At 42.2% G+C, this 144,179-nt stretch overlaps 2 protein-coding genes, 1 non-coding gene and 2 pseudogenes across 4 annotated transcripts; 3 read left to right on the top strand and 2 right to left on the bottom strand.

The window, feature by feature from the left end:
* The first annotated feature begins 12,619 nt into the window (after nt 1–12,619).
* Nucleotides 12,620–12,886, top strand: LOC136157156 (TP53-regulated inhibitor of apoptosis 1 pseudogene; annotated as a pseudogene).
* A 1,070-nt stretch (nt 12,887–13,956) lies between these two features.
* SNRPB (small nuclear ribonucleoprotein polypeptides B and B1) lies at nt 13,957–22,664 on the bottom strand. Of its 2 annotated transcripts, none has more exons than XM_065921567.1 (7): nt 22,525–22,664; nt 19,729–19,880; nt 17,917–18,028; nt 16,244–16,396; nt 15,381–15,519; nt 14,928–15,053; nt 13,957–14,257 (listed from the first exon to the last, which is right to left on the bottom strand). In XM_065921567.1, exons 1-7 carry the CDS (start codon nt 22,525–22,527, stop codon nt 14,247–14,249), a joined length of 696 nt encoding a protein of 231 aa, XP_065777639.1. In that variant the 5' UTR covers nt 22,528–22,664; the 3' UTR covers nt 13,957–14,246. The 2 variants fall into 2 exon arrangements, with proteins under 2 accessions (XP_065777639.1, XP_065777638.1); XM_065921566.1 differs by having other exon boundaries at nt 13,957–14,113.
* Nucleotides 22,665–46,149: 23,485 nt separating this feature from the next.
* Nucleotides 46,150–143,908, top strand: TMC2 (transmembrane channel like 2). The gene is made up of 19 exons (XM_065919158.1): nt 46,150–46,183; nt 70,036–70,354; nt 74,359–74,511; nt 87,432–87,522; nt 95,046–95,127; nt 95,467–95,573; nt 99,425–99,523; nt 103,370–103,512; nt 108,256–108,403; nt 113,741–113,929; nt 119,088–119,267; nt 121,350–121,499; nt 123,425–123,553; nt 125,063–125,130; nt 126,135–126,374; nt 135,434–135,559; nt 138,874–138,952; nt 140,024–140,135; nt 142,863–143,908. The coding sequence occupies exons 1-19, from the start codon at nt 46,150–46,152 to the stop codon at nt 143,078–143,080; spliced, it is 2,667 nt and encodes an 888-aa protein (XP_065775230.1). The 3' UTR covers nt 143,081–143,908.
* LOC136162030 (U6 spliceosomal RNA) lies at nt 73,421–73,527 on the top strand. The gene has a single exon (XR_010661882.1). It is a non-coding gene; the product is annotated as a U6 spliceosomal RNA (small nuclear RNA).
* LOC136157885 (large ribosomal subunit protein uL11-like) lies at nt 92,708–93,255 on the bottom strand (annotated as a pseudogene).
* Nucleotides 143,909–144,179: the final 271 nt, after the last annotated feature.

The following is a 144,179-nucleotide window of genomic DNA, read 5'->3' as shown; positions in this document are numbered from 1 at the left end:
GGTTTTCCCCAAGGAGCAAGGGGTGTGAGGCCAACATCAAGCTCCCTAGTCTGGAGGTCCTGCAGCAGAAAGATGAGCTCCCAGAAACCTGGAATGAAGACCAATGGGGCTTGAGTATGGGAAAGCAAGGGCTGAGGGAACCAGAGACTTCATTCAAAATCTTGCACACAAATCCCACACTCTGAGGCCCAGCTCAGAAAGAGTAATATGAGGATCCTGGGTCAGACCCATTTGCTGATCTTGGAAAGCCTCCTGGAGAGGCAGGAGGCAACTGGGACTCCCCGTGGGGAAAGGGATGCTCATGATGACCATTTTTGAGAGTTTGTTCTACTACAAGGACAGTACTGTTGACTGGTGCCATTTTGGAGTCCTCCCTATAGGGTCCATCCCTCTAAATGATGAAAGGAAGAAACCTATAAGCATGAATACTCTATCCAGAAAGGCTATCATTCAGACTTAATAGTTTTACAAACAAGCAAAGCTAAAAGAGTTTGGCAACACTACACCAGCTTCACAAGAAATATTAAAGGGACTTCTCTAAGTAGAAAAGAAAATACCACAATCAGAAAAAAGGAAAATTACAAAAGGAAAATCTCATTCATAAAGGCAAACATACAGTAAAGGTCAACCAGTTATAAATTTAGTAGAAAAGTTACAAGACAAAATCAGTGAAACCACCTATATCCACAATAGGTAGTTAGTTAAGGGATACGCACAAAAAATGAAGTAAAATATGATGCCAAAAACACTAACTATGGGGAAAGTAAAAATGCAAGATTGTAAGAATGCATTCAAACTGGAAAGAACATCAACTTAAAATAATCACATATACATATGTGTGTGTATATATACTTATATATACAGTTGTATATGAACCAAAAACCTGTAATGGATACACACCAAAAAAACAGAAAAGTTTCCAAAATAACACAGAAGATAATCATCAAATCACAAATGAAGAAAACAAAAGAGGAAAAAAGGAACAAAAACCTTTCAATACAAAAACAACCAAAAAATACTAAACAACATAGCAATAAGAACATTTGTTGTTCAGTCGCTCAGTCGTATCCGACTCTGTGACCACATGGACCGTAGCATGTCAGGTTTTCCTGCTCTGCGCCATCTCCCAGAGCTTGCTCAAACTCATGTCCATTGAGTCAGTGATGCCATCCAACCATCTCATCCTCTGTCATTCCCTTCTCCTCCGGCCTTCAATCTTTCCCACCATCAGGGTTTTTTCTAACAAGTCAGGTCTTTGCATCAGGTGGCCAAAGCATTGAAGCCTCAGCTTCAGCATCAGTCCTTCCAATGAATATTCAAGATTGATTTCCTTTAGGATTGACAGGTTTGATCTCCATGCTATCCAAGGAACTCTCAGGAGTCTTCTCCAACATCACAGTTCAAAAGCATCAATTCTTTGGCGTTCAGCCTTCTTCATGGTTCAACTCTCACATCCATACATGACTACTGGAAAAATCACAGCTTTGACTAGACAGACCTTTGTTGGCAAAGTAATGTCTCTGCTTTTTAATACATTGTTTAGGTTGGTCATAACTTTTCTTCCAAGGAGCAAGCGTCTTTTAATTTCAAGGCTGCAGTCTCCATCTACAGTGATTTTGGAGCCCAAGAAAATAAAGTCTGTCACTGTTTCCATTGTTATTTGAATGTTGAATTTTAAACCAGTTTTTTCACCTCTTTCACTTTCATCAAGAGGCTCTTTAGTTTCTCTTCACTTTCTGCCATAAGGGTGGTATCATCTGCATATCTGAGATTATTGATATAAGAACATACCTATCAATAATTACACTGTAAATGGCTATTGTAAATAGTGCTACAATGAACAATGGGGTGCATATATCCTTTCAGACCACATTTCTCTGGATATATGCCCAAGAGTGGGATTGCAGGATCATATGATAACTCTAGTTTTAGTTTTTAAGGAACCTCCATACTGTTCTCCATAGGGGCTGTACCAATTTACATTCCCACCGACAGTGTGGGAGGGCTCCCTTCTCTCCACATCTCCAGCATTTATTATTTTTTGATGGTATCCATTCTGATTGTGAGGTGGTGTCTCACTGTAGTTTTGATTTGCATCATTTTCATGTGCCTGTTGGCCATCTGTATGTCCCTTGGAGAAATGTTAGGTCTTCTGCCCATTTTTTGTTGGGTTTTTTCTTATGATATTAAACCACATGAGTTGTTTTCATTTTGCAAATATTTTTGAAATGCAAATATTTTCTCCCATTCTGTGTGCTGTCTTTTCATATTGTTTATGGTTGACTTTGCTGTGCAAAAGTCTTTAAGTAGGTCCTATTTGTTTATTTTTGTTTTTATTATTATTATTCAGGGAGATGGATTGAAAAAGATATCGCTACAATTTTTGTCAGAGAGAAGAAACCTAAATGTCCACCAACAGAAGAATGGATGAAGATGTGGTAGATAAATACAATGTAATATTACTCAACCACGAAAAGGAATGAATGAGTCAATTTCACTAAGGTGGATGAACCTAGAGCCTGTTATACTGAGTGAAGAAAGTCAGAAAGAGAAAAACATATATTGTATATAACGCATATATATGGAATCTAGAAAAATGGTACTGATGAACCTATTTGCAGGGCAGGAATAGAGACATAGAAATAGAGAACAGACTTGTGGACACAGCAGGGGAAGGAGAGAGTGGGACAAATTGAGAGAGTAGCATTGAAATATATACATCACCATAGGCAAAACAGATGGTTGATGGGCAGTTGCTATATAACACAAGGAGTTCAACCTCGTACTCTGTGACAACCTAGGGGTGGGGTGGGGTCGGGGTTGCAGGGAGGTTTAAGAGGAGGGTACATATGTATACTTATGGCTGATTCATGCCGTACAGCAGAAACAAACAGCATTGTAAAGCAAGTATCCTCCAATTAAAAATAAATTTTTTTAAAAAGTCACTTTGCCTGCAGAAATCGTCTACAGCACAGCAGAACCAGGACAGAAAGCCCTCTCTTCCTGCAATGTCTCTTCAAGCATCCTCCACTGACAAACCTTAACAACTGAAATCAATTGATAAGTAGCCTGTGATCTTCTTGATAGTCTCAGAAAAACTCACTCCCATCTTAGTGCCTTTGCAGTTGTTGCGCCCTCCATCTGGAATCCTTCTTCTCAATCCCCAATCTTTTCTGCATGACTTGCTCCCTTACATCCAACAGGTTTCTGTTCAAATAACTCTTTATCAGTAGGGCCTTTTCTGACCAACTTCATTAAATAGCACCATACTCACATCACTCTGCAACTCAGACCTCATCCTTTTCTCCAAAGCAATTATTTATTTTGGTATTTATTATTTATTATCTTTCTCCACCTTCAAGGATGTTAGCTCATCAAGTACAAAGAATTCTATTAATATTTTGTTCCTTTCAGATTTTTCCCTATGAGGATTTTTTTTTTTTTTAGGGGCTTAACATAGACACAGAAATGCATTTGTATGTGAAACTTCCTGAATTTTCATAAACTGAACCCCCCTAGGTAACCAGCACTCAGATCAAAAAAATAGAACACTACCAAGCACCCTGAAAACCCCCTTTGTGCCCCCTTTAAGGGTAAACATCCTAGATTGAAGAAGCAAAGATTAGTTTTTGTCCTTCATATGAGTGGAATTACACAATATGTATTTTGTGATTGGTCTTTAGCTTCTGTCACTTGACATTTTCATAGAAGATTCATCCATATTTCATTGTTTTACTGTGTATCTTTCATACTCCTTGATGTGCAACATTCCAGTGTGTGAATATACTACAAGTTTGTTATGTACTGTCAATGAATCTTTGGGTACTTCCCAGTTTTGGCTCTTATGAATAGAGTCACTGTGTGCTTTCCTATACATGTCTTCTTGTGAGCATATGTCATAATTTCTGTTGAGTGTTTATCTAGGAGCAGATATACACATATTCAGATTTACCAACCAGCCTCCCCAGCCAACACCACAGGGATATTCTTTCATTCATGTCAAATAGCATTCCCTGACATGACATATATGAAGCACTCAGCATTGGGCTGAGTTCAATATGAGGATTCTGGAAACAGGCATTTTCTTTCTTAGACTTCATGCAAAGCACTGTACTTGGTTCAGTGGGATGAAACAAAGACTCAAGGTAAGTATGGTTCAAAGTAAGCCATATGATATGTAAGAAAATTTGTCAATATTGTCACTATAGATCTCACTCTACAATGAGATCTACAGTGACAGCAGATCAGTAGAAAAAAAAATTCTAAGGTTATATTCAAAATGAAAAAACAAGGGAAAAAAACTTCTTATGAAGCTAGATTTGAAAGACTCAAGAATAACAATAATAATGGCAAATATTTATTGACCATTTCCTCTATGGCAAGCTTATTGTGTATATTACCTCATCTAATCTTCAGTGATATAAGGCATGCTACAGTCCCCATGGAGTCAATGTCGGATACTACTTAATGACTAAACAACAAGAGATAAGGTTCTGTAATACCAAGGCCCACTTCTCTTTTGCTGTTTGACTGCTGACAGCTTCAAAGCTCATAAGAAAACTATGGGCACCCTCCCTTGGCACCTGTGGGATGTCCAAGTCATACATGCCCTGGCCCTTTTATAGGACCTCACCACAGCATCTCCTACCCCAACAACCACAGTGAAATGGGAGAGTTGCCCCACCCTGGTTTCTCAAAACATTTTCAGACCTGTTTGGGACCCTGTCCTGCCTCCCCAGAAAGCCTCATTACATCTATAATAAATCGTTTCAAACACTTGTGGTGCATAGATAGATCAGTCTCAGATATCCAAATTAAAGCTGGTGAAGGGCACAATGCTGCCCCCCATGAGACAACAAGAAGACACATTCCCACTTAATAGATGAAGAAAGTGAGCTTAGAAAAGTTACTCATCATTAATTCATTCAACAGCATGTGTTCAGTGCACAAAGTAGGAAACAACATGGACTAATTTCCAGCCCTTGGTAGAGTGAAGGAAGTAGTTTACTGAAAAATAAATGTAAATTACTTTTAAATATATGAAAATATGACTAGTGTCCCTTTAGTTAAATACATACTAATTAAAACAAGGAAGCTATTTTGAACTTAAACTGAATAAGATTTAACACTGTAACTACACACTCACCATTGTGAGTGGTGTAGGGTAATACCACTGGAGGGCTACCTGGTAGGTCTATCAACTTTTTAAATGTAGCCCCACTCTCCCTCCCTCGGTAACCCTACTTTCAGAAGTTAATACATACAGACATAGCTAAAAGGGGGCAGGGCTTGACACTTCCTTCTTTCCTTAAGTGTATTTTATTTCTGTATAGGTCTTTGTAGAAAATTAGAAAATACAGAGTATTAGGGAGAAGAAAAAAAAAAAAAACCACAACCCCAGCATCCATGAATAAGATTGAGCTCACATATCTGCTGCTTCCTTCCTCCTGGCAGAGCAATGCTGCCTCCTGGTGGATTTACTTTATTAAGTACATTCATTATTTTACAATTTTGAATTTTTAAAATGCACTTAATTTTTTAAACTAGGTAGTGAACTCACATTGTTACATATTTTAAGTTCTAAATGGTATAGAGTAGAAACTCTCCTATCCATTTCTGTTTCCCTTGAAGCAACTGAACTGGCATATATGAAGTGAAAAGTGAAGTCGCTCAGTCATGTCCGACTCTTTGCAACCCCATGGACTACAGCCTACCAGGCTCCTCCGTCCACGGGATTTTCCAGGCAAGAGTACAGGAGTGGGTAGCCATTTCCTTCTCTAGAGGATCTTCCCTACCCAGGGATCGAACTCGAGTCTCCCACACTGTCAGCAGACGGTTTACCGTCTGAGATACCACCGAAGTCCAGTATATATAGATATAGACATATAGATATAGATTGGGGTTCCTCTGGTGGTTCAGATGGTAAAGAATTTGCCTGCAATAGAGGAGACCTGGGTTCGATCCCTGGGTCGAGAAGATCCCCTAGAGAGGGAATGGCAACCCACTCCAGTATTCTTGCCTGGAGAATTCCATGGACAGAGGAGCCTGGCAGGCTACAGTCCATGGGGTCACAAAGAGTTGGACACGACTGAGGAACTAACACTTTCATACAGATACACCTAAAAATCTAGTATATACATTATACATATATAGCATATGCATGTATATATAAAGGAATGCTATTCAGACATAGAAAAGAAGGAATTTTTGCATTTTCAACAAAATGAATGGATTTGGAGGTCACTATGCTAAGTGAAATAAATCAGATAAAGACAAATATTGAATGATATCATTTGTGTGTGGAATCTAAAAAAATCCAACAAACTAGTGAATGTAACAAAAAGAAACAGACTCATTGTCTCACAGAGAGCAAACTCATGGTTACCAACACAGACAGGAAAGAGGGGAGGGCAATAAAGGGGTAACAAATTAAGAGGTACATAAGATTGTCAGTTTTCATTCCAATCCCAAAGAAGGGCAATACCAAAGAATGTTCAAACTATTGTACAATTGCACATATTTCACATGCTAGCAAAGTAATGTTCAAAATTCTTCAACCTAGTCTTCAACAGTATGTGAACAGAGAACTTCCAAATGTACAAACTGGATTTACAAAAGGCAGAGGAACCAGAGACCAAATTGCCAACATTCACTGGATCATAGAAAAAGTGAGACAATTCCAGAGAAACATCTACTTCTGCTTCATTGACTACACTAAAGCCTTTGAATGTGTGGATTACAACAAACTGTGGGAAATTCTTAAAAGAGATGGGAATAGCAGACCACCTTACCTGTCTCCTGAGAAACCTGTATGGAGCACATGAAGCAAGTTAGAATCAGACATGGGACAATGGACTGGTTAAAATTGGGAAAGGAATACATAAAGGTTGTATTGTCACCCTGCTTATTTAACTTCTATGCAGAGTATATCATGGGAAATAACAGGCTGGATGAATCATAAGCTGGACCCAAGATTCCTGGGAGAAATATCAACAACCTCAGATATGCAGATGGCGCCACCCTAATGGCAGAAAGTGAAGAGGAACTAAAGAGCCTCCTGACGAGAGTGAAAGAGTAGAGTGAAAAAGCTGGCTTTGAAATTCACCATGCAAAAAACAAAGATCATGGCATCCGGTCCCATCACTTCATGGCAAATAGATGGGGAAAAAATTCGGATGGTGACTGCAGTCATAAAATTAAAATATGCTTGCTATTTGGAAGAAAAGCTATGACAAACCTAGACAGCGTATTAAAAAGCAGACATCATTTTGCCAACAAAGGTCCATCTAGTCAAAGCTATGGTTTCTCCAGTAGTCATGTATGGATGTGAGAGTTGGACCAAAAAGAAGGCTGAGTGCCAAAGAATTGATGCTTTCGACCTGTGGTGCTGGAGAAGACTCTTAAGAGTCCCTTGGACTGCAAGATCGAACCAGTCAGTCCAAAAGGAAGTCAACCCTAAATATTCATTGGAAGGACTGATGCTGAAGCTGATACTCCAGTATTTTGGCCACCTGATGTGAAGAGCCAATTCATTGGAAAAGACCCTGATGCTGGGAAGGATTGAGGGCAGGAGGGGAAGGCGGTGAGAGAGGATGAGATGGTTGGATGACATCACGAACTCAATGGACATGAGTTTGGGCAAACTCCAGGAGATAGTGAAGGAAGGGAAGCCTGGCGTGCTATAGTTCATGGGATCACAAAGAGTTGGACATGACTTAGTGACTAAACAACAACTACAACAACAAATATCTCAATTTTAAAAAAAGGACATGCAAACTAAAAAGAAAAAGGAGCCATATATCCCCTGCTGGGTCTAGTCTTGAGGTAAGAGATAAACAGGCCCCTGGACTAGGCAGATGGTGCTTGTTAAGTGGAGTAAAACTGGAGCTTTGTTCTCACCCAGACACTCCAAGGACAAAGCTAGTGGCAGAAGCTGAGCTCTGCTAAAGTGGAGATAAGATGACCACTCCTGAGGTCAAGGGAAACTTCCCTGTCTGCACATGAAGAAGGCTCCTTGGGGGTCAGACAGGGAAGAAGGGCTAACCTGGTGGCTCAGTGGTAAAGAATACACCTGCCAATGCAGGAGACACAAGTCAATCCCAGATCCAGGAAGATCCCACATGCCACAGAGCAACTGAGCCTGTGCACTGCAACTATCGAGCCTGTGCTCTAGAGTCTAAGAACCACACCTCTCAGCCCACGCACCCTAGAGACACTCTTGTGAGACAAGAGAAACCACCACAATGAGAAACCTGTGCACTGCAACTAGAGAGTAGCCCCTGCTCTGTTCACTGAAACTAGAGAAAAGTCTGGCAGCAATGAAGAACCAGGACAGCCAAAAATTTAAAAAAAAAAAAAAGAAATACCAGGACAAGTAGAGGGAGGATCAAGGAAGGAGAGACAATGGGAAGAAAAAAAAAAAGCTTTAAAAAGTGGGGGGGAGGGAGGGAGCAACACCTCCCATAATAAATGTAGACATGTACCCACAAGCCTCTGTGGTGGAATCCATCTTAGAAAAATGTTGCATAGGCATCTGGGGGAGGGTCCAAGGACTAGTTAAGAGTGAAGAAAGAAACAATTGGCCAAATGTAAACAAAGACACTGAAGGACTGTCCTATATGAGTGACTTCAATCACCTCTTTGTGTGGTTCACAACAAAATGTGGAAAATTCTTCGAGATGGGAATACCAAACCACCTTACCTGTCTCTTGAGAAACCTGTATGCAGGTCAAGAAGCAACAGTTAGAACCAGACATGGAACAAACAACAGACTGGTTCCAAATAGGGAAAGGAGTACATCAAGGCTGTATTGTCATCCTGCTTATTTAACATCTATCCAGAGTACATCATGCAAAATGCCAGGCTGGATGAATCACAAGCTGGAATCACGACTGCTGGGAGAAATATCAATAACCTCAGATATGCAGATGCCACCCCCCATATGGCAGAAAGTGAAAAGGAACTAAACACCCTCTTGATAAAGATGAAAGAGGAAAGTGAAAAAGCCAGCTTAAAACTCAACATTCAAAAAATGAAGATCATGGCATCTGATCCCATCACTTAATGGCAAATATATAGGGAAACAATGGAAACAGTGACAGATTTTATTTTCTTGGGCTCCAAAATCACTGCAGATGGTGACTGCAGCCATGAAATTAAAGATCCTCCTTGGAAGAAAAGCTATGACAAACCTAGACAGTGTATTAAGGAGCAGAGACATTACTTTGCCAACAAAGGTCTGTATAGTCAAAGCTGTGGTTTTTCCAGTAGTCATGTATGGATGTAAGAGTTGAACCATAAAGGCTGAGCACCAAAGAATTGATGCTTTTGAACTGTGATGTTGGAGAAGACTCTTGAGAGTCCCTTGGATAGCAAGATCAAACCAGTTAATCCTAAAGGAAATCAACCCTGAATATTCATTGGAAGGACTGATGCTGAAGTTGAAGCTCCAATATTTTGGCCACCTGATGTAAAGAGCTGACTCATTAGAAAAGACCCTGATGCTGGGAAAGACTGACGGCAGAAGGGGACAACAAAGGACGAGACGGTTAAATGGCATCGCTGACTCAATGAACATGAGTTTGAGCAAGCTCCAGGAGATGAAGCTGGCGTGCTGCAGTCCATGGGGTTACAGAGTTGGACATGACTGATCGACTGAACAACAAATCACCTCTAATCTGTGTCCTGCCTCAGTAGAGGGTGCCCATACTCTTTTTCTCTTTAGCTGTGTATTTCTGGCTTGCTTCAGTTTGGGGTTTTTTTGCAGTATTTTTTTAACACCATATAGTATATGTAAATGTTTTAAAAAAAATTTTACAGTGCTGTCGGTTTCTGCCATACAATGCAAATCAGCCATAATTATACACACAACCCTCCCCTCCTCTCCCCCCATCCCATCCCTCTAGGTCATCACAGGGCACCAGAATGGGCTCCCTGTTCTACACAGCAACTTCTCACTGGCTATCCATCTTACTGATACTACTTTCTCAATTTGTCCCTTTTCCTCCCCGACTGCATCCACAAGTCCATTTTCTACATCTGCATCTCCATCCCTTCCTTGCAAATAGCTTCATCAATATCATTTTTCTAGATTCCATATATGTGTTAATACATTATCTTTCTGCCTTACTTTACTCTGTATACATGCTCTAGATTCGTCCACCTGTATTAAATAAAGTTTCTCTGTTGTGCTCTCCCACATCTCATGCTGTCTCAAATAATAAACTTTGCACCTGTTTTCAGTTTCTGCCTCCTTGAAACATTCTTTCAAAAGGGTAAGAGGGGAACTTTCCTTCTAACCTCTAGCCCCTGGTGGTCTAGTATCTAGGATTCCTGGTTTTCATTCAGGCTGCGTGCCTGTGTGCCAAGTCATTTCAGTCATGTCCGATTCTTTGCAACCCTATGGACTGTAGCCCACCAGGCTCCTCTGTCCATGGGATTCTCCAAGCAACAATACTGGAGTGGGTTGCTATGCCCTCCTCCAGGGGATTGAACCCACATCTCTTTATGTCTCCTGCATTGGCAGATGGGTTCTTTACTAGTGCCACCTGGGAAGCCCCTTCATCCAGGCTACCCATGTTCAATTCCTGAGCAGGAAAGCAAGATCCCTTTTAAGGGCTGATCACTGCTTTCTCTCTGAGATCAATTTCTTTTACTTAGCAGAATATACTCAAGGTTCATTCAAGTAGTAGCAGTAGCAGTATTTCATTCCTTTTATGGCTGAATAATATTCCATTGAATGTACAGCCCACAATTTACCTATCAATTAATCCACTGATGGACAGCTGGGCTGTTCCCACCTTCTGCCTGTTATGAATTCTACTACAAACATTCCTATCCAAGCTTCTGTGTAGACATAAATTTTCATTTCTCTTGGATACATACCTAAAAGCAGAATTGTATGGTAACTGTTTATCTTTTTGAGGAACCACCAAATCATTTTACATAGTCACTGCAACATTTTACATTCTTACCAGTAATGCAGTATTTCTCCAGATCCTTGCCAGCTTTTTTTCCCCATTAAAGTCATCCTAGTGGGTTAAAGTGATATCTCATTGTGGGTTTGATTTTGAATTTAATGACCAATGATGAAGTTTTTCATGTGTTGTCCATTTGTATGTCTTCTTTGAAGAAATGTGTATTCCTTTGTTGACTTTTTAATTGGGCTGTTTATCTATACTTGAGTTTTGAAAGTTCTTTATATACAATTAGTAGTCTGGATTTTAAACACAAATCAGATATATGCTTTGCAAATATTTTCTTCCATTCTGTAAGTTACATTTTCACATTCTTGATAATGTCCTTTGATGCAATTTCTAAATCTGAAGAAATCCATTTTTTTTTTCCCTTGAGCTTTTAGTGTCAAATATAAGAATGCAGCCCAAGGTCATCAAGACTTGTTTTCTTCTGGCAATTTCATTTTAGTTCTTATAGACTGCTGATCCATTTTGAGTTAATGAGTGATATATGAGGTAAGGCAGGTGACCAACTTCATTCTTTTCTAAGTGGTTTTCCGATTGTCTTAGCACCACTTGTCAAACAAGACTATCCTTTTCCCAGTGAAAGGTGTTGACACTTTCGTGGTCACATATGCAATGGCTTATTTCTGGGTTCTCAATTCTATTCCATTGGTCTGTATCTATCCTTATGCCAGTACCATAGTTTTGATGACTCAAGCTTTGTAGTTAAATTTTGAAATTAAGAAGTGAGTTATCAAGATTGTTCTTGCTATTCAGTGTCCCTTGCAGCTTCACAGAATTTGAGGATGAGCTTCTTCATTTCTGCAAAAAGATATCTTGGAATTTTGTTACAGATGGCATCTAATCTGTATTTCTTTGGGAAACACAGCCATTTTAATACTGTCTTACAATTCATGAATATGGTAGGTATTTCCATTTTTTCAGGATGTTCTTAATTTTCAGCATACAAATCTTTCACAACCTTGGTTAAATTGATTCCTTATTTTTCTCCTGGATGCTGTTATAAATGGACTTTACTTTTCAGATTATAGATAGTATACAGAAATACAATTTATGTGCAATCTCATAACCTGCAATTTTGCTGAATTAAATTATCATATCTAGGAACTTTCTTATGGATTCTTTGTGATTTTCCACATATAGAATCTATACAATCTTCCTTTCCAATTTGGCTTTTTCTTCCTTAATTACTCTGGCTAGCATTTCCAGTATAATTTTAAATAGCAGTGGTTGAAGTGGGGATACTTATTTCTGATCTTAAGGGTAAAGTTTTCAACCTTTCATTATGTTAGCTGTGGGTGGGTTTTTTTTTTTCTTTAAAAAAAAAAACAACAAAAAACCTCTATCATGTTTATAAATTTCCCTCCTATTCCTAATGTCATGTGTTAGAATTCTATCCAATGTCTTCTACATATGACCCCAGGAGAAAGTTATATCAAAACTGTTCCTCTTCCAATAGGATTCCATTTTTATTACTTGCTTCATACTTGCTCAATAGTTGAAGCACATGGGCTTAGTTGCTCCAAGGCCTATGGGATTTTAGTTCTCCAACCAGGAATTGTCCCCTGCGTTGGAAGGCAGATTCTTAGCCACTGGATCAGGGAAGTCTCAGTATTTGCTTCGTAGTTTATTATAGAAAAATGATAAAGCACTGCTCAACCACCACAGACACTGACATTGTGAACAATGTAGGGGAGGCTTGCACCAACTTGAAAGCTGAATACAACCAGTGGTTCAATCGCTGGTTTGCCAGTAAGTTCCTCAAGGGGGATGGCTCCAGGGACCCATGCACTGGCCTCTTCAAGTGCTACCAGCAGTATGTTTAGAAAGCAACGAAGGAGGAGATTCCTATTGAAAGACTAGAGTTCTTGGGCTATGGCAAAGAAAAACCTGAAAGTGCTTCTTGATCTTGACAGTAACTTTGGAAACAGACTCCTCAAATCAGGAAATTGAGGACTCTCAGTCATATCAAAGACATGAAGATAGCCATCAATTTGACAAATTTAGGAAGGAGAAATTTCCTTTCACTTCTTGCTTTTTTTCTTACTTGTAAAAGATGATGAACCATCACTCTTTGCTTCTCGCTAGCTCTGGCAACTCAGTAGGAATTTCGTGTGCTAAATAATGGAATTATTTGGGATTATGGTTGCAATACTTGGTCTGGGATCAGTTTTAGATATATCTTGTACGTAAATACCATTAAGTTTGTCAGGATGATCAAGGACTCCTGACCTTTTGAGTTATGCTTCAAAGGACATTACGTTACATACACCGAACTAGGGTTATTGTCCATAGAAGCAACTGGTTAGGATCTCTCTTTTCTCTCAGGGAGTGAATGCTCTGGAAAGGATTCCCAGCCTAACAGTTTCAAGCAATGCTTGAGAGTAGTTTTGTTTTTAAATAGTAAATTGTTAACACTGCTGGTGGATTGCATTAGACAAGAGGAAGACAGCTTTTAACAGTTCCCTTTGTTAACAAGAGGTGTCAGATCTCACATTTAAGATGTGAAAACTTCCAGAATGGTATGGTGAACACCATTTCAGAGCTCATGGTATAGTTTAGGAATTAAGATCTTTAGAGAGGCTATGGAGGAAGATCCTAAATTGTAAAGACTTATTGCCAATTTTCAACTTTAAGATGGAATTGTAAATTTAGTTTCTAAAGAAAATAAAGTGCTGCTTAAGAAGTTATCTTGATCAGTGCCTTCCAAAGAGGACATACCAATTCACAATCCTCACCAATACAGTATTAATGTTAATTTTAACAAAATCAGTTCTGCCAGTAGAACAGGTGAAAATGTCTGCTTCCAGTTTAATAATTCTCTTGAATGAGGCTGTGCATCCCTGCAAATGAATACAGTATTTTACAAGGGAAACAGCTAAGGATTAGGGCTAGTTTTTCCAAGGCAACCCTTGATTCTTATCAAGCACCCAATACATCAACAGTTTTCTGAAAATAAACAAACATACTAGGTGCATTTACAATATTCTCTTAAAGAGTTTATTATAAACTAGTGTCACAGGCCACAAGGAAGTAAAAGGACTATGTACAGCCTTACGGGAAACAGGCAGGGAGCTGAGGAGGGCCAAGATGAGCCTAGGGCCTTGGTGGGCGCATTCCCGGGGGAGGGGGCCCTGTAAGGGAAACCAGACAATCCGGTGAGACTCCGCGAACAACGGCTTAACAAACAAACAGGTGTGGTAACGTGGCCCTGGAGAATCGGGCCCAAGCCTCTGTGGAGCTACTTCCATAACTCTGTGGCCAAGGTCAAAGAAGGCCTGAAGTAAGAGTAAGAAGTTTAGTCAGTGCCTGATCTGCAACTCAAATCCCCACCACACCCCAGCCTCCCCACACCCGGCAGTTACCAAATGATCAGAGGGGGCCTTCACTGGGGCCATGGGCTCCTATGCTTGTACAGCTCAGTAACAGAAAACTATAAATACAGTGATCAGCCAGTTTGGCCACGGGTTAACTTATAGGCCACTATGGCTTCATGAAAAGAACCCTGGCCTGGACACTGAGCTCTCTATGGGCCTGTTTCTCACCTATAAAACAAGAGAACTGACCTACATCAGCATTTCTCAAACTGGAGTTAAACAGATAATCCCTAATAAATAGTACAGCAAAGCCCAGAATCCCTCCTTAACTACTAGCCACTCCCAAACCAAAGGGCCTAAGACCTTTCTTGGTCATGCAACAAAATGCACTATTTTACAATGACCAGAGAATACTGCCTTAGACACTGGAAGTACTGTGTACCGGGAGGTTCTCACTATTCTAAGAGGGAGGGTAAGGTCCCTCTTTCCTTTCTGAACAAAGTTGTCCTCTAAGTGTTCACTTCCCTAAACTTAAGGCATAAAAGCCAAGAAGGTATGGTCAAACTCCTTCTCTCCAATTCCTAACCCAACATAGCTCTAGGGAATCAACGCCGCTGCTACAGGCACTTACCTCGCATCCCTGGGGGAGGAGGCCGCATCCCCGGTGGCGGCATGCCCATAGGAGTTCCTCGTCCAGGTGGGATCCCCATTGGGGGACCCATGGGAGGCCTCATACCAGGAGGTGGGCCCATCATGCCTGCAAGAGAAAAGTCCCAAGAATACAGCTCAAGTGTCCATCATAGCAGGAAAAGAAAAAAGGTAGCAGGAAACGGACAAGACTGTTCACCACATTCTAAGACAAGGGACCATTCCACCCTTTCAGTCCTTCCTAGCACTAGGACTTGAGCCAGAGATAGAGCTCTTGTCTGGCTAGTTCCAAAGTCAGTCAACCAAGCTGGATCTCAGAGTAATCCTGCTTAATTACACAAACTCATCATCAGTTTCAGTCAAGGTTATGTCTCATCATAAATCCAGCTAAGGCATCTTCTATCAATTAACAATGGACTCCTCCTGGGTTCCTCACCTGGAGGGGGTGCCCCTCGGCCCATAGGTGGTGGAGGACCTGCACGGCCAGGTGGGTACTGGGTTGGGGCCCCTGCAATACTGGCTGTGGCAGCAGCTGCAGCTGCTGCAACAGTACCTCTTCCTTGTGGGGTCATCACCTAGGAAGACATAGGAAAGAAGTTAGGCAGAACAGTACAGTGCAATGCAGTGTCCCTCTCTCCTCTCCAACTTGGTAAACAAACAGCAGACACCAAATCCGCTGAGCTACAACTCAAAGCATCCGACTTCATATCAAAACCTATTATGCCAGAGGCGATCAAGCATGATTTTAAGTTCAATTCCTGTTTTCCAGGCCTAGGTTAAGGATGCCCAATCCAAATTAGATAAGGCATTTGCATGCTCAAACAGGACTGACAATAGGTTGTAAAAGCTATAGTACAGCTGATCCTTGAACATGGTTTTAATCTGCCAGGGTCCACTTATATGCATTCTTCTCCCTAAATACATACTACAGTACTGTGCACAATCTTGGCTTGAATCCATGGACAAAATGAGCCAACTGTAAAGTTATACACAAATTTTCCCCTGCAGAGTTGGCATTCCTAATCCCCATATTGTTCAAGGGTCAAGGTTTCAAATGTTGTCATGGAAATACTTTACTCTAAAACAGCTTGTCAAAAACTTTTCATGCATCTCTTCCAGCATCAACATAATGCATAATAGCAAGCTTTCCTTTTTGCTTGACTTTTCAACCACATATGAAGCACAGTGAAATACTGATAGCTTGACAATCACAGCCTAGTTGGTCATTCTGGACTCAGATCTTCACTCTATCCTTTCCTTTAACTATAGAAGCTGGTGCCCCTTCCTCCAACTCCTCACCTGTTGGGATGGACCACCAACCCCACGAACTGGCCCAGCAAGTCCTGCAGGAGCCTGAGGCATGGGAACCCCAGCTGGGATTCCTCTACCAGCAGCTCTGCCAATCCCTGGGCCCCCAGCAGCTCCAGCAAGTGGCACTCGGGCAATGCCAGTCTGAAAAATAAATATATATGTTAATATGCTTGTGGCCTAGAGAATAATAAGTACACTTTGGAATATCATGCCAAGAGAACCCCTCAGATTTACAGGACATCAAAACACCTTCCTATAAACACTATCCATTCCTATTAACACCAATCCTCCTCTATCCAAGATTATATGCCTAGCAGGCTAAAAGAACTTAACAGTTTTAAGTCAAGAGAAACCTGCACAACTCAACCAATATGCATTCCTATGAAAATTAAATAAACAAACTCCACCCAAAAGGGTGTCTATGATAGATTACAGTATTTGACCTGACAAAGAAATATGAGGGGAAAAAAAGGAAAAAAAAAAATAAGAGATATGAGGTCCAGACCTAGCTCTGATTCTCACTTAGTGGGTGATAGTAGGGATAGTGGGCTGCAATTCATGGGGTCGCAAAGAGTCAGACACGACTGACTGAACTGAACTGAATCCCACCATTCTAGTACTGCTTCCTTATCTGCCAATGAAGAGGTTTTAACAAAACTGGTTATGGTCCTGAAGGTTTACAATTGGCTATATTAGAGTAGCAAATTCTACTGGAAATAGATAACAAAGCTATGAATAGGTACATAGGCCTTGAATCAGAAACATAGTAACATCCTTTGTATGTAAGAGTCTAAACAGAAGGAAATAACTAGGATAAACTACTCTGCACTCACTTGAAAGTATCTTTACGTCATTAACATGACTTTTGAATACAGCAACTGGAAAAATGTTTACAATGTTAAGTTAAAAAGCAGAATGATACATAGCTATTACAAGTAAAAAAAAAAAAACCCAACATATATATATACGTGGACAAAAATTAAAACAAGGTAACAAGATTATTCCTTTAACAAACAGTATCTTAAAATGAAAAAGGGAAAACAAATTTGGTTAGATTCTCTAAAGCCTCTTCTATTTCTAAAGGGAGGCTGATGTTAATGAACCAATACTGCCTGGAATCAAATGACAGTTTCAGCACTTCCCAGCTTGTGCAAGTTACTGAATTTCAATTTGCATTATCTATAAAGTGGGAATAATTTATCTCAAAAGACTGTTACATGGATTAAATACTGAAGGGCCTGGCAAATAGCAGATGCTTAATTAAATATTAACTTAAATATTAACTATTATTCCATAACTATACAAAAAATATACATGTATTCTATTGTTTGGAGTTACAATTTTTTATGGTTCAACTAGACTGTCATCACATTAAGAACTGACCCAGGAGGCCTTAAGTGCCTCTTCTATTGACTATGTACATCAACTAAGGAAGAGACAGCTTTAAAGTTACAAACCCTCATATCCTAGTTCCTTACTTCTGACTTGCAAAGTAACCTCTTTAAGATTCTGGTTTATTATCTGTATAACAGAAACAGAAACCAGAAGATACCTGTGAGTACTGCAGTGAAACAGAGAACCCCACACAGGCCCCAGCTCAGGGTGGCACCTCCCTTGCACAAGGTTCCTGGCCTTGCACTGGTTCTCAAGGTCTGACTTACATCTTTTGGAGGTGGTCCCTCTACTGTCATTGAGACCAGGTTCTCCCCTCGAAGTAGCACGAGACCAAGGACTCGCTTCTCTTCTCTCTCTGCTTGTTTTGAGTTCTTTGGTCTAAAGATAGGTTTAGGAGAAGAAACAAACAAAAAAATAAGCATTAGAAAAAGGGTAAAGTTCATGTTCACCTACCTAGGGGCCCTCCAAGTCTTGTTTTACACTAAAGCTACTGACAGGCTAAACTTGTAACCTCCCCCCATTAGATGGTTGTGTCCCATGCCAAGAGGATGCACAGACCAAGAGATAGGACAAGAGTCAAGAAAGCCCAGCCTTGGCTCACTCACAAAGCCACTGTGAAAGCCTTTCCTCAGTCAACTTTTTGTTGCCATTACCCTTTTTCTTCCTTCAGCTTAAGGCCTTAACAATGTCAGAAAGGCAGCTGAAACAATTCCTCAAGTCAACTGAATCCCACTAACTCTACTTACATGCAGTATCCTTCCAGTATTAATTCAACCCCACAGAACTATAACTCTGTCTCTCACTTCACTTTAGAAATAGAAGCCATAAAGGAAAAGGTTAAGAGATTAGCTACATAGAAATTACACTTCTATCCTCAAAGAACAAAAACAAATCTCCAAATATCCACAAGCACAAAAAGATGAACAAAATATAAACAAGATAGACTGAGAAAAAGTAACTGCAACAAGATAGGGAAAGGAAAGTCAAAGCCAAAATTCTAAAATTAAAGGAAATACAAAATACCTTGATTTTTAAAAATTACTTAAAAGGTTTCATTTTAATGATATTTTATATAAATTTCCTGTGGGTGATCATTTTTTCCTCTTTTTTAAAACTTATCTATGAATCTTATTTTTTTTAAAAAAGCATGTACTGCCTTTTCACAATTAAAAAAAAATCCTTTCTGGGTACCTTAAGTTTTTTCTCATATATTTCTATGTACTTTAAAAAAGTATTTTCTAATGGGCACATTTTCATTACGAGAATAAAGTTAGTCTCATTTAAAAATGTTGGCCACTCTCTAATGTGCACCTGGCACTCAGCCATCACTACATTTTCTGTCCTATACATCTTGACCTCATGCCAAAAAGGAAACAAAAGTCCCAAAGAGAATCAAAGGGAATTGACAGCCACTGGCAACATACTATGGACACTCCAGTGGCAAAAGAGAGCTGAATGGTCAAGGAAATTACCTAACTCCTTTGGGCCTCAAGATGCCTTGACTTTAATGAAACACTAGACCACATCTTTTACTAAGCCAGAAGTTTAAGATCTGTGAGTCCTAAGACAAGGGAATTATCTAACAAATTATGGGACTGTATTCTCCAATTGTTTCTATAAATGACAACAAAAATCACTGGCCCCAAACCCACAAGGGGAGTTGAGCACTTACCCTGAAGAGGGTCAGAGGCTTCTTAAAGCAGTTTCAGACCAGGCTGCACTGTGAGAGCCCTTTAGGCTACAGCTTTACAAATAGGCAATGAGGACAGAAAATCAAGCTCTCCCCCCTTACACACCTGTGGGGAGAACATGAGAGCCCTTTACCCCAGTACCCAGGGGCACACAAAGTCAGAGAAATAAAAAGCCTGGCAGCCCTCCTTACAACTTGTACTCTGCTAGAAGTAAAGAGCAAGACTAAGGAAAGAGATTTAAGAAACTCTCCATTTTAATCTGGCCTGTAAAACAGGAGAGCAAACTGAGAGGAACCAGCCAGCTGGTCCCCACCTACCACTTGGCCCCACCCACCCAATGCAGCACTCCCCATCCACTCAGCCCCTCCCCCCACAGCCCCTCCTTACTTGATCTTCCTGAACTCATCACAGTCACAGAGGATCAAATTCATATGCTTGTCAAAGGCTTTAAAGGTGCCGATGAAGATACGGCCATCTTGCAGGATACACCTCATCCTGTAGTCAATGTGTTGCAGCATCTTGCTGCTCTTACCCACGGTCTGCAAAGAAATCAGCAGGAATGAGACTCAACTCTTTTGGACCCACAAACCTGTTGTCTTTCCTTAAAACTTCTGCTGCAGGCTTCTTTTCTGTTTGTCTTTCTCAGTATTTCAGTTCTATCTTTCAACCACAGCCATTTCCTAGGAATTCTCTCACCTGTTTTCAAACCTGACCTGTTATTCTCCCTTCCCGTAAAATCATCTTTTTCATATAACAATTGCCTTTGTCTATGTTGTATATCTTTGTCTATGCTGTAGTCATGTATGGATGTGAGAGTTGGACTATAAAGAAACCTGAGGAAAAAAAAAAAAGAAAGCTGAGTGCTGAAGAATTGATGCTTTTGAATTGTGGTGTCAGAGAAGACTTGAGAGTCCCTTGGACAGCAAGGAGATCCAACCAGTCCACCCTAAAGGATATCAGTCCTGAATATTCATCGGAAGGACTGACGCTGAAGCTGAAACTCCAATACATTGGCCACCTGACGCGAAGAACTGACTCATCTGAAAAGACCCTGATGCTGGGAAAGATTAAAGGTGGGAGAAGGGGACGACAGAGGATGAGATGGTTGCATGGCATCACCAACTCAATGGACATGAGTTTGAGTAAACTGCGGGAGTTGGTGATGGACAGGGAGGCCTGGTGTGCTGCAGTCCATGGGGTCACAAAGAGCTGGACACAACTGAGCGACTGAACTGAATTGAATGTTGTATATGTGAGAAATGAGAGGGTAAGATGGCTCCAAACTACTGAAACCCATGCATATTAGAGACTAGTGGCCATCTGCCACTGTGCAGATTACAGGCGACTCCAGTGCTGTGGAACACCACCATCCCATTAAAAAGACTGAGTTGAAAAAAAAAAAGGACCAAGTAAAAGAGCTGGAATGGGACTGGCCCTAAGAACCCAATCAATGAAGAGCCTGTTATCAGAAAGGGGATGATCAGCTTAGAAGAGGAGAATGGACCCCCCAAATCAGTGATTTGTTAGTGTATCTCCAAGACTACATTCAGAAACGGAAAACCTCCTAGTAGTCAGAGTGCTAATGAGTTTGAACACATAATGAGAATACGTAAGCTGCTATACTCCTTAACCCAACAACCTTTTCAGCTTCACAGTCTGGCTTCAAATGTAGTTCTGCTAATATAGAGTATACAGACCTCACAAGAGGACTGTCAAGTGCCCTTGGCAGTTACATTTCTATGAATAAACCACCCGGCATTTGTTATATCAGCCTCCCATTAGTCTGACCAGTCCTAACTCATCCAAGAGCCTTTGAGGTACCAGGCACTGTGCTTGCTATTCATCTCTGTGAGGTTGGACAAGCACAGGTTTTCTAAACCTACAAATGCATGGATCAGAATCTTGACTCTTGTCACCCTGAAGACAAGTTTATGTGGTGCAGTTTCTTTTATATGACCATTTTAACTAAACTGTAATCACAGCTTCTAACCACTTGGGTCTGAACCTTTACAGTAACATTTATTGCTCCATCTGTCTTCTACAGCTAATTCGCACTGGGTGCTTACTGGCAGGCACTGCCACAAGCACCACTTATCTCATTTAATCCTTAAAATCAGATTTTACAGATGAGGTCACGAGGCCCTAAGAGGTTAAGCTGTGCTGAAAGCTAGTCAGCCTGAATCCAGTGCCTACTCTTCTAACCAACTCTCTAAACAACATCCTGCTTCCGGCACACCCAATATATAACAGCTACACAACAGTTATCTTTCCGAACACAAATAAGTACGTGCCCTTTTGCTTGTTAAAAATCCTTCAATGGCATCCCTTACCACCAACGAAATTAAATAGCATGTAAAACCTTTAATAATCAGATTCCCGCCAATTCCTCCCACCCCATTCTTTCCTTTCAACAGTGCTACCCTTCACGCTTTGTTCTTGCAGTCCTTCGAATCTATAGTATTCTCTCGCATTTTCGCTGGGGGAAAGCGTGAGTCTTTTAGGATTCTGCCAGGCGCCCCCGCCGTTACTTTTACTTAACGCTGAATTATCACTCCTAAATATGTTACCCGTGTCTCCAAACAAGAGTGAACTCGGTGAAGACAGGAAACACTTCACTGTGTAGCCCCAGGGCCTGAAAAGTCAGGAATACTCAAGCATAAATAAATGTATGCTGCACAAAAGAGTTGAACTTTTCCTCCGCTCACTCTTCCTCCGTTCCCTCCTCCCCATCTACCGGAATCAAGACTGTTTGCGGCCACAAGCCCTTCCACCTCTTTCCGCAACTCCTCGGACCCTCACCCTTCACAAGTCTGAGCCTCTCACCGGGTCTTCCTCAGTCCTCCTACGGCGTTAGTGCCTGCTCAGAAGCCCCCCACATACATTTATGCCGCAAAGTTTACTCAGTGCCTATGGGATCCCAAGCACTAAGGCCACAGCGCTTGGAGAGCCCCAGCGCTAACCTCGAGCGCACCAAGCGACTCTGGCCTCGGTCCCTTATTTCCAGCCTTCTCCCCCAAACCACCGAGGGACGACGGTCTGAGTCTTTCCTACCCAGACGGAGGCGCCGCGGCCCGGGCCTTCACCCCCTGAGCGGCCAACCCATGACCTCCTTCCCGGTTAATCGCGGTCCCCACCCCACAAGAGACTCAGGAGCTCCCGTGCTGCTGGTCTGCGCTTTCTCACCATGGTGGCGGTTCTGATGGCTCGGATTCCCGCCGGATTCGCTTTCGCGGAGGCCTAGAAGCCCGCGAGTAACTCGCTTCCCGCCGCCGCTACCGGAAATGCAACCGCGGGCAAAATGGGGTCGGCTAGAAAGCTGCTTCCGGTCCCGGAGGTGGCCCTTGAGTTCCGGCCGAAGCGCCGAGTTATGAGTTTAGAGCAGGGCGGAGCTTTGGGCGGTGCTGTCTTCGGATCCTCTTTGTTGGAGAGCTTCCTAGCTTCAGTCGGTACTAGAGTTGCTCCTCTTCACCCTCATCACCCACCCTCACCACCCATTCCCCCGCGTCCCAGCCCGTTAACTTTCGGTCCTCATCTCCCAACACTATCCCGGCTGTCTTGTCTACAGGACTTCCGTGGTAGTTCAGCTGGTAAAGAATCTGCCTGTAATGCAGGAGACCCCGGTTTGATTCCTGGGTCGGGAAGATCCCCTGGAGAAGGGATGGGCTACTCGCTCCGCTTTTCTGGCCTGGAGAATTCCATGGACTGTATCAGTCCGTGGGGTCGCAGAGTCAGACACCACTGAGCGACTTTCATTTTCATCTGTTGTCTACAGCCACAGTCCCTGCTTTTCCATGAGCTTACTCGACCTGCTTCTGCTCAGCACCTTTGCATGTGCTGTTGCCTCTGCCTAGAAAGCTAGTCGTCCAGGTATGTGCACGGCTGACAGCCTCACCTTCATGAATTAAGCTCAAGTAACATTTAACCACTGAGGGCTTTCCTGGCCGTCCTTTTTTAAAACTGCAACCTTCCCACCCATCCCTGTTTTATTAACACCTTTCTCCTTAACACTGATTGCTAACATACTGTATATGTGTTATTTTATTATCCCTCCGCATTAGACTGTGAGTTCAAAGGATATGAATTTTTCTTTGTGCATTGTTCATTGCTGTAGTGCCTAGAAGAACACTGCTTAGCACAAAACAAGGGCTTAATAAATATTTGAATGAATGAATTTATCAGTCAATCCCATCCAGTTCCATGACTTTTTGTTTCAATAATAACCTTTACTAAAATGTCCTAACACAAAAAAAATAATGTATTTCCAATGCATTACAGAAAATATGACCATTCAGGTAGACATAAAAAAGAAAATTAATGTTTTAATTTTTTTATATTTTGAATTTCCATAATTTTTTTGGTATTTTTGAGATTTGGACAAAATCTGTACTTTAGTTAATAATACTATATCACACGCTAATTTTCTTGTTTTTTTGCAACATAATATTTCTTTATATATTCAGAATTGGATTAGAAGTGTCAAGCCTAATTCAAATTTTTTTAATCACTAAGATGATAAACTTTTTAGACTTTTTTTTCTAGATGCCAAAATGCATGGAAGTATTTCAGAATTTTAAGTGAATATTAATTAGAAGTCTAGCATTCTATTCAGACTAAGTTAAACAAGTGAAATCAAAATGTCAAATTTTTTATTTGGGCAAAAATTCACAGGTTTTCTAAAATATGTATATATTATACATACTATTTATGTATATATGTATACAAAAGTTTTTCTACTATGCTTGGTAAAGACTTGAGAAAGAACGTCAAGAAAAAAAAGAGAGAGAGAAATTGGAAAACATAAACTAAAAGAAATGGGAGCACCAAATATGAAATAGAAAAAGTGAAACAAACTAGGTAAAAGTAAAAAATAATCATATAGTCCACTTGTTTTTAAACATGGCTGCTGATTAGAAACACATCTGGAGCTTTGAAGGAAAAAGAGCAATACCTGGGCATTTGTATTTTTTTAAAAATTCCAAGAGAATTGTGATATGCATCTGGATTTTAAAAAGTGACTACAGGTTTTTCTATTAAATGGTAGTTTTACTGATATAGAATTCTACTATTTTCTGTTGACTAATCATGATGCAATTATTGTACTAAGCAAAGATCACAATAGTAGAAGACATTTATCAGTTTTCACAATCAGTAGCAAGACAAAAAATAAAAGATTATTGCAATTACAAGCCATAATGGAAACATGATTAACCTAATACAAAATAATTATTTCCAGTTTGGAGGGTTAGGTAGAGTGATGTGGGATTGTATATTTGTGTCATACATGTATTTCTGAGTAAGTCTGTGCATATAAAATTTACATATCACTTATGAAGTTTATAAATTTCATTTATAAGTGGGTGAGTGATTTTGAGCTTGATTTCACATACATTGACTAATTTAGACCAGCTATACTCTGACTGCCTAAGAAGTTACAATTACTCTTGAAAACAATGTCTGATCCTGAGCTTGTATTTATTAATATATTGCTTAATTTTGACTAAATACACTCTAACTCACCTTAAGGAGAAAAGAACTGGGAAGATTACTGATTGGCTCTGGTTCCAGTAGTTTTGTTGACACCCCATTAAAAGTACTTGTGAATGTAAGGACTTGTCTTCTGCAAGGAAAAGTAGCAATTGGAGACTATGGGACAAGGGGCACGTATATAGCCTCTGAAGCAGAATATGGGGACAGTTGCTAGCAGCACAAGTTGACACTAGTCTCTGGATCTGAAATGGGGACTCAGCCTCTGGAAGAGGGATAGGGACTCAGGCTCTGGGGCCAGCAGTGAGTTCTCATCCTCTGGAGAGAAAGCAGGGGCGCCGCCTCTCAGGTGAGAGCTAGGAACTGCCTGCGGAGCCAAAGTCCAGACTCAGCCTCTAGAAGGAGGGGTGTGGACCTAACCTCTAATGAGAGCCCTGAGGACCTAGCTTCTGGATGGAGAAGCAGAGACCGACTCAGATGAGAGAAGCAGGATGTAGTCTGTGTGGCATCAGGTGACCTCTGCAGCCAAAACTGGGGTTCAGCCTCTATAAGGGGATGTGTGGACCTAGCCAGTAGGGCATGTGATGGGAATTTAGCCTCTAGATGGAGAAGTGGGATCTTTAACTTCTGGTGTGGGGAGTAGGGTCTTAGCTTCTGAAATGGGAGAGTAGGACTTAGTTTCTGGAGCTGAAATACGGAATCAGCCTCTGGAGGGGGACAGAGAGCTGAGATTTTGCCAGCAGTTAAATCAGCTTCTGTCTGTCATGAGGAAAAGACCGGCCTTTGTGCCAGGCCTGAGGAGCTCCCCCTGGTGACTGAGGGAAGCAGGAAATTTTGAGATGAATGTATGTTTTCTGAGCTTGTTTGCATACATAAAATTTACAAAGTACTTCTGAAGCTGTTTGAAATGAATGGATGATTTTTATCTTGATTTCACATAAACTCTTAGATACACTCTAAGTTATCCCAAGAAGGTCCTTTTGATTACACTTGAATCTGTACTTGTTTTAATATATTGACTGTTACATGTGAATATCTCTAAGGAGCAATAAGAAATTTCATTTGAAATGAATGAGTGATTTTGAGCTTGATTTCACCTAAAATGCTTAGAATTAACTACATTTACTCTGATTCCTCACAAGGTAAATTAAAGAATAATGTCATATTCCCTTATACTGCTTAGATTTCTCTAAATTAGTTCTAACTCATTCTTATTTGCTCTCTCTCACTATTAGAAATTTCCTTAGAGGGCAATGTCTGATTCTTAGATTGTTTATAAACATACTGTTTGTTTGTAGACATGCTGTTTGTTTGTACACATAGTGTAGTTTCATCTTCATTTTTACTAACTCAACATAATAAGGTACTCTTGATTTACTTTATATTAAAGTGTATGATTGACACATTAATTAATCCACTTAATTTGCTATAAATTAAACTATTTGCTTTAATTTGCACAAAAATTGTACTTTTGAGGTGATGATGTGTTTCTGAACTTATTTGCACATAAAAAGATTTTTTCTTAATTTTTTAAAAATATATATTTTTTTTATTGAAGTATAGTTGGCTTACAGTGTTTCAGATGCACAACAAGATGGTTCCATTATACATATACACATATATTATTTTTGAAATTATTTTCCTTTACAGGCTATTATAAGATATTGGCTATGGTTCCCTTTGTTATACAGTAAACCATTTTTTTGTTGCATATCTATTTTTAGTTAGAAATCTAGCATTCTATTCATACTAAGTCAAACAAGTGGAATAAAAATGTCAAATTTTTTTGGTTAGGCAAAAATTAATAAATTTTCTAATATATATATTATACATATTATTTATATATATGTATACAAAAGCTTTTCTACTACACTTGATAAAGGCTTAAGAAAGAACACTTTAAAAAAAGAGATGGAGAAAATGTAAAACAGACTAAATGAAATGGAAGCACTAAATATGAAATAGAAAAAGTGAAACAAACTAGATAAAATAAAAGATCATCATATAGTCCAATTGTTTTTAAACATGACTGCTCATTACCAACATGTATGAAGCTCTGGTGGAAAAAAAACAATATCTAGTCATTTAAAATTCCAAGATAATTGTGTTATGCATCTGGATTTTCAAAAGTGATTATAGGATTTTCTATTAAATGGTGATTTTTGTGATATAGGGTTCTATTATTTTTCTGTTGACCAATCATGATACAATGGTATTAAGTGAATAATAGTTACATAATCACAATATAAAAGATGTTTATCTATTTTCACAATCAATAGCCAGACAAAAAATAAAAGATAATTACAATTGCAAGCCATAATGGGAACATGATTAACCTAACAATATAAAATAATTACATACAATTTGGTGGGTCAAGCAGAGTGATGTGGTAAGTGGAAGTGCACATATTCACATGTTTTCATCCACCCAGTGAGTCTGTGTCTTTTGGTTGGTGAATTTAATACATTTGCAATTAAGGTAATTATTGATATGTTTGATCCTATTACCATTTTCTTTATTGTTTTGTGTTTATTTTCTGTAGGTCTTTTCCTTCTCTTGCATCTTCTGCTTAGACAATTTCCTTTAGCACTTGTTGTAAAGCGGGTTTGGTGGTACTAGATTCTCTTAACTTTGCTTGTCAGGAAAACTTTTGATTTCTCTATCAAATATGAATTAGAGTCTTGCTGGGTAGAGTATTCTTTGTTGTAGGTTCTTCCCTTTCATCACTTTAAATATATTGTGCCATTCCCTTCTGGCTTGTAGAGTTTCTGTTGTTAAATCAGCTGATAGCTTTATGGAAGTTCCCTTGTATGTTATTTGTTGTTGTTTTATTTTTCTTGTTGCTTTTAATATTTTATCTTGATCTTTAATTTTTGTCAGTTTGATTACTATGTATCTCTGCCGGGCCAGCCGGAAGATTTCAGCGAGCAACACGACGCGTTCCTTTAGGCTAAGAAATAAAGACACAGGACAGATGGGGTCAAGAGGATCGCTGCAGTCAACGATGCTCCTTTATTTCTCTAAGCTTCATTTATACTTAAACCAAGAAGGAGGCATCCCAAAGAAAATTCTTCCCCATGTACATCATCTTCAAGATAACAATCACCAGAACTCTCTCATGGCGCCAAGTGATAAGAAAGGTATCCTACTTATCTTAAGGGCAGTCGTGCAAAGCTATCTATCTGCGTCTTGTGTGCATTCAAGGCTTACTAGTGTTCTGTTAGGATTTAACTTTGGATAGTAAATTCCAGAAGAGGGGTGGTGGGACAGAGAGCTATGTCCTTAAACAGACCCTTGATAATCAATCAAGGCAGCTCCCAGAGTCAGCTCTTTCAAGCCGCTCCCCGCAGATCTCTATGTGTTCCTTCTTGTGTTTATTCTGCCTGGGACTCTCTGTGCTTCCTGGACTTTTTTGACTATTTCCTTTTCCAGATTAGGGAAGTTTTCAGTTGTTATCTCTTCAAATATTTTCTCAGGTCCTTTCTCTCGTTCTTCTCCTTTTGGCCCCTATTATTTGAATGTTGGTGCATTTAATGTTGTCCCAGAGGTTTCTTAGGCTGTCTCCATTCCTTTTCATTCTTTTTTTTCTATATTCTGTTCTGCGGCAGTGATTTCCACCATTCTGTTCTCTAGGTTGTTTATCCATTTTTCTGCCTCAGTTATTCTGCTATTGATTCCTTCTAGTGTATTATTCATCTCTGTTTGTTCTTTAGTTCTTCTAGATCTTTGGTAAACAATTCTTGCATCTTCTCCATTGTTTTCCTGAGATCTTAGATCATCTTCACTATCATTATTCTGAATTCTTTTCCTGGAAGGTTGCCTATCTCCACTTCATTTAGTTGTTTTTCTGGAGTTTTGTCTTGTCCCTTCATCTCGGACATAACTTTCTGCTTTTTCATCCTGAATGATTTTTGATAATGTGGTTTTTGTTATAGCCTGTGGGACTGTGGTTCTTCTTGCTTCTTCTGTTGGCTCTCTGATGGAGGAGGCTAAGAGACTTGTGTAAGCTTCCTGATGGGAGGGACTGGTGGTGGGAAAAACTGAATCTTATTCTGGTGGCAGGGTCTTGCTCAGTAAAAGTGAAATTTGCTCAGTTGTGTCCAACTCTTTGCTACCCCATGGACTGTAGCCTGCCAGGCTCCTCTGTCCATAGAATTCTCCAGGCCAGAATACTGGAGTGGGTAGCCTTTCCCTTCTCCAAGGGATCCAATCCAGGGATCAAACCCAGGTCTCCCGCATTGCAGGCAGATTCTTTAATGTCTGAGCCGCTAGGGAAGCCAAAACCTTAATCCAGTTATCTGCTGGTGGATGGGATTGTGCTCCTCCCTGGTAGTTGTTTGGCCTGAGGCAACCCACCCTGGGGTCTATGGGCTGTATGGTACTGTTAATAGTGACTTCCAAGAGGGCTTATGCCAAGGGGGATCTTCCTGGACTGCTGCTGCCAGCGCCCCTGTCCCTGTGGTGAGCTGCTGTCAACCCACGCCTCCAGAGGAGACCCTCCAACACTAGCAGGTAGTTTTGGTTCAGTCTCCTGTGGGGTGACTGCTCCTTGGTCTGGTTGGGTGACAGTCTCTTGTGAGGTGACTGCTCCTTGACTGCTCTTGATGTGTGCAGGTGTCCTCCAAGACTGGTGTCTCTTTTTCCCCCAGTCCTGTAGAAGTCCTGTAATCAAATCCCACCAACCTTCAAGGTCAGATTCCTTGGGGATTCGCAGTCCCTTTGTTGGATCCCCAGGCTAGAAAGCCTGATACGGAGTTCAAAACCTTCACGACAGTGGGAGAACTTTAGTATTGTTGTTCTTCAGTTTGTGGGTCACCCACCCAGCGGGTATGGGATTTGATTTTATCATGATTACACCCTCCTACCATCTCACTGCAACTTCTTCTTTGTCTTTGGATGTTGAGTATCTTTTTTTGGTGAGTTCCAGCATCCTTCTGTCTTTGGTTGTTCAACAGTGAGTTGCGATTTTGGCTCTGTTACACAAGATGAGCGCGTGTCCTTCTACTCTGCCATCTTGAACCAGAAGCCAAAATTTTTATATAGCACCTTAAAGATAAGACATTTTATTTTAAGTGAGTGGTTTTAAGTTTGATAAATAGAAAATGTGTTCCAAATTTTCCATGCCAAATTTGGTTTAGGAATACTTCTTAGATGTATATTAATTTGCTCTAACTTGTTAAAAGATCTTTAGTTTGAGATGTGTGTTTCTGAGCTAATTTGCCTTTCTGAGCTAATGTGCTATAACTCACTATAAGAAAGCAAAGAAATCAATATAGCTTATTTTTCATTTCAACATAAATTGCTTGGTTACATTTGTATGTGCTCTAATTCGCAAGAAGTTACTTTTGAGATCAACGATCTGAGCCTCTTCTAATTTTACCGCTTAGATTCATGTGAAGTTTCTCTAATTCACAACAGATTCTTACTTTGGCAAGGAGCAACTGTTAATTTGTTTTCACCAGTATACAAACACTGGTGGAGTCTCCAGCCGCCAAGGCCCAGATCGGCTTGCATTGCACCTGTAGAAGCTGTTTCTGGTTCTGGCTCGTCTGTCGCCCCCGCGTCGCCGCAGAGGCAAAGTCTCAGCTTGGCCGACAGGGGGCGTCCGACCAACCGCCAGGACCCAAGCGCAATTTCTGCGGTCCGCTTGATATAGGAGAGCGGCTGGAACCACTGGGGAAGCCAAGGGGCCTTCACAGAGGATGCGGGAGCTTTCAGCCCGGCCGCCTGCTTCCCCCAGGGCCATAGGCCAGGGGCCTCCCTCACCTGGTCCCTTCCTGGCCCCTTCTAAGGATGGAGCGCACTGAGTCTGACCTGCAAACCTCCGGGGGAGTCCACAGCGCTCACGGGGCCTTCCAGGGGACACCCTAGCCAGCTGGTCCCAGAGGCCAAGTTTCCTGGTTCCAACTAAGACACTGAGTCTCCCTCCCAAAGTCCACCTGAATCCCCGGTAACCACTCCCAATGCCTAGTCCCCACTCTCCCTCCAGTGGCTAGGGTCCCTCTGTTCCCTCAGTACTCTTGAATTGTTCACCCCATAACCTGAATTCAGAACTTCTTATCCAAGGTCTAAGTCCTGACCTTCCACTGCAGAGAATAGGATGTATGTCACCCTCCCCCATGCCCCACCACCAGAGGCTAAGTGCCAGTGGCCACCAGCCTAGTCCCCACTTTTTGCCCAGAGGCAGGGTCCCCACTTTTTTTTACCTTGGTGTCCTCCTTGTCGCAACTTTTACAAGCCTCTGTAGGGAAGCGCCTGACCAAACAGGCAGGAAAGGACCAGATGGCTATGCACTCCGGCCCTCCACAAAGTGCAGAGCAGATGAGAGTGGGCCATGTTCCTGAACCAAGAGGAGAGGAAGCCCCAGACAAGGCTCACCCCTTCCACACACCAGCCAGCTCTGCTCCCTCTCTTCTTCTGGACTTGGGACACGGGTGGCTAACAGAACTTTCACCAGGGAAGGGTTTCCACCTTTCCCTTTCCGCAGGAAAGTGTTAACAGTGATCACAGTCAGCATCAAATGTGAAAAAGAATAATGAAGCGATCAATCACTTCTGGAAACCAGAGACAAATGTTGTGTGAATTTACTAAGACCCACTGAATTGTACACTTTAAAAGGGTAAATTTTTTGGTAAAGCTGTTATTTTAAAACAATGTTCAGTTCAGTTCAGTCAGTTGTGTCCGACTCTGCGACCCCATGAATCGCAGCTCGCCAGGCCTCCCTGTCCATCACCAACTCCCAGAGTTTACTCAAACTCATGCCCATCGAGTCGGTGATGCCATCCAGCCATCTCATCCTCTGTCGTCCCCTTCTCCTCCTGCCCCCAATCCCTCCCAGCATCAGGGTCTTTTCCAATGAGTCAACTCTTCGCATAAGGTGGCCAAAGTACTGGAGTTTCAGCTTCAGCATCAGTTCTTCCAATGAACACCCAGGACTGATCTCCTTTAGGATGGACTGGTTGGATCTCCTTGCAGTCCAAGGGACTCTCAAGAGTCTTCTCCAACACCACAGTTCAAAAGCATCAATTTTTTGGCGCTCAGCTTTCTTCAATGTTAGACCCCTGCAAAAGATTCAGCATTTACTGGAGAGGCTGACACAGGGAGGAGCTCTGGACTGAGAGCAAGACAAAGCACCACAGAGAGAACAGATTGGAGTGAAAAGCCACACGCTGGAGAGTGGGCCTCCCAGCCTCCTCTTCCTCAGCTTCCCACACTAGCAGCCAAGGTTATCTTCCTCAGGCAGGAGATGGGAAGATTTCTCTCTGGGAAAGAAAAGGCACATGAACACTGAATGGGTGTCTCTTATCCCTGCCTCATCATCCTAGAACAGTGACTCTCAACCCCATGGCACTTTTGCCCCCAGGAGACACTTGGCAATCGCTAGAGACCCAGTTGGTTGTCTTACCTCAGGTGGGGGTGGGAGTTAATAAGTATCTAATGGGACTCTGCTTAACATCTTGAAGTCACAGGACAGCTCCCACATAAAGAATTATCTGGTCCTAAATGTCAATAAAGTGCAGGCTGAGTAACCCTGTCCTAAAGTGAACACCACCACCCCCAGTCAGCAAGGCCCACCCATGGGCAGAAAGCTTCCCCGGGCTTTTCAGTACCTCAAGGTTAAAATATAAACAGATAGCCAAGAACCTCTAGATGATAAAAACAAACATCAAAAGAGCAAAACCTCATGAGACCTTACCCATGAGTTTACCCATGAGTCCTCACTCAATTATCACTGAGGCAGACACCTGCATCCCAACAAGTGAAGTCCCCTTGTACCCTTCCCAATTCTTTCCATAGTCCCTGCTAACCAAGTAAGCAGCATTCCAACCACATGACTTGCAGTTTCCCAGGAATCTTAAACAATGGGGAGTCTACAGCTCAGTAAAGGGCTTTTTCTCCACCCCAGTCTGTGCATGATCAACTTGGTCATCAAGTTTATCAGATGAGAGGCATCTTGCTAGGAAGATTGAGCTCTGGAAACCAAGTGGCAGGTAGCATTGAAACACTTGGGGAGTGGGGAGGACACAAGCAGCCAAGAAAATTTGAGCTGCTGAGTTGTCCCTGTTTGAGACTTCCTACCCTGGGCTCTGCTACAGCCACACCTGGTTATCTGCAAGCTGCTGATGACAGGCGATGTACATCCTGGACTTAGTGCTGCTCTGTGGGTTGGAGGAGAAGCTGCTCACCCACCCACCCCCGCCCTCGCCGGAGCCACATGGGCAGAGGCAAGCACAGCAGAGGCCAGAGGTGAGCAGCAGCAGAGTGAATTTGACCCCTCTCTGCCTTGGTCAAGAGCATCAAGGCAGGTGCATGGAGGAACAGAGGAAAGGGCCTGGTCTGTGCTCTCCTATAAGGGGCTGTGAGCAAGAGAATCCTTCTGATCTCCTCAGGGCTTCAGGGTGTTCCTGTTAATAGCCATATTACACCCTCTACCCCCAAAGCACCCTTGTAGGACGCGTAGCAAAATTACCTCCACCAAACAGATGAAGAAATCAAGTATCTTGCTTATGTCCTGTATATAATGGGGGCTGAAGAGGAATTTGTCACCTGTCAGATCGAGGTGACATCTGTAAACAGCTAGCTTGTGGGGAACATTCCAGTTATTAATTGTCCTTATCCCCTATGGGCAGAAGTAACAAGGCCTCAGAATCCTGGTTCCCGGCTCTCTCTGCCTGACTCTGCCTCCTGAGGAGGAGGGGAAAGAAGCAGGTGCATAAAACCCACGGCCCCAGATACCACCTGGCTGCAGTTTTCTTCATGGATCGTGAGCCATGCCCAGCCAGATCTCTTCATCTGCCCAGCTAATATCTGGCCAGAATCATCCCCTCCCTGGGAGTAGTGCTCCCTCAGGTTCCAAATACCAGATGCGGCTCTCCCTTCCTAACAGGCCAGAATGGCAGGCCTGGACACAGCAGATCCTTGTAAACACCTTCAGTGCTCTGCCCCACCCTTTTCCTACTGATCCATGAAAGTCGACCGACTAAGGGCCTGTACAAAGGAACCTTAGAATCTGCCCGTTCATAATACAGACTGCAAAACTTGCAGGGACGCGTGGCTGCCATCCAGATCTCCATGACCCTGTGGCTGCCCTGCCCCGCAAACTTCCCTGCAGGAAGCTCTTTGGTGCAGCTTGTAGGTGGAGGGTAAGAGCCTGGCCATCACACCAGCTCACCTTATCCAGAGAAGGCATTCCCTCCTGTCACTGGAGCCTCTCCATTGTGCTGGTTTACAACATTCTGTGAGCGATACTGGATGTTTGTAAGAAGATACCCATAGCTAATTATATATAGAGAGATGTTTTTTTAATTGGGGAGTTAAATTAACAAGGTGATCCAAGAAGTTCCCAATTAATGAGGGGTTTTGAGACAAAATCACCACCAGATTTGGATGCCCAGGGACTTTTGGTTGAAATTGCACATGTCATTTTGTTGTTGTTGTGTTGGGTTTTAGGGTTTTCTCAGATCAAGCCACACTCATGAAAGAGAATTACTGTGGAGCTTACCACCTGGAACCTTAGCAATAGAAATATTCACCATCATGGTAAAATACTATTTCAATTGATAAGGACAGAGTAAAAGGACAAAGTAGGTCGTTAAATAGTTAATTCCTCTAGGGGATTGTAGGAAAAGAAAAAAGTATAGGAGACTCTGTGAGTTAATGATCACGCTATACCAACAAATAAAAATAAATGAAAAAAAAATATTTAAAAAAAATGATCACACTATAAAGCAGGTTTGCTTAACCACAGAATCAAACAGGCTTATTTAGCAACAAAACCATACATGAGAGGCCCCAAGACAATAAAACAATGGTGGACATGAGACCCACCTGCTTCCCAGTGAGCTAAGTTAATGATACCTAGATCATGCTCTCTGCATACATGAAAAACAATAGTTTATGGGAAGGTAACATTTCAAAGTGAAAGACCCTCATTGTACTGAGACCTGAAATGATTTTTCCATAGTGCCATGACAGACCTGACTTGACCATTCAGGGACAAGAAAACTTCCCCACCCAACATGGAGGTGGAAAACAGATGATTGAAGTGTGACATTTATTCAATAATGAGGAAGGAGATGGTCTTTCCCCCCTCCCCTCTTTTCCTTTCATTATAACACTGTAACCAATAAGTTATTGCTTGAGGCACCCTCCTGCCCACCCACTTGTAAACTTCACAAGCATCCTATTCTTATTAAACCACTTTTCTATTACTTTGCCTCCCACTGAATTCTTTCTGTGCTGAGACATGAAGAACTGGAGCTCCTTAGAGTTTCCCCCAAAATGCCATCTAGCAGTTTCACAACATTATTACTCTTCAGAGCAGTGTTTATTTATGTTGAGTTGAATGTCCAATAAATGCAACTCAAGTATTAATTAGCTAAAGCCTGTATTGAGCAGAATGAAAAATAAGAATATTTATGAAAAGTTAAAAGATATGTTTTTGCACCACCTGTTTTGGTCTTTACTGTCTTCAGAGTAGATTGTTTTTCTGAAAACTTGCAAATATGTGCAATCAAGAGATTTCACCTTAAGACATGGTGAAATCACCACAAAGAAAAGGCAAATATTGAGCCAAAATTCAAGGGCAAAGGGGAGAAGGAATCTTCCCAGAGGCTCAATGGATCTCAGAAATCAGCCCCCATGTGACGAGTCAGGATGCAGTTTCTTCCCATGGATGGAGTGTTGACTTCTGCCTTGCAGCATCTCCCCAGGTAAAGAGGAGAAGTTCTTACAGAACTTCTCAAGATGATATCAGGTACACCACCTTCTCATCCGCTGAAAGAAACCTGCCACCTATCCCAGCAGAGCTGTGCGTCTGAGTCCTCATGTACCCACCAGCCTGGAACAGTGGAACATTACAGTATACTAACACATATATATGGAATTTAGATAGATGGTAATGATAACCCTATATGCAAAACAGAAAAAGAGACACAGAAGTACAGAACAGACTTTTGAACTCTGGGGGAGAACGTGAGGGTGGGATGTTTTGAAAGAACAGCATGTATATTATCTATGGTGAAACAGACCACCAGCCCAGGTGGGGAGCATGAGTCAAGTGCTCGGGCCTGGTGCACTGGGAGGACCCTGAGGAGTCGGGTGGAGAGGGAGGTGGGAGGGGGGATCGGGATGGGGAATACGTGTAACTATATGGCTGATTCATGTCAATGTATGACAAAACCCACTGAAATGTTGTGAAGTGATTGGCCTCCAACTAATAAAATAATATTAAAAAAAAAAAAAAAAAGAAGAATGTAAGTCAGAATCAGACATTTGGCAAAGTGCTGACCATCCCAAGTAGACTTGGAACCTCCACAGGAAAGAAATATAAAGAATGTGGACACAGTATAACTATAATACCCATGCTGCCACCCAGAGAGCTCTTCCAAAGCCCTGGCTGCCCCACCTTCCCTGCAACCACCAAGCAGGATGCCTGTTCTCTCCCGCTGGTAGCTGGGGTTGGATATTGCTTTCTGATATTCCATATCCAATGGTTGGATTGCCTCAAGGACAGCAAAACCTTTGGAACTCAGTGAGTCAGTATCACAGATGTTATGACTCACCTGCTTCTAACCATTCTCTGTTTGAGATTCTTGTGCCCTTGATCAAAACCCTTCGGTGTTCTGTATCCTTGAAAGATGATTATAGGTCTCCTTCACAGTCTGCCCAGTCTGCCTGTCAGCCTCACCCTCCTCCTGACCTCACCTCCCACTGACCCAGCAGCACCACCGAAGGACACATGCTGGACTTCTCGCCCTGCCCTAGCCATTACCTCTGTCCAATATATTCTCCCTTTCCCTCTCATTAAAACTCAACTCAGCACACTGCTTCCTGAGGGTCCCCGATCCCTCCCCACAAACAAGACAAGCTACCTCCTTTTCCCAGCATTGTGGAGAGTCAAGAACTGCCTCACACGTAAGGGAACACAGGGGAGGAAGATCCAAGTTGTCAAATGTGGTTTGTGGGAATCAATCAAAGAGTTGTGGCAAGTGGGTGAGGGACTGGCTTAGGCATTATGGATGCAAGCGACCAAAACGTGTGTGGCTGATCCCTTGGGAAGGAGTACACTGGGTGCTTCCGATGGTTAGCCCTCTGTGTTTGTGAAGCTTTCATAAATAGGCCCCAGAATGAATTCTTCCCCAAACCAGTGTGGGTGTTGGTGAAAAGAGCAGCTTAAAGAGGGAGTAAGCTCCTCATCCTGAGGTACTGGACTCCTGCCCACAAGAACCCCACTGTCCTCTAGCAGGAGGAAGAGAAAGAGAAACCAATATGGAAGGACGTGAACCCCTTCCAGCAGGAACAGCAGGAAACAGACTGTAGATGATTCTGAGACTCCCTGATATGGTGGCTCCTCCTGTTCTAACAAGGTTCTTCTCTGGTTGGGAAGGATGTCACTCAAAGCCTAAGAAACGTCACTCCAAAGTGGAGAATCCACACTAGCTGGGCTTCGATACAGCTTTTAGGAGGAGCTGTTCTTGGACTCTGACTTGGGTTGAGTTCAGATGCTTCCCTACTGACGGCATGCAGAGTTTCTTGACTGATCCAGCACCGGCCTTGGGTTCTTCCTGTGACAAGTAAGAGACAGCCCTCTTTGCCCTGCTGCCAAGGGCACAGAGGGGCAGGAGTAGAGAACATGCAGTGAGGGGAGGTGAATGAGGCCCCTTAGGGCTCAGAGCATGAAGCAAACCCCTCCCATGAGTGGATGGTGGGGCATGCTCTTCATTTACTGGAATTCTCTGGCTTGTGCAGGTTCCTTTACCTACCTTCATCTATCTATCCTTCACAAGTCCCAGAAAGGGCCCTCTTAACCCCATTTTTCAGATAAAGAAGCAGAGGCTCAGGAAGGATAAATAACATGCATAAGGTCATACAGGACTGAACTCTGCCTGATAGCCCAGCTCATGCCCTGAATCACCTTCATACGCCGCCCTTGTTCAGCGCTCAAGACTTCTATGGGGAAACGTCATTCCAAGACTTACTTTTAAATGCTGAATGGCTGGTGTGCCCAGGGCTCTTGCCACAAGTCCTGATGGCAGCATCCTTCAGAGCTGTGTCCTCAGCAAAGAGGAAGCAAAGCAAAGGAAGATGATAGCACTGGGAGTAAAGAGCCAATTGCATTTTTAAGGTGGAAAGCTGGCCCAAAATGGAGAGGCGGAGGAGGCTAGAGACACCCGAAGCTCTCAGGGGCCTTGCTTGGCACAGTAAGGAGTCTGAGTTTCATCCCAAGTCAGTGAGGTTTTAGGGCAGAGCTTTAAGCAGAGGAGAGATGCAGTCAGATTTCTGCTCTAGAGGCCTTCCAAGTGGGAGGCAGATGCAGGGTCCTTTGAAAGGAAGGATGTGGTGTGACCCAGATTTTTCCTGAGAGGTGAGAGAGTGTGGGGAATAAAAGCTTGTGCCCTGGAGTAAGAGCAGCCTCCAGGGACTGAAGGACACTTAGCACCTCAGCCTCAATTTCCTATCTGTTTACAAAAAAAAAAAAAAAGATAATGAGACTGCCTACCTCAAATGGTTGTTGTCGTAATTGAATAAGTCCTTGAGATTTTATTGCTATAAACTTCCCTCTTAGAACTGCTTTTGTTGCATCTCACACGTTTTGGATCATTGTGCTTTTATTTTCGTTTGTCTCTAGGTAGTTTTTCTTAATTTCCTCTTTGATTTCTGCAGTGATTCATTGGTTGTTTAGTAGCAGATTGTTTAGCCTCCCCATGTTTGTGTTTTTTATAGTTTTTCCTTGTAGTTTACTTCTAATCTCATAGCTTTGTGATCAGAAAAGCTGCTTGATAAGATTTCAGTTCCCTTAAATTTACCAAGGCTCACCCTGTGGTCCAGGATGTGGCCAATCCTGGAGAATGTTCCATGTGCACTTGAGAAGAATGTGTATTCTGCTGCTTCTGGATGGAATGCTCTACAAATATCAAGTCCATCCAGTCTAATGTATCATTTAAAGCCTGTCTTTCCTTATTAATTTTCTGTCTAGAGGATCTGTCCATTGAAAGTGGGGTGTTAAATTTCCCCACTATTATTGTGTTACTGTTGATTTCTCCATTTATGTCACTTAGTATTTGCCTTATGTATTGAGGTGCTCCTATGTTGGGTGCCTGGCGTGCTACAGTCCTTGGGGTCACAAACAGTTGGACATAACCTAGCGACTGAACAACAACAAATGTTGGGTGCATATATATTTATAATTGTTATATCTTCTTCTTGGATTGACCCCTTGATCATTATGTAGTGTGTTTTTTGTACAGTTCTTCTGTGTATTCTTGCCACCTCTTCTTAATATCTTCTGCTTCTGTTAGGTCCATACCATTTCTGTCCTTTATTGAGCCCATCTTTGCATGAAATGTTCCCTTGGTATCTCTAATTTTCTTGAAGAATCTCTAGTTTTTCCCATTCTGTTGTTTTCCTCTATTTCTTTGCACTGATCGCTGAGGAAGGCTTTCTTAGCTCTCTTTGCTATTCTTTGGAACTCTGCTTTCAAATGGGTATATCTTTCCTTTTCTCCTTTGCTTTTCGCTTCTCTTCTTTTCACAGCTATTTGTTAAGGCCTCCTCAGACAGCCATTTTGCTTTTTTGCATTTCTTTTTTAGAAAGTTGAGCACAGAAGAATTGATGCTTTTGAACTGTGGTGTTGGAGAAGACTCTTGAGAGTCCCTTGGACTGCAAGGAGATCCAACCAGTCTATCCTAAAGGAGATCAGTCCTGGGTGTTCATTGGAAGGACTGATGTTGAAGCTGAAACTCCAATACTTTGACCACCTGATGTGAAGAGCTGACTCATTTGAAAAGACCCTGTTGCTGGGAAAGATTGAAGGCAGGAGGAGAAGGGGACAACAGAGGATGAGATGGTTGCATGGCATCACCGAATCAATGGCCATGAGTTTGGGTAAACTCTGGGAGTTGGTGATGGACAGGGAGGCATGGCGTGCTGCGGTTCATAGGGTCACAAAGAGTCGGACTCGACTGAGCGACTGAACTGAACTGAACTTATTTGTCTCTTATAACATTCTTTGTTTTAAAGTCTATTTTGTCTGAGATGAGTATTGCTACTCCAGTTTTCTTTTGATTTCCATTTACATGGAATACCTTCTCCCATCCCCTCACTTTCAGTCTGTATGTTTCCCTGGGTCTGAGGTGGGTCTCTTGTAAACAGCATATATACAGGTCTTGTTTTCAAATCCCCCCAGCCAGTCTACATCTTTTGGTTGGTGCATTTAATCCATTTACATTTAAGGTAATTATCGATATGAGTATTTCTATTGCCATTTTCTTAATTGTTTTGGGTTTGTCTTTTTTCTTCCTCTCCTTTGCTGTTCTCTTCTCTTGTGGTTTGATTACCATCTATAATGTTGTGTTTGGGTTGCTTTTCCTTTTGTGTGTGTGTCTATTGTAGCTTTTGGGTTTGCTGCTCTCATGAGGTTTTGATATAACAGTACATATATGTACAAGATTTTTTTTGTTTTTTCATTTTTAAGTTGCTAGTCTATTTCCCACCTAGAGGAGTTCCTTTAGCATTTGTTGCAAAGCTAGTCTGGTGGTATTGAATTCTCTTAGCTTTTGCTTATCTAAAACTTTTTATTTCTCTGTTAATTCTGGACTGGAGCCTCACTAGGTAGAGTATTCTTTGTTGTAGAGTCTTCTCTTCCATCATTTTAAATATATCATGACATTCCCTTCTGGCTTACAGAGTTTCTGCTGAGAAATCAGCTGATAATCTTATGGGCATTCCCTTGTATGTTATTTGTCATTCTTTTCCCTTGTTGCCTTTAATATTTTATCATTGTCTTTAATTTTTGTAAGCTTAATTACAATGTGTCTTGGCATGTTCCTCCTTGGGTTTATCCTGCCTGGGACTCTCTGCACTTCCTGGACTTGGTTGACTGTTTCCTTTCCTATGTTAGGAAAGTTTTCAGTTATTATCTCTTCACTTATTTTCTCATATCCTCTCTCTCTCTCTTCTCCTTCTCTCTTCTTCCTATCATGTGACTGTTGGTGCATTTAATGTTGTCCAAGAGATCCCTTAGGCTGTCTTCATTCCTTTTCATTCTTTATTCTGTTCTGCAGCAGTGATAATCACCATTCTGTCTTTCAGATCACTTATTCATTCTTCTGCCACAATTATTCTGCTATTGATTCTTCTAGTATATTTTCATTTCAGTTATTGTATTCTTCTCTGTTTGTTCTTTAATTCTTCTAGGTCTTTGTTAGACATTTCTTGCATCTTCTTAGTCTTTGCCTCCATTCTTTTTCCAAGATCCTGGATCATCTTTGCTATAATTATTTTGAATTCTTTTTCTGGAAGGTTGCCTATTTCTTCTTCATTTGGTTGTTTTTCTGGGGCTTTATCTTGTTCCTTCATCTATGACTTAATCCTCTGCCTTTTCATTTCAACTTTCTGTGATTGTGGTTTTTGTTCTGGAGGCTGCAGTTGTAGTTCTTCTTGCTTCCGCTCTAAATAAGTCCTTATAATGCCTTGCCAACAGCCTGGCAGAAAGATCATGAGGGTCTTGCAGAGGGTTCCTGAGCAGGACCCATCAAAGAGCAGCAGAGAGCACACATGCTACCTGGGTAAGAGTTTTAAAGTACCCATCTTGTTCTCTTTTTCTCACTCCTTGAGCAAGTGGCTCTAACCTGGGTCCCTTTGCCTCACAAGACATCATCAGCCTTCTGCATCCCTGTTGCAGCCTAGGAACCCTGTGGGTGGGCCCCATGGAGACAAAGATGGCACACCCTTCTTCCCTTCCTCAGGAACCTTCTCACTCTTCCCTGGATGTGTTTCCCTTTAGAAATATTTAAATTGATGTAAGTGCCATGCAACAAATAAAGCAAAATACTCATATTAGTTATTTGACTTCCAAACTTGACTTTGGAATTCCATAGCAATAATTGTAGAAAATACGCACTATTGTGAGAGGGAAGAAATCTCTAAATCTCAGATCACATGTTGAGACACCACAGGCTAAAACTAACCACCTTACACATCAGAAGCACATCAGTTCCCAAGGCCAAAGGTCTCTGTCTTACTCACTGATGAATCCCCAAATGCCTAGAATTGGGTCTGACCCTAGTGTGTGCTTGAAATTTTCTGTGGGAAATAGAGAAGGGGAGTATTTCATGGTGTAAACAGGGCAAGTGCTGAAATACAAGGGATTTCCCCTCCAGAGAGGAAGGTGAGGCAGAAAGCATCCCTCCTCCAATGGTAGAGAATAGGGAAGGACAGGATAGGTCTGCTGGGGGGGTCTTCCTCATCAGGAGAGGGGGAGAGGCAGCAGAGGCCAGAGAATGCAACTGAGAGTCCCCTCACTGCCCCTGAACCCTAATGGGGGGCAAGGACATGCTGCAGAAACCAGCAATGTGATCAGAGAAGAGTGTCAGTGACAAAGAGAAAAATTTTAAAGCTTGAGTTGAACTTTTGTGTCCATTTTAGATGTTTTACCACACTTGATTGTTCTTTTGCCCTTGCCATTTGCCAAGGCCCCCATGTGGCAGACAGTCCTACTCCTGACCCTGTTAGGGGCATAAAAATCCCAGATTGGGTCTGTTACAACACCCCTATAAGACTTGCGCTGGAGTAGGTTCATAATCCTGTTGTAAGAATCCTGGTGAGATATATAGACTACCCTTCTCAGAACACTGATTTTAATTCCATGTGATAAAGTACTTGGATTACAAAGGAGACTAATGATCCTGAAATTGGTGTTGAAATAATTTTAAAAATCTGTCAACAGTGACATATGTGCTTCCTCAAAATTAAGCAGCAAGATCTAGTGGCAAATATAAAACTATCATAACTTCAAAGTGGTGATAAACACAAATGATATTTTGAGAGATCTCCAACAGCTTTATAGTTGTTAGAGGAAACACTGACTGAAACTGTCCACACTGGCTGGGCACCATAGTAACCATCTGTCTGAGTTATTTTACAACAGGAGGTCTGGTAAGGAACACAGAACTAATAAGCCACCACCAACTGGAAGAATTCAAGAAAGGTCAAAAGGAGATGCCATGTGTCCTACCACCTCCCAGAATCATCCTCGCTGAAATGCACACACCACCAGGAAGTTCAGACCCTAAGTCAGAATGATTGGCCAAAGACAACCCAGAAACTAATTCTATCACCATAAAAGCTGAGACTGTGAGCCACATGTCAGAGCAGTCTTCCTGGGTTCCCTAACACTCCTGCTCTCTGCCAAGGCACTCCTTCCCAATAAGGGACACCTCATCTGTCTTGTTTTGTCAGCACATGTGTTTCCTCAGACAATTCATTTCTGAGTGTTAGACAAAAGCCTACTCTTGGACCCTGGAAGGTACGATGTGAAAATATCTGTGACTCCATCCAGAAATAAATCCACACACTTATGGTCAACAAAGGAGCCAAAAATATACAACGAAGGAGGCAAGAATGTACAATGAAGAAAAGACAGTCACATCAATAAGTTGTTGACTAAAAAAATATGCACAACCTAAAAGTTGAGAGTTCTGTTTTATTCAGCAGACATACTGAGGACTTCAATCCCAGGAGCAGCCTTTCAAGTAACCCTGAGAGAACTGCTCCAAGGAGCAAAGGAGGGGAGCCAAAATATATAGGAGTTTTGCAACCAAGGACAGGTAGTCTGAACATCAAATTATTATTATAAATGAAAGAAAATCAGATATCGCAAGTTAAGGGATTTAGTGCTTTTCTGTGTATGAGAAGATAAAAGAGCCTGAGCTCACTGAAATCATTCCTTTGCTATGCACCTAAGCTATCTGGGGCCAGTATCCTGTGTTTTCTTATTTTGAGTTCCCCCAAGGCTCACCACTGGGAATGGCTGCAGTCTGATGGCAGCTAAATGGCAGGAATTCTTTGTTTCTTTCCTGAGTTCCCACAGTACTCAATGGCTCACGTTGGAGGGCTGCAATCACTTCTGACTGTGACATCGTTTGTTTATTGACATGACAGGAAACATTATTTCTCAAAATAGTGCTGGAAAAAGTGAACAGCTACATGTAAAAGAATGCAATTAGAATATATTCTTACCCCACACACAAAAATAAACTCAAAATGGATTAAAGATCTAAATGCAAGATCAGAAACCATAAGATTCCTAGTGGAAAACTTAGGCAGAACACTCTGACATAAATCATAGCAAAATTTTTTTAGAGCTATCTCTTAAAGTAGAGGAAATAAACTAAACAAATGAGACATAATTAAACTTAAAACTTTTGCACAATGATAGAAATCGTCAACAAATGAAAAGACAATCTACAGAAATGGAAAAAGTATTTCCAAATGATATGACTGACAAGAGGTTAACATCCAAAATATATGAACAGCTCAAAGAACTCAACAACAATAGAAAGATAAATAACTCAATTAAAAAATGGACAGAAGACTTGAATAGGCATTTTTCCAAAGAGGACATGGAGATGGTTAACAGGCACATGAAAAGATGCTCATCCTCAGGGAAATGCAAGTAAAAACAATCAGGAAATATCACACCTGTCAGAATGGGTATCATCAAAAAGAACACAAATGTTGGCAAGGATGTGGAGAAAAGGGAACCTTCATACACTGCTAGTAAGAATGTATATTTGTGCAGCCTTTGTGGAAAACAGTATGGAGGTTTTTCAAAAAACTAAAACTACCATATAACCCAGAAATTCTGCTCCTGGGTTTTATCTTAAAAAAACAAAAACATTTATTCAAAAAGACACTTGCAACCCACTGTCCATCACAGCATTATTTAGATGTAGAAGCAACCTAAGTGTCCATCCACAGGTGAATGGATAAAGAAGATGTGGTCTGTATACACAATGGAATCCTTCTCAATCATAAAAAAGAATAAAATCTTGCCATTTGTAGTGACATAGATGGACTTGGAGGGTATTATGCTAAGTGAAGGGCATCCCTGGTAGCTCAGACAGTAAAGAATCTGCCTGCAACGTGGAAGAACTGGGTTTAATCCTTGGGTCAGAAAGATCCCCTGGAGAAGGGAATGGCTATCTATTCCAGTATTCTTACCTGGAGAATTGCATAGACAGAGGTGTCTGGTGAGCTACAGTCTGTGGGATTGCAGAGTCAGACACGACTTTCACTTTTCTTTCATGCTAAGTGAATTAAGACAAACAGAGATATCATATATAAGTCAGATATATGATATCACTTATATGTGGAATCTGCAAAACACAACAAATGTGAGTTTAACAAAAGAAACAGACTCACAGTTGTAGAGACCAAATTAGTGATTACCCGTGAAGAGACGAATTGGGGGAGGGACGACATAGGGGAAGGGGATTAAGCGGTACAAACTATTATGTGTGAAATGAGCTACAAGGATATATTCCACAATATAGAAAATATAGCCAATATTTTACAATAACCATAAATGGAGCATAGCCTTTAAAATTGTGGATCGCTGTACTACACACCTATAACTCATATATAGTGTACATCAACTATACTTCAATTTAAAAAGAAAAGAAAATATTTGTGACTCCTATTGAGGACAAAATCACACTTTTTTTTTTAAGGAAATGCTAAATTTTGGTTAAGGCAAGGAAAAATGAAGATACAATGTTTTCCCCCATTCCTGTTCTCAGACCCACAAAATTCCATTCATGACTCTTGGAGTGCCAGAGACCCCAGGTTAAGAATAGAGCACATGTTATCACCTTTCAGAGGCACCCTGAAAGGTCGTTTTCAACCCAGCCAAATCTGCCCTTTTTGAAGCCGGGCAGCAGTGGGAAGAGCTGGCGAGCAGGTGAGCAGATGGTGTGAGCAGGAACAGTTCATCAGAGTAGGCTCATGACTTCCTCATCAGGATTCAGATGCAGACTAATCTGAAAGCCCTGGGAGTTCGTGTTTTAAGTATGAGTCCTGGTGATAACTTTCACAAATATCCTACCATTTCCCCAGTGCCTGTCACAACCAGGGACCCAAGATAGAGGGAAAGAGCCCTGGAAAGCTCCTCACACCTTCCCTGGCTGGAGTGAAAGTGGCATCACTGCCGGGAAACGAGCCAGCAGCTTCTGGACCCTCCAGGGCCCCTTCGTGTGTAAGTGATGCCTGAAACGTGAGACCACAGCGCCTCTTTGCAGAGAAACCTGAGCAGAGAGAGGACTGTGCAGCCGGATTGAAGGGCTGGGAACTCACCGCCTCCTGCCCCACCTCTCTCCCAAACTTGACCCGCCTCCACGTTCAATCTCAAACAAGTCAAGGAGCCTTGTCTACCAGGAAAGGAAGCCAACCACCATGAGAGCCCCAAAGCATCACAGACCGAAGGTGTCCGTGGATGAGCGAGGCTTGTGAGCCCGCCTGGGGGCCAACAGAGCCCTGCGGACCATGAGCCATCAGCTAAAGGGCCGAGGGGAGGAAGGTGAGTTTATCCTTATCTCTGCAGAGCCCCTTCCCAGGTTTCCTGGGCAGCAGGGGACAAGGAAGTAGACGGGATGTTTTGCGGGACCCAGGTTTGAGTTGCAGGGCCTGCCACTTGCTCACTGAGCAACCTCAGTCTGGTTATCCAAGCTCTCCCTGCCTCGTCCATGAGCAAAGGCAGCCACAGCCTCCTTGAAGGGCTGTTGGAGGGATTAAAAACGGCCTGTGCCTGCGTTAAATTTGAGTGACAGAGGCCATCCGTGCCCGCCGGGCTCGTTAATCCTCCCCTGCCTTGGTAACAGTCATCTTTCCTTAGCAATCCTCTCCACAGATTTCTCTATCTTTCTCTCTGTGGTTCTCTCATGTGGAAACCTCATGAGTTTCCAGGGTGCCAGAGAAATGTCAGACGAGGGGCCTGGAACTTGTGGAGTTAAACAGTTGGAGCCCAGTTCCCTCTGAAGCCCTATCAACCTGCTAAGGGTCCCCGTGGTGAGATGGGCAGTGTGGGGAAGGGCGCTCTCCAGAAGTCAGCCATTCACACCTGTTCCATCTCTTACAGGAGGAGGTGGCATGAGGGGACGGGCAAGGAGCGATTCTCTGGGCACAGGTGAGATGGGGTGAAGCATCCTGGGGAGCTGAAAGTCCAGCCATCCACTCAACCTTCTCTTCCATCCTCCTGCTTCCTGACTTCCCCCACTCCCCCCCCCCCCCCACTCACTGTAAGGAGCCCTCCCAAGGCAGGTATAATCGTTTAATTGGGGAGGAGGCTGAGGGCTGCTCAGAGAGGGCCTGCCCTCAGCCCCGAGAGTCAAGGGAGAGGCCCAGAATAAGTGACACTGAGTTGAACCTCAAAGATCAGTGGACATTCACCAGCTTGTGGGGTCGGGATGCCACTCCAGGCAGCCAGTAGGGAGTGAAGCCAGAGCTCACACCCAGGCAACCTGACTCCAGAGGACAATCTCTTACCCTCACAAAGCGCCAGCAGTGGTGGGTCACCTTCCCATCTGAAATGTGGACACAGCTCCTCTGTGAGACAGAGGGTTTTACCCAGAGGGGACAACCTGCTCCAGGAGAAGCTGAAGTCACAGGTGGAAGACCCCTCCAGTGCCATCAGGGGAGCTTGAGCCACACCCAGGAGTCAGGCATCCTGCACTTCAGGTCAGGAGACATGTGGTTATGGTACATTTTGTCCTCCTTGCATCCCAGGCAGGGCCCTGCTTGTAGGTGAGGAAGCAGAGTCTCAGGAGGTAATGAACTTCTCGGGGGAGGATGTTGGGAGAGATCCCCCATCTCATTCCCAGGAGAAGGACTGGTCCTGACCCCATGCTGGCACACGGAGCATAGGGGAGCTGGCCCCAGGATCTACCCCATTGCATCTGCCAGCCCCTTCCTTCTTGCACTTACTACTCACCCACTACTTGGGGCCTGAGCCCTTGGTGAGGCAGTCCGTAATGGGGTGGGGGGGACACCCAAGAGCAAGGTGTGTAGTGGAGCTATGACTCTGAGCAGAGAGAGGGGCTATGGAGGCACCACTAGCATCTCAACACTCCTTCCTGCCCCCGGAGCTGCCACATGGCCACTGTCCCTCCTCCCCACTCCACCTCCTCCCTGTCTAGTCTTCCCATCCCTCCAGAGTGTGAGCTCCTCCACTCCGGAGTGAGTGTGAGAAAGTGCACAGTACCCCGGTGGGGCTGGATGAGGCCCCGTCCTCATGGAGGGTCCAAGCCCTTGGTAACACTGTGTGGAGATGCCGGTCTGGTCTGCATTCCATTTCCCTGCTGTCTTCCAATTTCTCTTCATTCTCTTCCCATCCCAACTCCCCCTCTGCCCCCCTGAAGAGATGGGCCTTGCAGGGGCCACCTGTGGGCAAATGGTCCTGAAATGCAAAGTCATTTTGCCTAAAACACAAACCTTTTTCTACTGAAATATGCCACATACACATCTCTCCCCCCTTACCATTTTCCCTTGTGCAGAGAAAAAAGGAATTGAGTCAAAATTTTCACTTCAGGGACCCCAGTGGTCAAGGGATGCAGTGAAGTTAAATAATGGGAATTCATTCAATGAACTGAAACCCAATTACATAAAGATTTCCATTTTAAATCTCCTCTGGAGTCACCTCTGAGGGACCCAAATTCTATTCCTTCAGCTTCTGTTTTATAAGAAGGAAAAAATATGTCTGAGAATACAAAGTGTGTTTCTCAAAATAATTACAATTTTTTATTCCACCCATCAAAAAGGAGGGTCAGAATTCTCCCTTCTCTTGTATCATTTGGTGAACATACTTAACTGTGAGGAACTGGAGGGTGAGCCAGACCCACTAGGTCTCCCAGCTTCTCTGTTTTCCTTTCAGCCTATTTTTCGTTCTGAATTTTTCACTTGAGTCAGGTGCATAAACGTGAGGAGGCCTGTCAAGTGTAAGTGAGTGCATTCGGGGCTTGGAGGTCTTCCTAATGTGACAGCTGCCCTCCTAGCTCCTAAATTATGCATTATGTGGAGCCTATTGAAAACTGAGTATGAAAGAAAAGCTAAAGCGGTTTGCTTTCTGTAAAAAAAAAGGTTAGGGAAGATTGAAAGGCAAATTCTGGCTTGCTTTCCACATTCCACAATGAATTTCATTCAGTTGGGAAATGAGATTACATTAGGAATTATAGTTTGGAAAAAATTTATGAACCCTCTAGTTATGTCTACTATGCTTGGAAGAATGCCTGGGACAGTTCATTACCAAAAAGAAAACCACTTCTTAGCTAATTGAGGATACACAGTTCAGGAGAGAACACAAACATATGTTGACTTTTTTATCCAGTCTTTTCAACCAATATGGAAGCGGGCTTGGATGAATCATTAATCCCTTTCCCCCTGTCTCTGTTCCTCTGCCCTCTCTAAGAGCAGAGCTCAGTTCTAGGACTTCTCCCTGAGATCACAGCTGTGGCGACACACACTTTTTCACACTCCTTCCCACGTCTTTGGAAAGAGTAGATTTGTTCTGTCCAAAGCCTTTCTGAGCACAGCAAAGAGCATCTGTAGGACAAACCCATCTTTCACTGGCCAGTGCTGACCAACTTCCTAACTTGATGAGTTATTATTACACCTAAATAATTTGTTGTTACATTGTCTTACCCAAAACCCTCTTCCCCTGAGAGGTGAGAAGGAGAAGAGGTTAGGGCAGGAGTGGGTGAAGAAAACCTTCCTGCCACACACGTGATTGTCTATCTTTGAGTCTGTAACTAGTACTCAGTACTTTTCAGTGTGTTTACATCAGGTGTCTCCACCCTCAACAACTTCTTCAGTGCTGCTGTCATGATCCTTTGATGTAATCACATCTGGTAGATGCTCCAGCGTTACATTCTCTCCCTGTAGATTTCCCCCCTCTCCCCATAGGTAGTGTTTGCTCTCTGGGCAACCTCCTCTCCCCATGCTCCCTGCCGCAGCAGCAGTCACACCCAAGACTCAGCTCTGCCCTGGTCACCTACACCCCCAGACTGCTTGGCATTTTCACTGGGGCCCTTTAAACCCCCGTTTCCTCTGCCCAGAATCTGCCCACCTCACCACCAACTCTCTCTGTTGCCACCCCTTTCTTCTCTTGACAAACCCTTGTTCATCCTTCAAGATTCAGGGAAAACATCAGTTCTTTGTAAAGCATTTTCAACCACCGTAGCCATAATGCATCACTCTTCCTCTGTATTTCCAAGATCGTTTTTCCTTTAGTTCACCTTTTATTCCTTCTTTTTAAAAGATGTTTACCTATATTATTGTCAAGAGCTGACTCCCTAAATATCACCAACACAGTTTATTGATAAGGCAAAACTGATTTAATGCTTACAGCAAGCAAAGTCTTGACAATATCTCACAGGAGGAAAATAAGGTCAGAATTTATTAAGAAATAAAAGTTTGATTTAGGATAGGACTTTCAAAGTGAGGGCTTAATTAGGATTGGGTAAGAATCACAATATAACAGTCCACAATAAACAGCAAGGCTAGGATTTTGAATCAAAGCATCAAAAGGATCTTAGGGGGCAAATTAGTCTGTGATGTTTTCTGCTGAAGAGATGATGGGTCTCTGAGAAAATTCTATAATGAGCAATCAAGCCATTTTCCAGGCAGGATATTCCTGGAAAAATAGTCATGCTAATGAAGACAGAAGCATAGCACAATGTCATCTTCATATAGACACTAAGGTGCAGTTTGATTTCTCTGTGTCCAGGCTGAGTGTGGGGAAATGGTTTTGGTTCTGTTTGCCATTCTTCAACCTGAACTGAAGGACTAGCCACTAATAGCTGAGAGTATCAACCCAGATCTTCACTACTGTTTAAGGCGCCATAATTGTGTGTCAAGTATCTGCTGATGGTCCTTTCAACCTGTGTGTCTGTTGGATTTTCCAGTTCTTTCTGATGGAGGACCCTTTGCTGGATCATTTGACACACAGCAGCTGTGTAACAGCTTCAAAGCTCTGGCTTAAGAGGATTATGGCCAGAGTCTGTATAGCTCACTTGTCAGGCAGGAGCCACGTGCTCAGACTGAAGAAGAGAACCGATCTCATGCCCAACATGAGGAGGAGTCCCAGAACTATACATGGGCCATTAGGCATGTTACCCAGCTTTATGATATCTTCATTTACTTCCTGGATCGTTTTAGTAATGTTCAAGATCTCTGAGTGGTCTATAGGAATGTGAGTACAACATTCTCTCATATAACTTCTCATTCTGACCTCCCCGGAGGTTCCAGCCTTAGTGGCACTGTCTGAGTCCTGTAGCTTTTCCTCTCTGTGTTAGCATGTAACGTTCATCGTACTATCTGGGCCTCTTGTAAAGTATGAAATGAAGAGTCCTGAAGAGAGAAGAGAGGAATCCAGAATTCCTATAGTTAGGGTTTCAGTTCTGGAATCAGGGCCACTGTTTCTCCTTTTTCAGTGAAACTGCCAACTGATCTCTTTTTCCTATCAGAGAAACCAATGGGCCAAAATGGACCTTGGGTAATGTCAGAGGTGATCTTGAGAGTAGGGATTAGTGTACCAATGTAACAAGTTCCTGTCCAATTTGTGGGTAGCAGCTAGTAGACTTCTGTGCCAGATTTAGTACCAGTCATCGGGAGTCACCCAGTAATCTGGTTTTGGCCAAATACTCCTAAGGGATTTTCAAATAATGCTGTAAACTTTTGACACCATTCATGAAGAATAGTCTGGTGTCAGGCAGTGAATTTTGTAGTATCAAAGATCATTGGGGGGGTGGTCAAAAGAAAAACGATATATCTTAACTTGTAACATCTATGAGTGTGAGATACTCTTCTGCCACTACCTGTTCCCTAAATTCCCTTCCGAGTTCTATTTCAGTGAAAGTTCAGTTGCAAAGACTAGTTATCACAAAAGGACCCCAAGTATTGTTTCAGTAGAGGCAGGATTTCTGGCCACTTTTCCTGCTGTGGAGTTTGCCAACTAAAAAGTGAGTCCAGCTACCTGGGAAACAACTGACTTCTTACAAGGAACTGGGACCAAGCAAGGCTGGTTTGTTCCCAAGAGAAGCTGGCATTTTCAGTAGCTCATGAGTAAATTGTAGCTGATATGAGAGTCATGGGCTTCCCAGGTGACTCAGTGGTAAAGAAGCCGCCTGAAAAATGCAGGAGATGCAGGTTTGATCCCTGGGTTGGGAATATCCCCTGGAGGAGGAAACGGCAACCCACTCCAGTGTTCTTGCCTGGGAAATCTCATGGGGACAGAGGAACCTGGAGGGCTACAGTTCATGGGGTCACAAAAGAGCTGGACATGACCAAGCGACTAAATAACGGCAACAACATGAGAGTCATACCAGGGAAGGATAAGGATGCAAACAGCAATATTAGAAATGGGGATTATAAATAACATAGTGAAATGTAGACTTAAGTGAATAAGAGGATAGAATATAGGTAAAAGAACAGAAAATCAAGGAGTACAGATTACAAAGTGACAATCTGTGGTCTTGTGCCATGGATCTTGGGCACAGCTGTCTATGTCCAAAGGCTGTCTGCTTTCAGGATGGTTCTTGAGACCCCTCAGTCTGAGGTCACCAGTAAGGACAGTCTTCCAATAATTTGAGGATGGTTTATGTCTCTTTAGTTGAAAGACATGAATCTAAGAATCAAACTGCTTAAGCATTTCATTACTGTGCTAGTTGTTAACAGTACCTGACAGAGTCCTTACAGACAGGGGTCTGAGAAAGTAGAAACCTCTACAAAGTTTTCATTGTAGAAAATAGAAATTCTGGCCCATAGCTAAGGTTTCAAGGAAGCTTTGGGGATACAAATAGTACCTGGAGGTAACAGAGACTTAAAATGGCTAGGTTAACTTATAACCATCAAAAGTGAAATATTTCATAGCAATAATGAAATTGACAAGGGTTTGGTTGCTTCCATAACACACAGAACAAACACAATTAAGGCAATATTTGAACAAAATATCTATAATGATTAAGTACGTTTTTATAGACAATGAACATTATGTCAGATTTATAGATGGTTGAACAGATAAAGATATGTCTTTATAGATAAAAATATCTTGAACCTTAACACACAATTTAAAACATATACACACATACCAAGACATACCAAGCATATAAGAGAAATATTTCAAGACTATGTCAAGTAAAGAGATTTCGTAAATTTGGAGTAGGTCCTAAGCATCTGTATTTTAATAAAACTCCATAGATAAGGCTGATGTTCATCTCCAGTTGAACACTGGAGGTCAGATGAAGCAGTGACCTTAAAAAGTTAGATTCAAAATTTTAAATTATTATCAAATAAACATCTTAAATGATTACTAAATTATGACTTATAGTACTGCCTAACAGAAGAAAATCATCATCAGGACTCTGATAAATAGAAACAAAGCATGGCAGAAAAGTCACTGACAAATCTCTAGGAGCAGCCCATAGAGCATACAATTGCTGAAATATTTATTAACATTTGACCTTTACCAGTTTAACCTAGAAAAGTCTCAGCATCTGTTCTGATTGACACCTCTTCCCATGAAACTCCAACAGCAATAACATATCAAATAACCCTAATAGTTTCTGGCACGTCTCTTTTTAGGAAATGGAAGAGCAAATCTTTGTGACTTCCCAGGGCCGTCTGGGAAGTCACAAAAATAGTTATAGATATAAAAGATATTCTGAAAGTAATTTTACTTCATTTTACACTTCCAAATCAGTCTTAGGAAGAAAAATGAAATCGAAAGTTTTCAGATTTCATGGGAATTCCCTGGTGATCCAGTGGTTACGAGTCAGCACTTTCACTGCCGTGGGCCCAGGTTCAATCCTTGGTCAGGGAACTGAGATCCAGCAAGCCCTGCAGTGCAGCCACACACACACACACACACGAAAAAAATAAGATTTGAACGCAAGATAGGATCACGGGTGCCTTGGAAACAGTATTTGGCTATTTAGTTGAAAGTGACAAAAAGACTTTAAAATATATATATATATACTTAGAAAGTAACATGATCACCTACTGAGAACCTTAGCACTTTCAAAAATAAGGAAGCTTTTTTTCCCCTAAATAACCAAAGCCATAATGAAATCAAGACAAAACACAGAAGATTATTGTGGGAAGCCTCAGAATCTTTGCTGTATAGGCAGATAAATGGTGGGAGGATCCTTTATATTGTAGATGAAAGCAACAAACAGAAACAATAAAAATAAATAGAAACAAGCCCATCAAAATTGAGCAGATTTTGTTAGAATTTTAACACACTTAATAGCTTCTCAGACTCATTATTTACTCATCTATAATCGGAGGCCGATAGAATTCACTTTCCATGAACCTTCTGTTATTTTCTGTATCCATTCAGGTTTTGCCCTTCACCATGCTCTTTTTGCTCTGCAACAACCTGTCATTTCATTTTAGGACAAACCTATTCCTTTTCCCTTAACAAAAGCACATTTCTTTACTTTGCATGCAAAGTTGTACCTTTCTGTCAGAACTAATCATAGGAGAGTCTCACTGAGTTATAACTCTTAACTGAAGAAGCTTTTGTTTCACAAAACAAGCTGGGAAGATGGATACTTGTCAGGTATCAGCACTTTAGACTAACAGAACTCATGAGTACACACAACACAACTTTCTGCAAACTCAACCCACACATAATTTTTCAAAGGGAATGGAATGTACATGTTCACTTATAGACACGAAGCTATTACTTTTATGTAGCATTTTTTAAAAAAAGAAACAGAAGTATATATACTTAAAGTGATGGTAATGTTTAGTCACTAAGTTGTGTCTGACTCTTGCACCCCCATGGACTGTAGCCTGCCAGGCTCCTCTGTCCATGGGATTCTCCAGGCAAGAATACTGGAGTGGGTTGCCATTTCCTTCTCCAGGGATTGAACCTGGGTCTTCTGCACTGCAGGCAGATTCTTTACTGATTGAGCTGTGAAGGAAGTCCATACTTAAAATAATGCTTAGCAGTCATGGACAGAGGAGCCTGGTGGGCTATGGTCGATAGGGCTGCAAAGAGTTGAACATAACAGAAGCGATTTAGCATGTAGCACAATCAATGTTTTGGAATTCCGTCTTATTTAGAATGAGCTAAGCATCCAATGAATATTCATTAATTCACTTTAGTATCAGTCCACAGTTTCAAGATACCTATAGATGTTGGAATTTTTTTAATTAATTAATTTATTTATTTTATTTTTGGTGCTGGGTCTTTGTTGCTGCCTTCAGGCTCTCTCTAGTTGCAGGGAGCAGGGGCTACTCTCTACTTGCAGTGCACAGACTTCTCATTGCGGTGGCTTCTTCTTGTTGCGGAGCACTGACTGTACAACACACAGGCTTCAGGAGTTATGAATCATGGGCTTAGTTGCCCTGCAGTATGGGGAATCTTTCCAGACCAGGGGCCAAACCCATGTCCCTGCATGGTCAGACAGATTCTCAACCCATGGACCACCAGGTAAGTCCTAAATCTTGGAAATTAATCTTGCAACTGGGATACTATAAAATATAAATACTATTGAAATCAAATGTTCATAATAATGAATCAATTTAATTAAGCACGAATTTAGGTACTTCATAATTTTAAACATGATGCAAAAATAATGCTGAAAAAACGAGGTCCATTGGAGGAGTAAATGACAAACCACTCCAGTGGTTGTCTCAAGAACCCCACAAACAGTATAAAAAGGCAAAAAGATATGACACCAAAAGATGAGCTTCCCAGGTTGGAAGGTGTTCAATATGCTACTGAGGAAGAGTGGAGCACAAATCAGTGAACTAAAATAGACAGGAATGGAAAAATTTAATTCATATGATCATTATGTCTACTACTGTGGGCAAGAATTCCATAGAGGAAGTGAAGTAACCCTTACAGTCAACAAAAGAGTCCAAAATACAGTACTTGGGTGCAATCTCAACAATGACAGAATGATCTCAGTTCATTTCCAAGGCAAACCATTCAACATCATGGTAATCCAAGTCTATGCTCCAACTACTCTAATACCTAAGAAGCTGAAGTTGACTGGTTCTATGAAGACCTATCAAGACCTTCTAGAACTAACGCCAAAAAAGATGTCCTTTTCATCATAGGGAATTGGAATGCAAAAGTAGGAAGTCAAGAGATACCTAGAGTAACAGGCAACTTAGGCCTTGGATTACAAAATGAAGCAGGACAAAGGCTAACAGAGTTTTGTCAAGAGAGCATGCTGGTTATAGCCAACACCCTTTTCCAACAACACTAGAGATGACTCTACATGTGGACATTACCAGATGGTCAATACCAAAATCAGTCTGATTATATTCTTTGCAGCTGAAGATAGAGACGTTCTAAACAGTCATCAAAAACAAGACTTGGAGCTGACTATGGTTCAGACCATCAACTCCATATAGCAAAATTCCACCTTAAATTGAAGAAAGTAGGGAAAACCACTAGCTCATTTACATATGACCCAAATCAAATCTCATATGATTCAGTGAAGGTGACAGATAGATTCAAGGGATTAGATCTGATAGACAGAGTGCCTGAAGAACTGTGGATGGAGGTTTGTAATGTTATACAGGAGGCAGTGACCAAAGGAAAAGAAATGCAAGAAGGCAAAGTGGTGATCTGAGGAGGCTTTACAAGTAGCCGAGGAAAGAAGAGAAGTGAAAAGCAAGGGAGAAAGGGAAGGATATACCCAACTGAATGCACAGTTTAAGATAAAAGCAAGAATAGATAAGAAGGCCTTCTTCAATGAACAATGCAAAGAAATAGAGGAAAACAATAGGATGGAGAAGACTAGAGATCTCTTCAAGAAAACTGGAGATATCAAACAAACATTTCATGCAAGGATGGGCATGATAAAGGACAGAAACGGTAAGGATCTAACAGAAGTGGAAGAGGTTAAGAAGAGATGGCAAGAATACACAGAAGAATTATACAAAAAGGTCTTAATGACCTGAATAACCATGATGGTGTGGTTATTCACCTAGAGTCAGACATCCTGGAATGTGAAGTCAAGTGGGCCTTAGGAAGCATTGCTGTGAACAAAGCTGGTGGAAGTGATGGAATTCCAGTTGAGCTGTTTCAAATTCTAAAAGATGATGCTGTTAAAGTGTTGCACTCAATATGTCAGCAAATTCAGAAAACCCAGCAGTGGCCACTGAAATGGAAAAAGTTAGTTTTCATCCCAATCTCAAATAAGGGCAGTGCTAAAGAATGTTCTAACTACCAGACAATTTTGCTCATTTCCCATGCTAGTAAGGTTATGCTCAAAATCCTTCAAGCTAGGCTTCAGCAGTACTTGAATCAAGAACTTCCAGATGTACAGCTGAGTTTAGAAAGGGCGGAGGAATAAGAGATCAAATTGCCAAGATTTGTTGGATCATAAAGAAAGCAAGGGAATTCCAGAGAAACAGCTAATTCTGTGTCATTGATTATGCCTTTGACTGTGTGGATCACAACATACTGTGGAAGATTCTTAAGAGATGGGAATACCAGACCATCTTACCTATCTCCTAAGAAACCTGTATGAGGATCAAGAAGCAACAGTAAGAAACTTACATGGGATGGACTGGTTCAAAATCAGGAAAAGAGTACAACAAGTCTGTATATTGTCACTCTGTTTAACTTCTATACAGAGTATATCATATGAAATGCTGGGCTGGATGAATCACAAGCTGGAATCAAGACTGCTGGAAGAAATATGAACAACCTCATGCAGATGATACCACTCTAATGGCAGAAAGTGAAGAGGCACTAAAGTGCCTCTTGATGAGGGTGAAAGAGGAGAGTGAAAAAGCTGGCTTGAAATTCACCATTCAAAAAACAAAGATCATGGCATCCAGTCCCATGACTTCATGGCAAATAGAAGGGGAAAAAGTAGAAGCTGTGACATATTTTCTCTTCTTGGGCTCCAAAATCACTGCAGATGGTAAATACAGCTATGAAATTAAAAGATGCTTGCTTCTTAGAAGGAAAGCTATGACAAACCTGGACAGTGTATTAAAAAGCAAAGATAGCACTTTGCCAACAAAGGTCCATTTAGTCAAAGCTACATTTTTTTCCAGTAGTCATGTATGAGTGAGAGTAGGACCGTAAAGAAGGCTGAGTGCCAAAGAATTGATGCTTTCAAATTGTGGTGCTGGAGAAGACTTTTTAGAGTCCCATGGATATCAAGGAAATCAAACTAGTCAATCTTAGAGGAAATCAACCCTGAATACTCATTGGAAGGACTGATGCTGAAGCTGAAGCTCCAGTACTTCAGTCACCTGATGTGAAGAGCTGACTCACTGGAAAAGACCCTGATGCTAGGAAAGATTGAAGGCAAAAGGAGAAGGCAGCAAGGATGAGATGGTTGGATAGCATCACCAACTCAATGGCATGAACTTGGGCAAACTCCAGGAGATAGTGAGGGACAGGGAAGCCGAGTGTGCGGCAGTCCATGGGGTCGCAAAGAGTTGGACACAACTTAGTACTTGAACAACAACAGAAATAATGCTAGCATATTTAATCAATGAACCAATGTAAATTTAGGAATAAACTGAGTAGAATAAAACTACAATATTGTATTATATTTAATGCTGAAAAATCAAAGAAGACATGTTTGTTCTTATTAAACCAGAAGTATTAAACTAATTCCTCTGGAATAGGAAATGGCAACCCACTCCAGTATTCTTGCCTGGAAAATTGTATGGACAGAAGAATCTGGCAGGCCACAGTCCATGGAATTGCAACAAGTTGGGCACAACTCAGTGGCTGAGAACGCACACACACATGCATTAAACTAATTCATTTGCCAAATGCTTATCAAATTCCTAGGATTTTTTGGAATATTTAATTTATATAAACACATTGATATCTTATGAACCAATCAAATGAGCTCCTTTATTTTATTATTATTCAATTATTTATTTATGACTGTAGTGCATCTTCGATGCTGCTTGTACACTTTCTCTAGTTGTGGTGCCTGAACTCTAAGGCTTGCAGGCTTCAGTAGTTGGGGCTTACAGGCTCTAGAGAGCAGGCTGAGTAGTGATGCACAGGCTTAGTTGCCCGGTGGTAAGAGGAATCTTCCCAGACCATGGATCAAACTCATCTCACTTGCATTGGCAGGTGGATTCTTAACCACTGGACCACCAGGGAAGTCCCTCCTACAAATTTTGATAAGTTTTATTTTCATTTAAATTTAGTTCAAAGTATTTTAAAATTTCTCTTGGGACTTCTTTATCCCATGTGTTATTTAAAAGTGTGTTGGTCTATCTTCAATCATTTTGGTGTTTTTTAAGTTATCTTTCTCTTAGAGATTTCTAATTTAATTCCATTGTGATCTGACAGCATATTTTGAATAATTTCTATCCTTTTAAATTTGTTAACTTATGTTTTACGGGCCAGAATGTTGTCTTTCTTGGTAAATTCTTCAAGACGAGTGTGTGTTCTGCTGTTGTTGGATGAAATGTTTTATAAATGTCAATTAGATCCACTTGACTGGTGGTGCTGTTCAGTTCAATTATGTCCTTACTGATTTTCTGCCTGCTATATCTTTCAGTTACTGATAGATGTGTGTTGAAGTCTCCAGCTGTAGTAGTGGATTTGTCCACTTCTCTTTGCAGTTTTATCAGATTTTTGCCTCACATATTTGGGTGCTCTGTTGTTAAGTGCATAGATATGAAAGATTGTTATGTCATCTTGGAGAACCTACCTGTTTATTAGTTTTTTAAACTTTTTATTTTGTATTGGGGTGTAGTCAATTAACTATAAACAGTGTTGTCACAGTTTCAGATGAACAGCAAAGGGACTCAGCCATATATATATATGTATCCATTCTCCCCCAAGTCCTCCTAATGCCCTACTTTATCCCTGGTAACTTTCCCTGCTCTGAAATCTGTTTTGTCTGAAATTAGTACAGTTATTCTAGCTTTATTTTGGTTACTGTTAGCATGATATTTTTTCTCCATTCCTTTACTTTTAGTCTATATGTGTCTTTATATTAAGTGAATTTCTTATAGACAACATACATTTGTCTTTTTTAATTCACTCTGACAATCTATCTCTTTAATTGCTATATTTAGACCAGTGACATTTGAAATTATTAACATTGACCATATTTGTTGCTTTTTTCTATTCATTGCCCTTGTTTTTTGTTCCTATTCTTGTCTTCCACTCTTTTTCCTGAATTTTGTGGTTTTGTTTGAGCATTTTATATGACTCCAGTTTCTTTCCTTTGTATCATATCAATCATACTCCTTTTTCACTTTTTTTTAGTGATTACAGTAGAGTTTGCAATATGCAGTTAGAACAAAGTCAAGCCCACTTTCAAGCAAAACTGTACCTCTTCATGGGTAGTACAGGTCCTTTATGACAGTGTTCCCAATTCCTCCTTCTCATCTCTCTAACATTGTTGTCACTCATTTTGCTTACCTATTAGCTATAATCATCTAATATACTGTGCTATTATTATTTTAAACAAACTCATCTGTTAGATTAAGAATAAGAAAAATAAAACATTTTACATGTCCTTTGTTCCTTCTTGAATCCTCTTTCTTTATGACCTGCATCATTTTCTTTCTCTCTGAAGAACTTAACATTTTTTGCAAGGTAAGTCTACTCAACTTTTGTTTGTCTGAGAAAGTCTATTTCTCCTTTATGTTTGAAGAATAATTTTGTTTAATACAAGATTAGTCTGTGGGACTTTTTTTCCTTTTCTTGCTTTACAATATTTCACCTCACTTTCTTCTTGCTTGTGTGGTTTCTGAAGAGAAATCTAATGTAATTCTTATCTTTCTTCCTCTATAGGTAAAATGAGTTTTTTTCTTCCCCCCTCTGGCTTCTTTCAAGATTTTCTCTTTGTCTTTGATTCTCCGTAGTTTTAATACAATATGCTTTTATATTAAAGCATATTTGCACTTGTTGGCATTTGTGCTTCCTGTTATTCTCTGAGCTTCCTGCATCTGTGGTTTGGTGGTTGTCATTGATTTTGGACATTTTTCAGCCATTATTGCTTCAAATATTTCTATTTTTTCTCTTTTCTTCTCCTTCTGGAATCCCCATTACTCTATGTTACACAATTTGTAATTGTCTCATAGTTCTTGTGATATGCTGTTCTATATTTTTTATCCTTTTTTCTCTTTGCTTTTCAGTTTGGCAAGTTTCTATCAACATATCTTTCACTCAACTGATTTTTTCCCTTGACTATGATCAGTCTACTACTGAACCCATAAAGCATATCCTTCATCTCTGGTATGGTGTTTTTTGTTCCTATCGTTTCCTTTTGATTCTTTTCAAAAGTTTGAATCTCTCTGCTTACGTTACCCATATGTTTTTGTATGCTGTCCACATTTTCCATTAGATTTTTTAGCATATTAATCATAGTTATTTTTAAAATCTTGGTCTGATAATTCTAAAACCTCCGCCATATCTGAGTCTGGTTCTGATGTTTTCTCTGTCTCTACAAAAAAAAAATTTTTTTTTTTTGCCTCTTAGTGTGCCTTGTAACGTTTGTTGAAAGTCAACATGATGTACTGGGTAAAAGGAATTGAGGTAAACAGGCCTTTAGCATGAGGTTTTATTTTTGTCTGGCTAGATATTAGACCGTGTTCACTATTCATTGTAGTTGTAGGTGTAAGAGGACTCAAGTTCCTTTCGTGTTCTTGTTCTTGTCTCTCCAGGTGTTTTGAGTTTACTTGGGAATTACTTTTTTTTTTTTTTTTTTTTTTTTGGTCTGAGCCTTGCTATTCTTTCCATTGTCATCTCCTGTCATTATACCAGAGTCCTGTTGATGTGGTGAGATACAGGGCAGGGGAAGTTCTATAATCTTGTGACTAGATTTCAGTCTTTTGTGAGCCTGTGCCTCTAGGCTGTGACCTTCACAAATGTTTCTCAGCCTTCTCCCCTTAGCCTTCAGTGAGACAAGATATCTAGAGGTCTGGAGTGTCGTATTTCCCTTCCTCCAGGTCAGTTAAACTGGTAAACTCTGGTCAGTTAGGCTCACTCTGGGAAAATAGTTTCCCTGAAACCTAGGTGTAAAGGAAAAGCTCTATTTTTTCTTTCCCACATAGGAAAATACCCAGTTCTTCCCTACTGTGAGTTTCTTCCCTTTGTGTCTCCTTTATCACTTACACAGAATACTTCACTTCTGACATTTCACCAAATGTGTGGATGTTTTTCCTTATAACAAACAATTCTCTATGACATTAGCTGGGTGTCCCACAATATAAGTCAATTCTGACACTACCTACCCAAAGATAGCATCAGACCCCACAGACTCATTTCCTCAAGACTACAACCCACTTCAGACACCAATCACAAGCCCAGGTGCTTCTGACCAACCAGCTATAGATCAAAGGTTCCAAAGATGAACCCCCCCCACCGTGTTCAGTTAATTTGCTAGTGTAACTCACAGAACTCAGAGAAATATTTATTTACATTTACTAAAGAATGGGCTTCCCTGGTGGCTCAGATGGTAAATTTCACTGACAATGCAGGAGATGTGGGTTTGATCCCTGAGTCGGGAAGATCCCCTGGAGAAGGGAATGGCAACCCATTCCAGTATTCTTGCCTGGAGAATTCCATGGACAGAAGAGCCTAGCGAGCTACAGTCTATGAGGTTGCAAAGAATCAGACACGACTGAGCGACTAACACAACAACAAAATAACAAAGAACGGGCTTTCCAGGGTACTAGTGTCATAGCCACGCTCTCCGGGAAACAAACTCACTCAGAAGGACAATGCAGATAGTGGAGTGCAGTTTATTACACCGGCAGGCCCAAGGCAGAGTCTCCTCTTAGCCAAGGACCTCGACCAGCATTTGTGAAAATCTTTTATACCCCATGTGTAAGTGTCCAAACCCACCAGCCCAAATTCCTTGAAATTTACATAAACAAAGGAAGGGTAAATAAAACTACAATAACCCCATCATTCATGTGTTATGTGTTCAAACAATTAATAATCAATAAGCCCGCAGTTACATTCCAACCAGTTAATAATCGATAAGCCTGTTATTACATCCCGATAGATACAGAAAAAAGTTATGACCTGTCCAGAGGCAGGGGTGATTACGGTACGTTTCCTCTTAGGCAATGAGTAACCTGGATGTGATCTTCAAGATTCCCCTGCCCAGCGGGGGTCTTATCCTTCCATTGTCATTCCCACAGGCGCTAAGCACAGAGTTCAGAGTCCACTGGAGAAGTGGCTGCGCATGACCAGCACGGACAGGCCTGAGATGGAGTCCAGGCCCTGTGAATTCCTTCTTCACTAGTGGTAAAGAAAAAGTCAGTCGCTCAGTCATGTCCAACTCTTTGTGACCCCATGGACTGTAGCCCGCCAGGCTCCTCTACCCATGGAATTCTCCAGGCAAGAATACTGGAATGGGTTGCCATTCCCTTCTCCAGAGATCTTCCCAAGACTGTGACTGAACCCAGGTCTCCCACACTGAAAGTGAAAGTGAAGTCGCTCTGTCGTGTCTGACTCTTTGTGACTCCATGGACTGTAGCCTAGCAGGATCCTCCATCCATGGGATTTTCCAGGCAAGAGTACTGGAGTGGGTTGCCATTTCCTTGTCCAACACTACAGGCAGATTTTTTGCCATCTGAGCCACCAGGAAAGCCTGCTAAAGAATCTGCCTGCTAATTCAGGAGACACAAGAGATGCAGTTTCGACCCCTATGTCAAGAAGATCCCCTGGAGGAGGGCATGGCACCCACTCCAGTATTCTTGCCTGGAGAATCCCATGGACAGAGGAGCCTGGCAGGCTACAGTCTATAGGGTCATAAAGAGTTGGACGAAGCTGAAGCAACTTAGCATGCATGCACACGATGAAGAATACAGATGAAGAGAAACAGACAGCAAGTCTGGGAGTTGGGGTGTGTCACCATCCTCATCTGTGGATGTGTTTACCCATCTGGAAGTGCTCCAAATCCACTGTTACTGGAATTTTATGGAGACTTCCTCACATAGACATTAGCAATTTTTACCTTCCTTTCTAGCCCCTCTCCTAGCTCTTGAGGATGGGAGTGGGGTGGGGCTGACAATTCCAAGCTTCTAATCAAGGAGTGGTTTTTCTGGTGACCAGCCCCCATCCAGCCATTCAGGAGCCCACATGAGTCACCTCTTTAGAACAATAGATGATCCTCGTGCTTTTAGGGTTTTACAGAGATTTTAGGACCTCTGTGCCAGAAAGTGGGGACAGAGACCAATACACATTTTCCACTATCTCACAATAGGCCTTTGTTAAAGAGAACAGGACACTCTCAGTTACTTTTCATATTTTAAAGTGATAACTTTCTCCTCCCCCTGCTGGAAGCACCAGGGATTTTTCTCCAGTCTCCACAGTGAGAACCTGTTAGGGCTTCCAGGAAGTAAATCTCATTTAATTGTGCCCTCTAGGCAAAGGAGAAAAAGAAAGATACACCCATTTGAATGCAGAGTTCCAAAGAATAGCAAGGAGAGATAAGAAAGCCTTCCTCAGTGATCAATGCAAAGAAATAGAGAAAAACAATAGAATGGGAAAGAATAGAGATCTCTTCAGAAAATTAGGGATACCAAGGGAACATTTCTTGCCAAGATGGGCTCAATAAAGGACTGAAATGGTATGGACCTAACAGAAGCAGAAGATATTAAGAAGAGGTGGCAAGAATACACAGAAGAACTATACAAAAAAGATCTTCATGACCCAGATAATCACGATGGTGTGATCACTCACCTAGATAGAGCCAGACATCCTGGAATGTGAAGTCAAGTGGGCCTTAGGAAGCATCACTATAAACAAAGCTAGTGGAGGTAATGGAATTCCAGTTGACCTGTTTCAAATCCTAAAAGATGATGCTGTGAAAGTGCTGCACTCCATATGCCAACAAATTTGGAAAACTCAGCAGTGGCCACAGGACCGGAAAAGGTCAGTTTTCATTCCAACCCCTAAGAAAGGCAATGCCAAAGAATGCTCAAACTACCTCACAATTGCACTCATCTCACACACTAACAAAGTAAATGCTCAAAATTCTCCAAGCCAGGCTTCAACAGTACATGAACCATGAACTTCCAGATGTTCAAGCTGGTTTTAGAAAAGGCAGAGGAACCAGAGATCAAATTACCATCATCCTCTGGATCATAGAAAAAGCGATAGAATTCCAGAGAAAATCTACTTCTGCTTTATTAACTATGCCAAAGCCTTTGACTGTGTGGATCAAAGCAAACTGTGGAAAATTCTGAAAGAGATGGGAATATCAGACCACCTGACCTGCCTCCTGAGAAATCTGTATGCAAGTCAAGAAGCAACAGTTAGAACTGGACATGGAACAACAGACTGGTTCCACATTGGGAAAGGTGTACATCAAGGCTGTATATTGTCACCCTGCTTATTTAACTTATATGCAGAGTACATCATGAGAAACGCTGGGCTGGATGAAGCACAAGCTGGAATCAAGATTGCCAGGAGAAATATCAATAACCTCAGATATGCAGATGACACCACCCTTATGGCAGAAAGTGAAGAACTAAAGAGCCTCTTGATGAAAGGGAAAGAGAAAAGTGAAAAAGTTGGCTTAAAACTCAAAGTTCAGAAAACTAAGATCTTGGCATCTGGTCGCATCACTTCATGACAAATAGATGGTGAAACAGTGGAAACAGTGACAGACTTTATTTTGGGGGCTCCAAAAATCACTGCAGATGGTGACTGCAGCCTTGAAATTAAAAGACACTTGCTCCTTGGAAGAAAAGTTATGACCAACCTAGACAGCATATCTAAAAAATATTTTAAAGCATATTAAAAAGAATATTAATATTTAATTTAATATTTAATATTAAAAAGCAGAGACATTACTTTTCCAACAAAGGTTCATCTAGTCAAAGCTATGGTTTTTCCAGTATGGATGTGAGAGTTGGACTATAAAGAAAGCTGAGCGCCAAAGAATTGATGCTTTTGAACTATGGTGTTGGAGAAGATTCTTGAGAGTCCCTTGGACAGCAAGGAGATCCTACCAGTCAATCCTAAACAAAATCAGTCCTGAATATTCATTGGAAGGACTAATGCTGAAGCTGAAACTCCAATACTTTGGCCACCTGATGCAAAGAACTAACCTATTTGAAAAGACCTTGATGCTAGGAAAGATTGACGACAGGAGGAGAAGGGGATGACCCAGGATGAGGTGGTTGGATGTCATCACCGACTCAATGGTTGTGAATTTGAGAAAGTTCCAGGAGTAGGTGATGGACGGGAAAGCCTAGTGTGCTGCAGTCCATGGGTTCACAAAGAGTCAGACACAGCTGAGCGACTGAACTGAACTGAATTGAACTGAACCTCCTCCAAAGACTGGACCCTGCAGTTTTTAACTCTCATTAGTCCACATTGAACCTCCATCATTTCATCAATTACAGTTTGTATTCCTACCAGTTATAGTCATGCTTTTCATCTTCTAAAGTCTGATCCTGTAGCACCTTGAGGCTTTGCTGGCCCTGGAGAGACAGCCCTCCCAGTTCAGTTCAGTTCAGTTCAGTCGCTCAGTCATATCCAACTCTTTGCGACCCCATGAATCCCAGCACGCCAGGCCTCCCTGTCCGTCACCAGCTCCCAGAGTTTACCCAAACTCATGTCCATCGAGTCGGTGATGCCATCCAGCCATCTCATCCTCTGTCGTCCCCTTCTCCTCCTGCCCCCAATGCCTCCCAGCATCAGGGTCTTTTCCAATGAGTCAACTCTTAGCATGAGGTGGCCAAAGTATTGGAGTTTCAGCTTCAACATCAGTCCTTCCAATGAACACCCAGGACTGATCTCCTTCCCAGTTTTAGCTTATTCTTAGAGACAGCAGACAAGTCATCTGCAAGCTTTCCTTTCATATGCAAACCCACCAACCCAGAGCTTATAAACTCAATCACCTCCCTATCAAGTTCATACTCTGGACTTCTAGCCGCCTACCTTATTCAACCCAGAATCTGGTACCAGAAAACCAGAGAAAGTCCCTATGTTTCAGGGCCCACTGAAATTATTCAAACTAGCCAATCCCAGCTCTTCATATGCTGGCTCACCCCTTCCTTTCCCTAGAAACCATAATAACATTTCTTTCCCACATCTTCCTCTCTGCCTTGCCATTGACTGAACCTGGTGCTGACTCATGTAGCCCTATGTGGCATGGTGTCTCTTGGGATCTGTAAGTACATGATGATCATTTCCATGTCAGAGTATCTTACCATATCTAATTAAAATAAGCTCTGAATGCTCTTCCTTTGGGCTTCCATGGTGGCTCAGTGGTAAAGAATCCACCTGCAATGCAGGAGACAAGGTTTCGGTCCCTGGGTTGGAAAGATTTCCTGGTAAAGGAAATGGCAACCCACTCCAGTATTCTTGCCTGAGAAATCGCATGGACAGAGGAGCCTAGCAGGCTACAGTCCATGGGGTCACAAAAGAGTCGAATGTGACTTAGCAATGGGACGACAACAACTCTTCCTTTAAGCACTACAAGTACTGGCTCCCGTGAAGGGCTTCTGCTCAAGATAAGCTATGATTCTCTGCCTCTCTCTCCAGTTTCTGGACAGTAGCTTACCCTACAAACCCAGTTCTCTGATGGATCTACTTAGAATTCTTTTCCAGTTCATTCAGTTTTTTTTTTTTCATATTGTTAGGATGGAGCGCTTTACACACTGGAGTGAAACCCAGAAGCCCAGTCATTTAATTTTCTTACCTGTTTTCTCTATCTTCTTAGCCAAGGCAGAACAATTCTTTTTCCAGTATCCTTTGTGGTTATAGTTTCTTCAAATATCTTTATCAATAAACTCCCTCCATTGGGGTTTGAATACCGAATGGGACCTTTATAAAAGCATGAACTGACCATATCATCTCTGCTTAAATTATTTCTGGGTTTTTCCCACCCCATCACTACCTAACCCTACCCTCTACCCACTCACTGCGCACACACACACACACCAACACACACAAACTCTGTTTTCAGGTCCTAGTTTAGAAGTTTCTTCCTCCAGAATATCTTCCTCAGGTCTGCTAAAACTCACCACTGTACTTCCTGAGTCCTACCAATATCCTTGCTTGAGATCCAAGAAGAGAATTTTTGGTAGTTTATCTTTGAAACTCAACGTAAATTCTGCTTGCTAAATCCAGCATGTTCCAGCTTGCATCACACCTGTAGACATTTTTTCAGTTGAATTTACCTACCACACTTTGAGATAGGTGTCTATAGATAGATCAGGTCCCCTGGAAGAGATAGGGATTCTTGTGCCTGTGAATTATTGAGGGCAGTTCTCAGGATATAAGCAGTAAGGGAAGCAGGACAGGTCCAGGGAAGAAGCTGAGCAAAGATGTGTGTTCAGCTGGAGTCTAGCATCTGCCCGATCCCATGGGGAGCCCTGGAACATGAATGAACCACCAGCCTTGCTCTGCCTGGAGGCCAGAGGACTGGACGTTTATATCCCATATCAGTTAGCAATTGTCTGTCAGCTGACTTGAGGAGAGGGGACAGATGTAAACTCCCAGGCATTTCCCAGCAGGATGGTTTCCATCAACCTCAGGCTCCCTTGGGAAGGTAGAAGCTACGAACCATCAGGGCCAAGATGCAGAGCAGCTAAGGAACAATGCAGTGGCCAGATAATGGAGATCTGGTTAGACCACCAACAGCATACCCACGAGGAAACTAACTCAGGATAATAGGCAACCTTCCCAGAGTTAACCAGGTAATAACCAGCAGAACAAGGCTTCAGACTCAGATATCCAGACTCTAAATCCCCAGTTCAGTCTGCCCAAATCCACTACTGACCAGTTTTGGTTGCTGTTTCACAGGGTGGCTTGCTTCTCAGAATGTAAAGCTCAGGGGTCAGGAGAGCAGTGAGGAAAACCCTCTGTGGCTGCTACATTACATGCACAACCTTGAGAGGCTGGAAATGAAGTGGGACAGAGGCAAGAATTTGAGAACTTGGGACTCCTTTTCCTGGACTCCATCGCTGATGAGACTGCCGCTGGGGATGTTGGGTGACAAAACTCCACTCTGTTCTGTTTAGCCCAAAGTTGGGGCTCTCACAGCTCTGTTGGGAAAATCAGCCTGGTCATAATTAGGCAGAAAAGCCTGGGTGGGGAGCCACTGTGAACAGTGAGAAACTGTGCGCTGCAGCCAATCGGGTTCCAGGCCCCAAAGTGGCAAGGCAGGCTGAAGGGGCCAGTAAGGGGGAGGCCTTTGTTGTGTACCTCCCATGAGTCAGATCCTTTATTCCTATTTAAATTAACCCAACCACGTTGGGAAATAGCAGCTACTAGAGTCATTTTACAGATGAGAAAACTGAGGTGCAGAAAAGCTAAGTAGTTTATCTGTGGTCACAGAGATAAGTAAAAGATAGAACTGATCTTTTCATGCAGACTGGCCTAGCTCCAAATCTGTGTTCTTTTTACAAGTAAGAAGATCTTATTTCTGGATAAGAGTATCAGAGTAATGATGTCTGTTCTCAGATGTCAGTCCCAGTGTCATGTTCATTAACAAGCTGTTAGAGTGGTAACATCCCCATGTTAGAGATGAGCTGAGACCCAGAGAGGTTAAGTGACTGGCTCAAAGACATCCTGCTAGTAAGTGATGCTTATTAATACTAGAACCTCATTACAATTTTTCCTGTGTTTAATGTTGTAAATGCCCAGATAGGATAGTTGCGCTTAAACAAGGGGTTGGGCAAGCTGTTGCAGAAAGATCACACTGTAGAGCAGATTCTGTTTAGCCAGGCCTTTTGCCAGTGTTATCAAGTAGTGGTTTAAAATAACAGCATCAAGGTTGGGGCAGTGCTGAGGAACGGGACAGTCTCCGACTCCTGTCCTGCCTCTCATGTCAGGCAGGACACATAAGGGGACAGCCCCTGGAGAATGCAGCCAGCGGGTCAGTGGTCCAGCCTTACCAAGCAGAGGCCCACGCTTGGCCTTGGCCCTGGGCATCAGGAGAGGACTCAGCTGTGACCCCCATGGACTGCACCCCAAGCAGAGGAAGGCCTGGGTCTCTAGCTGAGGTTTAGGTAAGAGTGTGGGAGTGCCTGCCGGTCAGAGGGGGAGACCTTAGCTCTCACTCCAGACCAGAGGCTCTATCTGAAAGAGTGGACCTTTGGAACCAGTAAGCTCCAAGAAGCATCTTTTTTTATTTTTATTTTTATGCATCTTTAAAAAAAAAAAAAACCAACATATTTATTTATTTATTTTGGCTGTACCAGGTCTTAGTTGTGGGCATGAAAGATCTTTTAGTTGCCATGCTAACTCTTAGTTGTGACAGTGAGATCTAGTTCCCTGACCAAGGATCCAACCCGGTTCCCTGGTTGGGAGCCAGGAGTCTTAGCCACTGAACCACCAGAAAAGTTCAAAGGGAGCCTCTTGAATATCTGATTTCTCACAGCTGGGGGCACTTTCCTGGGGAGGAGGCCCGTAAGGCCAGAACTTCTTTTTCTCTGCCCTTGCAGGTGACAGGTCCAGGAGGACCCCCTCGATGAAGCGGACTCGTCCAGCCGAGAAGGCACCAGGCAGGCGCAGAGCCCAGCCAGGCCAGAAGGAGCGGGCCGGGGGCAGCCCGGGGTCCGGGTCTCCTCGAAGGAAGCAGGCAGAGCGCAAGGGACGCCGGGAGCTGCTGGGGGACCGCGAGCGGCGGTCCGCAGAGAAGACCTGCGGCGGGAGGAGGAAGAAGGATGGGAGGGCTTCCCTCAGGGAGCAGAGAGCTCCCTCAAAGAAGGAGAAGGAGACCCGGAGGAAGGAAGAGATGAGGAAGCAGCTGAAGAAACACAGGTGTGTTGTGACCCGACTTCAGGAGCGTTTCAATTCACCCTCTCGCTCCTGCCAGCCCTGCTCCCTCCCTTGATAAGGGTCGGTGCCATCATCCTCCCCACCCCCTCCCACGAATTGCTCTCTCCAGCCTCCCTCTGCCTCTACCTTCCTCCCTGCCCAGCTCACTGCTGGGGCCAACCGGGAGGAGGATCACACTCACCCCAGGTGGAGTGGCCTGCGCACTGTTGTCCCAAACCCCTCCATTAGGGCAGGTGCAAGCGGAAGCTGTGAATGGGGAGGTGACACGGCGGCGTGGTGGGACAAGATCCCAAATCTCCTGGATTTCAGCTCTAGTGGTGACTCACTACAGCTCGTGAAGAGGAGCTGAGAGAAATTTAAAATTAATTATTAAAAATTAAAAATTCTAAATTTCTAGTTAAAATTGGAAGTTAAAAATTAAAATTGAATTTAGGAGTCATAAGAGGGCTTAAGCATGCCATTTCCCAACCTGACCTGCATCCTCTTCTGTGAAATACGGTTTTGATCTAAAAGAGCCTCAAGAGTCCCACTGGCTCTGAAATTCCAGGATTGGGGGGTTTATTTGCTATATTTCCTTTGTTCCATTAGCATTGGCACACAGCGGGTTAGTTGATAGAGTCAGTGTATGGAATCAACAAGTTGGGATTTTAGTTTCATTTTTTTGCTACCAATTTTGATGACCCATCTCCCTCTCTTTGCCTCCCTCTTCACTTTACTTTGCAACACTTCTAAGGATGGTTTAAGAATCCCCATTGATAATGGGCAAAGAGGCTTTGGAAACAGAGATACTAGGATTATGGCAAAGAGTTGATACTCCTTCCACCTATTTCTAATAAACTTTATTTGCCCACACCCTCACTCAGGTGTCCCACTGTACATCTCCAGCTTTACAGAGGGGAAATTAAGGCCCTCAAAAGGGGCCACTCATTTCTTCCATCACCCCTGCCAGCCATCCTGGCTCCCCTGAGGCTTTTGTCTACTGTCTGGTTGTCCCTAGCCCTGAGCTAATGGGATAAAGGATGCATGGTGCCCCTAGCAACGTAGAGAGAACTTGAATACATCATTGGCAGGTCTCAGTGTCCTGAACTTTAGAAGGAGGCTGTCCCATCCTGTCTGGAGGGCAAATGTAAAGTAAGCGATAAGGACTCAATTGTGCCACTTTCAGCTTCATGCGTAGCAGGGCATAGAGATGAAAAATATCCAGCCTTCTTCCCCAGAGGCTGACAGTCTGACATGGGAAATAAGACAGGGGCATCAGCTATCATAGCACAAGTGTTAGTTGCTCGATTGTGTCCGACTCTTTTTTTTTTTTTTTTTTAAAGACTCAACATGTGCTTTATTTTATTTATTTTTTTTTTTTTGCCTTTTTTTTAAATTTATTTTTCAGTGGGTTTTGTCATACATTGATGTGAATCAGCCATAGAGTTACACGAATTCCCCATCCCGGTCACCCGTGTCCGACTCTTTGAGACCCCACGGACTATAACCTGCCAGACTCCTCTGTCCATGGACTTCTCCAGGCAAGAATACTGGAGTGGGCAGTCATTCCCTTCTCCAGGGGATCTTCCGGATCCAGCGTTCAAACCTGGGTCTTCTGCATATTTCAGGCAGATTCTTTACCATCTGAGCCATCATCATAGCACAAAACAGAAAGCAATATGTATACCAGAAAGGATTTGATGAAGAGTGTACTGCTGGGAGTGTACAGCCTCCATGGAGGCTGGGGTTCCTCCACGGAGAAGGTGAGCATTTCAGTAAGACTTTGAAGACCAGGTGGAATTTGAACAGCGACTGAATGTCGCACCTCCACCACCACCCAAACTGAGGGAACACCTTATACAGAGACTCAAGGGCAGATGTCCTGGGATGTGCGTGAGGCATGGCAGAAAGTCCCTGTGCTCTAGGCTTCCCAGCATTCAAGAACTAGGTTCCCTCCTCTCCACCCATTCCTATGACCTCTCGCTCCTCAGGAGTTGATCAGAAGCTAAACTCACAGAGCCTGCTGCAAACTGGTCTCTAAAGCCCGTGGTAACCCAAGTCCACATCCTGATATTTCCAATTATGAAGCTTGCTAAGCAGGCTGCCCAGGAGGACCCTTCTCCAGCCCCTCCCTTACCCCCTGTCAGTTGCTGCCAACTCAGCTGAGAGTCACTGTTTTTATGAGTGAAGGAGGCTGTGAGCCACACAGACAAGAACTTCGATTTTGTGGCAGCTGAGTGCACAGTCTTGTCTGTGAGATGGTGAGGGTCATCACACCCTCCACCTGGAAGGGTTCTGCAGCCGTACTGTCCCATACAGTTGTCACTAGCCACATGTTGGGCATTTGAAATGTGGCTGCTATGACTGAGGAACTGAACTTTTAATTCAATCTAACTTTAATCTGGTGTTAATACTACTGAGTTAAAACAAGAATTAACCTTGCCCAATGAAGAAAACTGAGCGCCAAAGAATTGATGCTTTTGAACTGTGGTGTTGGAGAAGACTGTTGAAAGTCCCTTGGACTGCAAGAAGATCCAACCCGTCCATCCTAAAGGAAATCAGTCCTAGGTGTTCATTGGAAGGACTGATGTTGAAGCTGAAACTCCAATACTTTGACCACCTCATGCGAAGAGTTGACTCATTGGAAAAGACCCTAATGCTGGGAAAGATTGGGGACAGGAGGAGAAGGGGACGACAGAGGATGAGATGGCTGGATGGCATCACCAACTCGATGGACATGGGTTTGGATAGATACCGGGAGTTGGTGATGGACAGGGAGGCCTGACATGCTGCGATTCATGAGGTCACAAGGAGTCGGACATGACTGAGCAACTGAACTGAACTGAATGGCTCAGCAGGTAAAGAATCCTCCTGAGATGCAGGCGATGCAGGTTCAATTCTGGGTCGGGAAGATCCCCTGGAGGAGGAAATTGCAACCTACTCCTGTATTCTTGCCTGAAAAATCACATGGACAGAGGAGCCTAGTGGGCTACAGTCCAAAGAGTTGCAAAGAGTTGGACACACTGAACACACACACACACACACACACACAACAAGAATTAGTAAATTGTGCTCACTTCAGCAGCACATATACTAAAATTGGAATGATACAGAGAAGATTAGCTTGGCCCCTGCGCAAGGATGACACGCAAATTCGTGAAGCATTCCATATTTTTTAAAGTAATTAGCCTCCAACTAATAAAAATAATTGGGAAAAAAATAAAGTAAATATTTAGACCACAAAAAAAAAAAAAAGAATTAGTAAATTTACCTAGACAGACAGATGTAGTTTTGAGGTTGATTTAATTTTGAAACCAAAGCATTTCTTCCCCCCAAAAAAAGACAGTTTTGTCAGTGCAGATGTGAACATCAAAGGAAAATAATATTCTATTACTTGATTCATTTATAAGGAAAGTTTTAAGTAGATCTAAAACAATTTAGATATGTGACTCTACTCTTTCAACTAAATTTTATGAAATCTGAATACAGATTAAATATGTTCAATGAAAATTTCATGTCTGAATTGACACTCTGAGTACAAGATGAACACTGGCTTTTGAAGACAGTACAAAAAGGATGTAAATTGTCTTATTAATCATTTTTTCACTGATTATATGTTGAAATTATAAAATTCTAATATATTGGGTTAAATGAAGTGTATTATTAAAATTTTAATAGTATATTCATGTTATTTTATAATATAGCTACTAGAAAATTTAAAATTATAATACATTTCCATTGGGCAACGTTATGCAAGTGAGGATGTCTGTGTGGGTAGATTCAGAGGCATGGAGTTCGGGAAGGCAGCCCTCAAGGCACTCTGGGCTGCAGGAAGAGTAGTGGCCTCCTCTGCCGGGTGGGTGAAGTGACAGAGTGTTCTGAGCAGGGCAGGCCTGTGCAAGGTGGCAGCTGGGAACATCTCCGGTGGGCTCCTTGCATCCCACAGAATCCCCGAGGACCCTGCCCTCCTTCCCACCCTCCTCCACTCCACCCTGCCTCTGCTCCAGGTCGTCCTCCGTGGCCTCCAGTACCTCCAGTGGGGAGTCTCTGTCTGAGGAGGAACTGGCCCGGATCTTGGAGCAGGTGGAAGATAAGAAGAAGCTAATCGCCAGCATGCGGAGCAAGCCTTGGCCCATGGCGAGGAAGCTGGCGGAGCTCAGGTGGGTGGAGGCAGCTGGCCAGGGCACTCCCAGTTGAGAAGGCTCAGCTCCTCTGATGGGCTTGGGAATCCCTTCCTCCTCTCCACCCAAAAGAGCTCAACAAGAATGGGGGTTCACCCTTCCACCCTGCTTCGGTCCCCCTGTCCCCAGCACACAACTGGCCACCTGCCCTGGTGTTGGTTAGCACCGAGTCAGGCCTAGTAGGAGACAAGGAGGATCATGGCCCTTGGGCTGCACCCTGCCTCCACTGCCTCGTCACCCCTTTGTCTCACACCCCACCCCATTTGGTGGCTTCTGCGCTTCCCTCACAACCAAACAGACATGACTTCTTTGTATATGTGTGTGTTAATTGCTCAGTCGTATCCAACTCTTTGAGACCCCATGGTCTGTAGCCCACCAGACTCCTCTGTCCATGGAATTCTCCAGGCAAGAATACTGGAATGGGTTGCCATTCCCTCCTCCAGGGGATCTTCCTGACCCAGGTATCGAACCTGGGTCTCCCTCACTGCAGGCAGATTCTTTACCATCTGAGCCACCAGGGAAGCCCATGCCTTCTGTGGTGGTGGTGGTGGTGGGGTGGGGGGCAGTTATGATCCCCCACCTTAACAAGTTCCTACCTCTCTTGTGTTCTGTAAGAGCCAGAATCTCTCCCCGTGTCACACACTCACCCTTGCAGTGTGGAGTGCAGGGGGATGGGCTATCTTAGCTACACTTCTGTCCCGGAGGCCTAACAAGGGGCCAGGCTTGCAGTGACACTCCATAAATATTGCCTGGCCTTGTGCCCATGCCCCTGAATCCTATTTTCAGCTCAGCTGCTTCCCTGGTTTCCATATGACCGGCCAGCTCATCACTCATTTTATGGCTCTTGAGTCTCTGCTGCAATTTTGAAAGAAGAGCAGGATGTTTTTACTGGAAAACTATAATCTGATTTTACCATCTTCCCCCAAGTCCTGCCTCGATCTTTCTGCCATAAGATTGGGTGACTCCCGCCTTCCCTCTGTATAAAGCTATTTCCCTCAGCTTTTCTCACACCTGAGTTTCCTCATTGCTCAAATGCCTCACCCTTTATCACAGAACAATTTGGCAGCCATATTTTGACCTTCAGCCTCTCTGTTTGTGTCTCCAAGGCACAGCAAAGATGCTGGCTGTGCAAATGGGGTCCGGCCCTGACAAGTAATCTGGTAAACAGAGCTTACTCCACTGTGTCGAGTGCTTTCCAGGTGGTGCCATGATTAAGAGTCTGCCTGCCAATGCAGGAGATGTGGGTTCTATCCCTGGGTCAGGAGATCCCCTGAAGGGGGATATGGCAACCCACTCCAGTATTCTTGCCTGAAAAATTCCATGGACAGAGGAGCCTGGCCTGGCAGTCCATGGGGTTGCAAAGAGTCAAACATGACTGAGCAACTGAGCACACCCACCACTGCCCTGAGAATTATTACCTTCTCTCAAAGTCAGCCGCTGGAAGAAATGCCTCCCCACGTTGCCTCCAGGCCAGTGCTGACCAACAGAACTTTCTGAGATAATGGAAATGTTCTAACTCTATGTTAATAGAGTAGCCACCAGTCACATGTAGCTAGTAAGCACTTAGAAAGTAGTGCAACTGAGAAACTGAATTTCTGTTTTATTTTAATTTATTTAAACTTACGTAGTCACACGGAGAAGGCAATGGCAACCCACTCCGGTACTCTTGCCTGGGAAATCCCATGGACGGAGGAGCCGGGTAGGCTGCAGTCCATGGGGTTGCTGAGAGTCAGACACGACTGAGCGACTTCCTTTTGACTTTTCACTTTCATGCATTGGAGAAGGAAATGGCAACCCACTCCAATGTTCTGCCTGGAGAATCCCAGGGACGGGGGAGCTTGGCGGGCTGCCGTCTATGGGGTCGCACAGAGTTTGAAGCGACTTAGCAGCAGCAGCAGGTAGTCACAGGTAGCGACAGTTTGAGCGGTAGGTACAGCTTCAGACAGTGGGCTGTCTGCTTTTCCAGCTTCCTTTTTCTGAGTCTTTTCTTCCTGCTCCCCCAGGGCCAAGTTCTTCCTCCTTCAATCTGTCACTCTAATAGAACCTCATCCCCACTCAGGTGTAACCAGGACACATCTTTTATTAACAGTGGAAAAAGAGCAACCTTGCTGCTTATGGAAATGAGATCTCCAGCTGACCGGAACTCTCAGGGACCATGAAAATCCCTGAGCTGCCCAGAGGAGAAGTCTGCATCTCCTCCAGGCCTAGGGACAGAGTTCCTGCTCGTGGTCAGAGTGGGAAGTGGCTAAGGCCCGAGAAGCTGAAAGGACTCTCATCTCTCCCACTGGAGCAAGTCTTCCTGACAACAGTGATCTCTTCCCTCCAGCCCACCCTCCTTCCTCTTCCCTCTTGCAAGGCTTCCTATCCCAGACTCAAGTCTCAGACTCTCCAGCCTCTGGGTCTCTGCTCCAGTGGTGCCTCTGCCTTGCCCACCTGGCTAGGTCCTACCTTTTGAGACTCAGGCCAAGTGTTGCCTCTGCAGGGAAGTCCCTACTGCCCCTCCTTGCATTCAGGCTGAGTTAGTTACCACCCCTCTGAGCCTTAAGGCCCTATCCCTCACTTGACTGGCTGTTCTAGTTTGCAAAGCTGTGTCTTATTCATCTTTTAATTTCTTTGTTTTTTATATTTTGCCAACATTTGCTGCATGCTCCCTATGTGCCAGGTATTGTTCTGAGCCTGGATGTGTAAAAATTCATTTAATCTTCCTAATCACCCTGTGATGTAGGTACTATTATTATTGCCCCCATTTTACTGATGGCAAACTGAGACACAGAGCAATCTAGTAATTTTTCCAGGCCACACAGTGAGTTTAGAGACCTGGCCAGAATTTGAACTAAGGAATTCTGGCTCCAGAACTTGCAATCTTAAATTGTAATTGTCTCTCTAGAATTCCCAGACATTCTAGAATACACCCCTTTGCCTCCTGTATGATTTCCTCTTCTGGCAATAAAGTCTTCAACTACAGATTTGCAGATAGCATCCCCAGACTACATCTTTTTTTAGAAGTAATGGTGTGAGGACCCCAGTCTCTGGCCAGCTCAGGCAACTGGCTGACTTTGGCATACTTGTTGTAGACAATTGAAGAAGGGTGGTAAGGGATAAAAAGCAACAGCAGTGAACTGGGGCAAGCCTGCGTTCACATTTCTACCATATCTGGGTGATTTAACTAGCTATTCAATCCCCCTCAGGCTGGCTTCCTTCCCTTAACCTCTCTGAGCCTCATAACCCTTTTTTGTAAATTAAGAATCGTATTATCTAACTTCAGAGTTGTTTTGACAAATTCAAAATATTTATTTAAGGGCCCAGCATGTAATATACAATTAATAGATAGTAGTTATTGCTGTTATTAATTGTTGAATATCTTGTACCAGACACTGTGCTAAACCCTGAGAGATGAGGATGGGGAACAAAGATGAATCAGAGGAGACTTCTCTAGTGATACACATTAATAATGGCACAAGGCAGGCTGTTGATGTTGGTAAAAGAGTTTCTAGTGCCCTTGAGTCAGGGATGTTTGCTTTAATCATAGAATTAATTAGGTGTGTCACTCAGCTTTGTCAGAAACCCAGTGTGTTAGAAAATTAGCCAAAGTGCTTGCTCTCTTCAGAGAGATCTGAAGAATTCCATTTCCAAAAAGATGCAATAGACGTACTTCTCCATAATCTTCCCATGAAGCACAACTGAAACCCCAGATATTATGTGTAAAGCAAACATAAGAGACTCAGAAAGGTGGAGAGAAGAAAGCAGACTGGCTAAGGACCTCAGGGTCAAATGAATGACAGGGCATCAAGTTCTAGGTTTCCTTTTTGCCTATATATCCAAACTGGATACTGGAGATATTGGAGAAGCTGGCATCCCCCAAAACATGGACAGATACTCACAAAAACACCTCAAGAAAAGTCTACTGTCTCTAGCTAAAGGACCAGAAAAGACAGAATACTTGTCAATGAAAACAATCCTACTCCAACCAAACACCATAAACAAAAACATCTCTAGCCCCACTCCTGGCAGCAAAAGTCAAGTTGGGAAGCCTATATTTCCTCTGTTGCCAGGATTTAACATGGTACCCCAACACCCTCATCAATAAATTATCAGAAAAGGCCAAGTGATGAGCAGGGACATTCATACCCACTGTAGTAATAAGCCCTCCCTCTCCCTGTGGTGTCAGTGGAGACCACATAGGGAGCATGAACTTTCACCACAACCAGGCAGTAACAAATTATACCTTCAAGCCAGGATGATATGAGTAGAAGGCTTGTGGAAGCCCGAACTCTCACCCTGACTCATCAGTAACAAGGAGCTCCAGCCCAGTCCCAGGGGTCAAAGGAGGCCAAGTGAGTAATCTGGACTTCTACCTAGAAGTAACCGGGCAGCATCTCCCTTCACCTACTGAAGCAGTGTCAGAGGAGGCCTGCCAAAACACAAGATTTAAGTAAAATACAGAGTCTCATAACATAAAATCCCAAATGTCTAGGCTTCAATTGAAAACTCACTCATCATACCAAGAACCAGAAAGATCTTAAACTGAATGATAAAAGATAATCAACAGATGCTAACATCAAGATTATATAGATGTTAGAGTTATCTGACAAAGATTTTAAAGAAATCATCATAAAAATGTTTCAGTGAGCAATTATGAACACACAATACAAATAAAGAAATAGTTTCAGAAAATGAATAGAAGATATAAAAGAGAACTGGAAATTTTAGAAGTAAAAAATCTAGTGACTAAAAATTTTTGAATGGGCTCAACAGCAGAATAGAGAAAACTGAATAGATTATCAGTGAAGGTAGAACAAGACAGCTCACTCAATCTGAACAATAGCAAGAAAACAGTCTAGGGGAAAAAGTGAATAGAGCCTCAGGGACATGTAGGATTATTTTTTAAAAACCTTACCTTGGTGTCTCCTCCAAATCCCTAGATATGAAAGGAAAAAAAGGGAGTGTCAAAAGAAGATAGAGTGGGGCTAGAAAAAAAGTCTTCAAATATATAAGAACTAAAAATTTTTCAAATTTGACAAAACTTAAGTATTCAAGAAGTTAAACAAAACCCCAGTAAGATAAATCCAAAGAAATCCATGCTAATACACATCATGGTCAAACTTGTGAATACTTTTAAGAGTCTGAGAGAAGCAGTGCATTACTAAAGAGAAAAAGCAAATAGAAAGACAGCAAATTTCTCATCAGAAACCATGAGAACAGAAGAACTAAGTGAAAAGAATTGTCAGTCCAGAATTCTATATCCAGCACAAACATCATTCAAGAATAAATGAGAACTCAAGACATTCTCAGATGAAGGAAAGCTAGTAGAATCTGTCACCAGGTCTACCCTAAAGTATAACTAAATAAAGTTCTCTAAACATAAAGGAAATGATAAAAGAAGGCATCTTGGGACATCAGGAAGGAAGAACATGGTAAGAGAAAAAGTCTTGGGAAATACCATGCATTTTCCTTCTCCTCTTGATTTTTAAAATTATGTTTGACAGTTGAAGCAAAAATGAAAACACCACCTAATATGGTTCTCAGAAATGCAAAGGAAATAGTTAAGACCATTATAAATGAGTAGGATAAAGTGACATAAAGAGAAATAAGGCTCTACACTTCACTCTAACTAGTAAAATGAACCAGTAGGTTTTGATAATACATATATATAGATAGATAACAGATAGATGGATGATAGATATAGTTCGACACTAGAGCAACTATTATTAATGCCTAGAGCAACTATTGAAAAGGCTATACAAATTGATATACTCTAAAACACTGCAGGTTAAACAAAATGGAATTCTAAAAAACTGTTCAGGAGACAGGGAAGAAGGCAAGTAGAAATGAAAAACAGAAAACAAGAAATAAAATGATGTATTTAAACTGTCACATGTATATAATTACTACATGTTAGTAGTCTAAATATATCAATTAAAAGACAGAAATCAGCAGACTAGATTTAAAAGATAACTCAAGTACATGCAGTCTATAAGAAACTCACTTTAAATATGTATACATAAGTTGAAAGTAAAGAATGGCAGAAAATACACCATGCAAAAATTAACCAAAAGAAAGTAAGAGAAGCTATGTAAATGTCAAAGTCAATTTCAGAGTAAAGAAAATCACCAAGGATATAGAGGGACACTATATATTGAGGAGATGGCAAGAGTGAACATCAACATTTTAGGAATCAGTGAACTAAAATGGACGGGAATGGGCAAATTTAATTCAGATGACCATATCTACAGCTGTGGGCAAGAATCCCTTAGAAGAAATGGACTAGTCCTCCTAATCAACAAAAGAGTCCAAAATGCAGCACTCGGGTGCAGTCTGAAAAATGACAGAATGATCTTGATTCGTTTCAAAGCAAGCCATTCAATAACAGTAATCCAAGTCTATGCCCGAACCACTAATGCCAAAGAAGCTGAAGTTGAATGATTCTATGAAGACCTGCAAGACCTTCTAGAACTAACACCAAAAAAAAAAAAAAAAGATGTCCTTATCATCATAGGGGACTGGAATGCAAAAGTAGGAAGTCAAGAGATACCTGAAGCAAAAGGCAAGTTTGGCTTTGGAGTACAAAATAAAGCAGGGCAAAAACTAACAGACTTTTACCTAGAGAATGCACTGGTCATAGCAAACACCCTCTTCCAAAAACACAAGAGACAACTCTACACAGGGATGTCACCAGATGGTCAATACCAAAATCAGATTGATTATATTCTTTGCAGCTGAAGATGGATAAGCTCTATACAGTCAACAAAAGCAAAACCAGGGGCTGACTGAACTCCTTATTGCAAAATTCAGACTTAAATTGAAGAAAGTAGGGAAAACCACTGGGCCAGGAAAACTACTTGACCTAAATAAAATCTCTTATGATTATACAGTTAGAACTGACAAATAAACTCAAGAGATTAGATCTGATAGAGTGCCCAAAGAATTATGGACGGATTACTGGAGTCAGTGATCAGAAACCATCCGCAAACAAGGCAAAATGGTTGTCTGAGGAGGCCTTACAAATAACTGAGAAAAGAAGTGAAAGGCAAAGGGGGAAAAGGAGAGATACACCCATCTAAATGCAGAGCTCTAAAGAATAACAAGAAGATAAGAAAGCATTCTTAAGTGAACAATGCAAAGAAATAGAGGAAAACAATATAATGGGAAAGAATAGAGATCTCTTCAAGAAAGTTAGCTATACCAAGGGAACATTTCATGCAAAGATGGGCTCAATAAAGGACAGAAATGGTATGGACCTAACAGAAGCAGAAGATATTAAGAAGAGGTGGCAAGAATACACACAAGAACTGTACAAAGAAGATCTTGATGATTCAGATAACTGCGATGGTGTAATCACTCACCTAGAACCAGACATCCTGGAGAGTGAGGTCAAGTGGGCCTTAGGAAGCATCACTATAAACAAAGCTAGTGGAGGTGATGGAATTACAGCTGAGCTGTTTAAAATCCTAAAAGGTGATGTTATAAAAGTGCTGCACTCAATATGCCATTAAATTTGGAAAATTTAGCACTGGCCACAGGACTGGAAAAAGTCAATTTTCATTCCAATCTCAAAGAAGGGCAATGCCACAGAATGTTCAAAGTACTGCACAATTGCACTCATTTCACATGCTAGCAAGGTAATGCTCAAAATCCTCCAAGCTAGGCTTCAATAGTATGTGAACTGAGAACTTCCAGATGTACAAGCTAAGTTTAGAAAAGGCAAAAGAACAAGATATCAAATTGCCAACATCTGTTGGATCATAGAAAAAGCAAGGGAATTCCAGAAAAGCATCTGCTTTATTGACTACACTAAAGCCTTTGACTTTGTGGATCACAAGAAATTATAACAAATTCTTAAAGAGATGGGAATACCACCTTACCTGGGCTTCCCAGGTGGCTCAAATGGTAAAGTATCTGCCTGCAAGGCAGGAGACCTTGGTTCGATCCCTGGGTCAGGAAGCTCCCAAGGAGAAGGGAACGGCAACCCACTCCAATATTCTTGCCTGGATAATTCCATGGACAGAGGAGCCTAGTGCACTACAGTCCATAGGATCACAAAGAGTTGTACACGACTGAGTGACTACCCTTCCTGCCTCCTGAGAAACCTGTAGGCAGCTCAAGAAGTAACAGTTAGAATCGGACATGGAACAACGGACTGGTTCCAAATTGGGAAAGAACATCTAGGCTGTATATTGTCACGCTGCTTTTTTAACTTCTATGCAGAGTACATCATGGGCAATGCCAGGCTGGATGAAGCACAAGCTGGAATCAAGACTGCTAGGAGAAATATCAATAACCTCAGATATGCAGATGACACCACTTTTATGAAAGTGAAGAGACACTGAAGAGTCTGTTGATGAAAGTGAAAGAGTAGAGTGAAAAAGCTGGCTTAAAACTCAACATTCAAAAAACTAAAATCATGGCTTTTGGTCCCATCACTTCATGGCAAATAGATGGGGAAACAATGGAAACAGTGACAGACTTTATTTTCTTGGGCTCCAAAATCACTGCAGATGGTGCCTGCAGCCATGAAATTAAAAGATGCTTGCTCCTTAGAAGAAAAGTTATGACCAACCTAGACAGCATATTAAAAAACAGAGATATTATTTTGTCAACAAAGGTCCATATAGTCAAAGCTATGTTTTTTTCCACTAATCGTGTAAAGGTATTAGAGTTGGACCATAAAGAAGGCTGAGCACTGAAGAACTGATGCTTTTGAACTGTGGTGCTGGAGAAGACTCTTGAGAGTTCCTGGACTGCACAGAGATCAAACCAGTCTATCCTAAAGGAAATCAACCCTGAATATTCATTGGAAGGACTGTTGCTGTAGCTGAAGCTCCAATACATTGGCCACTTGATATGAAGAGCTGACTCATTGGAAAAGACCCCGATGCTGGGAAAGATTAAAGGCAGGAGGAGAAGGGGACAACAGAGGATGAGATAGTTGGATGGCATCACTGATTCAGTGAATATGAGTTTGAGCAAACTCCAGGAGATAGGGAAACCTGGACAGGGAAACCTGGCATGCTGCAGTCGCTGGGGTCACAAAGAGTTGGTCACAGCTGAGCAACAAAAAACAGCATAATGATAAAAGGGTCAATACACCAAGCAAACAGAACAATCCTAAGTGCATGTGCACCAAAGAGATCAGTGGTTTGGATTCTACAGGTTATTAATTTTCCAGAGCTATGTAATAAATTACCCCAAAACTCAATAATTGAAAACAGTAATAAGCATGTGTTATCTTCTGTCAGTCAGAAATTCAGGATCTGCTTAGCTGGTGGCTCTAACTTAGAGCCTTTCATAAGGTTGAATCAAGATGTTGATCAGGGCTTCAGCCTTCAGATGACTGGGGCTAGTTAAGCCACTCCCAAGGTTGCTCACACACATGGATGACAAGGTGGTTCTGATTATTAGTCCCCAGTTTCTCTCCATATGGGCCTCTCCATGAGCTGCTTAAGTATCCTCATAAGCTGACAGCTAGCTTCCTCCAAAAGAGGGAGATTTCAAGGGGGAAGTCACAACACCTAGTTTCAGAAGTCCTAGTCTCAGAAGTCATAAATTGTCACTTTTACCACTTTCTATTCATTGGAGGCACACTGCTAAGTCTGGCCCACATTCAAGGGGAGAAAAATTCATTTCTCCATTTTAAAGGGAGGAATGTCAAGAAATCTGTTGACATAGTTGAAAACCAACACATATGGGAAGTCAGATATGCTTGGTTAGCCTCAAGTGCCTTTAGATTGATTCAGTGACATCTCTAGGCCTGGCTTATCTGAGTTTCCACTCAGAGTGAGCTCAACATCTGTTTGATCTTTGCCTCCACAACTGAAAAATAAAAACTGCTTGGAGGCAAAGGGAAACACCAAACCAGCATAACCCAAATTACCTTCAACATCTGGTCATCTCCAACCTCTGGCCACCTCTCTTTGGCCATCTGTGTCCCCTACCTTAATCTAGATGTCTTCTGGATTTCTGGCTGACTGATACACTTTCCCAGTGTTCTGCTTGGGACAGCAAAGCTCTGTAAGGATGCTGTCAAACTCAAGCTGCCCTGTGTCTATTTGTACCTCTGCATTGCAAAATTAAGTGTGATTTTGCATCTGATCTGCTTCACCAGCAGTGGGTTTTTGGATGTATGTGGTTTCTCTGAGAGATACTTTGGGTCAACTTCAGAGTATCCCTGTTGTAGAAGGCTGCATTGCTGAGTCTCTTGTCCAGGCCCCTGGGGAGCAGAAAGCCCTTCACAGCAGCCCCCTGGGCTAGCACAGACTCTTTATCAGCTGTCCACTTTAGGAGCTGCTATTTCCCCAGAAAGAGAAGAGTGACTACTTGCTAAATGAAACCACTGTGCTCACATGGTCTGCATCCACACATTTAAATCTCATAACATCGTGCCCATTTCTAGATGAAAACTGCCACCCCAGGAGGCACAGCACCTTGCCTGGCTCTCTCTGGCACTAAAGCCACACAATATACCCCTTTTCTCCCAGCAGTAATCACTGGCCACCCTGACTGTCTTTCAAACTGTTACTTGGGCCACTTTATCAACAAGGAGGGTCTTTCTAGGGCAATGTGAGGGACTCCAGAAACGCTGTCTGTGGGTGGCTACCCAGGAAAGCCATGCCTCAACAATGGCTTCCTCCTCTCCTGAGTGTTGGAGGGGCCTGAGGGGTTGATAACCACCTGTCAAAAGTGACCTTGAGATTCAGGCCCCTAGAAGTTTCCACAAAGCAAAGGATCCCACCTCTCTTGCCTTTTCACTTCATTTATCACACACCACCTTGTTTGAGGAAGAGGAGAGATGAGCTTGCATGAAGTTCCGCATTTGAAAGCAGGGGAAAAGGAGGGGACAGGAGCACCCTACAGAAGGAAGATTTGCAGGGACTTCCCTGGTTGTCCAGTGGTTAGACCTCCACAATTTCACTGCCAAGGGCATGGGTTCAATCCCTGATTTTGGAACTAAGATCCTGCAAGCCACACTGCGTGACCAAAAAAAAAAAAAAAGAAGAAGAAGATTTGCAACAGTTGGGAAGTGCAGGGCAAGAGCCAGTGTTTCCATAAACCAACTACTGTTTCTAGTAAGGAAGCGCATGGATCACAGATAACAGATGTGAAAGGATTTGCTATAAAAATGTTAGTTGTGATTGTTTATACACTTTTACTGATCCAAAAATGCTTGCTGCATACATCAAAATTGTTAGACCGCTTGATCTGTTTGCAGTGAATGATCCTTAGTGTTTGTATCCAGTTCTGAGCAGGGCCCTCTTTTCTTCTGAGGGCTCTCTGGGCTTCTGGACAGTCTGAACATCAAGAAAAGAAGCATTTGGTGCCAGGTTCAATGGCTCAGGCATAAGATCTGGCTCTTACTTTTGAGATTTTTATCCAAAGTCACCAAATCTTAAATGTTGTCACATTCAAACTCACAAACCCTGAATGCTTAGGAGTCCCTACCCACTCATGAAATATAGGAAGAGGACAAAAATAGGAGTTTCTTGAAAACATTCTTTGTTGTCCTGGAGTCATTGGTAGTCACAGATAACTCACTGCCAGAATGACTGCAGCCTGGGGGAAACAGGGGCTGACCCCACAAAGGAGCCTTAATCCCGTACAGCCCCGCTTTTGACCCTGGACCCAGAAGCTACACAGATGGCCTCATTAACATTGGGACATCATTGAGACATCCTAATAAAACCAGTCTTGGGACTAACCCCAGTTTAGAATGTAGCTTTGACAGGTAGCAACTACCTGCATTTGCACTTTGGAGGTGGTATAGGTTATGTTCCCAGCAGGAGAGCCTGAACAACAGCAGCCAGACACCCAATGTCTTCTTCCACCCACCCTGAGGTGGATTTAATTCTTCATCTACTTGTATGGTCTTATCCAGTAGTTGCTGATAAACTGATTCTTTGGGTGTTGGGATGGGAGAGCCCTGATGTGGAATACTTGCTAATTCCCATAGTCTAAATACTCCCACCATGGCCAGTTTCAAGCTATCAATAGTTTAATAATTGGTTGGTCAATTTTCTGAGTATTTAACAATCAGCTCTCAGAAGCCAACCCTCACCAGCTCCAGCATTTGACCCAAAGTATTTAACAGAGAGACCTATCCGTGTGTTTCTCATGCAGTCTTCCTTGGGATTCACTCATCCAATGTTCATGCACTCTACTAATATCTAATGAATGCTGTATTGGTTTTTTGATTTTTTTTTTATTGCTGCTCTAACAAAATACTACAAGTTTAGTGGCTTAAGACAGTTTATTAATTCACAATCCTGTTGTTCCCAAGCTCAGCATAGTGTGGCTGGACTCTCTGCTCAGGGTCTCACCAGGCTAAAATCAAGGTATCAGCAGGGCTGTGGTTCCCTGCCACCTGGGACTTGAGGTTCTCTTCCAGGTTCACTGACTTTTGATAGAAATTCATTTTCTTCTCTTGTTTTTCAATGTGTCATCCTCCAGAAGGGCCCCAGCAACAGAGGATAGAGGATTCTCTTGATTCTAATTTCTCTGATTTCCTTTTCTGCCACATCTCTCTCTGATTCTTCTGCCTTCCTCTTCTTTTTCTATGGGCTCATGTGATTATATTGGGCGCTTCCAGATATCCAGGGTAATCTCCCTAGGTTAAAGTCAGTAGTCTTAGTTACATCTGCAAAATTCCTTTTGCTATTCACAAGGGGGTGAAGGTCATGGAAGCCAAAATTCTGCCTACACGTGCCAACAACGTACCAATCACTGTCCTTGGCATTTGGGAGACTTCAGTGGACAAAACAGACAAAATGCCCTGCCTTCGTGGAACTTACATTCTAACTAGGGATTTAAAACACTCAAAGCCCTCGGCCACATATATGACTTCATAGTTCAGATTTCTGTTGCTTGGGTGTTAATTAAATTTCTGCCTTTTCCCCCCCTCTAACCAGGGAGGCCCAAGAATTTGTGGAGAAGTATGAAGGAGCCTTGGGAAAGGGCAAAGGCAAGCGACTCTACGCCTATAGGATGCTGATGGCTAAGGTGTGTGGTCCAGAGGCTGCAAACCTATGGGAGGACTTGCTCAGTTCCTGAGTCTGGGTGACCATCACAGGCACCTGCCTGGTTTCGCAGCTTGTGTCCACCTCCCTGAAAATCCTGAGTGTGAGGTCCAGTCAGTCGTTCTGATTTATCCAGGAATGAAACCAGCTGTCCATTTCTCTCTACTTATCTGTGAGGGCTGCAATATACTGGAGACTTGTTTCCTCTCCACTGAAGAACTAAACTCACATAATTAATGATGTTGAATCTACTGGGATCTTATTTTCCAAACCCCCAAATCAAGACTTTGGTTTGGTGGAGACCCAAAGGGGCCATGAGTCATACAGAGTCATGACCCAGAGTCATACAGAAAACAAAAGTGGTGTCAACAAGGCGTCAAGGACAACTTTGGTGTGTTATGTCATAACCTGGGCTTCTTATTCAAGCTAAAGTAATGCCCTCTAATTGGATATTTAACGTGAAACTATGGAAGTATTCTTCCTTTACCTACTGATCTGAAAAACTATCATTTTCATTCACTTAATTCTTCTATAGGGCCCTTTTTGGAACTTTTATTTGAACTCATCATTTCAACTATTGATTCACTCTAATGGCTCATAAGGCTTCCTCTTCTTACCCTTCTTTCTCAAAAATGTCTTGGCCAGTCTTGCCTATGTTTCCATTTGCATTTTGTTATGTTTTATTAGCATTGTTTTTTTTCTATGTCCAATTTTAAAATCACTTTGCCAATTTCTAGTATAGTCCATTGAGATTTTGATTGAAAATTTTTTTTAAAAAACATAGTCAACTTTATTCTCCTTAAACCACAAAATAGAGTGGAAATTTTTTTAATCTTTGATTTAATTTGGGAAAACTTACCTGTAGAATATCCAGTCTTTACATCTAAGAATATCATACTTTTCTGAAGCTTTATTTTTCTATCCTTCAGCAAAGTTTGTCATTTTCTTCATATAGATCTTTTCTATGTTATATGTTATTTCTACAAAATTTATGTTTTGGTTACTTTTGTGAATGAGATCATTTTTCCATTTATTTGATAACTAGATATGCTGGTATGCAGGAAAACTGTGTATTTGAATATTCATTTTTAATCTGTTTCCTCTATTATGCTTCCTTATTAGTTTTAATCACTTTCATCTAATTGTGTATGTAAAGATATTTTTCTTGAGTTCTAAATCATTTCTGTCCTAAACTGCAGATTAGAAATACTAGAACAGTTTCAGTTGATAATGGTGATCATAGGTCTCTTTGCTTTTCCATTACTTTAATGAAAATGACTCCAATGTTTCACATTAAGTTGATGGTAGTTGTTACCTTGACAACCTTGAAATAGATTTTCTTTCTCACAATAAGAAATTATCCTTTTATTTCTAGTTTAATAAGACTTCCATTTTATTGGAATATCCAAATAGATGTTCAGTTCAGTTTAGTTCAGTCACTCTCATGTCCGACTCTGCGACCCCATAGACTGCAAAACGCCGGGCTTCCCTGCCCCTCACCAACTCCTGGAGCTTGCTCAAACTCATGTCCTTTGAGTCAGTGATGCCATCCAACCATCTTATTCTCTGTCATCCCCTTCTCCTCCTACCTTCAATCTTTCCCACATCAGGGTCTTTTCCAATGTCAGTTCTTCACATCAGGTGGCCAAAGTATTGGAACTTCAACTTCAGCAACAGTCTTTCCAATGCATATTCAGGACTGATTTTCTTTAGGATGGACTGGTTTGATTTCCTTACAGTCCAAGGGACTCTCAAGAGTCTTCTCAAACACCACAGTTCAAAAGCATCAATTCTCCCGCAATCAGCTTTCTTTATGGTCTAACTTTCACATCCTATATGACTACTGGAAAAACCATAGCTTTGACTAGACATACCTCCTTTGTCAGCAAAGTAATGTCTCTGCTTTTTTAATATGCTATCTAGGTTAGTCATAGCTTTTCTTCCAAGGAGCAATCATCTTTTAATTTCATGGTTGTGGTCACCATCTGCAGTGATTTTGGAGCCCAAGAAGATAAAGTCTGTGACTGTTTCCATTGTTTCCCCATCTATTTGCCATGAAGTGATGGGACCAGAAGCCATGATCTTAGTTTTTTGAGTGTTGAGTTTTAAACCAGCTTTTTCACTCTACTCTTTCACTATCATCAAGAGGCTCTTCAGTTCCTCTTCACTTTCTGCCATAAGGGTGGTGTCATCTGCATATCTGAGGTTATTGATATTTCTTCTGCCCATCTTGGTTCCAGCTTTTGCTTCATCCAGCCCAACATTTTGCATGATGTACTCTGCACATAAGTTAAATAAGCAGGGTGACAATATACAGCCTTGACGTACTCCTTTCCAAATGTGGAACCTGTCCATTGTTCCATGTCTGGTTCTAACTGTTGCTTCTTGACCTGCCTACAGGTTTCTCAGGAGGCAGGTCAGGTGGTCTGGTATTCCCATCTCTTTAAGAATGTTCCACAGTTTGTTGTGATCCACACAGTCAAAGGCTTTGGTATAGTCAATAAAGCAGAAATAGATGTTTTTCTGGAACTCTTTTGCTTTTTTGATGATCCGATGGATGTTGGCAATTTGATCTCTGGTTCTTCTGCCTTTTCTAAAACCAGCTTGAACATCTGGAAGTTCTCAGTTCACGTATTGCCGAAGCCTGGCTTGGAGAATTTTGAGCATTGCTTTGCTAGCATGTGAGATGCGTGCAATTGTGCAATAGTTTGAACATTCTTCAGCATTGCCTTTCTTGGGGATTGGAATGAAAACTGACCTATTCCAGTCCAGAGGCCACTGCTGATTTTTCCAAATTTGCTGACATATTGAATGCAGCACTTTAATAGCATAATCTTTTAGGATTTGAAATAGCTCAGCTGGAATTTCAACACCTCCACTAGCTTTGTTCATAGTGATGCTTCCTAAGATAAATAGATGTTAGATTTTGTTAAATACCTTTCCCTTCTGTTCATAAACTTAGTTTTATCAGGCACATCTGATTTTTCAAGTATTTTATTTATAATTTTTACATAAATTTTCACAAAATTGATTGAATTTATGTGTACACACATACACATGCATGCTGTCTTGGTATATTTTAATATTAGGGTTGCACTTTCTTTGTAACATTAAACAAATAGCATTACCTCCATTTTATGCTGTAAATCAGCTTGTGGAGCATGATTTTTTTTTTTACTTGAAAGATGGAATCCTCAAAACTATAAAGGTCAGGAAGCATTTTATAGAATATCTTGATAAGTTTTTAATGGTTTTCCAATTGGGATAGTCAAGTTTTAACTTCTTCTTGGGGTCATTTTGATATTTTTTATCTCCTCAGACTTGATCCTTTCATTAAGAGTTTCATATGTATTAACAGAAAATTACATATAGATAGTCTCATAATTTTTGTAATTATATTTTATATATGTTGAGTTTAAATCTTTTTTATCCCTAGTATTATTTTTTCTTCCTTTTCTATTATAGTCACCTGACAACTATCTATGGGTCACATTAATTTTTATCTAAAAACCATTTATCACTTAACAATGAACACTCAGAACTTTCTTCTCAACTGAGGAACGTGTTCTTCAAATATGTCTGATAAATAATCTAATTTGTTTCTGTTCAAACAGTTCCAGCTTCTTCACTAGGAGAAGGATGGCTGCCGATTCCTCACTCTTTGTATTTACTTCTCTCATGATTTTTAATTCTTTGCTTTCTCTCTCTTTGCATCTCAGAAACTTCTCAGGTTTATTTTCAATATTATTGGGTCAATTTTCTTTTGTCTCAATTAAAAGTATAATGTTTATTTTCATTCTATTACTGGACTTTTAGCAGTCTTGTAATCAATTCTTCCATACTTCACCTGTATTCTTTTATTTTCCAGCCACAATTCCCCAGCTTGTGGGATCTTAGTTCCCTAGACCAAGGATTGAACCCATTTCCTCAGCAGTGAAAATGCAGAGTCCTAAGCCACTGGGCTGCCAAGGAATTCTGCCCCACCACACACACGCCATATTCTTTTTTAAAACTCTAATTGCTACCCTGTACTTTAGAAGCCATGTTTTTTGTATCCTGCTAAGAATATTGATGGAGTAGAAAATGGCAACCCACTCTAGTATTCTTGCCTGGGAAATCTCATGGACAGGGGAGCCTGGAGGGCTACAGTCTATGGGGTCACAAAGAGTTGGACACAACTGAGTGACTGACCACACACACAGCAAGAATATTGAACCATCTCTCAAAATTGAATTATGTGAAGAAGTGAAGTGAAGTTGCTCAGTCGTGTCTGACTCTTTGCAACCCCATGGACTGTAGCCTACCAGGATCCTCAGTCCATGGGATTTTCCAGGCAAGAATTCTGGAGTGGATTGCCATTTCCTTCTCCAGAGGATCTTCCCAACCCAGGGATCGAACCTGGGTCCCCCACATTGTAGGCAGACGCTTTACTGTCTGAGCTACCAGGGCCCTGGATAAAATACTTTCTGAAAACCTCAAAGAAAGGGGTCACTTTTCCTTGTTTTGCACACTATTTCTCAGGCTTCGCTGGTTGTTTTTGGTTATTCAGATTCAGATTTCATCCACAGGCAGGATGTGCCTGTGTCTTGTTTGACCACTGTTTGAAATCTTTTCTCCTATGTAACTGAAGAGCAAGATGACATGCACAGTCAGGAACCCCGTCCGAGGGGGCAGCTACCATCTCACATAGCTCTGAGGAAAGGAGTTGAGGTCTTCTCCCACCCATGCCCAGGCTCAGTTTCCTGGTTTCCTGATTCTCCAAATCAATGAAGGATAAGAGCTTCAATGCTGAGCTTCTCCCAGGCCTCTCTCTGCCTCTGCCCCCCACCTCCAGGCATCACTTTTCAGGCTGAGATGCCCTCAGCCTTGAGGGGCTGCAGGTGGTTGCCAAGTGACCAACTGGCAGACTGTGTCTTCAAGGGTCTCCCTTGGCAACATTCATTACTCCGTTGATCCTCAGCCTTGCAAGGCTATATTTTATACTGATTTTTATCAGCACCTTGACAGAGGATCTGTCTCAGGGGAGGATTCACATTAGTAAAGCTTATGAGACCAATATATAAAATCAGATACCAGATTAGTAATTTACAAGGAGGAATAACCAATGCAAGAACTGAAAATTTTGAAGTCCATATCAACAGTGTCTTTTTTTTTTTTTTTTGGTTGTCAAATGATCCTTTATTTTTCTTTTTCCTTTGCAGTTCTTAACTAGCTGGGCACTCCACTGCACCACTGTTGATATCATCTATGATGTCATGAGGGTGGCGGCCATCAACATTGCAGCCCACAGACTGGGCGGTCCCCAGGATCTCTTTAATGGTTCCAGAAAGTTCTCTAGCTAGAGACCAATGACGCATCTGCCGGACAGTGTTGACGATCTCATCAAAAGTGATGTTTCCACTGTGCTTATGTTCTTCTGCTTCTTTCTGTCCCTTAGTGGTTCCTTGAGGGCTTTGATGATCAGGACAGAAGCAGAAGGTACCACCTCAATCTGGGCTTGTCTGTTCTGAATGGTCAGTTGCACTCTAATCCTCAGACCCTTCCAATCACCAGTTGCCTTGGCAATGTCATCACCAATCTTTTTTGGAGACAGGCCCAAGAGGCCGATCTTGGGGATCAGGGCAGACGTGGCACCGACTTCCCCACCAGTGCACATCAGGTACACGACTTTGATTTCGTTGGGGTCGAACTTAGGCGGCATGGTGGAGGCGGCTGGTGTCGGATGGAACTGGATCGGGACGACCGGGACCAAAGCAAGTTGCACCTTGGCCTCCTCCTAGCCAAAAGCCGAAAGCAACAGTGTCTTATTTTTGATAGTACAGTTATGTGCTGTGCTTAGTCACTCAGTCATGTCTGACTCTTTGTGACCCCATGGACTGTAGCCCTCCAGGCTCCTCTGTCCATGGGGATTCTCCAGGCAAGAATACTGGAGTGGGTTGCCATGCCCCCCTCCCAGGGATCTCCCCAACCCAAGGATAGAACCCAGGTCTCCAACATGGCAGGCGGATTCTTTACCATCTGAGCCACAAGGAAATCCCAGTACAGTTTTATGGGAAGCTGAACAATAATCCCAGGCTTCCCAGGTGGCTCAGTGGTAAAGAATCCACTGGAGGAGAGGCGGATTCAATCCCTGGGTCAGAAAGATCCCCTGTAGTAGGAAATGGCAACCCACTCCAGTATTCTTGCCTGGAAAGTTCCATGGACAGAGGAGCCTGGTGGGCTACCGTCCATGGGGCTGTCAGACATGACTTAACATGCACACATGAATTATTATCCCAATTCCAATCTACTAATTTGCAGTGAAAAAAAATTACTGCCATAGAAATCAAAATATTCACAGCTCAGGTGATGGGCAAATGCTTTCCTTATAGACAGACCTACATAAGAAGCCAAATAAACCAAAGATGGTTTTCAAGCACAGAATCAGAACTAGGAAAGGTAGAAGAAGCAATGGGATTGGGGTAGCCAGTGTCCCCACATCCCTGCTTGTCTTAGGAAGATCTTTGCCATTATTATGAACCTGTCCTTTGCTTATGGGTCCCTCTTCTCCTTGGCATCTGTGACCATCTCCCTTCTGACAGGTGGTTTCCTTCCTTAAACAGTAATTATCCAATAACTATATAGTCAAAGCCTTTACATCTGGAAGTCCATCTGGTTCCTTCAGGTAAATTTTCCCTTGTATGCTTTAGTGAATTTACAAAGAAAATCTCATTTCCTTCATGAACAAGTTCTTTTGAGACCTTTGTAACAATAGAAACTGATCTTAGAATTTTCTCTTTACTTCATCTTTGCCTGATATTTTCTATAAGTTTTTTTAAAAATTCCAAATGGATTTATTTCCAGGGGGTAAGACTGTTGAAGAGCATCCCCTGAAAGAGTTGACAGATTTTCATGCAGACAGCTGCTCAGGTTCTGACTGGTAAAAAGTGAGTGTTGGAGCTGGAGTAGACTCTGGAAAGGGGCATGATGCCTTCCTAACTAATTTTAGCAGGAAAAAAAAAAAAACAGGCTGCCATTTCACTGGAAGAAGAATGGGAAACCTGGGGATGAGATCTCTTTACCACTGCTTTCAGTCTTATAGTTTAGCAATGGTTCCTATCAGATTAAGGCACTCGACTGTCTGCCAATTATAGGTGTGAGGTTTTTTTCCCTTGAATTTTTGGTTTTAGATGAAGTTATATAAAAATTTGCTAAGCCAATTTGATTCCCCAAATCAGAAATTATACATAGACTTTCTATGTTCATAAGTAAACTGTCCAAACCTTAAATTTTATCAGCATTATAGAAAATTGGAAGATATTGTGTTGCCCTGGCTTCTCTCTCACTCACACCTAACTTTGAAAGTGATGATGTGAGCATCCACCTCAGACAGCCTGGGCTCAACAGCTCCAGCGTGACAGCCTCACTCACCTGTTGACCTCGTGTTGACTTGTCAACATCCACATGCACCTCCAAGCCCCAAAGCAGCATGTTAATGAACTGAGGGTGTTGTCTGTTTAATTTCAGAAATGGGTCAAGTTTAAAAGAGACTTTGATAATTTCAAGACTCAATGTATCCCCTGGGAAATGAAGATCAAGGACATTGAAAGTGAGTATTTTGGTGTCACTGTTTTCAGTTGGTTTGCTGAAAGGTTTTCCAAGGGTTTGGACTGTGTTCTAGACCAACTGGTTAGTTTATCATAGGTTCTGTTGTATTAGAAAAAGGAATGGGCTTTGGACTAGTTAGACCAGAATTTAAATTGTGCTTCTTCACTTTCTGATTGTAGGAACTTAGGCAAATCAGTTAAGTCCTTTTATTTGGAGGAAAAAAAGAGATGTGTGTTCCACAGACTGACATGAAAATTGCATCCATCACCCACATATAGTGCTTGGCAGTGTTACCATCCCCCTCCTGCAAAACTTACACCCACCGTCGTCTTCTCTTCAGGTCACTTTGGTTCTTCGGTGGCATCATATTTCATCTTCCTCCGATGGATGTATGGAGTTAACCTTGTCCTTTTTGGCTTAATATTTGGTCTAGTCATAATTCCAGAGGTAAGAAAAGAACTGCCTATTACTTTGGATAGTGTTATGAGGCTTATCATGACTTCCATCTTCATTTATATGAAACAAATACTCTGTTTTACAAAGAATCCATCATTTGTTTTTAACTCAATGCTCACATCAATTGCCCAGAGACCACAGTACGAAGAATAGAACCAGAATACTTGCATGTCTGAATGAATATGTGGCCCCTACATTTTTCTACCTTTTATTTTACTTTGAGATTAGTCAAAAATTAATACTTCAGTGAGGTATTTTCTTTTACCCTGAAAAAAAAGAGAAATAGAATGCATTACATTATAATTTATTAGCCCAAAGAAACCCTGCATTTGAATAGCACTTCTCACTGTTCTCCCAGATACAATCTTATTATGGATGTGGGTAGATCCTTACCTATAAATGAGTAATAGAGAGACAAAAAAATGAACAAATGACCTGTGAAAATCTGCATGATAAACTTGTGGTGAATGAGATCCCAGGTTTCCAGAGTGTTGTCCTCGGACCTTTTCCAGGGGTGACTGTGGTCCACTAGCCCTCAGCACAGTAATTGCTATAGTCCTGTCTGAACCTCCTGGCACTAGTGCTGAGTACACCAGCGGATTTACCTCTACAGCTTAGAGGGTAATGATATTTATGAATTTAGTAGTTTTTCCTTCCAGATTTATTAACTGGCTCCACACTAGTAAAGTAATGCTCAAAATTCTCCAAGCCAGGCTTCAGCAATACATGAACCGTGAACTTCCAGATGTTCAAGCTGGTTTTAGAAAAGGCAGAGGAACCAGAGATCAAATTGCCAACATCCGCTGGATCATCAAAAAAGCAAGAGAGTTCCAGAAAAACATCTATTTCTGCTTTATTGACTATGCCAAAGCCTTTGACTGTGTGGAGCACAATAAACTGTGGAAAATTCTGAAAGAGATGGGCATACCAGACCACCTGACCAGCCTCTTGAGAAACCTATATGCAGGTCAGGAAACAACAGTTAGAACTGCACATGGAACAACAGACTGATTCCAAATAGGAAAAGTAGTACATCAAGGCTGTATATTGTCACCCTGCTTATTTAACTTATATGCAGAGTACATCATGAGAAACGCTGGGCTGGAAGAAGCACAAGCTGGAATCAAGATTGCTGGAAGAAATACCAATAACCTCAGACATGCAGATGACACCACCCTTATGGCAGAAAATGAAGAGGAACTAAAAAGCCTCTTGATGAAAGTGAAAGAGAAGAGTGAAAAAGTTGGCTTAAAGTTCAACATTCAGAGAACTAAGATCATGGCATCTGGTCCCATCTCTTCATGGCAAATAGATGGGGAAACAGTGGAAACAGTGGCAGACTTTATTTTGGGGGGCTCCAAAATCACTGCAGATGGTGATTGCAACCATGAATTAAAAGACGCTTACTCCTTGGAAGGAAAGTTATGACCAACCTAGATAGCATATTAAAAGTAGAGACATTACTTTGCCAACAAAGGTCCATCTAGTCAAGGCTATGGTTTTTCCAGTGGTCATGTATGGATGTGAGAGTTGGACTGTGAAGAAATCTGAGTGCCGAATAATTGATGCTTTTGAATTGTGGTGTTGGAGAAAACTCCTGAGAGTCCCTTGGACTGCAAGGAGATCCAACCAGTCCATCCTAAAGGAGATCAGTCCTGGGTGTTCATTGGAAGGACTGATGCTGAAGCTGAAATTCCAATACTTTGGCCACCTCATGCGAAGAGTTGACTCATTGGACAAGACCCTGATGCTGGGAGGGATTGGGGGCAGGAGGAGAAGGGGACGACAGAGGATGAGATGGCTGGATGGCATCACCGACTCGATGGACATGAGTTTGAGTAAATTGCGGGAGTTTGTGATGGACAGGGAGGCCTGGCGTGCTGGAATTCATGGGGTCGCAAAGAGTCGGACATGACTGAGCAACTGCACTGAACTGAACTGATGATAGGTTACTGATTCCTACTTTATTATAAATAATTCCATGAAAATATTAGAGTCAATTCTATCTGTAGTCACACCCTTGGAAAACTTTCCTGAATATCTATTTTTCACGAAATTAAAAAACTTCCACAGAATGTGAATTAAATTGAATTAGTTAGAAAAGGCTGAGGATCTATTATAATAGTATTAATACTTGGTAGCAAAGAGTGTTATATTACTTACAAAACTATTGAATTCTTTCCTACGTTACCTAAAGAGTGCACACCTGGAAATAAAGGATTACAAGTCACTCCACTTTGTCCTATAACCTTAAGCCATTGTCACTCTCCCATACAAAGAAAAGGATTTTAACCTTCTGGTAAATGTATGCAAATGCTCTTGAAATAAATCTGGTTCTCTTCAAGTGGAAAATATTGTCAGAAGTTAAGTTTCACTTCTCCTCTCCATAACCTAGGAAGTGAGAGTTTTCTTCGGTAGTCAGTGAGGAATTTTATCTTCACAGATTCTTTGCTTTTTTCCTGGGAGTTTTTGATTCCAAACGGATTTACTCCCATGAGAAGAGAGTACATTTAAATGCTGTAAACCTATGAGACATCACTAGAGTTTTGCTATACAATGGTCCAAGACGGCTGTGTGTTAAGGAAGATGAATAATTTAAAAAATACTGAGGATTTATTTTTCTCAAAAAAACCTTACATCTTGTATAATTTATGTAAATTAAAGTAATTTATAAGTATTTCATATCCAGTGGACATTTGTTTGAAAAAAATGAAAATTTAGTGATTGGTGCTTTCCAGTGAAGAAGGCAAGACCTTAACTGTCCAGGCAAGAGTACCTTGATTTGATTGGCAGGTGTTTAGGAAGCTGTATTGGAATAGGATGGAAGAAAGAAGAGAGAGAGACAGGGAAAGAATAGAACAGAGAGGACTTGATGACAGGTTGGACAACCACAGTTGAGAATGTGGGGTATCTCAAAATGCCCTCAATTAGGGTAGTGGGTCCGTCTAGTCAAAGCTATGGTTTTTCCAGTAGTCATGTTTGGATGTGAGAGCTGGACTATAATGAAAGCTGAGTGCTGAAGAATTGATGCTTTTGAATTGTGGTGCTGGAGAAGACTCTTGTGAGTCCCTTGGACTGCAAGGAGACCAAATCAGTCCATCCTAAAGGAAGTCAGTGCTGAATACTCATTGGAAATACTGTTGCTGAAGTTGAAACTCCAATACTTTGGCCCCCTGATGCAAAGAGCTGACTCACTGGAAAAGACCCTGATGCTGGGAAAGATTGAGGGCAGGAGGAGAAGGGGGCGACAGGGGATGAGATGGTTGGATGGCATCACTGACTCAGTGGACATGAGTTTGAGCAAACTCCAGGAGATAGTGAAGGACAGTTTCCTGGCACACTCCAATCCATAGGGTCTCAAAGAGTGGGACAGAACTTAGTGACAGAACAACAACAACAAAGAGCTTGAAATATTCTCATTAATCCAACAATACGGGATTTAAAAAATAGGTTTAGGGTACATACATGTGATTAGGTATTTTGAAGTCATTTTATTTTGAAAAATGCCATATGCCATAAGGAATTGATCATAAAATAATATTAAGCTAAATAACCAAGCTAAAACATACATAAAACTCAGAAACTTTGAAAGAAAATATATGAATATCTATCAGTCATCTTTAAGATGACTGTGAAAGTGATAGGTAATATTTTGAACACTCTTCTATACTTTTTCACATTTTCTACAATGAGTATATACTATTTTAAATCAAGAAAGTGATTAATGTTATTTTTTTTAATGAGTGTTCCTGCTCTGAGAAGGAATTTAACCCACTGTGTGCACATTTCTGTGTGTTTGTATCTCCCCCACATGTAATTGTGTCATTCTGTCCCAACACAAGGTGCTAATGGGCATGCCCTATGGAAGTATTCCCAGAAAGACGGTGCCTCGGGCTGAGGAAGAAAAAGCCATGGATTTTTCTGTTCTTTGGGATTTTGAGGTACCATTGCCAATGTGCACAATGTTGTGATTGTGGATAAGTGTGAAATATTTATTGGAAAGTCAGTGCTTCAACCGGTGGGATCCTGGCATTGTGCAGAATAAGCTAGCCAACTATGTCCACCTAGGTCCCCTTCATGGGTCTTTCCATCACACACTCTGATGGGCACAAGTTCTCCACGAGGTCACTGCTCCCCCCATTCTGCCAGATCTATGTAAGGCAATCTCGCAGGATGGTTTTATCTCACTGTAACCCAGTAAGACCCCAGTGCTATTGCCAGTCCAACCTTTCCCCAAGCTTCACTTGACATCTTCAACTAAGTATCAAATTTGCTTCTCAAATTCAACAGCTATCCAACCAAACTCACATCACCTTTTCTCATCTCTTTTATGGGAACCACCGGTCATCCAGTCATTTAAGTCTGAAACCTGAAAGTCATCCCACATTTTTCTGTCACCACTACCACCCCTCACATCCAACGGATCACTAAATCTGAGCCTGTCTACTAAATATTTCTTAGTCTCCTTTTCTCTTTCCCTTGGACCTCTGCTCCAAATAACACTGTACCAAGGTCACTGTCAGAATCCCAGCCTTTTCTTGGCTCCTCATATCTCCATTCCCTCTGCTGCCAGGGACCTTTCTAAAATACAAACCTGACCCTGTGACTCCCCATCGTTGATATTCATTCATTTCCATTCCCAGTTGGAATAAAACCAAGTGTTCTGAATTGGGTTTACAAAAGAATTGTTCATGACCCAGTTGCCCTCTATCTTACCAGTCCCAGGTCTGTCTAAGACCTCGTATTTTGTGCCCCAATATTATCAGCTTGGGGGGAAGTCCAGTGCCCCGTGCCTTTGCTCAGGGTCCTATGCCCATCCCTCCCTCAGAAAAGTGTGAAAGTGAGCTGGAGTATTTTTTTCAAGTTATTTGGAAAGGAGTGTTCCAAATAATTACTATACCACTAAGAATTGCATACTATTGCTACTACTATATGCGGGTTTCCCTGGTGGCTAAGCAGTAAAGAATCCACCTGCAATGCAGGAGACCCGGGTTCAATCCTTGGGTCAGGAAGATCCTCTGGAGAAGGAAATAGCAACCCACTCCAGTATTCTTGCCTGGGGAATCCCATAAACAGAGGAGCCTGGCAGGCTACAGTCCATGGGGTCACTAGAGTTAGACACAGCTTTAGCAGCTGAGAACACACACATACCGCCACCACTACTACATGCTGCTACTGAGAATTTCCTTATTCTTTTTTTAAAGATATTTACTTATTTATTCATTTGTTTATTTTTAACTACTCTGGGTCTTCCTTGTTGTGTGCAGTCTTTCTCTAGCTGCAGCAAAGGGGGACTACTCTCTAGTTCTGGTGCCCAAGCTTCTTACTTGCGGTGGCTTCTCTTGTTAGCTCAGTTGGTAAAGAATCCGCCTGCAATGCAGGAGACCCCGGTTTGATTCCTGGGTCATAAAGATCCACTGGAGAAGGGATAGGCTACCCACTCCAGTATTCTCGGGCTTCCCTGGTGGCTCAGCTGGTAAAGAATCCACCTGCAGTGAGGGAGACCTGGGTTCGATCTCTGGGTTGGGAAGACCCCCTGGAGAAGGAAAAATGTTCTGGCCGGGAGAATTCCATGGACTATATTAGTCCATGGAGTTGCAAAGAGCTGGACATGACTGAGCAACTTCCACTCTCTTGTTGCAGAGCACGAGTTCCAGGCACATAGGCTCAGCAGTTGTGGTGTGCAGACTTTGTTGCCCCAAAACATGTGGAATCTTCCCAGACCGGAATCTAATCCACATCCCCTGCATTGGCAGGAGGTTTCTTAACAACTGGACCACCAGGAAAGCCCTTCTTTATTCTTTATTTCACCCAAGATCCCTTGTTGAAATGTCCCATCCACCCCAAACCAACAATTTATTCAGCAATAATCCTATGTTGTATTTGTTGTTGTTGCTGCCAAGGATAAATTTATTTTTCAAGTAAAAATTGAAATTTTGGAAAACTTACATCCATCACCATGACGATGGCAGTTTCTCAATAGTTAAATACTTTTCTGATGAAATCAATGGAGATGTTAACAATGTGATTTTTAGGAGTCCGATGGTTAAGACTCTGCCTCCACTGCAGGGGACACAGGTTCAATCCCTGGTCAGGAAACTAAAGATCCCACATGCCATGTGGCATAGCCAAAGCTAAAACAAAAGAAAAAACTGCTTGTATAAGAAATGTGTTGACGTTTGGCCTATGTTCATAACTCAGTGAACTTTCCAGATGACCTGTACAAAATGATGTGTCAGTGAAAGATCCCACATCTTGATAGTAAAAGATAGAGCAATTGATTTTTTAAAACTTTATATTTTGAGATAACTTTAAACTTATAGAAGAGTTGCATAAATAGTACAGAGAGTTCCCATATACTGCTCACCCATTCACCTTATGATACCCATAGAACAATCATCAAAACTAAGAAATTAATCTTCATTCAGTATTGTTAACTGCAATACTGTATTTATTTGGATTTCACCCGTTTTTCCACTAATGTTCTTTTTCTGTCCCAGGACCCAATTCAAAATCTCACATTGATTTGTCAAGTCTCTTTACTCTCCTCCAACCTGTGACTGTTCTCTGTCTTTCAGTGACCTTGACACATTTGAATAGCTGATCAGTTGTTTTTGGAAAATGCCCCTGAATTTGGGTTTGTCTGATGTTCTCTCGTGATCGTATTAAGGTTATGCATCATTGGGAAGGATACCACAGAGGTAGCGTGACTTTCTCAGGGTGTCAAATCAGGGTTACATTATGCTGAGCTCTTGGTTAAAGTGGTATCTGCCAGAGTTCTCTGCTGTAAAGTGAGTATTTTTCCCTTTTCAATTACTTAGTATTTTGGGGAGAGCAATGGATCTTAAGGTATAAAAAGTTCATTATATGATTCATATTCCACATGATCGCTAACTTTTAGGAACTAGTTATGGGGTTGAGGTAAAATATCAAAGAAGAAATAGTCACAAGTGTATGAAAAATGCTATTAAAATTTGGCTCCTCTCTCCAACTACACATCTGTGTGAAGCCAGAATAATCCCATGTTTTATGTTCAGCAAAGATATAAAAGAAGTGCTGAAATTCTAAGTGAATATTATACCTAAACAACTACACCTAAAAAGTGTGCTAATTACACTTGAAGTCAATTATGTACTCGTTCTTCTGTGCTTAGTCGATCAGTCGTGTCCGACTCTTTGCGACCCCATGGATTGTAGCCCACCAGGCTCCTTTGTCCATGGGGATTTTCCAGGCAAGAATATTGGAGTGGCTTGCCATGCCCTCCTCCAGGAAGGTAAATTATACCCAGAACCAAACTGAAATTAAAACTCAAGTTAGATTGTGAGCTTTATCACACAGTTTTCTTTAGAAGTTTTGAGACACTGAGAAAGTTCATGGATTTCCATCTAGTTCCAGGGTGTTAAATTAAGACCCTGGGCACAGGAGGCAGAGCAGAGGGGAACTTGGAGTGGTGTGTGCAGGTGCACACACACACACACACATCCCTTATCCCTAACTTATCCCAAATGTTAACCATAATCCCCTCCCCATTCTGTATCTTGGTGTATTCTGTACTCAGTGTGATGGAAAAATAGAAGGGGAAAGGAAAGAGGGGAGAGTGGAGACCTGCACAGACTCTGGAGCAAACCAGGGGAGTGAAGGGAAGAACAAGAATGTCCAGAGCCTTTCCTTCCTCCCCTCCAGCTCCCATCATACCTCTGAGAAAGAAACCCCAGGTCAGACAGGAGGGTCTGATGACTGTCACTCTAAGCTCACTAACTCAGGGCATTTGCTTTGCTGACGCCCAGGGCTACATCAAGTATTCTGCTCTCTTCTATGGCTACTACAACAACCAGAGGACCATCGGGTGGCTGAGGTACAGGTTGCCCATGGCTTACTTCATGGTGGGGGTCAGCGTGTTCGGCTACAGTCTGATGATCGTCATTAGATCGTAAGTATGATTATCTCATTTACAGGCATTTAATCTTCCCACAAACAGCCCACTCCTATGGTCACACTGTGCCTACTTAGTTTCTTTTCAGGGATTTAGAGAGAAAACAAGGAAATAAATAAAGCAAATGCAGATTGTCATATGAGGCATGAAAGATATATAAAGGTTAATGTGGGAAGTTCTGGAAAATGGGATAGACACTCCTTTAGAAGAAGCTGGCACATCACTTTAGACAAAGCAGGAGCATGTGCAAAGGCCCTGAGGCAGTGAATATCCTACTGGGCCCCTAAAGTGGTCAAAAAACCAATGTAGGTCTTCCCTAGTGACTAAATGGTAAAAAAAAAAAAAAAAAAAAAAAAGAAGAAAATCTATGTGCCAGTTCAAGAAGCACAGATTTGATCTCTGATCCAGGAATATCCTACAGGATATGAAGCCCATGTGCCACAACTATTGAACCTGCACTCCAGACCCTGGAAGCCACAACGACTGAAGCCCACATGCCCTAGACCCCATGCTCCACAACAAGAGAAACCACTGCAATTGCAGCAATGAGTAGTCCCTGCTGTCCACAACCAGAGAAAGCCCACGTAGCAATGAAGACTCAGAACAGCCATAAGTAAATAAATAGAAATGATTAAAATCTTAAGAAAACAAAACAAAACAGTATGGCTTGAAAGGGAACATGGTACCTGGTAAGGAAATGCTGGAGAAGTTTTCGAGGCCTCTTTCTTCAGAGCCTGGCTTCCTCAGAAAAACCCTCTGCTGAATAGAGGGAACATACCTCAACATAATAAAAGCTATATATGACAAACCCACAGCAAGCATCACTCTCAATGGTGAAAAATTGAAAGCATTTCCCCTGAAATCAGGAACAAGACAGGGGTGCCCACTCTCACCACTACTATTCAACATAGTCTTGGAAGTTTTGGCCACAGCAATCAGAGCAGAAAAAGAAGTAAAAGGAATCCAGATAGGAAAAGAAGAAGTGAAACTCTCGCTGTTTGCAGATGACATGATCCTCTACATAGCAAACCCTAAAGACTCTACCAGAAAATTACTAGAGCTAATCAACGAATATAGTAAAGTTGCAGGATATAAAATTAATACACAGAAATCCCTTGCATTTCTATACACTAACAATGAGAAAACAGAAAGAGAAATTAAGGAAACAATACCATTCACCATTGCAACAAAAAGAATAAAATACTTAGGAGTATATCTACCTAAGGAAACAAAAGACCTGTACATAGAAAACTATAAAACACTGATGAAAGAAATCAAAGAGGACACAAACAGATGGAGAAACATACCGTGTTCATGGATTGGAAGAATCAATATTGTCAAAATGGCTATTCTACCCAAAGCAATCTATAGATTCAATGCAATCCCTATCAAGCTACCAACGGTATTTTTCACAGAACTAGAAGAAATAATTTCACAATTTGGATGGAAATACAAAAAACCTCGAATAACCAAAGTAATCTTGAGAAAGAAGAATGGAACTGGAGGAATCACCCTCCCTGACTTCAGACTCTACTACAAAGCCACAGTCATCAAGACAGTATGGTACTGGCACAAAGACAGAAATATAGATCAATGGAACAGAATAGAAAGCCCAGAGATAAATCCACGAACCTATGGACACCTTATCTTTGACAAAGGAGGCAAGGATATACAATGGAAAAAAGACAACCTAACAAGTGGTGCTGGGAAAACTGGTCAACCACTTGTAAAAGAATGAAACTAGAACACTTTCTAACACCATACACAAAAATAAACTCAAAATGGATTAAAGATCTAAATGTAAGACCAGAAACTATAAAACTCCTAGAGGAGAGCATAGGCAAAACACTCTCTGACATAAATCTCAGCAGGATCCTCTATGACCCACCTCCCAGAATATTGGAAATAAAAGCAAAACTAAACAAATGGGACCTAATGAAACTTAAAAGCTTTTGCACTACAAAGGAAACTATAAGTAAGGTGAAAAGACAGCCTTCAGATTGGGAGAAAATAATAGCAAATGAAGAAACAGACAAAGGATTAATCTCAAAAATATACAAGCAACTCCTGAAGCTCAATTCCAGAAAAATAAATGACCCAATCAAAAAATGGGCCAAAGAACTAAACAGACATTTCTCCAAAGAAGACATACAGATGGCTAACAAACACACGAAAAGATGCTCAACATCACTCATTATTAGAGAAATGCAAATCAAAACCACAATGAGATACCATTACACGCCAGTCAGGATGGCTGCTATCCAAAAGTCTACAAGCAATAAATGCTGGAGAGGGTGTGGAGAAAAGGGAACCCTCTTACACTGTTGGTGGGAATGCAAACTAGTACAGCCACTATGGAAAACAGTATGGAGATTTCTTAAAAAACTGGAAATAGAACTGCCATATGACCCAGCAATCCCACTTCTGGGCATACACACCGAGGAAACCAGATCTGAAAGAGACACGTGCACCCCAATGTTCATCGCAGCACTGTTTATAATAGCCAGGACATGGAAGAGCCTAGATGCCCATCTGCAGATGAATGCATAAGGAAGCTGTGGTACATATACACCATGGAATATTACTCAGCCGTTAAAAAGAATTCATTTGAATCAGTTCTAATGAGATGGACGAAACTGGAGCCCATTATACAGAGTGAAGTAAGCCAGAAAGATAAAGAACATTACAGCATACTAACACATATATACGGAATTTAGAAAGATGGTAACGATAACCCTATATGCAAAACAGAAAAAGAGACACAGAAGTACAGAACAGACTTTTGAACTCCATGGGAGAAGGTGAGGGTGGGATGTTTCAAAAGAACAACATGTATATTATCTATGGTGAATCAGATCACTAGCCCAGGTGGGATGCATGAGACGAGTGCTCGGGCCTGGTGCACTGGGAGGACCCAGAGGAGTCGGGTGGAGAGGGAGGTGGGAGGGGGGATCGGGATGGGGAATACGTGTAACTCAATGGCTGATTCGTGTCAATGTATGACAAAACCCACTGAAATGTTGTGAAGTAATTGGCCTCCAACTAATAAAATAAAATTAAAAAAAAAAAAAAGAAAGAAAAACCCTCTGCTGTAAGCTCACTTACAAAGATACAACAACGAGGCTAAACCAACGTCTATGGCAGTGACTAACCTTGGTGTCCTCTCCCACCCCAACTCTGCTTTTCTCTGTGGTCAGAAATGGCGTAATATGTTTGTGCCCCCTAATTCATATTCTCTGAAGAAGAAAACTTGGCTTACCCCCCAAATTGCCTTCTTCTAAGTCAGGGGGTCCCAGTCAGCACAGGCTGAGCACAGACGTGACCACCAGCCCCCCCTTCAGCAGGGCCACCGGAGGTCACATTTCCTGGAGGAGCAGAGCAGCTCTGTATGCAGCAGAAGCAGGGCGCCCTTTAGGCCCAGCCAGAACGCCCGCAAGGCGATGGGCAAGCCTAGCTGGGTTTTCTATCTCATCCATTCAGAGGAAAATGCTGCTATTCATGAGAGCCTGTCTGGCATGAGACAGTGACCACTACATGACATGTGGCTACCCAGCTCTATCAAGCAAAAGGAAAAAAAAACAAGGGGGCAGGCGAGACAGGCTTGGTTTTATTCTTAGCCCTGACATTGTTGCATTTTTCCCAGCTAAGCATAAGGACGTGGAATGTTTCCCTGCTAAACCAAAAAGCTAACTAAGGCAACCAGGCCCCTGAAACAGCAAATCCCAAAAGCCAACATATCAGACGGAGTCAGAGAGATGCAAACCCCCCATTGCATCTGATAGAGCCCCTGCCTGGGATTCTGTGGCTCTCCCAGGGTGGATCTCCAGGAAGCACAAAGAGAGAATGAGGACAGGGAGGATGAAATAGGGGGTTGCTAACGTAGGTCCAAGGTACTTTCCTCCAAGCTTGCTTAAGAAAAGGATGTGTGCATGATCTGGTTGCAAAACCAACTGATTCAGGGCTTATTGAATTTTATATCAGAGAAATATAATTTTTATCCAAGAAAATAGATGAATTAGAAGGGGATGTTCTTGAATTTATGGTTGCTAGGGGGAAGAATGAGGGGAAGGGATAGTTAGGGAGATAGACATCTACACACTGCTATATTTAAAACGGATAACCAACAAAGAACAACTGTACAGCACAGAGAACTCTGCTCACTGTTATATGGCAGCCTGGATGGGAGGAGAGTTTAAGGGAGAATGGATATATGTATATGTATATATGTGGCTGAGGCCCTTTGCTCTTCACCTGAAACTATCACCATATTTTTAATCGGTTATACCCCAATGAAAGTGAAAGTGAAAGTTGCTCAGTTGCATCCAACTCTTTGTGACTCCATGTCACAAAGACTCTGTACAGTCCATGGAATTTTCCAGGTCAGAATACTGGAGTGGGTAGCCTTTCCCTTCTCCAGGGATCGTCCCAACCCAATAGAATACCCCGACAGAAAAGTTTAAAAATAAAAAAAATACACGTCCAAAGAAGTAATGGCAATAAATTTAAAAAAAGAAAAAAGGAGGGGATGTTCTCTGTGAGAAGAGTTCTAAAACATCGGCAAGTGAGTCAAGTCACAAGAAATCAGACGTCAGGGTACAAAACATGGTTGTGTCCTGTAGGCATGCCGGCTCCTTGTTATCCAGCTGACAGCATGGATGCTCACAGGGCACTCTGACTTTGAGGGGATGGTGCTCTGGCTGACACAGAGCAGACCTAACAACAGCCGTCTGTGCCTAACAGGATGGCCAGCAACAACCAGGGCAGCACGAGTGAGGGGGAGAGTGACAACTTCACCTTCAGCTTCAAGATGTTCACCAGCTGGGACTACCTCATTGGGAATTCAGACACGGCTGACAACAAATACGCCTCCATCACCACCAGCTTCAAGGTAGTCACCTCAGGGCCGGTCCACGTCCTGGGGAACTCTGAGCCCCTCCGGTCACTGGGAGAGTTCTCCGAGGCGGGGCATGGGAAATAAGGTCCCCAACTCATCTGTGATAAGAGCTTTTCCAGAAGTGGGAGCCTAGCTCTCAAGCCTTCAAGAAAGAATGCTCATGAGTGGTACCCACCATCTGTTCCTTAATATGGTTGAGAATCATGGATGCTGGGTCCTGCCTCTTTCTTCTCAGAACTGCTTTCTGCTGGAGGAAGTGAAAGGACTCACTTGGGGCAGCTGTTCTCAACTTTTACACATATTTGCATGATCTGAGGAGCTTTCAAAAATCTTCTGGGCCCCACCCCCAGAGATTCTCATATAGTTGGTCTAGGGTGGGGTCCTGGCATTGGCTTTTTTAAAAACTTCCCCAGGCAATTAGAACACCCACAGAGAGTTGAGAACCCTGGTTTGGGGGTGTGGGAATAAAGGAATCAGTTAAATGTATAATTCCACACTTAATTATCTTATTAATTTGTCACAAGAGAGATGTGAGGTGGCCTACAGAATATAGAACAAAAACAAGCCTGAGGGTAAGCAGCTGGAATGAAGGGGGAAGCACTGCACATCTTAGTTTTTGCCTCCATGACTGTATATACCACTCAGGGTTCTTTACTATTAATTGAAGTATATTTGATTTACAACATTGTGTTAGTTTCTGTTGTACAGCAAAGTGATTCAGTTATACATATATATTCATTTTCATGTTCTTTTCCATTATAGGTTATTACAAGATATTGAATATGGTTCCCTGTGCTATACAGTAGGACCTTGTTGTTTATGTATTTTATATACAATAGTAGTTTGCATCTACTAGTCCCAAACTCCTAATTTATCACTCTGCTCTCTCCTTTAGTAAACATAAGTTTGTTTCTAAGTCTGTGCGTCGTTTCTGTTTTGTGAAAAAAAAGTTTATTTGTACCACTTTTTAGACTCCACATATAAGCAATATCATGACATTTGTCTGTCTCTGACTTACTTCACTTACTATGAGAATCTCTGGATCCATCCATGTTGCCACAAATGGCACTATTTCATTCCTTTTTATGGCTTTTTAAATTTTCATCCTTGTTAATATATAATTTTCCATATGTACCCCATCTTCTTTATTCATTCATCTGTGAATGGACTCAGGTTGCTTCCTTGTCTTTGCTATTGTAAACAGTGCTGCTTTGAACTTTGGGATGCTTATATCTTTTAGAATTAGAGTTTTCATCTTTTCCAAATATGTGCCCAGGAGTGGGATTACTGGATCATGTGGTAGTTCTACTTTTAGTTTTACTGTTCTCCATAGTGACAGTTTCCCAGGTAGCACTAGTAAAGAACTCGCCTGCCAATGCAGGAGACATAAGAGATGTGCGTTTGATCCCTGGGTCAGGAAGAGCCCCTGGAGGAGGACATGGCCACCCACTCCAGTATTCTTGCCTGGAGAAATCCTAGGACAGAGGAGCCTGGAGGGCTACAGTCCATAGACTCACGAAGAGTCGGGCATGACTGAAGTAACTTAGCATGCATGCATATAGTGGTTGCAACCACTTACATTCCCACCAACAGTGTAGGAGGGTTCCCTTTTCTCCACACCCTCTCCAAAATTTGTTATTTTCTCCCATTCTGTAGGTTGTCTTTTTGTTTTGCTTTTTTTTATGGTTTCCTTTGCTATGCAAAAGCTTGTAAGTTTGATTAGGCCCCATTTATTTATTTTTGTTTTGTTATTTTTATTGCCTTAAGAGAAGGAAGGAGACTTTTCAATCAACTAACAGTTATTGTGTTCAGATTCAGCTTCAACTAACTCATCAGGCAGTTAAAATACATTAATGCACACAGTTCTCACAACATGTGCCCTGTTATATAAGTATATTATTTTGGTTTTTAACATATTCAGAGGAGAAGCCTCCTCCTTCCTAGATATTCAAAGTGCTTCATACACATTGACCTGCTTTGCCTCTCTCTAATAGTCCTGGAGGAAAGGTCAAAACCCCTGTTGACCCCTACCCTGCCCTTAGATGCTCTGTCACAGCTCCCCATTGCTGAGAAGGACAGGAAAACTGAGCCAGCTCCCTGCTCCAAGAACTGCCAAGCCTAGAGGACGCTGGGGCTCATGACTCAAGCCCTGTTCCTGATGGGTGTACCTGCCTTCTGCAAGCAACAACTGGTATCAGTGGGAAGCAGTCCATTCTCCTCCCAGAAGGGCCAAGAGAGTGGAGAGGGAAGAAGGCAAGACCATCAAGCACTGCTGTGGTGTAGATCTGACCCCTGTAAAGTCCTGGAGTAACAAAGTCTGACTGATCAGAAGCATTGGACTGATCAGAAGCATTGGACTATCAAGAACTCTGAATGGTTTCAAATGGCCAGCAGGCACATAAAAAGATATTCAACATTGCTAATTATTCAGTTCAGTTCAGTCGCTCTTTGCGACCCCATGAATCGCAGCACGCCAGGCCTCCCTGTCCATCACAAACTCCCACAATTTACTCAAACTCATATCCATCGAGTCGGTGATGCCATCCAGCCATCTCATCCTCTGTCATCCCCTTCTCCTCCTGCCCCCAACCCCTCCCAGCATCGGGGTCTTTTCCAACGAGTCAACTCTTCTCATGAGGTGGCCAAAGTATTGGAGTTTCAGATTCAGCATCAGTCCTTCCAATGAACACCCAGGACTGATCTCCTTTAGGATGTGGTTGGATCTCCTTACAGTCCAAGGGACTCTCAAGAGTCTTCTCTAACACCACAGTTCAAAAGTGTCAATTCTTCGGCGCTCAGCTTTCTTTACAGTCCAACTCTCACATCCATATGTAACCAATGGAAAAACCATAGCCTTGACCAGACGGACCTTTGTTGGCAAAGTAATGTCTATCAAAACTACAATGAGGTGTCACCTCACACCAGTTAGAGTGGCCATCATGAAAAAATCTACAAATAACAAACGCTAGAGAGGTTATGGAGAAAAGGGAACCCTCCTTCACTGTTGGTGGGAATGTAAGTTGGTATAGCCACTACTGAAAACAGTATAGATGTTCCTCAGAAAACTAAAAGTAGAATTATGATATGATCCAGCATCCCACTCCTGTCCATATAGCCAGACAAAACTATAATTCAAAAAGATACATGCATTACTATATTCATAGAAGCACTAGTCACATTAGCCAATAGATGTACTATAATGTGTATATACACACACACACATACTACTTAGTCATAAAAAAGAATTAAATAATGCCATTTGCAGCAACATGGATGCAACTAGAGATTACCATACTAAGTAAAGTCAGAAAGAGAAAGACAAATACCATATGAGACCTCTTACATGTGGAGTCTGAAATATGACACAAATGAACCTATCTATGAAACAGAAACAGACTCACAAACATGGAGAACAGACTTGGGGTTCCAAGGGGGAGGGGGCTGAGGGAGGGGATAGAGTAGGGGTTCTGGTTTAGCAGATGTAAGCTTTTATATATGGAATAGATAAACAACAAGGTCCTACTGTATAGCCTAGAGAACTATATTCAATATCCTGTGATAAACAAAAATGGAAAGAATGTTTTTTTAAAAAGGAATGAATACATATATAACTGAATCACTTTGCTGTGTAGTAGTAATTAACACAACATTGTAGATTATATTCAACTTAAAAAACATAAAGAAATATCTCCTTCCAGGACTTTTGTGTCCAGGGGACCTCATTTTTCCACCCTGATTCTGCCACATACTAATTGTGCCACATTCTAGTTTCACATACTATAAAAAATGTACTAATGCAAGATATAAGTTTAATAATAAAAAATACATTGTATTTGTATACACTAGCAGCAAACAATTAGAAAGTAATTTCATTCCATTTATAATAAAATGACATGAAGTACAATAAAATGACATAAAGTATAAAAAATTCCAAGGAATAGATTTCGCACACACACACAAATGTGCAAAGCTGTCTACACCAAAAAGTACAAAACATTGCTGAAAGGAATTAATAAACTCTAAGTAAATGGAGAAATATACCATGCACATGGATTAGAACAGGGATCAGCAAACTATAGCCCAGGGTCCAAATCCAGCCTGCTGTCTATTTTTATAAATAAGATTTTATTGAAATAGAGTCATGCCTATTTATTATATATTATCTATAGTTGCTTTCATGCTACAGCAATACAGTTAAGTAGTTATGAGAGACACCATGTGACCTGCAAAACCAAAACTATTTACTTTCTGATTTTTTATAGAAGAAAGTTTGGTCAGAACTTTTTTTACAGAAAAAGTTGGTCCCTGGCTTAGAAGATTCGATATTTTTAAGATTCAGTTTTAATCTATTTGATCTGTAGATTTAAAATAATCCCAATGGGTTAGAAAAATCTCCGTGGGCATTAGTATCTATAATGTGGGTAATAAAGGTTACTACTATTGGTTTGTTGTTGGGATTAAGAAGAATAATGCATGGAAAGCATTTAGCACTGCAGCTGACATACAGTAAGTTTCCAATAAATCGAAGCTTTTGTCATTACATGTACCAAAGAGCAGTAACAACAAAAAATGTAATTTTTTAAGATTCCTCTTTTTTCTTCCAGTTTTATTGAAATACAATTGAAAGACAGCACTGTATAAGTTTATGGTGTACAGCATAATGCTTTGACTTACATCATGAAATGATTAACACAATCAGTTTAGTGAACATCCATCATCTCATACAGATACAAAATTAAACAAAAAATTTTTCCTTGTAATGAGAACTTAGGATTTACTCTCTTAACAACTTTCATATATAATATACAGTAGTGTTAATTAGGTTCATCATGTTGTACTTTGGGACTTCTTTATCTTATAAGTTTGTATCTCTTGACTACCTTCATCCAGTTCTCTCTCTGCCTACCCAACTCCTACCTCTGATAACCACAAATCTGATCTCTTTTTCTATAAGTTTGTTTGTTTAAATATAACTTACCTACAATTCAGTGTTATTTCTTGTTGTACGGCATAGTGATTCGATATTTCTATACAATTCAAAATGGTCACCGTGGTAAGTCTAGTTATAATATGTCACCAAAGATATTTGTACATTTTGTACATTTGTATACTTCATGCTCATGACTCACTTATTTTGCAAGTGGAAGTTTATGCCTCTTAATCTCCCTCACCTATACAAAATATATTTTCTTAAAGAAAAGAACTAACTCCCCACAAGGCAGCAGTGCTCTCTACCACCCCAATGATTTAGTTTCTGAAAATATAAAAAGTAGTCATCTCAGGAACCGATGATTCCTTGTTACTATTCACATCTCATTTTCACACATCCAGGAGTCAATAGTGGATGAACAAGAGAGCAACAAAGAAGAAAATGTCCATCTGACAAGATTTCTCCGTGTCCTGGCCAACTTTCTCATCATCTGCTGCTTGTGTGGAAGTGGGTACCTCATTTACTTTGTGGTGAAGCGATCCCAGGAATTTTCCAAAATGCAGAATGTCAGCTGGTATGAAAGAAATGAGGTAAGATGGTATACTGCTGAAGTAAATATCCTGAAATTACCCTCTTCCTATGCCATTCAGCTGAATTATTGAATTCTGGACTATGGGACTTATTTTAAAAAGTGAAATTACACAGCTTTCAAGTTACATAATATGAACATCTTGAACAGTCACTTGTTATTAGACTTTCATAGCTAGATAAAGCTGGATTCAATTAACATGTCAGTCAGCTAGATAGTCAGTTGTCTTAACATAAATTTTTTTTTAAAAATGGTCCTTTCCTCAGGTCTCTACAGTGCTGTAGATCATAAGTCAGTTGTCTAGTACTGCATGGGTTTAATTTCTGTTCCACTGCTCTGTTTGTCTATTCCTGCATTAATAACGTATTGATAAACTGTGACTCTATAGTATGTCTTGATACCAGATAGATTGAGTTCTCTCATCAAGATTCAAAATAAAACACATTAAGGTTTTATTGTGATTGTATTGAATCTATAAATCTCTCTCAGGAATTGACATCTGTGGTAGTTGGCACAATGGCTACAAGTTCTTCCCGTCCTTATATACATATTTTTTTGCAATGTGATTTTATGGCCCCACGCATGAAGAGGTAAAATCTGTTTCCCAATCCCTTGCCTTAGTCAATGAAACAATAACAACCATGATACAGTTCAGTTCAGTTCAGTTGCTCAGTCGTGATCGACTCTTTGCAACCCCATGGGCTGCAGCATGCCAGACCTCCCTGTCCATCACCAACTCCCACAGTTTACTCAAACTTATGTCCATTGAGTCAGTGATACCATCCAACCATCTCATCCTCTGTCATCCCCTTCTCCTCCTGCCCCCAATCCCTCCCAGCATCAGGGTCTTTTCCAACAAGTCACTTCTCATCAAGTGGCCAAAGTATTGGAGTTTCAGCTTCAGCATCAGTCCTTCCAATGAATATTCAGGACTGATCTCCTTTAGGATGGACTGGCTGGATCTCCTTGCAGTCCAAGGGACTCTCAAGAGTCTTCTCCAACACCACAGTTCAAAAGTGTCAGTTCTTCAGTGCTCAGCTTTCTTTATAGTCCAACTCTCACATCATACATGACTACTGGAAAAACCATAGCCTTGACTAGATGGACCTTTGTTGGCAAAGTAATGTCTCTACTTTTAATATGCTGTCTAGGTTAGTAATAACTTTCCTTCCAAGGAGTGAGCGTCTTTTAATTTCATGGCTGCAATCACCATCTGCAGTGATTTTGGAGCCCCAAAAAATAAAGTCCGTCAATGTTTCCACTGTTTCCCCATCTATTTCCCATGAAGTGATGGGACCAGATGCCATGCTCTTAGTTTTCTGAATATTGAGCTGCAGACTAACTTTTTCATTCTCCTCTTTCACTTTCATCAAGAAACTCTTTGGTTCTTCTTCACTTGCTACCATTAGGAGTGGTATCATCTGCATATCTGCGGTTATTGATATTTCTCCCAGCAATCTTTATTCTAGCTGTGCTTTTTCCAGCCCAGCATTTCTCATGATGTACTCTGCATATAAGTTAAATAAGCAGGGTGACAACATACAGCCTTAATGTACTCCTTTTCCTATTTGGAACCAGTCTGTTGTTCCATGTCCAGTTCTAACTGTTGCTTCCTGACCTACATACAGATTTCTCAAGAGGCAGGTCAGATGGTCTGGTATTCCCATCTCTTGAAGAATTTTCCACAGTTTATTGTGATCCACACAGTCAAAGGTATAGTTAATATTTGGTATAGTTAATAAAGCAGAAATAGATGTTTTTCTAGAACTCTCTTGCTTTTTTGATGATCCAGCGGATGTTGGCAATTTGATCTCTGGTTCCTCTGCCTTTTTAAAATCCAGCTTGAACATCTGGTATTTCATGGTTTATATAATGTTGAAGCCTGGCTTGCATAATTTTGAGCATTACTTTACTAGCATGTGAGATGAGTGCAATTGTGTGGTAGTTTGAGCATTCTTTAGCATTTCCTTTCTTTGGGATTGGAATGAAAACTAACCTATTCCAGTCCTGTGGCCACTGCTGAGTTTTCCAAATTTGCTGACATATTGAGTGCAGCTCTTTCACAGCATCATCTTTTAGGATTTGAAATAGGTCAACTGGAATTCCATTACCTCCACTGGCTTTGTTCATAGTGATGCTTCCTAAGGCCCACTTGACTTCACACTCCAGGATGTCTGACTCTAGGTGAGTAATCACACCATTGTGATTATCTGGGTCATGAAAATCTTTTTTGTACAGTTCTTGTGTGTATTCTTGCCACCTCTTCTTAATATCTTCTGCTTCTGTTAGGTCCATACTGTTTCTGTCCTTTATTGAGTCCATCTTTGCAAGAAATGCCCCTTGGTATCTCTAATTTTCTTGAAGAGATCTCTAGTCTTTCCCATTCTATTGTTTTCCTCCATTTCTTTGCACTGATCACTGAGGAAGCCTTTCTTATCTCTCCTTACTATTCTTTGGAACTCTGCATTCAAATGGGTATATCTTTCCTTTTCTCCTTTGCTTTTTGCTTCTCTTCTTTTCACAGCAACTTGTAAGGCCTCCTCAGACAGCCATTTTGCTTTTTTGCATTTTTTTTCCCTTGGGGATGGTCTTGATCCCTGTCTCCTGTACAATGTCACAAATCTCCATCCATAGTTCATCAGACACTCTGTCTATCAGATCTAGTCCCTTAAATCTATTTCTCACTTCCACTGTATATTAATAAGGGATTTGATTTAGGTCATACCTGAATGGTCTAGTGGTTTTCCCTACTTTCCTCAATTTAAGTCTGAATTTGGCAATATGGAGTTCATGATCTGAGCCCCAGTCAGCTCCCAGTCTTGTTTTTGCTGACTGTATAGAGCTTCTCCATCTTTGGCTGCATAGAATATAATGAGTCTGATTTCAGTGTTGACCATCTGGTGATGTCCATGTGTAGAGTCTTCTCTTGTGTTGTTGGAAGAGGGTGTTTGCTATGACCAGTGCATTCTCTTGGCAAAACTGTGTTAGCCTTTTCCCTGCTTTATTCTGTACTCCAAGGCCAAATTTGCCTGTTACTCCAGGTGTTTCTTGACTTCCTACTTTTGCATTCCAGTCCTCTATAATGAAAAGGACATCTTTTTGGGTGTTAGTTCTAGAAGGTCTTGTAGGTCTTCATAGAACCGTTCAACTTCAGCTTCTTCAGCATTAATGATTGGGGCATAGACTTGGATTACCATGATATTGAATGGTTTACCTTGGAAATGAACAGAAATTATTCTGTCATTTTTGAGATTGCATCCAAGTACTGCATTTCAGACTCTTTTGTTGACTATGATGGCTACTCCATTTCTTCTAAGGGATTCTTGCCCACAGTGGTAGATATAATGGTCATCTGAGTTAAATTCACTCATTTCAGTCCATTTTAGTTCGCTGACTCCTAAAATGTCGACTTTAGTTTGCTGACTCCTAAAATGTTCAGTCTTGCCATCTCCTGTTTGACCACTTCCAATTTACCTTGATTCATGGACCTAACATTCCATGTTCCTATGCAGTATTGCTCTTTACAGCATTGGACCTTGCTTCCATCACCATGATACAAGCAGACTTGAAAAGTGCTTGTGTTTTGGAACTTGCTTTCTTGGGAACCTAAAATATCCCTCATGTGGATGATGCCAGGCTGACCTCCTAAATGATGACAGACACATGGCCCAATTTTCTCATCACCCTAGGTGATAGTAGATCCACCACCAGATGTATAAGTGAAAACATCAGCCATCAGTTGACTATAGATATTAATACATGAATGAACCCAGGTGAGACCAGCAGAAGAACCACCTTGCTAAACCCAGAAAATATTACTGACCCAAAGAAGAAAGAATCTACCTCCCATCATAAGGCAAGAAAGGATAAAAAAGGAAATGTGGAACTGGCAGGACAAATATAAAGCACAAAATCAGATAGATTTAAATATAAGTGTATCAGTGATTTCAATGAATGTGAATGAATGATAGCTATAGCTCAAAGTCAGTGATGATCAGATTGAGTTTTTTAAAAATGCTATTTACACTTAATTTCTAAAACCCTGAGCTATGAAAGGGATTCAAAAGATGCTCAAGATGAATTCTGCCTTTAATGGAATTGTCAGTCTCCTCAGGAAGCAGGTTTGACAAGAATAAACTTTGGCACAACCAGTAATAGGCAGGAAGAATGTGATCAAATAAGACATTTCGCATTTCAGATGTATGGCAGGTGGGAAAGCCCATGTGAGCCAGAGAGACTGGGGGAATTTTATGGCAAAGGCAGGAATCAAGCTGAGCATCAGACAAATGTTAAGAGAAGGGCTGTGGTGGATGTGGTGCCAGGAAGGCTTTCTAGACAGGAAGAACCGCATGAGCAGGGCTAGAAGAATGAAGGTCATGAGAAGCCAACCCAAAGGTCAGTGTGAGCGGGCAGAGGGGAGTGAGCCGCAGTCCAGAAGAGCTGATCAACCTGCGCTTTGATCAGCAGTTCAGGATACTTTCCACTAGGTAGGCAGACTCGGCGGCAGAGAAAACGTTCTACTATGGCTGGCAGTTCCATTATTTGAGTCAGGAGTTTCCCAAAGTTGAAGCCAAAATTTAATTCTTACCAGGTTCTGTGCTGTCAGCTTATGACTTATCTCCTGATTCTCACAACAAAGTCCACCATCACCATTTTACGCACAAAGAAATAAGAAGCTCAGAGAAATTATGTAACTTTCCCTAAATTACAAAGCCAGCAAGCAATAGAGCAGGGTCTAAAACCCAGAGAGCTGACCCCAAAGGCCACACTCTGCACCACATGCCTCTACTGTTGGTTCTGTTCCATGATTTGAGCTTCTGGTCTTCCACTCTCCTGAGATGAGATGACTCTTAATGATTCACAACTGTTACCAAACACAGAGCACTGTCCCATGTGTTAATTCATTTCCTTCTCAAAGATAGTTTGCTATTTTTATCAATGCTACTGGTAACAATCATTGTGACAAGCAGGCCCAGAGTATGTTGGTTCCTATGTCAGGGTCACACAGCAAGTTGTGGAGACCCCAGGTGGGGCATTTCTAGAGGCAGAGGAGGGGGCAGGCAACCAGGAGATGGAGATGAATGACCCTGGGAGCACAGAGACGGTGGACAAGCAAGTGACATTGATGACAAACTAGCCCAGCTCTCCTGACTTCCCAGGTAGAAATTGTGATGTCTCTGCTTGGGATGTTTTGTCCTCCTCTGTTTGAAACCATTGCCGCCCTGGAGAATTACCATCCACGCATTGGACTGAAGTGGCAGCTGGGGCGCATCTTTGCACTCTTCCTGGGAAACCTCTACACCTTTCTCTTGGCCCTGATGGATGACGTCCACCTGAAGGTAGAGACCACAAACTTCTTCCCAATTCCTAGTGTCCACCATGTTGCTTGTTTAAATATAATAATTTCCTTTTGTATGATTTACATTAAGTAAATTTTAGAAAGATCAGAAAAATTAAATGAAAAAATGTTGCCAGATTCCTATGACCCAACTGTTAACATTTTGCTTCAGTTCTTTACTGTCTTTTTCTTAGGCTATCTTTTTTCACATCCTCCTCCTGTCATTTGATAACCTTAATATTTTGTCTGCAGCCTTTCCAGTACTGTTTCTTAGCTGCCATATGTGTTTACCAGCTGACAAGTGTCCATTGAAATAATAAGTGATGGGTGAGTTACCCTTTCATCCCTGCTCACCAGTTATGGTGCACCCACCAAGTCAGGCCCTGGGGGTACAGCAGAGAGCAAGACACAGTTCTGTTCCATGGGAGACAGACTCATTCATCACAGCACTCTGGGCCAGGTGCTTCAGTGGGGGTGAGTCCAGGGCAGCGGGACAGTGCTCAGGAGGGGCTGCAGACCCCACCATAAGGAATCTTAGCGGACACTGGAAAAAATCAGAGGGAAGAGCTTATGCAAATAGAGAACTGTGAGTTAGCTGAACAATAGCGTGGAGGGCAGGAAGTGAAAGGTGAAACTGGGGCAAGGGTCAGATGGTGATGCTCCTCTTTCCCATACCTCCCTCCTCATGAATTTTCCTGAGATTAACAAGAAGCTGCTGGAAGATTCTAAGCATAGTAGTGACTAGATCTGGCCCTTGCCTACCCTCCATCTGCAGCCTGCATCTCTCACTTCCCTCCTACCCTAATAAACTGCTTCACCCTTCCGAGCTCACATTTCCTCCTCTCTTGCCTCACTCTCCACTCTCCTCCCCTTGTTTGATGAGTTGAGTTATCCTCCTGCAGTTTGGCTCAGATGTCCCCACCTCCAGGAATGGGCCCCATGGTCTGAAGTGGATTTCCTCAGTTCCCAGAGAAAATTTCCCACAGCTTTTATCACTCTGTTCTGCAAGTATCTGTTTATCTCTGTCATTTACTGTTGGTCCTTTAATGGACCAGAACCTGGTGGTCCGTAATCGACAATAAGAAAGTAAAAGAGAAAGAGGTTGATATTCCCTGGTTTACGCAGAGAACCAATAAAGCTCTTTGCACAGAGCTTGCACAGCTTCACGTAGGCACCAGGCGCCCTCTCCAGGGGGTTAAGGCACGGTGCGCCTTCTCGAGAGGCTCTTAGAAGCCCGGGAAAGAGAGTTCAAGAGGGCTTCCGTGCTCCAAGGAATTAGCCTGAAAGAGAGAAAGAGAGAGAGAGAAAAGGAAAGAAAGACACGGGGACCCAAGCTCTTATGGAACAAAGGTGTTTTATGCAACATGGTGTGGGTATATATACTGTCTTACAAGATAGCTATTCTCAGCAAAGATAAAGATTAGAATTCCAGACTTACAAAACATAAGGTGATCCATATTAAAGAGAGAGAGTTGTAAACAATCACTTTTACTGTATGGTTCGTAAAAAGGAAGAGGGTACTTATCATTGTATAGAAAAACTAATGAAGGAAATCCATGGATTCCTCAGCCCCGGGAGAGGCTTGCCTCTTCTCTTAATTCCTGAATATTCAGAAATTAATAAGGAACAGAGGATTCATGACAGATCCAAAACAGCACACAGGAAGCCTCCGGTTAAATGCTTCCTGACAACTTACTACTAGACTGAGGAAGTGTAAGTGTCGCTTACTAGACTGGCAATTTTCTGAGGTAAACCATTCCCTCCTGTGTCACTCACGTGTCTCCATTGCCTTACATGCCCAGAATAAATTAACCTCTAAATAAGAATGAATACTTGGATGGGTGAATAATAACTTAAAGAAGAAAAATTCCTGGAAAAGACCCAGGGACTTCAGCCAGTTGCCCCCCTCTTCTCTATAGACTCAAAGGCTGGGGAGGGCAGTTCTGCAGAGACCCTGTTAAGGGATAGGGCAGAGGCTAGATGGCAGGGTTGTGGCATATGCTGGCTTGAATTGTTCTTTCTGTAGAAACTGTTGGACCTTCCCTGGCTCTTTCCAACCCCACATCTCCATCTTCCCTTCTAGCTTTCTAATGAAGAGACGATAAAGAACATCACTCACTGGACTCTGTTTCACTACTACAACTCCTCAGGTTGGAATGAGAGTGTCCCCCGCCCGCCCCTGCACCCTGCGGATGTGCCCCGGGGTTCTTGCTGGGAGACGGCTGTGGGCATTGTGAGTAATCACGCTTTCCTGAAAAGGTGGTCCCTATTCTCAGCTCTTTGTTATCCCTTCCTTGATGTTTCCATGTCTCCAAAATGTCAAGCCAGCATTTCCTAGAAAAGTTCCACTTTTTCACATTGCCCTTTTTTTCAGTGTCCCACACATTTCTCTATGTCCTCCATCTGCCAATCTAATACCACTTGATTGTATTTAGTTTTACTGCAGATTTCACTAAAAGCCTGAGGTTCTCCACCTGGAAATCATAAGTAGATAATCCTAAAAACTGGGTACAGGATTTTGTGTGTATATGCATCTGTGCATTTTTCTGTAAAGAGAATTAAAGGTTTTCATTAGAAAGTCAGAAATTAACAACCATTTCCACTTACCTACTTTCACTACTCTCCTTGTACTTACACAGTGCAGGTTTCTAAGGCTAGTGTTCTTTGCCTCCGTAGGCAGAAATCTGAAGTATTCACAGGTAACATAGGGATCAGCTGCCTTCTCCTCCTGGCATGGGGTTTCTATTCACCTGTCACCGCTGAATAATCCACTCCCCTAAAGCATTAGAAAATAATGTTTTTAACTGAGGATAATGAAGTCCAGTGGAAGAGGGGATTACATCACACACTCTGACAAACACTGCCTACAGGCCCATCAACAGATATTTTCCTTCCACAGAGTCTAGTTCCCACGGGGTCCTGGGGGATTTTATCTCTACTTGCTTCATGAAGGACTAAGACACACCACTTCTCATCTCCTCTGGCCCAGATTCCCCCATTCTCATCAAATCCTCTTCATCTTTAATGTGAAGAGCAACTCACATTTATAAACCCATCATAGTTGTGTAACAGAGAAAGTCTTCACATGAGTAAAACCCACCTTCTTTGGAAGACAGAAGAGTTCCCATGTGATTCCTTTGGAATATTCTGCTGTAGAATTTCTCTATTCCTACCTCATATCCTTGGAGGGCATCTCTCTTGACTTCCTCCCTGAATGCCCATCACTGATTAAAGCTTGCTTCTTTCTGAGCTTGCTGGTGATGATAGGTTTAAAGTGTTATGTCCTGCTTACCTATGTTCATCTCCACCCCAGGCTCCAGAGCATCACCTTGCACAGATGTGAAGACCAAATACAAGTTGGTTTGTCTTTTACTTAAGAGCATTAGTATTGAGGAAAAACCGTAAAAACTCATCAGCTGTTCATCCAGCAAACATTTGTTAATCATCTTGGAAGAAATGAATAAAGCAGGCCCTATGCCCCTGGGAACTCCAAGTCTTTGGATGTCTTGAAGGTTTTAATGATATCTGGTAGATCTTTTCAACTTTTTAAAAAATTAATAAATTATATGTACTCTGCAAAGCAGAGAAAACTTTGTTTCTTTGCTTTGAGCTCTTCTTCCATGTGCCTCTGTAAAAAACCTAGATTATTTTCTCTACATACCAAAAAGAAAAAATTCAATCAGCAGGGGTGAAGAATGTCAGCAGCTGTCCCCGAGGACAGTGGTCAGATTCAGCCTTAGTTGGTACAGATGGTACTTCAGAGCAGGTGGGGGAAGCAAGGAGTAAGCCTTCAGATCTTTCATTTGTGCAATAGTGCTGATAACTACCAAATACTGGGTGTTGCCAACTGCCAGGAAATCTGTATGCATAATCACTAAGTTTCCCAATAACTTTGCAAGGTTAATGTCAACATCAAAATGTTCAGGGACTATTCAAACCAATAAATTAGTAACTTGTAACTAATTTAACTGGAACTTATAGCAAGCATTTTTCAAAGCATGGAGTCTTATCTGTACCACCATTCTGCTACCATCAATCTGAGAGTCACAAAAGAGAATATGGAGTGGGGGTGGGGGGCATGGCATGGCTGCAGTCAGTTGGGAGAAGTGGGTATGGTCAAACCCTGACCACCCCCTTTCGCTTTGTTCCTTTTTGCAGGAATTCATGAGGCTGACAGTGTCGGACATGCTGGTAACATATATCACCATCCTGCTGGGTGACTTCCTGCGGGCTTGTTTTGTCCGGTTCATGAACTACTGCTGGTGCTGGGACCTGGAGGCTGGATTTGTAGGTCACCGTTTCCTGAACATTCTGCAGAAAGGCATTCCAACCATTCTCTCTGATACAGTTAGATGCATTCTATTATTTTCTTTAGATGTTTAATGTTAATCTCTACTCTGTGAAGTAGTAAAGTATTTCATTTTTTCCTAGGCAAGACACAAAATCCAATAGATAAAAAAGCTTTTTTTTAATATTTTCAAATTTTAAATTCCCAAGATTTAACCTTCCTGTATTCGGATTTGGCATGTTTCCTCCTTTGATCCACATTCATGTGGCCTTCCTTTTCTCTCTCCTCACTTTGTTTTCCTCTTCCCTCATTCCTGTCACTTTTTATCTCCATATCTGGAAGACAAATCAGGAAGCAGATTTAAGCTGGCCTCAGAAAGACCCCAACTCCCCACTGCAGCTCCCCAGCGCTCACACGCTTTGTGTCCTTTCAAACAGTTGACTGACCTCCAAAACTCTGAAAATCAGAGTCAGGTTGAAAATGTGAATCTGTCTGAGCTCACTCCTTTCCAAGAGGAAGATGAGAAGGAGAAAAGAGAATTGGAGGAGTGATTGATTGATTTTGTTTGCTTTTAAAGCTTTCTTTACGTTTGACTCCTCGATTAATTATTTGCATTTTGTTATTTATTATATTTACACCTTAGATTACTTGATTATAATTTCAACATACATTTCTGATTAAAGCATTGATAAAACGTTCTCTTAAGGGGTCTCCCAAGAACAAACTGTCAACCTGCAGGCCCTACAAGGTAAAATTCTCTCTCATTTTTTTAAAGTTTGACTATACCTTGCAGCTTGTGGAATCTTAGTTCTCTTACCAGTGATTGAAGCTGGACCCCCAGTAGTAGAAGGGTGGAGCCCTAATCCCTGGACCGCCTTGTAATTTCCAAAAAATTTCTCATTTTTTAAATTGAAGAAGACATTGAAGAATGCTTCAAGCTTGAGAAATTTAAAACTCTTTTTAGGGGCTTCCCTGTTGGCTCAGTGGTAAGGAATCTGCCTGCCAGTTCAGGACCACAGTTTCAATCCCTAGTCTGGGCAAATCCCACATGCCACGGGACAACTAAGTCCGTGGTTCAACCACAAGTATTGAACCTGTGCGCTACTGAGTCCGTGAGTCACAAGTACCAAAGCCCAGGCACATTGCAAAGCCATGTGCTCTGCAACAAGAGAAACCACTGCAATGAGAAGCCTGCCTACTGCAGCTGGAAAGTAGCCCCTGCTTGCCACAACTGAAGAGCAGCAACAAGCTCTCCGCGAGCAGCAATGAAGACCCAGCACAGTCAAAAATAAATAATAAATAAATCTTAAGGGAAAAAAATAAAACCTCCTTTTAAAAAGTTGAAAACATGTTAAAGAAATAGAACCCTGAATCTAAGGTTCCTCTCTGCTCACCAGAGCAGGCTCTTTGGGGTGGAGTGGCTTGGTCAGTTGGCTGGTAGTGGGATCTGGCTGACACCACCTAACAGACTTTCTCTCTCTCTCTCCTCTTTCTCTCTTTCCCTCCAGCCCTCATATGCTGAGTTTGATATTAGTGGAAATGTGCTTGGTTTGATCTTCAACCAAGGAATGATCTGGTGAGTTATGCATTTCCTCTGGGCATCACCTCATCTGGGGAATCAAAAAGCTGGAATCCCAGGCTTAGCCTCTCAGTCAGCAGGAGAGAGACCAGACAAGTCATCTGACCTCTCTGAGCTCCTTTCCAGCACTTGAGCAGGACTAGATTTGAACCAGGACGGTGTCTGGCCCACTCTGTTGCTACCATGTACATAGCAAGGGGAGAGAAGAGTGAAGGAGAGAGGAGGAAAAAAGGAAGAGGGAGAAAGGAGAGAGGAGAGAAGCAAGAAAGGAAAAAGGAAAAAGTAGGATGGGAAGGAAGGAAGAGAAAGAAAGGGAGGGAGAAGGAAGTGGTGGGGAGGAAAGATAGGAAAGAGGGAGACACATGAACTAAGGAAGCTGCCTGACTTCAGCCAAAGGCTTTCAAGTGTGTTAGTTGCTCAGTCATGTCCAGCTCTTTGTGACCCCATGCACTGTAGCCCGCCAGGCTCCTCTGTCCATGGCATTCTCCAGGCAGGAATACTGGAGTTGGTTGCCATTTCCTTCTCCAGGGGATCTTCCTGACCCAAGGATTGAACCCTGGTCTCCTGCATTGCAGGCAGTTTCTTTATCATCTGACCCACCAGGGGACCTGGCAAAGGCTTTCAAGGGCTCATTGCAAGCCAACATCCAATTCTTTTAATTTAAGGACTTCAGATACTTTTCTGAGCAGCAGTGCAGTTTAATGGAGACCACAGAGTAACAGGAGGCCATGTAGTTTGCTCCATGGCTGGAGGTGGGGCAGTGGTAAAATCCTGGCTAGAACCCAAGCCAGTAATGCTTGGAGCATCCCTGTCCTGAGGAATGGATGGCTATGGCTTAGTGATAAATGTCCTGGCTAAGTGTGAGATCCCTTCCCTTGGGACCTACAGGGAAGGTAGCAAGGCCTCCTGCCCCTAGCCCATCAGCCCCATTTCCTTCTGCCATCTTTCCCTGGCCTCACCTGCTGTCTAGTCAACCAGGTGTGCCATCTCTGCCCTTCCAGGATGGGTTCCTTCTACGCCCCAGGACTGGTGGGCATCAATGTGCTGCGCCTGCTGACCTCCATGTACTTCCAGTGCTGGGCGGTGATGAGCAGCAACGTCCCCCACGAACGCGTGTTCAAGGCCTCCCGCTCCAACAACTTCTACATGGGCCTCCTGCTGCTGGTGCTCTTCCTCAGCCTCCTGCCCGTGGCCTACACCATCATGTCCCTTCCGCCCTCCTTCGACTGCGGGCCATTCAGGTGCACAGTCTCGGTTGGAGGGGAGCAGCTCCTCTCCTGGGGCAGTCTGCTCAGAGGTCTCAGGCCCAGAATTCCAGTTCTGATATCACATCAGCCTGCAAAAGGCCATGGAGTGGAGCTTTGGGAAAGTTGTCAACACTGTCAACAGAGCTTTCTGCAGGATGGAGATGTTCTATGTCTGTGCTATCCAACATGGTAGCCACCAACCACATCTGGCTGTGGAGCACTCAAAATGAGGACCAAGAAGTTCAATTTCTAATTTTATTTCATTTTAATTAGTTTTAATGTAAATAACCAGCAGTGGCTAATGGCTACCATATTTGTTATGGTATGGTTATGGTTCTCCAACTCATAGTTAGAACTATGGTTCTAACTTTTTAACATATGGATAATCTACTGCCCTGGATTACTTTAGGATGAGTTAACAGGGGATATTCTGAAAATGAAATGACCATCCATTTACAAGTGCCATTCAAATGTAAAGCAGCTGCCGAGACTCTTCACTGAGTCCCCATGCTCTACAGAGCACTGTGGGCCAGACTAGGTTCAGAGACACTGTATAAAGAGATAATTATGTAAGGAGGTAGATGGAGAGGTAATGTGCATCCACTACTCTGTTTTCAAATGCAACACCCTCTGAAAACAAAGCCCTTTCTTTCCTGTGTAAAAAAAGACTGTGGTTCAAGAGTTTGGGATGCTGCCCCCGCTATCAGCCACTTCCTTACTTAGGAATGCACAGTGCACACTCCTTTATTCAAGGCTCTGCAGTAACGTGCAGTGACAAATGGTGTGCAAGCTGGTGCCTCTATCCCCACTAACCACAGACCCTTGCTTCACAGAACACCATCCAGGGCCAGGAGGAGGGTGAGACGAGTAAGGTGCCCACCCTGCACTTGTACAAGCCTGAGGGCAGTACCTCCTTAAACTGTGCGCCCAAGGCCTCACCCACCTCACTGCAGTCCCAGCCCTGCCTGCTAACATGGGTCCACATGCTTTGGGAAATGCTGGGCTGGAACTTGGTTTATAACATTCTGACCTTGAGAAAGCCTGTGGTTGTGCCCCACAGCAAAGGCCTGGAGTTCTGAGGAGTCCTTGGCAGGAGGACTCACAGTAGAGTGTGATGGGGTTGCAAAGGGGTCCAGACAGGAAGAAAAGGGGGGCTGAATCCAGAGTGGAGGACCACACTGACAGCAGTAGGAGGCCTGCGTGCCAGGCCGAGGGAAAACCACAGCGGCAGAAGTGGCAGAAGCCTCTTTTGGCTTCTTCCTGAGCAAGGTTTGGAAGGCTGGGCTCTGGAAGTGAACACTGGTGCCCCTTTTCCCAGACCACCCACCTGTCCCAGGCAGGAGGTCAGTGACTGGACCCCCACCATGTCTGGCCCTCAGCACCTACCCCACTCTTGCTTCATCTGCTTCCTGAGGCCCTTGACAGCCAACCCCCAGATATCAGAGAAAGGGACCTGAAGAGCCCAGGAGAACATATAGCTGCCACCTCCTTCCTATCACTCTTCTGATCAAAACCCACCAACTGCTAGAACATTCATCACAGCTGTTCTCTCACTTGCTTCAGTGAAAGTGAAAGTTGCTCAGTCCTGTCTGACTCTTCACGACCCCATGGACCATGCAGTCCGTGGGATTCTCCAGGCCAGAATACTGGAGTGGGTAGCCTTTCCTTTCTCCAGGGGATCTTCCCAACCCAGGGATCAAACCGAGGTCTCCCTCATTGTGGGTGGATTCTTTACCAGCTAAGTCACAAGGGAAGCCCAAGAATACTGGAGTGGGTGGCCTATCCCTTCTCCAGGGGATCTTCCTGACCCAAAAATTGAACCAGGGTCTCCTGCATTGCAGGGGGATTCTTTACCAACTGAGGTGTCAGGAAAGCCACTTGCTTCAGAGCTTTACTCAGTGGCCTCATTTTCAGTGAGGCCTTCCCGAGAGACAGTAACTAAAATCACACATACATACACACACATACACCTTATCATTACTTCTGATTATCACATCTCTTTATCAACATCTAGCATGCCACTCTTTTTCCTTTTTTAATCTTATTTGTTGCCCATCTCCCCACCAGATCATAAGCTCCATGAAGGTGTGATTTTCTTTTTCTTCCTTTCTCTCTGGTTTATACCCGGTATCTAGGAGAAAACACCTAGTTTATGGTCAGTGCTTTAACCAGCCTCTTCACCTTGCATAAATTCACTTTTCCAGGGGGGTACTTAGGGTTTGGACCAAATCCAGGCAGGCAACAGAAATGAGTGAGGTGGACAGCATTGTATAGCATGAAGTTAAAAGTAAGAGTTGGCAAACTATAGCCATGGGCCAAATCCAGACCACCCCTTGTTTTTGTAAATAAAGTTTTATTGGGATACAGCCTCATACATTTGCTTGCATATAATCTGTGGCTGCTTTCTAATTAAAACAGCAAAATTTGAGTAGCTCCAACAGAGACCACCTGGTTCACAAAGTCTAAAATCTTTTCAGAGAAAAATTGCCACCTCCATGATTTAGAGTATAGCATCTAGAGCCTGATCTGTCATTTGCCAGCTGGGTCATCTTGAACAAGTTACACTGCAAGTTCATCACCTCTGAGATGGAAATAATGGTAGTGCCTCCTTCATAGAGTGCTGTAAGGATTTAGTGGGCTATTATCTATAAAGTACTTGGAGAAGTGTGCTAATCCTTAGTAGGACATATATACAAGTTTGTTAGTTTCAGTCCTGCCAAAATCCAGGGTAGCTGGTAGTCATAACAATACTATGAGGTGGTAGTATCTATACCAGGGATCAGCTAACTTTTTCTTTTAGAGCCTGAAAGTACATATTTTAGGCTTTGGGGATCAAGAGGCAAAAATCAAGACTATTATGTAGGTACTTCTATAATAACAGGAGAGGAACAAATATCCACAAAGTTTTTATTGACAAAATTAGAAATATGATAATAATAGAGTATAATTTTTTGTAATACAGGGCTATGAATGAGAAGAATGGAATTCTTCTGAGGGAAAGGAGGTGATATTTCACACAATAGTAGGTCAAAGTTGCTATTCTCTATCATCAAAAATCAGGGGATTCCTTGGTGGTCCAGTGGTTAAGACTGCAGTTCCACTGCAGGGGGTGTATATTCAGTCCCTGGCTGGGAAACTAAGATCCCACAGGCCATGCAGCAAAAAAAAAAAAAAAAAAAAAAAAAAAGTCAATTGTCCTGCCCAGACTGCTGCCTTTGCTACCTGGATCCACTTTAGTAACATGGCAACACATCTACCACCATAGGAAAAAAAATTTGACACAAGCTTCATTACTGCCAAGCCATTGAACTGCTATGCAGTAGGAAAAGTCAGGATATTCAGTTTCTATTTCTGATAAAAATCTACAGATATTAAAATGATTAAAAGTCATGAGAGAAAATGTTTACCATTGACATTGTTGATTCAGTTGTACGTGATAGAGTCAAATGTTTTCTGCAAATTATTTAGTGATTAATAAGAATAACCGTAGTCTGCACAAACTGAAAATTTCACAAGCTATGTTAATTTGTTCAGTTGTGCCTTCTTCTTCACTGTATATAGTTTGACCATTGTCATTTGTAGCATATCATAGCAGATTCTACTTCATTTCAGTTGTGCTGAATCCCAGTCAATTCAGTTGTACTAAATTAGTGTTTTCTCAATTTCTTTGAGAAAATTTCACCCATATGTGTCCTGCACAGAATATTCATAGGAGTTAATTCTCCCGTCACCTCAGACTTGGCGTTAACTCCTCAAAAACAACCGAGCAGTATCAGTTACATCTATTGACTCATGAAAAGCCAAGGAAAGCCACTTGAGATCACTTGCCTCGTGTCTGAATAGGACATTGTTCTCAATGTCTTCAACTCCTCAAGCAGCTGCTCTTGGTGGAAAATCTAGAAGTTTTAAGTTTATTTTCTCTGAATATGTTTCTTTAGCTCCTACAATTTAATTATTTCATCACTGGTAAATGAGAAACATGATTTTGGAAACTAGAGGAAAGGGGATCCTTGTTGTATAGAGACAGAAAGTTTAGCTAAACTATGTCCTCCTGTTACATGGAAAATTAAATTTGTAAATGATAAACTTGAATGTTTAGCTGAGAATGTTTTTCTCAAGATCAATCTTAGTAAAAACTATTTTTCTCTGTTTTTTCATTGAAGTATAGCTGATTTACAATGTTGAGCCAATTTCTGTTGTACAGCAAAGTAACTCAGTTATATACATGCATGCATTCTTTTTTTAAAATATTCTTTTCCATTACAGTTTATCCCAGGAGATTGAATTTAACTTTCTGTTCTATAAGTAGCACCTTGTTTATCAATTCTAAATGTAATAGCTTGCATCTACTAACCCCAAACTCTTCACCCAGTCCCCCGCTCCTTGTCAGCTACAAGTCTGTTCTCTATGTCTGTGAGTCTGTTTCTGATTTGTGGATAAATTCATTTGTGTTATATTTTAGATTCCACATATAAGTGATATTATATGGTATTTCTCTTTCTCTTTCTGACTCACTTAATATGATAATCTCTAATTGTGTCCATGTTGCTGCAAATGGCATTATTTCACTCTCTTTAAGATTCATTCTCTTTAAGTAGTTTTCCTTTGTATATATGTACTACATCTTCTGAATCCATTTTATCTGTCAGTGGATACTTAGATTGTTTCCATGTGTTAGCTATTGTGAATACTGCTGCTATGTACATAGGCTGCATGTATCTTTTTGAATGACAGTTTTGTCCAGGTATATGCCCAGGAGTGGAATTGCTGGGTTATATGGTAGTTCTATTTTTCAGTTATTTTAAGGAACCTCTATAACGTTCTCCATAGTAGTTGCACCAATTTACATTCCCACCAACAGTGTAGGACAGTTTCCTTTTCTCCACACCCTCTCCAGCATTTATTTGTAGACTTTTTCATGATGGCCATTCTGATCAGTGTGAGGTGGTACCTCATTGTAGTTTTCTTTAATTAAATAATTTTTTTATTTTATTTTTGTTTGCGCTGGGTCTTCATTGCTGTGTGCAGGCTTTCTCTAGTTGCTGAGAGTGGGGGCTACTCTCTAGTTGTGGTGCTCAGGCTTCTCGCTGCAGTGGCTCCTCTTCTTGTAGAGCACAGGCTCCAGGGACACGAGCTTCAGAAGTTGTGGTGCATCGGTTTAGCTGCTCGCAGGATTGAACCTGTGTCCTCTGTACTGACAGGCAGATTCCCATCCACTGAACCACCAAGGAAATCCCTTACTGTAGTTTTTATTTGCATTTCCCTAATAATTATTGATGGTGAGCATCTTTTCATGTTCCTACTGGTCATCTGTATATCTTCTTTAGAGAAATGTCTAAGATGTTTTGTCCATTTTTCAACTGAGTGGTTTGTTTTTCTGTTGTTGAGTTTATAAACTGTTTGTATATTTTGGAGATTATAGATGAGGGTATTTCTGAGCAGTGTGGAAGGTGCAGCCTGGTTACTTCTTGCCATTTATACTAAAATGTAAGAAAGAGACAAATTGAGGAAAGAACTGATAAGCAAAAAAGAACCAGGACTTGATGATTTTAGAAATTCTCAGCCTAGTCAGATTGCAGAAGACACCAAGAGCAGATTCTCTGTCAGGACAGTATGCTCTAAGGAGAAAGTCAAGGGGGAGGCTGAACAACCTTCTGCTAGCACTTCTAAAGGATCATAAGATCTGAATATTCATTCACACAGAAGATTCTTTTAAGAATCTTTAAAGAAGGTTGTTTAACTCAGATACTCTCAACCATCTCAGCAGAAGCCAGAAATAGAGATAGAATATCCAGGAATGATCTGTGTAGAACTCTCTTGTGTAGTGAACTGAATTCCCACGACATGGGTAGAAGATCCACCAGGTATTTGAGATGTTGTTATGAGCAGTAACACAACTTGGACTGAAAGGGGAAGAAAAAAGACAAAACGAAGGAAGCTGTTGGACTCCAAATATTCTACAGACAGTAAACAGGCTAATTAAATCGCCTTAGTTGAAACATGTGCTACTCTTCAAGAACAAAGAAGGATAACTCCAAGGCCAGAGTTTTGGACCTGGAGGGCAGAGCTGCAGGCAGGTATGTCAAGCCAAGGAAAGATTATTTTCAGGTCTTTGAAATCTAATGGAATCTGGCTGATTGGATTTCAAAATTGCTAGGAACTTGTGATTCCCTTCTTCCTTTCTTTTTCTCCTTTTTGAATTCGAATGTCTATAATTGCTATCCTATGGCTGGTCCACCATTGTGTTTTGAGAGTAAATAACATGACTGAAGTGACTGAGCATGCATGTACAAATTGCTTTCTAGCTTCACAGCTCTCATTAGAGATAGAAAGGAATTTTGCCCCTAAAATGTATCATACTCTTGAGTCTCATCTACATCTGATTTAGATGATGAGATTTGGGACTTTGAGTCCATGATATTTAGATGAGATGAGACTTCACCATGTAGGATGGTGGTGAATGTATTTTGCAGGTAGAATGAGTATGAATCTTTGAACCCAGAGAGCAGACTGGTAGGCTATATAATGGTTCCCCAAAATATCTAGATCCTAATTCCTGGAATGGTACTTTATATATCATAATGGCCTTTGGTTATCTGATTAAGGATGTTGAGATGGGGAGATTATCTGAATTAGGCCCTAAAGTGAAAGTGAAGTGAAGTCATGTCCAACTCTTTGGGACCCCATGTACTATAGCCTACCAGGCTCCTCCCTCCATGGGATTCTGGGTTGCCATTTCCTTCTCCAGGGGATCTTCCTGACTCAGGGATCAAACCCAGGTCTCCTGCACTGCAGGCAGACACTTTAACCGCTGAGCCACCAGGGAAGGCCCTGAAGTGCCCCTAAATAGCAAGTGTCCTTATTAGAGGGAGGCAGAGGGAGATTTGACTATAAAGATCAGTAAGTGGTGTGACTTTGAAAGCAGGAAGAGATTTGAAGCTTTTATGCTGCTAGCTTTGAAAACAGAAAGGAGCCATGAGCCAAGGAATGCAAGGAATGAATCTCTAAAAGCTAAAAAAGGAAAGGAAAGTCTCCTTAGAGCCTCTCTCTGAAAGGGGAGCAGCCCTGCCAACACCTTGGTTTCAGTCCAGTGAAACCATTTCAGACTTTTTGGGCTCCAGAACTGTAAGAGAATAGTTTGCCTTGTTTTAAGCCACCTATGTGGTAATTTGTTATACAGTAATCACTGAAAATTGTTACATCATCTAATACATTGTAATTCAATGACAAAATAATCTACACTCTATTGTGACTTAAGCATAACATTTGAAGTCCACTTTTCTTGTTTTTACAAAATGGCTATGCACTGGTAATTTTAAAAATAATAAATTAAATGTCATAATATGGTGATATGTATGGCACTTGAAATGCTGTCATGTTACAACTACATCATTGCAATTTATAGTCTGCTGTCCAACAGTGCTAAACATTGAGATGGCCACGCCATCTCTAACACAACTACTCATCTCTGCTATTACAGTACAAAACAGCCACAGGCAATACACAAATAAATGAGCATGGCTGTGTTCCAATAAAACTTATTTACACTGAATTTTTGAGTCTCAAAATATTATTCTTCTTTTGATCTTTTCCAATTATTTAAAAATGTAAAAACCATTCTTAGCCCCCAGGCCTTATAATATCAGGTAGCAAGCAGAATTTGGTCCATGGGCCTTTGCTGGCCAGTCCTAACTGACACATAAGAGAAAAGCAAAGCTTGTAGATGCAACATTTTGGAGGGCACTTATAATTTGACAGCCCCATCCTCAATATTGCATATGAATTCATGTCTATATTCTCCAAACAATCTTCTGAGGCAAATGCTGTTATTATATTTATAATACCATATTATACTACATCATTATTGCACTATATTATACAGATGAGGAAACCAAGGCAGAGAAATTTTCAGTATCTTACCCAAAGATATCGAATCTCTCTGCAGCACTACCCAATAGAACTAGATGAGGGGAAAAACTCCACACTGGCTGCTCAAATACAGTAGCTACTACATGACTACTGAGCACTTGGAATGTGTGACTAATATATTGAATTTTTAATTTAGTTTTAATAGTCACATTAGACAGTACAGCTCTACCAGGGAGAGTGAGGGTATGAATACAGGCAGAAGGTAAGAAAATTGTCTGTGGTGTCCCACAGCTAATAAATGCAGGTGAGGATTTAAATCAGGAATTTCAAAACACAAATTTCATTTCTTGGCACCAAACTACCAATCAAAAACCAACAGCAGTCAGTAATCTCTGGGCGGGTATTTGTGGAAGGCAGTCTACAAAATGGTTGTTAGATATTCAAAGAATATCAAAATTACTGTTGTAAACTGTCCAGGAGCCTACCCTAGGCAAGCAATCTCCTGGAATTGCAACCTGAAGACGAACTGTAGGTATCTTTGAGTCACCATGAGGGTATCCATCAAATCAGTCTCTGGAGAGCTGCCCCCAAGTCCAGGGGCCCAGAGGAACCTCCATGTTGGTCTCTAAGCCACATCACAGACCACTCTCTCCCATGAGAGTACACAAGGGAAAAAAACAAACATTTTCATCTTGCCAAGGAAGGGGCCAGGCACAGGAGAACTGAGAGATAGGTAGTCTGAGAGATCGTGAGGCATCGTGGGCTGGGGAGTCAGGATGCTGGGGCAGCCCTGAGCCCTCACCTACACGACATCCCCTCATGGAGCCTTTTTTCTTTCTTCCATTTTTATTGGAGTACAATGTTGTGTTATTTTCTGCTGTACAGCAAAGTGAATCAGCTGTTTGTATACATGTATTTCCTCTTTTCTGGATTTCCTTCCCACTTAGGTCACCACAGAGCATTGAGCAGAGTTCCCTGTGTCACACAGTAGGTGCTCATTAGTTATCTGTTTCATACGTAGTGGTGTCTATGTGTCAATTCCCTGCAGTCCCTTTGCAGAAGAGCTCTGTTCTGCCAGGAGAGCAGTGGTGAGTGGGGCGGCCTGGACCCTCCAGGTATGGACACAGTCATTCACGCCATATGAGCTAAGAAATATGCTATAATGTATCCTCTCCTCTTTCCAGTGGGAAAAACAGAATGTATGACGTCATCCAAGAGACAGTTGAAAATGATTTCCCAACCTTCCTGGGCAAGATCTTTGCCTTCCTCGCCAATCCAGGCCTGATCATTCCAGCCATCCTGCTGATGTTGTAAGTTCGCCGGGAGCCATGGCCCGGCCTCATGGAGACCTCCCCTTGCAGTTGAGACTTCCTTGGCAGGTCCTTCTTTCTTGCCCTCTCAACCTAATTTCCCAGAAGTAGATCCTCAGACAAGGATTTAAGTGTAAGTAGTTTCTTGGAGGGGACAGTGTGTGTAGGGACGTAAGACAGAGAAGGGACAGGAAGGTGCATTCTAACTCCTGCGGATGGAAGTTCTGGGAAACAGTGTGCCTGAGTTATCCTGCTCAAGGGTGAGAGATCGGGACATTTTAGATCAGTTCCCATCCATCACCGGTTGAGTGCCGCTGGGAGACGTGGCAGGGGAGAGGTGTTGGTTAACTCCCCGGTAGTTTGGGCCAGCTGCATCCACGGGCAAGAATGATTTCTGTGCAGGCTGGACAGGAGGCATCAGGCACTGGCAACTGCATGTCTTTCAGGGAATACACTGAAGACAGGGCCCAAGGATAAGAGGAGTCTGGCAGCCGCTGCAGCTCTCTCCAAAACGTCCACCAGAAATATCAAAGACCCACCCCTCAAGAAAGCTGAGGCTGATGCAGCCTGTCCCTGGCTGGGCTCACGGGGTTTCTCTGCAAAGCACCCTTTGCATGAGAGCATTGTACATTTGTCACCATCATCCTCACAGACTGAACATGTGAGTGGGCTTGGTGATCTCTGTGTCCCCAATACCAGCTCCATGGCTGGGGCATAGAAAGCAAACAATGAATGTTCAAGGAAGGAAGACGGCAGTATAAAATATTCCCAACATACAGACGTATACAGACAATCATGTGCAAGATCACAAGATTAAACGGATGTTAACATTTAGCAATATCTGCTTCCAATTGGTCTCTTTTTAAAAGAAATAAACATTAAACTTCAAGCCCACCTAATCTTTCTCTCTCCCTCCCTCTCCAGAGATAACCACTATTTGGATTAATTTTAATCATTTTCAATCTGAACCATTTAATCACATGTATGTACTATTGCTTCTGAGTTATAAAATTTTTCATGACTGGTTCAGACTACACAGCTTTCCTCACTCACATTATGTTTGGGGGGCTTTCTCATGTGGATACATGAACACACATTTTAATGACTCTTCTGTGTTTCACTGTGTCTCATAAATAATCAATAAACAATCTATAATAGGAAGAGAAAAGGATTTTATTTGAGTCAAACTGAAGACTATATCCCAGAAGACAGCCTCTTAGATAACTCTGAGAAGCTGCTCCAGAGAATCCTGGTTTTCAGCACACTTTTATATCTTGTCAGAACAAAGAACATTAAACAAATCAGGGATACATTCCTTCAAAGTTTCAAAAACAAGAAATAGATCAGCACATACACAATGAGTCAGTATGGCCTTGGCACCTGGGAAGGGAGTCTTATCATTGAAGGAGGACTGGAATTGGAATCCTAGGAAAGGAGACTTTTAATCTTTATTTTTCACATGGACATTCTTTACTTCTAGTCAATGCACCCTTTTCTTTCATAATTAAAGCTGATATAGGAATCCCCTGGCAGCCTAGTAGTTAACATTCTGGACTTTCATTGCCCTGGCTCAATCTCTGGTCAGGAACTGAGATCCTATAAGCCAAGAGGAGAAAACAAACAAAGAAAGAAAGCAGATGTACAATGTATGCTTCATAAGCCACAAACAGGCTATTTTAGTTAGCATAAAATTCAAGTCAATTCATCTTTAGGCCAGAATGACTTCCCCAAACCTCAATATGTGAAAATTGCTTTTATCAGTTGTATGAATAAACCATAATTTACCCATTTCTCTGCATAGAGATAGGTTGTTTCTACTTTTCTGCTATTGCAAATATTCTCCTTATATATGTCTCCTTTAGAGAAAACACAGAGTTTTCTCTAAAACAGACTTCCAGAAGTGGAATGGCTGGGTCATAGGTATGTGTTTCTTCAATCTTTGTAGACAGTGCTGAATTGCTCTCCAAAATAGGTGTATTTCCTTACATCCTTGATTTCAAATAGCCTCCACTTCTAGTCTGAATGTGAGGGAAGGCTGACATGGTAGCGACCACCACCTGAGGAAATTCTGCAACCCAAATGCCAAAGCTGAAACTTGAAGGCTGCACGGGAAAACGCTAAGCTTGGAAGCAGCCTCAAAATAAACACAGCCACCCAGGAGCATTTTATCCTCGCTCATTTCCAGTTCCTCCCTAAAAAATGGGCTGCGAATTAGGAGAGCAGGTGAAGCCTGCTGGGCACCTTCCCAATAGATGGTGATCCCTTCACCTGTCCTCCCTCCGGCCTCTCATCACCCATAGTCCTCTTAAGTCTTTGCTTCAGGAGGCTCACAGGACACCTCTGACCTATACTCTGCCAAAGGCAATGTAGTTCCTCCATTCTGCCTGCAAGAGAGCTCTTGGACCCTGCTGAAGTGGTTCAGGGTGGCCTCAGGGCAAGGATCGGAAGACCCAAGCTGGGCAGCTGAGGCTTGAAACGAAGGAAGAAAAGTGACAGATAAGGACAAGCTGTCAGAGCACCTAGTCCGGGAGGCATCCCAGGCTTTTGTGGCCCCTCACTCTCAAGTGGTACATCCAGGTCATAACTCCAAATCCCAGGTCCTATGAAAGGGAAACCAGGCTACAGCTTTAAGGACACCCAGTCATCCAACGGGGGCTGGCTTCTGAAAACCACAAGTCCAGGACAGGCATTCCTGTCCATGTACCCTGGGGAGAGGGCCTTCAGGGTCTATGCAGTTGTGTTTCTAGGCAAACTTGGAGCAGGTCACCTAGCACCTCTCTCTCCTCCCTCCACATTTGAAGATTGTAGAAAGGGCTTTGGCATCAAATGTGGCCTCTGACAGGTGCTAACAGATAAGGTGGCCTTGGGCAAATGACTTAACTCTCTGCATTATGGGATGCTGACCCTTAAAGATGGAAGTCATCATTTCTTCTATACAGGGTTTCATCAAAACCATGGAGATGTGGAGTGGGATCCACATGGCACAGAGTCTGGTACCCAGCCTGCTCCTGCAGACAAGAAACCCTGCCTCTCCCCTGCTTCTTCAGATTTCCAAGAAGGGGACTGATTCCTCTAGCTAACCTTTATTAAACACTCAGAAAACTAAAAATATGTTCAATAAAATAGAACAGGGATATCCAAGACCTTCTTGATATTAGGTGGGGAACTTAGGATGGTTAGACTTCCCACCCTCCTGCCCAGAGGCAAAGTAGGTCACCTATTCCCGAAGCCAGCTATGATTCCTCAGGTAAGGTGTCCAGCACTCATCATTTTCCAAGATCACAGTACCCCTGGAGCATTCTTTTCTCTTGCAGCCTGGCCATCTACTACTTGAACTCAGTTTCCAAAAGCCTTTCTCGAGCAAATGCCCAGCTGAGAAAGAAAATCCAAGCGGTAAGTCTGTCGGGAGTTTTCATTAAACAAAATGCTATGTTTTCGGCTTATGTTAATTCACCTTTTGAGCCCAGTTGGTTGTATTCTTTAAATGGCCTTCTTCTAAACCAAACCCCAAGTTATCTGTATGGTATGAAGCAGCCTTGAGAGATTCAGTGACACCAATTTATATTCTGAGGGTATTTGGGAATATATAACAGTAATGATTCCCTGGTGGCTCAGACGGTAAAGAGTCTGGCTGCAATGCAGGAGATCGGTGTTCAATCCCTGGGTCGAGACGATACCCTGGAGAAGGAAATGGCAACCCACTCCAGTATTCTTGCCTGAAAAATCCCATGGATGGAGGAGCCTGACAGGCAATAGTCCATAGGGTTGCAAGGAGTCAGACATGACTAAACCACTTCACTTTCTTTCAACAGTAATGACTTAAATTTTGAGCAGTTGCTAAAGAACAGGAAAAAGTCAATGGGTTAAACCAGTGTTCCAATATAATAAAACTAGTACCCACAATAACACCTACTGATTAAAACGAGTACTAGAAATACTAAAGAAAACAGCATTGTCAGAACGACATAGCGCTTGTGCCCCAAGGCCTAAGGAGCCTCTGTAAGTCCCCTCCACACTAGCGCAGCCTCTCTCAACATCTGATGACACCCTGACTCCTCTCCTGCTCTTGCAACACCCACCCCCACCTCTTTAATGTGGAAAAAGCTGGACCCCAACCCTCCCTAAGCCCTGTCCCCCTTGCTTTCTCACCCTCTTTTCTGGAACTAACCTCATCAGCCTCACTGCCAGTTCCCCACCCACACTTCCTTCTGTCACTCTCACTGTCCTCCTGCCCAGGTGTAGAAAACCACTGAAACACAGGATTGGCTGAGGGTCTGTCTTCCCCTGGCCAGATGTTCCTTCAAATGGTATGCAAACCTGAGTTCTGGGTGCCTCTCCGACCAGCGGTGAGAACAAGAACTGGTGTTTTAAGGTGGCTGCCCTCTGGATCTCACCATCCTGGGGTCCAAAACTCAAAACACCTATTTCCCTGGCCAGGACCAACGATTCATTTCTTCCCTGCAGCTCCGTGAAATTGAGAAGAGCCATAAATCTGTCAAAGGCAGAGCCACACCCAGAGATTCAGAGGACACGGATAAAGGCAACTCCAAAAATGGCACCCAGCTCACCAAAGAAGGTATATTCTATTTCACGATGATTACTTTTTACAAGGTGACAAAGAAAGTGTAAAGAGCAAATGCTATGAAATCAGATGCATATGGGACTGAAGTCAGAATTCTGACAACTACTAACTAGCTGTATGAAGTTGGGCAAATAGAAGCAAGAAGCAAGAGTAAATCATAGGTAACCTTGCAGGGTGGTGCAAATGCAGTGGGATTATGCATGTGTTTTACAGACTTCCTGGAACCAGTGGGAGGAGGAATGTCTGTAAAATGGGGAAATACCAGGGTTGTTTCCCTCATTTCTATCCTGAGTCTCTTGCCTCACTTTCTATGGGGATGGTTCTTCATTTCTTCTTCATTTCTGAAGTGACTTTGCCTTCATCTCACTCCAGATCTATCATTTCCCATGTCATATCCTCTTAGTATCTGGCTACTCAAAACCACTGTAGGAGCATGCCTGGTGTCTCACCCAGATCCCTTTAAGATGCCCTGAGGTTGGCTTATATGGATCACAGCTGCCAGGGATGGAAGAGCTATTTGTTTTCTGTGCAGTTTTTTAAGAGAAAAAATAGGGACATTTGCATCTAGCCACTGCAAATCCCACCAGAACCAATTTATATTCTTAAAAGACAAGAAGCACTAGAACAGCTAGAATAACATGGTGAGGAAGGGCCACACACATTCCAAAGGTGTGACAGAGCTTCAAAGGGGACTAATCACTGACCACCTCTACTTCGGCAGTGAGGAAAGCAAACTGAAAGAGACCGTCTCTGAGCTATTCTTGTTTTCCAAGGACTGTCCCTGTATCAAAATTAAAGTATCAGCATGCAGTAATTTTGACCTTTCGTGTGGAAATTGCATGAGATGCACAAGAAATGGCTGAGAGTTTAGGAGTTAGTTAGAATTTATAGTATGGAAATTACTTACCATTTATTTGATGCCTTTATAACGTGTAGGCAAGACTTCAGAAGACAGAACCATGAAGAATCTAACCCCAGAGCAGTATTTCCCTGAAGGTGAAAATCCTAGTTCTCCAGATGCAATAGTGCAGAGAGTGACTGTGGAAGCAAGTCAGGAGGAAAAAGGGCACCTGTGTGGATATTCCTAGCAAACGGTCACTGATATTGAAATAGCAGCAGGTATTAAAATAAGTCATGAACAAGTGGGTATTACAAAAAGAGGACAAGCCTGTGTGAACATAGAACCTATTCCTGGTGAGTCTCAAGAATGTATGGAAGGCATCTCAGAGCTACAGCCTTCAGTAAAATCAGCTGCAGTCTGTCCACAGCTTGGACGACCGGTTCAGAAATGAAATGCAGCAGAGCAAGTGGTTGCTTTTATCATGGAGCTGAAGAAAGTGTTTGAATTCACCTAATTTTTTTCACAAGGGGTAGGAAACGGAGTAAATGTGACATTATGTTGCTATATCACCAACAAAAACAAGACAAAAAATGGAATGGATGTATTTGAACATCAATGGAAGAGAAAAAATAGGTTTATAGAACGTTTTCCATAAGGCAAGAAACTAACATTGGTTTGACAGTGGTCCATTCATGGACCCAGTGTCCCAAGGTTCCTGTACCCCTTATCCACTCCCTTCCCCTACTTTCTTTACTGGCTGCTGATCTAAAGTTTACCCCCTCTCCAAATTTGAATTTTTTACTACAGATCTGAAGCTATTTTGATTTTATGCTGATTAAATCAATATTGCAGTGGTTTTTTTTTTTTTTTTTTTTTTTTTTTAATGAACGGGCTATCAGAACACATCAGTGGGACTAGGATGTGCGGGGAAACTGAAGAAGGGTGTTAAACTTTCACCTGGAAAACTCCCAACAGCATCTATCGCTGCCTTCATTTAACTTCTCTTGTCATTTCCTTCTCCAAGGAATCTTCCCAATCCAGGGGTTGAGCCTGGGTCTCCCACATTGCAGATTCTTTACCATCTGAGCCACCAGGGAAGCCCTCTCTTTCTTGAAGTATTCACTAAACTGACACTGCTCTGACAAGCAGGCCTAACAGCTAATGGCTCAAACACAATAAAAATTTCTCACTCTATAAAGCCCAAATTGGGTATTTCCATTTGATGGCCACTCTCCTCCCAAGTAGTGATGTGGGGAACCCTGGCTCTGCTCATCCTGTGACTATACCTGCATCAGGCTGGGAGGAGGAAGAGCCTAGAGGTCACACATGGATATAGTGCCCATCAAAGTCTGGACTTCGGCCACAGGCCATACTATCCACAGTGGAAATTTAGTCTATTTCTATGTCCTAGAACTGGGTTTGGTGAAGAACAAGCCAGTAATTGTCCCCAACTCGGAGTTAAGGAAAGGAGGGAAACAAGTAGGTGAAAGAGCTGGAAATGGATCTGATTAGCAAGGCACTGTCCTCGGGTTGATCCAGTTTCCACAACCCTTTCGATCATCATATTTGACCCTGGTAGCCATCTGTGAGCTGCTATTATAGCTCTGATTTTATTCCCAACAAAACCAGGCTCAGAGAGTCTAGCCTAAGGCCAGCATTCAAAATCTAGCTCTCTATCCAGCAGATTATACTCCTCCAACACAGCTGTTTATACCAAGAATGGGCCAAGGTGCCCCTAGGTGATCCAACCATTCTCACATCACCAAATAGGACTGGAATCTACCTAGAGCACAGGGCAGCTTCCAAGAAACTCCAATTCCACACCAGGACACTGTAGGGAAATCTCCCATATCCTCAATCTTGTCTTGTTCATTTCCCAGGGACTGCACATCACCCTGCTAGCCAAAGCCAGACCCTGGACCAGAAGGCGCAGGGCCCTGGGGCCTCCAGTTCTGCCAGCAAGACTGTGCTGCCTGCCTCCCAGCACCTCCCTCTATCTCGGGCCCCTGGAGTCAGACCAGACTCTGGCCAAGCCCGTCCTCAGGCTCATCCTTGGAGGTCAACCTCTGGAAAGCGGGCCTGGAGACCACCCCACTGACAGGTGGGACTAATGGAGCATGGTCCTGGGGCTGATCTTCAGGCCCCACCAGCTCACCCACCCCCCCAAATCATTCTCTTCCTCTCTTGTCTCACACACATTCATGTTCTCTCCTCTCACTGAATGTCGGAACTTTGATTACTCAGTCTCAGGCTCTTCTTAGCTACCAAGAGGACAATGGCTTCACCCACCTCTTCGGAGAGCTGAGCCTTCTCCCCACAAACTACCCATCCCAGAGTCCTGGCTCAGGCAGCTCTGGACCCTGCACTCACAGCAGATTCCCTCAGCTCCAGACTCAGGGAGAGGGAGCAGGACCATGATCACCATCATAGACTTTTGCACGGAGCCCACGTGGGGACAGGTTTCTACCAGCTCCACCAACTGGGAAGAGGTTGAAGAGGGACACACATTCCTGACCACCAACCACTTCCTTCCAAAGTGGGTGATGCAGTGTAAACAAAAGGTTCAAGAAGCCAATGATAATAAAAGTAAAATGAAGTCCAGCCTTGGTGAGTGGGAAAATGGTGATTCTCCAGAAACTAGCTGGAGAGCTGATGCCATCAAGCATCAAAAGTGCACTGGAGCCTCCCTGGCAGCAAGGCAAAGAGAGAGCAGCATGGTTCCTCTGACCTAATTGAAGGTATTAGTCACTCAGTCATGTCTGACTCCAGACCCCATGGACTACGGTCCACCGCTTCTCTGTCCATGGAATTCTCCAGGCAAGAATACTGGAGTGGGTTGCCATTTCCTTCTCCAGAGGATCTTCCTGACCCAGGGATCAAACCTGGGTCTCCTGCATTATAGATGGATTCTTTACATTCTGAGTCATCAGGGAAGCCCTGGTGAAGGAAACAAAATATTGCTCAGGGTAGAAAATTCTTTCTCATGCACGAAATTCTAAAATGAATGATTGTTTACTGTAAAGGGTTTGGGGGGGGGGGGTTGGAGTTCTGCAAAGGGTACAGTGTAGAGCCTTGTCTCTGGTGATCACATCCTGGTTCTGTGCAGAAGTCTCATGGGGGCACCAGCCCTGGAGGCCAGACCACTGAGGAGGCCTTGCCAGCATGAGGCAAGTGTCGGCAGGGTGCCAGTCTCAGTC

The sequence above is a fragment of the Muntiacus reevesi genome, chromosome 2, assembly GCF_963930625.1.
Source record: "Muntiacus reevesi chromosome 2, mMunRee1.1, whole genome shotgun sequence".
Taxonomy (NCBI): domain Eukaryota; kingdom Metazoa; phylum Chordata; class Mammalia; order Artiodactyla; family Cervidae; genus Muntiacus; species Muntiacus reevesi.
The sequence above is the reverse complement of the archived record's forward strand: the minus strand, read 5'-3'. Positions and strand labels throughout refer to the sequence as shown.

Excerpts from the sequence above, each read along its gene's own strand:
- SNRPB (XM_065921566.1), bottom strand. Across the intron at positions 18,029-19,728 it reads GATGAGTTCAGGAAGATCAA|ACCAAAGAACTCAAAACAAG; the intron begins GTAAGGAGGGGC and ends ACCTATCTTTAG. Across the intron at positions 15,054-15,380 it reads CCGAGGGGCACCCCCTCCAG|GCATGATGGGCCCACCTCCT; the intron begins GTGAGGAACCCA and ends TTTCTCTTGCAG.
- TMC2 (XM_065919158.1), top strand. The coding sequence starts at position 46,150 with ATGAGCCATCAGCTAAAGGGCCGAGGGGAGGAAG. Across the intron at positions 119,268-121,349 it reads TGGATGACGTCCACCTGAAG|CTTTCTAATGAAGAGACGAT; the intron begins GTAGAGACCACA and ends CTTCCCTTCTAG. Across the intron at positions 135,560-138,873 it reads CCAGCCATCCTGCTGATGTT|CCTGGCCATCTACTACTTGA; the intron begins GTAAGTTCGCCG and ends TTTCTCTTGCAG.